A 136,321-nucleotide genomic window follows, 5' to 3' on the forward strand; every position below is an offset into this window, starting at 1 on the left:
TCAGTGTGGGGTGGTGGGGCCTAGTGGATGGTGTTTGGGTCGTGGGGATGGATCCCTCATGAATACATTAATGTCCTCCATGGGGGTGAGTGAGTTCTGTTCTCACAGGAATAGATAATTTCTGCAGGAGTAGGTAATTAAAAAGAGTCTGGCTTCCTTGGCTTCCCTCTTGCTTTCACTTCTGCTATGTGATCTCTGGGGCACCCCTTGCTCCCCTTCCACTTTCCACCATGAGGTGAAAAAGACTGAGGCCCTGCCAGATGCAACTGCCCAATCTCAGACATTCCAGCCACCAGTATTGTGAACCAAATGAACCTTTTTTACTTATAAATTACGCAGCCTCAGGTATTCTGTTACAGAACCACGAAATGGACTAAGACACAAATGTAGGTAAAAACTCACTGAAGGTGTAGGGAAAATGGTGTTGACCTAAGTCACTTTGAAAAGGAACAGAATCTGTAGGCTGAAGGCACATGAACTATACTTCATCATTGGATTCCACTTTATAAAGTTCTTTCCAACAAAAGCAATTGTGAACAATTGTAAAACCACAGTGTCTGTATCTGGAATAAAACAATGACTTACATAAGTCACAGATGGTGGGAACCAGGTTTCTCACTGTTGAAGTGGGAGATTACAAATTAGCAAGGCAAGAAGGCTAGAATGATTCATGTGATAGTAGATCAGAGGTGGAGACATCAACGTAAACTTATGTTTAGTTTAATAAAGATACACACAGTTCTACATAGAAAACTTTATAATTAGGTGTGTATAGGTAGGTTAGACACACACATATACTTCCTAGCATTGCCAATGAGGGACAAGATACAATGTGCTCATTCAGCAGCCAGATGTAAGTTTTCCTACCATTCTGAAAGGAATCAGGCTCTTTGAAGAAATGTCTGATACTAGAACTGGGACAGTAAATATAGGAGCCAGGATAATCTGGAAGTATCAGAAAGTAAGTAAGTACTAAAAAATTTAAAATATATCAAAGAAAAATAAGAGCCAATAAAAACAGCTACTGATGGCCAACACAGGAATGAATTGCGCAACATAATACTGTAGTGTTGAATAATAACTAAAGCTTAAAGTCATTATCTAGGTGTCTGTATTTGTATCCCTAGGTGAATAAGCAAATGGAGTTGCATAGAAATCTCCTTTGCAAAAGAATTCCAAATAATTGATGTAGACACTCAGCCACCAAGAAGGTGGAGCCAACTCCTCACTCCATAACTGTGGGCTCTGCATAGTGACTTGCTCCAAAAGAACACATGGACTCTAAACCCAAACCCGAACCCGAACCCCTAACCCCTAACCCTAACCCTACCCTAACCCAACCCTAACCCAACCCTAACCGTAACCCTAACCCTAGCCCGAGCCCTAGCCCTAATCCCTAAGCCCTAAGCCGTAAGCCTAACCCCAACCCCAACCCCAACCCCAACCCCAACCCTAACCCTAACCCTTCCTCAGCCTCTCAACCTGCTTGGGTTACAGGTATGAGCCCCGGTGCCTGGCCAAACATTCCATTTTATATGCATATGCTAGGAATGAATAATCTCTAAACCAAATTATGAAAATTCTACCTTAAAAAATACCAATAGCAATATTATACTTAGGAATAAATGGAATGAAATGACAAGACTTAGATGAGGGAAATTATAAGACATTACTTAAGGAAATTAAATTCCCAATAAATGTAAAAACTTATCTTATTTGTGGATTTGTAGACCACATTGTTAAGTTTCCCAAAGTACACGAAGCAATCCGTGGATTCAATGTTATTCCTACAAAAATCCCAAAGGCCTTGGGACAGAAGTGGATAAGCTGATCCTGATCACATCCCAATTTCAAATTTTATTACAAAGGAACAGTAATAAAAACAGTGGGATCCTCGCACAGGAATAAACAGAAATATCAACTGAATTGAATTGGGAGTCCAGACAGAAAACAATACCTCTATGCTCAACTGATTTTAGACAAGGTCCATTACCAGTAAATTGGGGAAAGAATCCTGTCCTCAACAAGTGATGTAAGGCAACTTGCTATCCACATAAAGGGAAATGAAATTGTATCCTTACCTCATACCACATAAAAAATTAAACTACAATGGCTCAAAGACCAAAATAGGTGAAAACTAAAAACTCTGGAAGAAAACATACAGTTAAGCATTCATGACCTTACATGTAGCAATAGTTTCTTACATCTGACACCAAAAGCACAGACCACAAAAGGAAAAATAAATCAATTTATTTCCTCAAAATTTACAACTTTTACGTCTCAGAAGACATGAAGAAAAAAGTTGAAAGACAAAATGTTATAATAGGAAAAACAACTGTCTTATAGTATACTCTCAACACTCAACACAGAACACTTCTGTTACCAGATACATCGGTTTTTTCCCCACACAGACCAAATCTTGGGTACCAGCTGGGTGTCCTACAGTGCAACCCAATTGTGACAGTAAATGGAGAAAGCATCAGACCCCACAGGCTAAGGACTCAGTCCTAGGAATACACGTCATGCCCCTTGTTGCTTGCAAATTTAAATGACAAACACAAGGATGGTAAAAAGAAAGTGACTTTATGCCAGAGCTTAGCTGAAGGGAACATACAGGCTCTTGCCTTAAGGGAAGCGCTTCCACTTTCTGGGCAGAAAGCAGGGCTTTCGGACTTGCCAGAATGGCATGCAGGGGATGAGGTGAGGAGGTGCAGGGTCTATGGGACATGCTCTGATGTTTTCTCCATTAGGTGATCTTGCTAGCACCACCATGGGCAGAGCCAGGTTGTAAATTGACTGTTGTCTGCTGCCAATCTCCTGGTGGGGGAGAGATATGGAAGTGCCAGTTTGTTTCAAGGTTTGGTCCCTGGAACTTTTAAGTTATCACACAGTTGGAAAAGTTTGCAGTATAGGAAGTGTCTGGTGGAGAGACAGTAAAGCTTATAATTGCATTCCTAAAGAGCTAAGTGCAGGAACAGCAAAATGGTAAAACTAATTCATTTCTTCTGTAAGAAAATATGGGTACTCCGTTACAAGACTGTAACCACTTAAGGTGCCAACCACAAACAGTAGGTTCCCAGGTTACCTTCTGTCTGACTTTGCTACAGATTGGAGGCTCCCACAACACCCTTATTGGGTTCAGCAATTTGCTACATCACATTGCACAACCCATGAACGCAGTGTACTTACTATTCCTGACTTATTACCAAGGATCTTTTAAACGCTACAAATGAAAAGCCAGAAAAAGAGATGCACAAGGTGAGGTATGTGGAAGGAATGCAGGCCTCCCATGCCCTCACCAGACATGATCCTCCCAGTATCTCCTGTGTTGGGAGAGCAACACAGATGCTCTCCCAACCCTGTCCTTTATTACACAGGCAAATTGGTTACGCCTGTGGCCATAGGTGATCAACTCAACCATCAGCACCTCTCCCCTTCACAGAGACGGGACGGGGGAAGAAATTTCAAATCCTCTAATGACAAGGTTGCTTCCCTTGGCAGCCAGCCCCACTGAGGCTATCCAGGTGCCCCCAGCCATCAATCATTTCATTAGCATACGAAAGACACATTACTTCGTACATTCCCGAGGCTTAGCGCTCTGTTTCAGGACACTGCAGCAGAGACCACACATTAACTCTTATTACGTTCCAACAACCTATAAAATGGAAGAAAATGTCGGCACATTAGATACTTCATCAGTGTCTGTTATCCAGAATGTATAAAGAACTTTTACAACTCCACAGCAAAGACAACCCAATCTAAAAATTGACAAAAGACTTTAATACACACTTCACCAACAAGCACATGAAAAGATGCTTAACATCATTACCATAATTAAAACCATGAAGAGATAACCCTTAACTCACACAAGAATAGTTATACTAAAAAATAACAAGTGTTGACAAAGATGTGCAGAAACTTGAACTCTTAAACACTGCTTGTGACAATATGTGACAATAAGTGACAAAATGGTGCAGCCTACGTGTAAAATAATTTGATGTTTCTTCATAAAGTTACAAATAGATTTACCATATGACTCAATGATTCCATTCCTAGGTATATACCCCAAAGACCTGAAAACAGCTGTTCAAACAAAAACCTGTGTGCTCTTTAAATGTGTCAAGGTCATAAATATGAAGGAAAGTCTGGGAAACAGTTCCAGGAAAAGAAAACTGGATCCGAATGAAAAAAAAAAAAACACATTATACTCCCAAGTGTGGCACGAGGTAAAAGTGAAGTGAGTTTGTGGACCGAATTATCATGTAGGAACAACGCTGATTTCCTGATCTAGGGGTTATGTGGTAGTTACCTGGGAGAGTGTCCATGCTTTCAGTGCAATATACCAGAGTATTTTGTGCGACACTGCAAATCTGGTACGGCAATAACTGTTGGGGAATCTAAGGGAAGAAAAAGTTGTATTTTGTACTACTACGGGAAGTTGCTTAGAAATATGACATTATTGGAAAGTAAGTTACTTTTTAAAACAACCATGTCAATACCATGCCAGCAAAGCAGACACATCATCAAAATCCATTACAGAGGCTATAGTTCAGCCAAAGCTGTAAAACCCTTAAAAAAGCCTCAATGTCAACAGGGTCCACTTACTAGATATTATTCTATATATTAGTATTAGAGGCAATTGTGTCAATATATTAGTGTTAGGGCATGGTATGGACATTTAGATTAGTGTTAGGGAATGGTGTGGATATTGTATTGGTGTTGGGAAATGGTGCAGATATTACATTACTGTTAGGGCATGGTGTGGATATTATTACATTAGTATTAGAAGAGATGGTGTGGATTAGATGAGTATTAGGGCATGGTGTGGATATTATTACATTAGTATTAGAAGGGATGGTGTGGATTAGATGAGTGGTAGGGCATGGTGTGGATATTATTACATTAGTATTGGAAGCGATGGTGTGGACTAGATCAGTGATAGGGCATGATGTGGATATTACTAAATTAGTACTGGAAGTGATGGTGTGGATTAGATCACCGATAGGGCATGGTGTGGATACTATTACATTAGTATTAGAAACGATCGTGTGCATTAGATCAGTGATAGGTCATGGTGTGGATATTATTACATTAGTATTAGAATGGATGGTGTGGATTAGATGAGTGGTAGGGCAAGGTGTGGATATTACTACATTAGTATTAGAAGCCATGGTGTGGATTAGATCAGTGTTAGGGCATGCTGTGGATATTATTACATTAGTATTAGAAGCGATGGTGTGCATTAGATCAGTGATAGGGCATGGTGTGGACATTATTACATAAGTATTAGAAGGGATGGTGTGGATTAGATGAGTGGTAGGGCATGGTGTGGATATTATTACATTACTATTGGAAGCGATGGTGTGCATTAGATCAGTGATAGGGCATGATGTGGATATTATTACATTAGTATTAGAAGCGATGGTGTGATTAGATCAGTGATAGGGCAGGTGTGGTTATTATTACATTAGTATTAGAAGGGATGGTGTGGATTAGATGAGTGGTAGGGCATGGTGTGGATATTATTACATTGCTATTGGAAGTGATGGTGTGGAATAGATCAGTGATAGGGCATGGTGTGGATATTATTACATTAGCATTGGAAGCGATGGTGTGGACTAGATCAGTGATAGGGCATGATGTAGATATTACTACATTAGTATTGGAAGCGATGGTGTGGATTAGATCAGTGATAGGGCATGGTGTGGATATTATTACATTAGTATTGGAAGCGATGGTGTGGATTAGATCAGTGACAGGGCATGGAGTGCATATTATTACATTAGTATCAGAAGGGATGGTGTGGATTTGATGAGTGGTAGGGCATGGTGTGGATATTATTACATTAGTATTGGAAGTGATGGTATGGATTAGATCAGTGATAGGGCATGGTGTGGATATTATTACATTAGTATTGGAAGCGATGGTGTGGACTAGATCAGTGATAGGCCATGATGTGGATATTACTACATTGGTATTGGAAGCAATGGCGTGGATTAGATCAGTGATAGGACATGGTGTGGATATTATTACATTAGTATTGGAAGCGATGGTGTGGATTAAATCAGTGATAGGGCATGGTGTGGATATTATTCCATTAGTATTAGAAGTGATGGTGTGGACTAGATCAGTGATAGGGCATGGTGTGGATATTATTACATTAGTATTAGAAGCGATGGTGTGGACTAGATCAGTGATAGGGAATGATGTGGATATTATTACATTAGTATTGGAAGCGATGGTGTGGACTAGATCAGTGATAGGGCATGGTGTGGATATTATTACATTAGTATTGGCAGCGATGGTGTGGACTAGATCAGTGATAGGGCATGGTGTGCATATTATTACATTAGTATTACAAGCGATGGTGTGGATTAGATGAGTGTTAGGGCATGCTGTGGATATTATTACATTAGTATTAGAAGTGATGGGGTGGACAAGATAAGTGATAGGTCATGGTGTGGATATCATTACATTAGCTTTGGAAGCGATGGTGTGGACTAGATAAGTGATAGGGCATGATGTGTATATTATTACATTAGTATTGGAAGCGATGGTGTGGATTAGATGAGTGTTAGGGCATGATATGGATACTATAACATTAGTATTGCAAGCGATGGTGTGGATTAGATCAGTGATAGGGCATGGTGTGGATATTATTACATTAGTATTAGAAGCGATGGTGGGGACTAGATCAGTAATAGGGCATGGTGTGGATATTATTAGTATTGGAAGTGATGGTGTGGACTAGATCAGTGATAGGGCATGGTGTGTATATTATTACATTAGTATTGGAAGCGATGGTGTGGATTAGATGAGTGTTAGGGCATGGTGTGGATATTATTACATTAGTATTGGAAGCGATGGTGTTGATTAGATCAGTGATAGCGCAAGGTGTGGATATTATTACAAAAGTATTGGAAGTGATGGTGTGGATTAGATCAGTGATAGGGCATGGTGTGGATATTATTACATAAGTATTAGAAGCAATGGTGTGCAATAGATCAGTGATAGGTCATGGTGTGGATATTATTACATTAATATTAGAAGAGATGGTGTGCATTAGATCAGTGGTAGGGCATGGTGTGGACATTATTACATTAGTATGAGAAGGGATGGTGTGGATTAGATGAGTGGTAGGGCATGGTGTGGATATTATTACATTAGTATTGGAAGTGATGGTGTGGATTAGATCAGTGATAGGGCATGGTGTGGATATTATTACATTAGTATTGGAAGCGATGGTGTGGACTACATCAGTGATAGAGCATGATGTGGATATTACTACATTGGTATTGGAAGTGGTAGTGTGGATTAGGTCAGTGATAGGGCATGGTGTGGATATTATTACATTAGTATTGGAAGCGATGGTGTGGATTAGATCAGTGATAGGGCATGGTGTGGATATTATTACATTAGTATTAGAAGGGATGGTGTGTATTAGATGAGTGTTAGGGCATGGTGTGGATATTATTACATTAGTAGTGGAAACGATGGTGTGGATTACATCACTGATAGGGCATGGTGTGCATATTATTACATTAGTATTAGAAGAGATGGTGTGGAATAGATCAGTGATAGGGCACGATGTGGATATTATTACATTAGTATTGGAAACGATGGTGTGGACTAGATCACTGATAGGGCATGGTGTGGATATTATTACATTAGTATTGGAAGCGATGGTGTGGACTAGATCAGTGATAGGGCACGGTGTAAATATTATTACATTAGTATTAGAAGCGATGGTGTGGACTAGATCAGTGATAGGGCATGCTGTGGATATTATTACATTAGTATTACAAGCGATGGTGTGGACTAGATCAGTGATAGGGCATGCTGTGGATATTATTACACTAGTATTGGAAGCGATGGTGTGGAATAGATCAGTGATAGGACATGATGTGGATATTATTACATTAGTATTGGAAGCGATGGTGTGGATTAGATGAGTGTTATGGCATGGTGTGGATATTATTACATTAGTATTGGAAGCGATGGTGTTGATTAGATCAGTGATAGGGCATGGTGTGGATATTATTACATTAGTATTGGAAGCGATGGTGTGGATTAGATCAGAGTTAGGGCATGGTGTGGATATTATTACGTTAGTATTAGAAGTGATGGTGTGGATTAGATGAGTGTTAGGGCATGCTGTGGATATTATTACATTAGTATTAGAAACAATGGTGTGGACTAGATCAGTGATAAGGCATGGTGTGGATATTATTACATTAGTATTGGAAGCGATGGTGTCGACTAGATCAGTGACAGGGCATGGTGTGGGTATTACTACATTAGTATTGGAAGCAATGGTGTGGATTAGATCAGTGTTAGGGCATGGTGTGGATATTATTACGTTAGTATTAGAAGCGATGGTGTGGATTAGATGAGTGTAATGGCATGCTGTGGATATTATTACATTGGTATTAAAAACAATGGTATGGACTAGATCAGTGATAGGGCATGGTGTGGATATTATTACTTTAGTATTAGAAGCAATGGTGTGGACTAGATCAGTGATAGGGCATGATGTGGATATTACTACATTTGTATTGGAAGCGATGGTGTGGACTAGATCAGTGATAGGGCATGGCGTGGATATTATTACATTAGTATTGGAAGCGATGGTGTGGATTAGATGAGTGTTAGGGCATGGTGTGGATATTATTACATCAGTATTGGAAGCGATGGTGTTGATTAGATCAGTGATAGCGCAAGGTGTGGATATTATTACATTAGTATTGGAAGTGATGGTGTGGATTAGATCAGTGATAGGTCATGGTGTGGATATTATTACATTAGTATTAGAAGCGATGGTGTGCATTAGATCAGTGACAGGTCATGATGTGGATATTATTACATCAGTATTAGAAGGGATGGTGTGGATTAGATGAGTGGTAGGGCATGGTGTGGATATCACTACATTAGTATTAGAGGTGATGGTGTGGATTAGATCAGTGTTAGGGCATGGTATGGATATTATTACATTAGTATTAGAAGCGATGGTGTGCATTAGATCAGTGATAGGGCATGGTGTGGATATTATTACATTAGTATTAGAAGGGATGGTGTGGATTAGATGAGTGTTAGGGCATGGTGTGGATATTATTACATTAGTATTGGAAGCGATGGTGTGGATTAGATGAGTGTTAGGGCATGGTGTGGATATTATTACATTAGTATTAGAAGCGATTGTGTGCATTAGATCAGTGATAGGGCATGGTGTGGATATTATCACATTAGTATTAGAAGGGATGGTGTGGATTACATGAGTGTTATCGCACAGTGTGGATATTGTTACATTAGTATTGGAAGCGATGGTGTGGATTAGATGAGTGTTAGGGCATGGTGTGGATATTATTACATTAGTATTAGAAGCGATGGTGTGCATTAGATCAGTGATAGGGCATGATGCGGATATTATTACGTTAGTATTGGAAGCGATGGTTTGCATAAGATCAGTGATAGGGCATGGTGTGGATATTATCACATTAGTATTAGAAGGGATGGTGTGGATTAGATGAGTGGTAGGGCATGGTGTGGATATTATTACATTACTTTTGGAAGTGATGGTGTGGATTAGATCAGTGATAGGGCGGGTTGTGGATATGATTACATTAGTATTGGAAGCGATGGTGTGGACTAGATCAGTGATAGGGCATGATGTGGATATTATTACATTAGTATTGGAAGCGATGGTGTGGATTAGATGAGTGTTAGGGCATGGTGTGGATATTATTACATTAGTACTGGAAGCGATGGTGTTGATTAGATCAGTGATAGGGCATGGTGTGGATATTATTACATTAGTATTGGAAGCGATGGTGTGGATTACATCAGTGTTAGGGCATGGTGTGGATATTATTAAGTTAGTATAAGAAGGGATGGTGTGGATTAGATGAGTGGTAGGGCATGGTGTGGATATTATTACATTAGTATTGGAAGCGATGGTGTGCGTAAGATCAGTGACAGGTCATGGTGTGGATATTATTACATTAGTATTAGAAGGGATGGTGTGGATTAGATGAGTGGTAGGGCATGGTGGGGATATTACTACCTTAGTATTAGAAGCGATGGTGTGGATTAGATCAGTGTTAGGGCATGGTGTGGATATTATTACATTAGTATTAGAAGCCATGGTGTGCATTAGATCAGTGATAGGGCATGGTGTGGATATTATTACATTATTATTAGAAGGGATGGGGTGGATTAGATGCGTGGTAGGGCATGGTGTGGATATTATTACATTAGTATTAGAAGCGATGCTGTGGATTAGATGAGTGTTAGGGCATGGCGTGGATATTATTACATTAGTATTAGAAGCGATGCTGTGCGTTACATTAGTGGTAGGGCATGATGTGGATATTATTACAATAGTATTAGAAGGGATGGTGTGCATTAGATCAGTGATAGGGCATGGTGTGGATATTATTACATTAGTATTAGAAGGGATGGTGTGGATTAGATGAGTGGTAGGGCATGGTGTGGATATTATTACATTAGTATTGGAAGTGATGGTGTGGATTAGATCAGTGTTAAGGCATGGTGTGGATATTATTACATTAGTATTGGAAGCGATGGTGTGGACTAGATCAGTGATAGGGCATTATGTGGATATTACTACATTAGTACTGAAAGTGATGGTGTGGATTAGATCACCGATAGGGCATGGTGTGGATATTATTACATTAGTATTAGAAGCGATGGTGTGCATTAGATCAGTGATAGGTCATGTTGTGGATATTATTACATTAGTATTAGAATGGATGGTGTGGATTAGATTAGTGGTAGGGCATGCTGTGGATATTATTACATTAGTATTAAAAACGATGGTATGGACTAGATCAGTGATAGGGCATGGTGTGGATATTATTACTTTAGTATTAGAAGCAATGGTGGGGACTAGATCAGTGATAGGGCACGGTGTGGATATTACTACATTACTATTGGAAGTGATGGTGTGGACTAGATCAGTGATAGGGCATGATGTGGATATTACTACATTAGTATTGGAAGCGATGGTGTGGACTAGATCAGTGATAGGGTATGGCGTGGATATTATTACATTAGTATTGGAAGCGATGGTGTGGATTAGATGAGTGGTAGGGCACGGTGTGGATATTATTACATCAGTATTGGAAGCGATGGTGTTGATTAGATCAGTGATAGTGCAAGGTGTGCATATTATTACATTAGTATTGGAAGTGATGGTGTGGATTAGATCAGTGATAGGTCATGGTGTGGATATTATTACATCAGTATTAGAACGGATGGTGTGGATTAGATGAGTGGTATGGCATGGTGTGGATATCACTACATTAGTATTAGAAGCGATGGTGTGGATTAGATCAGTGTTAGGGCATGGTGTGGATATTATTACATTAGTATTAGAAGCCATGGTGTGCATTAGATCAGTGATAGGGCATGGTGTGGATATTATTACATTAGTATATGAAGCGATGGTGTGGATTAGATGAGTGTTAGCGCATGGTGTGGATATTATTACATTAGTATTGGAAGCGATGGTGTGGATTAGATGAGTGTTAGGGCATGGTGTGGATATTATTACATTAGTATTAGAAGCGATGGTGTGCATTAGATCAGTGATAGGGCATGATGCGGATATTATTACGTTAGTATTGGAAGAGATGGTGTGCATTAGATCAGTGATAGGGCATGGTGTGGATATCATTACATTAGTATTGGAAGGGATGGTGTGGATTAGATGAGTGGTAGGGCATGGTGTGGATATTATTACATTACTATTGGAAGTGATGGTGTGGATTAGATCAGTGATAGGGCAGGTTGTGGATATGATTACATTAGTATTGGAAGCGATGGTGTGGACTAGATCAGTGATAGGGCATGATGTGGATATTATTACATTAGTATTGGAAGCGATGGTGTGGATTAGATGAGTGTTAGGGCATGGTGTGGATATTATTACATTAGTATTGGAAGCGATGGTGTTGATTAGATCAGTGATAGGGCATGGTGTGGATATTATTACATTAGTATTGGAAGCGATGGAGTGGATTACATCAGTGTTAGGGCATGGTGTGTATATTATTACGTTAGTATTAGAAGCGATGGTGTGGATTAGATGAGTGTTAGGGCATGGTGTGGATATTATTACATTAGTATTGGAAGCGATGGTGTTGATTAGATCAGTGATAGCGCAAGGTGTGGATATTATTACATTAGTATTGGAAGTGATGGTGTGGATTAGATCAGTGATAGGGCAGGTTGTCTATATGATTACATTAGTATTGGAAGCGATGGTGTGGATTAGATCAGTGATAGGGCATGGTGTGGATATTATTACATTAGTATTAGAAGCGATGGTGTGCATTAGATCAGTGATAGGTCATGGTGTGGATATTATTACATTAGTATTTGAAGGGATGGTGTGGATTAGATGAATGGTAGGGCATGGTGGGGATATTACTACCTTAGTAATAGAAGCGATGGTGTGGATTAGATCAGTGTTAGGGCATGGTGTGGATATTATTACATTAGTATTAGAAGCCATGGTGTGCATTAGATCAGTGATAGGGCATGGTGTGGATATTATTACATTATCATTAGAAGGGATGGGGTGGATTAGATGAGTGGTAGGGCATGGTGTGGATATTATTACATTAGTATTAGAAGCGATGTTGTGGATTAAATGAGTGTTAGGGCATGGTGCGGATATTATTACATTAGTATTAGAAGCGATGCTGTGCGTTACATTAGTGGTAGGGCATGATGTGGATATTATTACATTAGTATTGGAAGCGATGGTGTGCATTAGATCAGTGACAGGGCATGTTGTGGATATTATTACATTAGTATTAGAAGGGATGGTGTTGATTAGATGAGTGGTAGGGCATGGTGTGGATATTATTACATTAGTATTGGAAGTGATGGTGTGGATTAGATCAGTGTTAGGGCATGGTGTGGATATTATTGCATTAGTATTGGAAGCGATGGTGTGGACTAGATCAGTGATAGGGCATGATGTGGATATTATCACATTAGTATTGGAAGCGATGGTGTTGATTAGATCAGTGATAGGGCATGATGTGGATATTATTACATTAGTATTGGAAGCGATGGTGTGGGTTAGATCAGTGTTAGGTCATGATGTGCATATTATTACATGAGTATTGGAAGTGATGCTGTGGACTAGATCAGTGACAGGGCATGGTGTGGATATTATTACATTAGTATTGGAAGCGATGGTGTGGACTAGATCAGTGATAGGGCATGGTGTACATATTATTACATTAGTATTAGAAGCGATGGTGTGGACTAGATCAGTGATAGGGCATGCTGTGGATATTATTACATTAGTATTACAAGCGATGGTTTGGACTAGATCAGTGATAGGGCATGCTGTGGATATTATTACATTAGTATTGGAAGCGATGGTGTGGACTAGATCAGTGATAGGGCATGATGTGGATATTATTACATTAGTATTGGAAGCGATGTTGTTGATTAGATCAGTGATAGGGCATGGTGTGGATATTATTACATTAGTATTGGAAGCGATGGTGTGGATTAGATGTGTTAGGGCATGATGTGGATATTATTACGTTAGTATTAGAAGCGATGGTGTGGATAAGATGAGTGTTAGGGCATGCTGTGGATATTATTACATTAGTATTAGAAACGATGGTGTGGACTAGATCAGTGATAAGGCATGGTGTGGATATTATTACATTACTATTAGAAGCGATGATGTGGACTAGACAATTGATAGGGCACGGTGTGGGTATTATTAGTATTGGAAGCGATGTTGTGGACTAGATCAGTGATAGGACATGATGCGGATATTACTACATTAGTATTGGAAGCGATGGTGTGGACTAGATCAGTGATAGGGCATGGTGTGTACATTATTACATTAGTATTGGAAGCGATGGTGTGGATTAGATGAGTGTTAGGGCATGGTGTGGATATTATTACATTAGTATTGGAAGCGATGGTGTTGATTAGATCAGTGATAGCGCAAGGTGTGGATATTATTACATTAGCATTGGAAGTGATGGTGTGGATTAGATCAGTGATAGGGCATGGTGTGGATATTATTACATTACTGTTAGAAGCGATGGTGTGCATTAGATCAGTGATAGGTCATGGTGTGGTTATCATTACATTAGTATTCGAAGGGATGGTGTGGATTAGATGAGTGGTAGGGCATGGTGTGGATATTAGTACATTAGTATTAGAGGCGATGGTGTGGATTAGATCAGTGTTAGGGCATGGTGTGGATATTATTACGTTAGTATTAGAAGCGATGGTGTGCATTAGATCAGTGGTAGGGCATGGTGCGGACATTATTACATTAGTATTAGAAGGGATGGGGTGGATTAGATGAGTGGTAGGGCATGGTGTGGATATTATTACATTCGTATTGGAAGCGATGGTGTGCATTAGATCAGTAATAGGGAATGATGTGGATATTATTACATTAGTATTAGAAGGGATGGTGTGGATTAGATGAGTGTTAGGGCATGGTGTGGATATTATTACATTGGTATTGGAAGCGATGGTGTGCATTAGATCAGTGATAGGGCATCGTGTGGATATTATTTCATTAGTATTTGAAGCGATGGTGTGGACTAGATCAGTGATAGGGCATGATGTGGATATTATTACATTAGTATTGGAAGCGATGTTGTTGATTAGATCAGTGATAGGGCATGGTGTGGATATTATTACATTAGTATTGGAAGCGATGGTGTGGATTAGATCAGTGTTAGGGCATGATGTGTATATTATTACGTTAGTATTAGAAGCGATGGTGTGGATTAGATGAGTGTTAGGGCATGCTGTGGATATTATTACATTAGTATTAGAAACGATGGTGTGGACTAGATCAGTGATAGGGCATGGTGTGGATATTATTACATTAGTATTAGAAGCGATCGTGTGGACTAGACAATTGATAGGGCATGGTGTGGATATTATTAGTATTGGAAGCGATGTTGTAGACTAGATCAGTGATAGGACATGATGCGGGTATTACTACATTAGTATTGGAAGCGATGGTGTGGACTAGATCAGTGATAGGGCATGGTGTGTACATTATTACATTAGTATTGGAAGCGATGGTGTGGATTAGATGAGTGTTAGGGCATGGTGTGGATATTATTACATTAGTATTGGAAGCGATGGTGTTGATTAGATCAGTGATAGCGCAAGGTGTGGATATTATTACATTAGTATTGGAAGCGATGGTGTGGATTAGATCAGTGATAGTGCATGGTTTTAGATATTATTACATTACTATTAGAAGCGATGGTGTGCATTAGTTCAGTGATAGGTCATGGTGTGGATATTATTACATTAGTATTAGAAGCGATGGTGTGCATTAGATCAGTGGTAGGGCATGGTGTGGACATTATTACATTAGTAGTAGAAGGGATGGTGTGGATTACATGAGTGGTAGGGCATGGTGTGGATATTATTACATTAGTATTGGAAGCGATGTTGTGCATTAGATCAGTGATAGGGCATGGTGTGGATATTATTACATTAGTATTAGAAGTGATGGTGTGCATTAGATCAGTGATAGGGCATGGTGTGGATATTATTACATTAGTATTAGAAGGGATGGTGTGGATTAGATGAGTGGTAGGGCATGGTGTGGATATTATTACATTAGTATTGGAAGTGATGGTGTGGATTAGATCAGTGATAGGGCATGATGTGGATATTATTACATTAGTATTGGAAGCGATGGTGTGGACTAGATCAGTGATAGGGCATGATGTGGATATTACCACATTAGTATTGGAAGCGATGATGTGGATTAGATCAGTGATAGGGCATGGTTTGGATATTATTACATTAGTATTGGAAGCGATGGTGTGGACTAGATCAGTGATAGGGCATGGTGTGGATATTATTACATTAGTATTGGAAGCGATGGGTGGACTAGATCAGTGATAGGGCATGGTGTAGATATTATTACATTTGTATTAGAAGCGATGGTGTGGACTAGATCAGTGATAGGGCATGCTGTGGATATTATTACGTTAGTATTACAAGCGATGGTGTGGACTAGATCAGTGATAGGGCATGCTGTGGATATTATTTCATTAGTATTGGAAGCGATGATGTGGTCCAGATCAGTGATAGGGCATGATGTGGATATTATTACATTAGTATTGGAAGCGATGGTATGGATTAGATGAGTGTTAGGGCATGGTGTGGATATTATTACATTAGTATTGGAAGCAATGGTGTTGATTAGATCAGTGATAGGGCATGGTGTGGATATTATTACATTAGTATTGGAAGCGATGGTATGGATTAGATCAGTGTTAGGGCATGGTGTGGATATTATTACGTTAGTATTAGAAGTGATGGTGTGGAGTCGATGAGTGTTAGGGCATGCTGTGGATATTATTACATTAGTATTAGAAACAATGGTGTGGAGTAGATCAGTGATAAGTCATGGTGTGGATATTATTACATTAGTATTGGAAGCTATGGTGTGGACTAGATCAGTGATAGGGCATGGTGTGGGTATTATTACATTAGTATTGGAAGCGATGGTGTGGATTAGATGAGTGTTAGTGCATGGTTTGGATATTATTACATTAGTATTGGAAGCATTGTTGTTGATTAGATCCGTGATAGCGCAAGGTGTGGATATTATTACATTAGTATTGGAAGTGATGGTGTGGATTAGATCAGCGATAGGGCATGGTGTGGATATTATTACATTAGTATTAGAAGCGATGGTGTGCATTAGATCAGTGATAGGTCATGGTTTGGATATTATTACATTAGTATTAGAAGGGATGGTGTGGATTAGATGAGTGGGAGTGCATGGTGTGGATATTACTTCATTAGTATTAGAAGCGATGGTGTGGATTAGATCAGTGTTAGGGCATGGTGTGGATATTATTACATTAGTATTAGAAGCGATGGTGTGCATTAGATCAGTGATAGGGCATGGTGTGGATATTATTACATTAGTATTAGAAGCGATGGTGTGGATTAGATGACTGTTAGGGCATGGTGTGCATATTATTACATTAGTATTGGAAGAGATGGTGTGGATTAGATGAGTGTTAGAGCACGGTGTGGATATTATTACATTAGTATTAGAAGCGATGGTGTGCATTAGATCAGTGATAGTGCATGATGTGGATATTATTACGTTAGTATTAGAATCGATGGTGTGCATTAGATCAGTGATAGGGCATGGTGTGGATATTATTACATTAGTATTAGAAGCGATGGTGTGGATTAGATGAGTTTTATGGCATGCTGTGTATATTATTACATTAGTATTAGATATGATGGTATGGACTAGATCAGTGATAGGGCATGGTGTGGATATTATTACATTAGTATTAGAAGGGATGGTGTGGATTAGATGAGTTGTAGGGCATGGTGTGGATATTATTACATTACTATTGGAAGTGATGGTGTGGATAAGATCAGTGATGGGGCATGTTGTGGATATGATTACATTAGTATTGGAAGCGATGGTATGGATTAGATGAGTGTTAGGGCATGGTGTGGATATTATTACATTAGTATTGGAAGCGATGGTGTGGATTAGATGAGTGTTACGGCATGGTGTGGATATTATTACATTAGTATTAGAAGCGATGGTGTGCATTAGATCAGTGATAGGGCATGATGTGGATATTATTACATTAGTATTAGAAGCGATGTTGTGCATTGGATCAGTGATAGGGCATGGTGTGGATATTATTACATTAGTATTAGAAGGGATGGTGTGGATTAGATGAGTTGTAGGGCATGGTGTGGATATTATTACATTACTATTGGAAGTGATTGTGTGGATAAGATCAGTGATAGGGCATGTTGTGGATATGATTACATTAGTATTGGAAGCGATGGTGTGGACTAGATCAGTGATAGGGCATGATGTGGATATTGCTACATTAGTATTGGAAGCGATGGTGTGGACTAGATCAGTGATAGGGCATGGCGTGGATATTATTACATTAGTATTGGAAGCGATGGTGTGGATTAGATGAGTGTTAGGGCATGCTGTGGATATTATTATATTAGTATTGGAAGCGATGGTGTTGTTTAGATCAGTGATAGCGCAAGGTGTGGATATTATTACATTAGTATTGGAAGTGATGGTGTGGATTAGATCAGTGATAGGGCATGGTGTGGATATTATTACATTAGTATTGGAAGCGATGGTGTGGATTACATCAGTTTTAGGGCATGGTGCGAATATTATATGGGTGTTAGGGCATGGTGTGGATATCATAGTAATGTATAGCACAGTGTGATTATTATATTAGAGGCCACTGTAAGAATATATATTAGCAGCCACTGTGTCTTGGACGTTGACCATGATACTAGGGTATACTCCAAACAGTGAGATTTGGGGGTTTTATTTTTCTAGATTAATTTCTTCCTCTGCTGAGTACTCTAAAGACTCACTCCTTGGCACTCAGGGCCGTGGACAGCAGCTTTTTACTCACCAATGAAGAACACCAAATTAACTTGACCCTCGTGCTGCCCAGAGGAAGTTGAAGCTCCTCGCTGCTTCTGGCACCTCAGCGGGAAGTTGGTTGGGGCGGGATCGCGCGCCCTCTGGTGGAGCGATGGTTCATCACAGACGCTCTTGCTCACAGTTTCTCGGCGGATGTGCGCCCCCTCCTGGCTGTCCTGAAATACCTATAAAATTCAATATTCAGTTTATTCAGTGTCATAATTTTGGAAATTCAAACCGAAATAAAGGCCACTATATCCATACCTTTCCCATAAATGGTGATGGAAGAATTATTTGGAAGCCATATAGAATGAAGTGACTCTATACACAAATTAAAACACAAAAACCTACTCAAAATAGTCCAGAGACTACAACTTGAAATGCAAAACTATAAATAATCTAAAAGAAAACCTAAGAGACATTGGATTTGGTGTTGAGTTTTAACACACAGCATCAAGTGCCAATTCATGAAAATACTGAGAACAGACTTTATAAAACTAAATTTTCTACTATGAAAAACCCTATTCAGAGAACAAAAAGACAAGACACACTGTGAGAAGATATTTACAAAATACAAACGTGATTTTAAAAACTGTATTGAAAATACACAAACAACTCTTCAAACGAACACTAAGAAAACTAAAGGCCCAAATAAAACTGGGTAAATATCTGAACAGACATCCAGCCAAATAAAATATATAGATAGCAGGCCAGGTGTGTTGGCTCATGCCTATAACCCCAGCACTTTGGGAGGCTGAGGCGGGTGAGTCACCTGAGGTCAGGAATTTGAGATCAGCCCGGCCAACACAGTGATACCCCCTCTCTACTAAAAATACAAAAAAATTAGCCAGGCATGCTGGTGGGTGCCTGTAATCCCAGCTACTTGGGAGGCTGATGCAAGAGAATTGCTTGAACATCGGAGGTGGAGGTTGCAGTGAGCCAAGATCACGCCACTGCACTCCAGCCTGAGTGACAGAACGAGACTCTATCTCAATAAAAAAAAAAGAAGAAAAAAAAGAAAATATACAGATAGCACATAATCACACAAAAGGATGCTCAATATATCTCATTAGGAGATTGGAAATTAAAATAATGCTGAGATATCACTGCACACCTAGTACAACTGTGGGACTCTTAAAAAAGCTCAACAGTAACAATTGGAGGTTGAAGAACAATAGGTACGGCCATTCATTACTGGCAGAATGCATGAATGGGTACAGCCACTTTGGGAAACAGTTTGACAGTTTTTCCCAAAGATAAACAAGTCTTACCTTACAATCCAACAAATGCACCCCTAAATTATGTATGTTTAGACAGCTGCTTTGAAAAATTATGTTCAAACAAAAACTAGCATGTAATTATATACGAGCCACTCTACTCATCATGGCCAAAACTTGAAGTAATCAGAACATTCTTCAATAGCTGAATGCATAATCAATTTGAAGTACAACCATGCAATGGAATGCCATTCACCAACAGAAAGGAATGAACTGTCAATCCATGAAAAGAAATGAATGAATCTTGCATCTATGTTGCTAAGTAAAGTGTGGCATTATGAAGATGCTATACATTATATGACTCCATTCATATGACATTCTGGAAAAAGCACAACCAAAGAGATGATAGTCAGATCAGTGACTGTCTGGGGTGGGGATCTGAAGTATTCTGTATGCTACTTCAGTAGTGGATATCTGACAGTATGCATTTGATAAAACCCACAGAATTTTAATGCACAAAGAACAAATCACAATCTACACAAATTAAATTATTTAGGATGTGGAAGTATCTAAGGACAAAATACAGAGTGCAACCAAGAATCTAACTGTATTACCAATGTATGTGGCAAGTGGTGGGCCAAAGGTGCTGAGCTGGAAATGAGTAGAATCCATAGACTAAAAACAAAATGTACTATATACATGAACAGTGGACTCTATTTTATAAAGTTATTTCCCATAGGGATAATAGTTAATTTTGAAACCACTATATCTGTAAAAAGAAAAATAACCATGATTTTCCTCTATACTATGAACATTCCACTTTTAACAGCAAATTGTGGGGGGGGTGGGTGTTTCCCACACCAACCAATTTTCCAACTCTCTGGAAAACAATTGGGTATCCTGTAATTCAACTGTGACACTGATTACCTGGAGTTAGTATACACCCTACAGGTTAAGGGCTTAGTAACACCAGACTGTCCACAACCTCAGATGCCAATCACAAGTAATGAATCCCCAGTTTACCCAAACTTCTATATGACTTGGCTAGAAACTAGGCATTCCTACACCCCCTCTTCAGGTTTGACAATTTGCTATGATGGCTTATGGAACTAGGAAATACTTACTTATGTTTACCAGTTATTATGGTCTCAATGTGTGTACACCCCCACCCCAAATTCCTATTTTGAAATGTAATCCCCAAAGGGATGGTATTCAGAGGTAACTGAGAGGTGATCGGATCATGAGGGTGCTGTCCTCATGAATGAAACCAGTGCCCTTATAAAAGCGTCTAGGAGCCCGTTTCCCCATTCTGCCATGTCACGACATGCTAGAAGGCACTATCTATGATAGATGAGCCCTCACTAGGCATCAAATCTGTCAGCCTTTATCTGGAACTTTCCAAATTCCATATTTTAGGAATTTTTATGGAAGCTTCATCATGTAGACATGACAGATTATTAACTCAATTTCCAGTCCCTTCACACCCTCAAAGGATTGCATGTTAAGCTAAAAGTTACAACCTTCTTATCATGGCTTGGTCTTCCTGGTGACCATCCCCATCCTGAAACCATCCAGGAACCCACAGAGTGTCCTTATTAGAACAGAAGCCATTCCTATTATCCAGGAGATTCCAAGAGATTTAGGAACTCTGCGTCAGGAACCAGGGCCAAAGACCAAATATTAGAACACAAGATGCTCCTACTGTTCAGGAAATTGTAATAGTTTTAGGAGCTCTGTACCAGGAACTGCAGACACAGACCAAACATATATTTCTTATTAAGTCCCAACCTGGAATCTTGATCAAGAATGAATTCCTTGTTCCCAATGGTACAAGGGATGAAATAAATGGCAGATAGATAGTAGGAGCCAGGTTCCTCACTATTACAGTGAGAAGTTACAGATAAAAAATAGGGAAGCCTAGAATGATCTCTGTCATAATGAGTCAGAATATATATATACAACATAAGTATAAACTCACATTTAGCTTAACATATACACAGATGGTTCCACATAGAAACCTTTATAATTAAGTGGGTACATATAAGTTAGAAGACACACATATATTTCTTTGCACTGTCAGCTGTAAGTGTCATGATGCAATGACCACATTTAGTGTCCAGATGTAAGTTTTTCATACCATTCTCTAACAAAAGAAATCAGGGCTATTAGAAGAAATAGCTGAAACTAGGACTGGGACAGAAAATATATGAGCCAGGGTACTTTTGAAGTAACAGAAATACATTATAAAAAAAACATGAAATTATGTAAAAGGAGCCAGTGGAAAGAGCTACCAATGGCCACAGGTATGAACAAAGAGCAACAAAATACTGTAGAATTAGATAACAACCAAAAGATTAAAGTAACTATCTGTGGATCCATACTGGTATAAATAAATGATTAAACAGATATGCAAATGGGCTGAATAGAAATCTCTTATACAGAAGAATTCCAAATACCTGATATAGACACTCAGCCATCAAGGAGGTGGGGCTAACTCCCCATTCCTTAAGTATGAGCTCTGCATGATGACTTCCTCCAAAAGCATACATACAATATAGACATGGGAAAAAAGTAACTTCACGGTGAAAAACCTGAAAACACTGCCTCAACCAAGTGATAAAAGTTAACATTAATGGTGATAACGCATCTTGAGAGCATGAAGTGACTAGACTAGCACTTGCAAACCAAAAATAAAATTCAAAGATCTTTCCCACAACCACCTCTCCACCAGGGGACACCAAAGTTAACCTGGAAGACTGGTTCAGGCTATGATGGGAAAGAGGTGGTCAGACATTCCTCAGTATGCCCTCCTCCCTTTTGGAATTCAGGAAAAGCCAATCAGCATTTAACATCAACACGACCTTAAATCTGATAAGAAACATTTACAATCTATTCTCTCTGAAGCCTGCTACCTGGAAGCTTCATCTCCATGATAAAACCTTGGTCTCCATAACCCCTTATCATAACCCAGACACTCCTTTCTATTGATAGTAAGTCTTTCAACAAACTGCCAATCAGAAAAATTTTAAATGTACCTATAACCTGGAAGCCCCACCCCACCCTAATCCTTTGGGTTGTCCCACCTTTCTGGACCGAACCAATATATATCTTAAATACACTTGATTGATGTCTCCTATCTCCCTAAAATGTATAGAACCAACCTGCACCCCAACAACCTCGGGCACATGTTCTCAGGGTCTCCTGAGGGCTGTGTCATGGGCAATGGTCACTCATATTTGGCTCAGAATACATCTCTTCAAATATTTTACAGTCTTTGACTCTTTTTGCGGACACACTACACATCTGCTCTGCTTCCCCCAAACCCCTAAACCCAGGCTGATTATGAGAAAAACCCCAAGTAAACCACAATGGAGGACATTCTACACAATACCTCACCAATCCTCCTAACACTGTTTCAGGTCCTCAGAAGTAAAGTCTGAGAGACTGCCACAGCCAAGAAGAGCCTGACATGATGACTAAATGTCCTATGGGATCTTAGATAGGATCCTGGGAGAGAAAAAGGCAGAACTAAGGGAAACCAAATAAGATGTGAGCTTATTTAATAATATAGTAATATCCAGTCATTAACTATGACAAGAAATGATATAAGATGTTGGTCAGGAGTGGTGGCTCATGCCTGTAATCCCAGCACTTTGGGAGGCTGAGGCGGGCAGATCACCTAAGATCAGGAGTTCAAGACCAGCCTGGCCAACGTGGTGAAACCTCATCTCTACTAAAAATACAAAAATTAGCCGGGTGTGATGGCAGGTGCCTGTAATACCAGCTACTCAGGAGGCTGAGGCAGGAGAATTGCTTGAACCTGGGAGGCGGAGGTTGCAGTGAGCCGAGATCATGCCACTGCACTCCAGCCTGGTTGAGACTCTGTCTGAAAGAAAAAAAAAAAAAAAAAAAAAGATGTTAAACCTATCTGATACATGTTGATATGTTAAAAAGAGGGGAAACTAGGTTGCGTCTACATGGGAAATCTGCATTTTCTTCCCAATTTCTGTGTGAATCTAAAACTAATTTAAAATAAAACCTCTATTTAAAAATTGTAATTTTTTCAGATATCTGCTAAATTATTTCTACTAAAAATTAGTAATTGGCAGTAACTACTCCTACTTTTAAAAATAAGAGCATTCATGATACTGCAAAGTAAATTATACAGACTAATACATACTTTCAAAGAAATGCCCCTTTTACATGTTTTATGTTAAGATAACATATATGTGTAAACATGGTCGTATCATTTTTCTTATGGTGTAGTTCACTCTCTAAGAAAGCTGGTCATCTTAGAACCAGGGAAAAAAATTCACATTTTGGAGACTATTTCAATTTACGGCTGGATGCTTTCAAAGTATGACTTTGTGAAAAAAAAAAAAGTTCAAATTGATTCCTTGTGACTGGATCACTTATTCTAATGAATGCTTGCCTTTATTTTGTTTCCCAGCATTTCTTTCAGCTACGATACAACAGAAGCAAATATTTGCCACTGGAAAAAATATTCAAAGACACTCTTAGGTTAATCTATAGCTGATGACAGTCAGTCTAGTCTACATAGCAAGCAGCTTCAAGATATGATTATTTAGCTAAGCGGGAAATGGGACGTGACTGCTGCCTCATTCCCACGCCTCTCTGGACCTGATAATTTAGAGGAAGCTCACATTTGCAAGATAAACATTTTCTTTTCCTTCTCAGTATTAAATATGCTGTCACAATAGAAGAAAGCTTTACTGACTTCTTAAATGATGTGTTGAGACCGGAAACCTAAAATGATAGTTACTGAGAATAGTGCTAAAGCCCTAAGTTTTTAGTCACACCCTCACCTAGGTAGGAACCTAACCAAAAGGGGAGAACTGTTGAACAAATTACGGGAGGTCATTGTTTTGGTCACAACTCCTGCATGAGGCCACACTGAGCAGGCAAAACCAGAATGGAGACACTCACGCTGAATGACACACAACGAAGCTGAAACTTTAAGGAAGTAGATAGATCCCAAAAGAGCTCCCTTTTTCCTTGAAGAGACTCCAGTCTACCTGGGTCAGCATAAAGAAGTCCCCTCTGCTTTAATTCTTACCAAAACAAGTAACTTGAAGTAATCTGATATTAACAAATCAGTTGTTATTTTCTATTGCTCTATTTCCGCCTTACACAACACAGTGTTCTGCTATTGCCCAGAGGGCACTGAGACCAAATAAAAGTTGAAAATGCCACACTGAAAGCAAATAAGTCCTAATAACTCAACTTACAACGATAACAAAGAGTGACACCAATGCCCAAAGTTTTGATCAGTATCTCAAAATTGAGAGGCTGACCAAAAGGGAGGAATTCTTACATCAAACAACATTTGGGCTTTAGAAGCCTCCCAATGAGTCCTTGTAAAGAGTCGCGGCCGGGCACCGTGGCTCACGCCTGTAATCCCGGCACTTTGGGAGGCCGAGACGGGTGGCTCATGAGGTCAGGAAATCGAGACCATCATGGCTTACAAGGTGAAACCCAGTCTCTACTAAAAAAAAAAATACAAAAAAATTAGCGGGACTTGGTGGCGGCAGCCTGCAGTCCCAGCTACTCGGGAGGCCGGGACAGGAGAATGGCATGAACCCGGGAGGCGGAGCTTGCTGTGAGCTGAGATCGCGCCACTGCACTCCAGAGCGAGACTCCGCCTAAAAAAAAAAAAAAGAGGAAGAAGAAGAAGAAGAATCGCAACCTACTTTACTATAGAAACAAACTGAAAACCTGACTTGGGAATGTATCATTGTTACAAATAGCGGCGGTTCAGCCAATCACATCAGCCGAGTGTCAGTCAATGGCCGGCAGCCAGCTGTTCAAAACAAGTTCCAAGAAGGCAAATCCGGGCTGTAACCAGGTCTGTAACCAATCCAGCCACCTCTATACCTCACTTCTGTTTTCTGTATGTCACTTTTTTTCTCTGGCTATAAATTTAACCTGCACATATTGTGTGGCAGATCATTCTGAACCATTTTTGGTCTGGACTGCTGCCTGATTCTAGAACCACAAAAAAAAAGCCAATTAAGATCTGCAAACGCACATTTGTTGTAATTTTGTATTTTAACAGTTGTGCCCTACAAAAGACATTAAGCTGAAATTAATCAAAAATCATTTACGGTCATGATTAGGTCATAAAAAATTGTCAAACATAACAATTCTTCAAAAAAAGCTAAAAAGTATTTTTTAAAAATATTGTTGATGGAAAAAAGAGTGCAAAAGTAGATAGGAAAATTATGTACAAAACTAAAAACAGAGGAGAAATTAAAAGTCAAATAATTGCATCAAACTGGAAACCTAGAAAAAATGGGTGATTTCCTAGTAAAAATACACATTAACAAAATGGGCACTGAAATAAGGCAACTATGAATATACCAATTAGCATAGAAAAGCTAAGAAAGGTCCTTAAAGATCTCCCAGTGGAAAAAGGCCCCAGGACCATCTGGGTCCATAGCTTAGTGTAAGCTGACTTAACTAAATGTGATTTTACACTCATGCATTGCATACATATGATGGTGGTCCCATGAGATAAAAATGGAGCTGAAAAATTCCTTCCTGGCCATCTTGTCATAAGCTCATGGCTCAAAGCATTACCTTTTCTCTGTTTTGATACCATGAAAGGAAAATAAATCTCAGGACCCCCAAATCACTAAGCCAAGGGAAAAGTCAAGCTGGGAGCTCGGTCAGGCAAACCTGCCCTCATTCTATTCCTAACTAAGATAGCTACAAAGATAAAAAGCTACATACCTCACTCACAATTTGCCCACGAAGAATTTCCTTTTGGACAAAGGACAGACAGCACTCAAAGTCATCCCTCACCTGAGACAGATGCATATCTGATTGCTTCCTCTGCCCTATTATTTATGTAAAAATGCAGATTCATTGAGCCAGACTAAATTGTGTATTCAGTGGAAGGCTGATCAAGGATTCAAAAGAATGCAACCTTTTGTCTCCAACCTACTTCTGACCTGGAAGCACCCCCACTTCCTGCTTCCAGTTGTCCCGCCTTACTGGGCCAAATGACTGTATATCTTACACGTCTCATCTATTCCTAAAATGTACAAAAGCAAGCTCTACCCTGGCCACCTTGGACACATGTCGTCAGGACCTCCTGAGGCTGTGTCAAGGGTGTGTCCTTAATCTTGGCAAAATAAGCTTTCTAAATTGACTGAGACCTGTCTCAGATATTCTGGGATCACAATCTACAATCACCATGGTGTTATAGTTGACTGCAGCATTCAGTACAGAGACATGCTGTACAGGTTCGTAGCCTGGGAGCAATAGGCTATACTATGTAACTTAGGTGTGGAGTGGGCTACACCATTTAAGTTTTATAAGGACACTCTACAGTGTTCACACAAAGATGAAATCACCTAAGGATAGATTTCTCAGAAAGTATAACATCGTTACGAGATGCCTGAGTGTACTTTAAATGGTCAAAGCCTAGGAGAAAAAAAGAAACTTAACTCTTGTTATGGGTTAATAACAAAGCTTAAGAGAGTTAACATAGTTCATCTAATCTAAGATGCCAATGATTAAAAAACATTATTTTATGCACCATCACAAATAGGTTGCCAATTAAACCGACTTTCTGAATAACACACAAATGTGAATTTACTTCTATTAATGCCAGGAAAGTAAAATGAAAAATAAATTATGGTTTTGACATGTTAAAGCAAATAAGGCGGGGGTTAGCCTGAGGCCTTCCCTAAGCAAACAGAAACCGAACTTGGAGGCATTTGAACTGACTTAAAAAAATTAACAAACCAACCACAGTCAATGCCAAAAAGCTCAGCAGCCAGTTGGCTGTATGACTAGGGACGCTGAGGGAACCATCCCCACAACAGGCGGTCGCCTAGCTGGAGCCACTGAGGAGCCTCACTTAGGGGCCACCCTAAGAGCTCAAAGCCCCAAGCCGATTTCCGTTCTGGTGCTTCCTGCGTGATTCATGAACCATTCCTTTGCTGAAATAAACTCCGCTTAAATTTATTTTACCTAAAATCCTTTTAACAGACAAAGTCCAGTATTTACACTGAAAATACGGTTGTGAAAACTCACATCTACATCTGCTCTTCAATATTTTTCAAGTACTTTAACACTCTAAGAAAAACGAGCCACTGGAGCGCAAATAAAAGCAAATCGTGGGGTGCGCGTCTCCCTGGGGCTCTCCATGTTGCCCTCAGGGTTTCTCCCTTCTCTGTCCCGGATCCACCCCAAACAAACCCAAATTGGTCAAAAATTAAAAAATGAAACAACTCAGGTATGCTGTAATAATGAATAACAAAGCCACTTAATGATGGGCCACTTTGTAAAATAAAATAAATACAACTTGAGAAAGTGGAGCGCGAGGCAGCGCGGCCTCCTCAACGCTGAGCCGGGACAGAAAGCTTTTTCCTCACCTTTCCTCGGGCAGCCTCGGGGACCATGAAGCCACAGCTTCCCCAGTCGTTCCTGAGGAGCTGAGGAGAAGGAGGCTGGGTCGTCCCTGGCCACGGTCCCCAGGTGTTCCTATAGAGCCAGCGGCGTCTCCCGAGTGGGTCCTGAGGAGGAGGAGGCTGGGTCCTCTCAGGTGTCCCTGTAGGGATGGAGGCGTCTCCTGCGTAGGTCCTGAGGAGGCGGCTCGGCTCCGCCCCCTGGAGCCGCAGGGCGTCTGTGCCGGAACCCGGGCGCCTCTTGAGGTTCTGTGAGGCGGCATCGCGCCCCCTGACGGCCGTCGCAGGCGGTGCAGGATGCTCAGGTGCTCGCGGTCGAGCTGTGGCCTCGCCCCTCCGGTGAATCTCCGAAGTTCACTGTTCTGACAATTACTTGCCATGACTTTTGAAAAACCAGCTGAGGCCGGGCGCGGTGGCTCACGCCTGTAATCCCAGCACTTTGGGAGGTCGAGGCGGGCGGATCGCGAGGTCAGCAGATCGAGACCATCCTGGCTAACACGGTGAAACCCCGTCTCTACAAAAAAAAAATAAATAAAAAATTAGCCGGGAGTGGTGGCGGGCGCCTATAGTTCCAGTTACTCGGGAGGCTGAGGCAGGAGAATCGCTTGAACCCGGGAGGGGGAGGTTTCATGGAGCCTCCTCTAAACAGAAAAGACCGACCCCCAGTCAGTGTTTTATTTTCCCTGATGACCGCAGGCCATGAACTTATGGAACAATAACGTAATTAGGCTCTTGGACCCAGGGAAGTAGCTCCATGCCACCTGCCCTCATTTGCTGAACATTTTGGTTTCTCGGATCTGCTACTCAGTTTCCAGTCTCTTCCTCCCTGCCAATGCTGCCAGCGTGCCTCTTCTGCAAGCAGCAACCGCCTTCCACCTTCCATTCTCTACTCTTTAGCCATCATCTGGCTGGACTTTTCAGAACGGACTGCAAAGCAGAATAAACTGGCTGAGTCTGAGGGTGCACTCACGTGCAAAGTTGCAAGCTTTAATGTACCCATCTTGGCAGATTTTGGCTCCTTAGAGTTCTTTCTCATTTGGGGATCTCATGTGCCCTCTCATGAGGTGGGCTCGCTGACTGTCTGCGCTGGTGGCATCTGGCAGCACCTTGTCAAGTGCACCTAGGTAAGAACCTGGCTGCACCTGATGCTTAGCCAAATGGGGAGCCCACAGTTCTGTGTATCAGGTGATGTTTAATCTCTGGAGGTTAATGAACGTGAGGGAGCGATACTGTCTGGGACTGTCCACATATTGCGTCTGAGTCACTGAAGGAAAAGAATGTAGGGTCTGTTTGCTGGGACTGGACACCTCCATAATCACATGCTCCGTGAAATGCAGGCAGGAGATCTCGCTTTCTACCTCTGGGATGGGAGTGTGCAGTTTCAGAGTGAGACTAGCTCACACAACTGACTCTTTATTTGGGAAAGAGAAATGAAATCAGATGCAGCAATTTAATATCCACTAAGATGATATCTTAATCACAAACACTCTTCTGGTTTTTAGAAATGTGAATGTTATTTACACTAGGTTAAAAAACCTGAATATCCAACAGCATGACACCGACTAAAGAAATACTGGTGCACTCTGGAACCTTGCACACCACTTATTGGCATGGGAACAATGGGAACACGCCTATGCAAAGATGTGCATGGAAATTAGAAGAATGCAACACTGTAGAACAGATGTGACTAGGTGCATGATCAAGAGCACACAAGACCAAGCCTGCCTCTTCACACACAAGACCGCGCCTGAGTCTGCACCACGTGACGGGACCATTGTGGAGCAAGCCTGGGAGATTCTGATGTAGGCAGCAGAGGCGTCACTTAGGGACCAGACTTCTGTGGGAAACCACCATCTCCTTCCAACCCAGATGCACTTCGTGGGAAACGCGAGCAGATGAAGGTCATGTAGGAGACGAAAGAACTCGCTCCCCAAGCCCATAGGCCTTTGTCCTCCACCCATGGACCGAAGCATCTTGTTAGATGACGGCCGCCCGCAGCCAGGGCCAGCGGAGAACCTGCCATGGAGCAGAGGTCCGTAAAGAACTGCTGACTGTCACTGTCCCTACTTGGGGGCCACTGGGGGATCTGATGCATCTCACTACCCTTTGTAAAGGAATTATTGAAAATGTCAGCCCTCTAACAAGGCATAGGTTGATTAGTTACAGGATTTAACATTTCTATTTTAAAAGGCAGCATTGAAGAATGTCTTTACAAAGGCTGTACAAAGCCTGCCATATTCTTTGTCACACAGATTGACTCATGTGCAATGCAGCCATTTGATGAAACACTGGCATTTACTAGATGTAAACTTATTAGCAGACGACAACTAGAAATAGTGTGCTGGATGTGCCCGTTTATTTATATGAATATAACCATCTCTCTAGATGCATCGAAAGATACACAACATGAGATCCACTTTATTTCTACAAGTTTATGATCAGGTGGTCAGGACAGGGAAAGAAGAGGAAAAAACTTTAAATCATGGACCTTTATTCTTAGACACCTTTATCCTACATACACAAGGGACATGCATGGTTGAAATAACGGAAACAAGGTGGATAAAAGTGAAAGTAACTTAAACTACTTTACCCAGGAATGCCCAATTCAGATGCTGCAGAGAAGAGCATGAGAACCGGGTGTCTTCAGGACAGGTGTGCATCTGGGAGCAGAGTGGGCATTCATCAGCAGGGAGGAGCAAGGCCTGGGTCGGGGGACACTGGGGCTGCTGTCCCAGAGGCTGGCAGTGTAGCCCTGAACCCCCAAGACTTCACTGAGTCTCCCCTCAACCACCTAAACCAGAATAAACTGATGTAGCAGGACTCCTCAAACACTGTGCAGGGTCTCCATGTCCTCGATGGCCCCCGATGAGCCACAGTACCCTCAGGTCCTGGTGAAGGAGCTGGTGCTGCCTCCTGCCTTTCCCCACATGGGGTCCTGCAGCTCATCCCACACAGCCTCAGATTCCCTCTACAGAACCTGCCCACAGATGTCTTCCGAGACCGGCAATACTGGGAGGCCTGTGGCCCAGACCCAGGAGGAACCAGCTGAGAGGCTCCGTGGAGGTATCGCTGATGGTGTAACCAGAATGAAAATGCCCACTTCTGTTCTGCTCCCTGAGAACAACTGTCAAGCCAGCATGAGTTTCCAGTTGGAACTTTTCCTTTTCTCCCCATGTTTGTCGCTGTTTTAATGGACATTGCCTGGCTATTAAATCCCCCGATGAACTCACTTTGAAAATTATCTATTGCACTGGGCACCCTTTCAGGAATCACTGAGTGTTAATTTTCTCAGTCTGAGTGATAATTTATGAGTCAAACAAGGACAGATCTGAAGCCAGAGGCTGCTCCTGTTGGAAAATCCCTGAGGATGATGTTCCGGGGAAGCCTCCAGCCTTGGGAGTCCCGTGGAACTGAGCCAGCCCAGGTCATGAAGGGAGCTGGTGCCAGACACTGACTGGGGACCTGCTGGCCTCTGGGCAGACCGCTCTGTCCCTGCACCTGGCCTGCCAGGTATCCCTGTGCAGTCATACCAAGTCCTGTGCTCAGAAGGGCCCCAGAGTAGTTTAAAGTTCTGCTGCCGCCCATGGAAGCTCATGATTTTGAACAACAACAACAAAAAAAACCCCACGTTTTCCACTCAGCCCCACACATTATGTGGCCTGCGCAGCTGTCAGGCTGTGGCCACAGTGCTGGCATCTCTCACACAATGAAGGCTGCTGGAGTCCTGGCTGACTTGTTTTGACTCTTTTGTGAGGCCCACACCTAAGCTAAACACTCACGTGCCCCCATGCTGACTCCCCACACTCTAAAGCGTGAATCTGCCCCTTCAGCTGGGAGAGGGTCCTCATGTCATCTGGGTTTTCAGAGAGAAGGTCAAGGGAGCCTGGGTTCTAGTTCTTCAGTAATCAAGAGTAAGGGTCTTACCTGTTCACAGGTCCCTGTGGCTGCTTTACAGAAAGCAGGAAGTGGCCACTTCAGCCACACGGCTGCATTTCCAGCTCAGTCCAGGCAGAGCTGCACCCTGCCTTGCACCTCTGCAGATCCTGAGGGGAGTCCTTAACTGAGCCAGGGCGAGTCCTGGGGGCACTCTGCCCCTGTGGACACTGCCCCTGGGCAGGCCCTGAATCTCCTCTGCTCCCACACTCTAGAGTTCAACAGGTCTCAGGGGCTCTGCCTGAGGACTGCCCTTCAACCAGGTATTCGTAATTTCCCCAAGACCCAGGCTTGCTGAGTCACTCAGTTACCTGAATGCCTTTTTCACAAAGGGATGACTGTGCTGCTCCGTCTTCCTTCTTTTTGTTTGCGAGGCCACAGGGAAATCTGGATCCTCTGGTGAAAAAGCAAATCCAGTTTCTTCTTCTTCTCTTCTTCTTCTTCTTCTTCTTCTTCTTCTTCTTCTGCTGCTGCTGCTGCTGCTGCTGCTGCCGGTTCTTGTAAATGTCCTCACTTGGTTTCTGGGCAGCAACTTCCTTGACTTGACTGGGGAGCAGATCTGAGCTGCATTTACCAGGCCATGCCCAGGGGAAGTGATCAGTGTGGGACCGTGAAGCTGGATTTCCCCAGGAGCTCCCTCCAAGCTTCTGGTATGATGATAAGACTCGGGATGAACCAAGGATCTCGAACCATGGGACAATGTGAAGTCTAGACCCAGTGGAGGAAGAGAAAGGCTACGGGAAGGGCAGGCTTCACTTTACTGAGCATCCGCTACCTGCCACACAGTTTCACGTGACTTATTCTGTGTGTTTCTCACAGCACCCTTGAGAAATACAGACTACGATCACATCTTTTACATAAAAGAAAACCACCATCCAGGGAGGCGAAGTCCCTTGCTCACAGACTGTCATGTGGGAAGCTCTCTGGATGCAGTGATGTCCTCCAGCTGCAGTACCAGGCAAGCTGTCCCAGAGTTCATGGAGCAGAAAGGCTCGAGAAGCAACTGAGGATGCTCGAATCACAGGTTTATAAAATCCATTCGTAAAACACAGCAAGAAGCTGAGGGAAGGAGATGGGAGGGCCGTATGACCTGATTCCTGTGCTGTCAACATTCATCGGTTCTCTTCTTTCTCTGCTAGTCAACCTCACCCCCTCAGGTGTGACCACGAGGACCAGAGCTGAGGTCTGGGCAAGAGTGCTCACAGCTGAAGGGCTTATGACACACACCAGCTCAATGGGACAGACATGGGACAAGTGTGCCTGATCATGGTGGAGTTGCCAAGAAGCAGCTGTCGCACTGCCATGGGTTCTACTTGTTTCTTGGGCAGAGGACGCATGCGACCAGAATGGGCACCAGGAATGGTGGTGAACGAAGGCCCCATGGTTCTGCATGTTTAGGTGTCTCTTGTATAAAGGCACATTGTGAATTGAACATTTAGTGCCCAGGAGCCTCATGCATATTAAGTATCTCTTGGCCCTTGTGTCTCTTCCTTCCCACATGTAACATACCTGTTCTCTGTAACTATCTATTCTGAACGTATCTAAAAACCATGTCTTGCCTGTGTTATACAAACCACATGCATACTCACGTTCTCTGATGTAGCTGAATGTTTCCTAAGGCCAGGGCACATTTCAGGGTCACATAGAGTGGAGAGAGGGACCAAAATAGCCTTGCTCTGTTTGACTCCCAGCCGAGATGTCTGCTGGGCAGCACTGCCTCTGTAGGCTCTAATGGGGGAAGGGAGCTCAAGGGAGCCTCTGGGGCTGGGCAGGCTACCAGAGAGTGTGGACATTTGGGTGGACCCTGACGGAGGACTTGGGTTTCCTTGGGAGGAAATGTCAGGAAGGGCATCTGGGGCTGAGAGCACTGTGTGAGCAACAGAAGGAAGGAAACTGTGGCTGGCTGGGAAGGGATGGTATGGGGGACAGGGTGAGACTTCTGGCCCTGGGTGCTCAGATGAAGACCTGGGGTTGCCTAGTGGCTGGAAACACACACCAGCTGTGGCAACTTGACCTCTGGGATGTGAGTGTACAGGCAGCTGCTGAGAACGGCTGTGGATTTGGAGATGTGGCTACAGGGAATGGGCAATGGATTCATCTGGGAATTCTGCAGGCAGTGGCCCATAGAGGAAACAGCCTGGAAATGAGACTGCAGATACGTGCTAAAGAGGCTGGAGGAACAGTGACCCCAGTACAAGTTTATGGATCTTATCCACAATCTAAAGAAATGGAGGCCAAATGGCTTTTGAAATTCTAAGATACATGCAGAGGAAGAGTAATGCTTCATGGGAGAGCCAGACTCTTACTGGCAGTGACGCTACACAGTAGAGCTCTGTTCCTCCTGCCCATGTCTGTGGTTGGGGCTGGGGTAGTGCACAAACATGACGCTGATGAGGCCCAAGCATTGTTGGAAAAGAATTCAGCAGCTGCCACAAGAATCTTGAATCCGTGGGTGAAGACCTTGACTTTCTCTGGGACCAATGTGGTCAAGAACAAAGTAAAATCATGACAACAAACACTGTTCAGTTTTCCAAATATAGGCTATTTTAAATACTCTACATTTACCCTCAAAGACTGACATAACTTAGAATAACTTTTATAACAGCAAGGATGAGAACTAAAACTTAAATTGTAAATACAATTTTATTTATAAAAACAAAGTTAGCTTCAAATATTTTATGAACTAGTAGAATTTTAACCTTTTGTCACATTTCCCAACAAAGTAAATAATTCTTTTTTTCACTTCTAGTCTGTCAGAAGAAAAGTCTTAGCTGAAATGGCCAGAAACTCTGACGCACACTCCGGAGGCTGCTTCCGGGGCACCTCGGCACGGCCGCTTTTCCATCCCGGCCCTCACTTGATGAGGTCCAGCAGGGTTGAAATTGTTTGACATGCTTGTTCCCAGTGCGGTAAAGAAATAGCACTTGAATGTAAATTTAATTTCCTCAGCAAGGCCATTTTTATTTTTTTTTTAATTTCTGCAGAAAGGGTACACTCACCAGCAGTTTTGCCACAAGAGTATACTGAGCAAAGGAGACAGGGTCATTTATAACCTGACGCATCCACCCTACTGCTGTGTCCAGTTTCCAGCGGCTGGAACGGGACCTCACATTCTGTATTTGTTCCGATTGGCTAGCAACTTAGAACTTTTTTAGAGAGGAAAAGGCAGAGGAGAACAAAGGAAGGAGGAAGTAACTTGTGGAATGCTGAAAAAAGTAAAAACACCTTCGAATAAAGAAGAGGAACAGGCAATGACCTAAAGCTTGCTTGGACTAGTATAAGCATGCCAGGGCAAATATTTAGGCTAAATTGTGGGAGCTAAGAACATAAAGTACATTGATTTCTTTATTAGGGCTAGCAGATATTTAAGAATGTTAGCACAGGTCTTTGAATAAATTTTGCTTCTAAGAGAAGTTACTATTTATTTCTAATGAGATGGGAAGGAAAGTCTTTGAAGAGGAAACTCTACTTTTTACAGAAGTAGGAACTTAGACTTACAGTTTGCACATTGACAAACTTGTTTTCCTTCCGTACACGAGGGGTTTATGATCCTCTGTTGCAACTGATTTGTCTTATGTAACTTCAAGAGTTACTCGTCAACCTACTTACTATTCTGGACTTTTCGGGAAATGGCAATTTGCCTTCCTATTTAGTGGGAGGGATACTGAGACTGCACTTTTTCTTACCCCAAGAAGTGCACAGTGTCATTGCAATGTCAACATCAGGGAGATCTCAGCCAGTGTGAAATAATTAGATCGTCCACTCAAAATTCTTAGTTAATTCTTTTTAATATTTTCTTCACACTTCTTAAAAGCAGCTTAACAAGAATTGCATTAGTCAGGGTTTTCCAGAGAAACAGAAAAGAGAGGAGGAGATGTCCAGAATTGTCTCGTGTAATTACAGAGGCTAGAATCCAAGGAAGAGTGGCTTGAGTCCAGGGGCAGAATTCCCTCTTCCCCTGGGAGGTCAGTATTTCTTCCTTTAAGGCCTTCAACTGATTGGATGAGACCCACCCACATTATGGAGCATAATCTGCTTTACTAAAAGTATACTGGCTTAAATGCTAATTTCATCTGAAAAATACCACAGAATAATGTTGACCAAGTACTGGGAGAGGCCTTTTCCTTCATCTTTTGGTAAATTGCAATCCCTGGGTATATTCACATTTGAAACTCAAATGTGGGCATTGGCTACTGCAGGCCTTTCCCGGCTCAATGGAGTGCAGACAGGGGAGGCACAGGAGTGACTCCATTGTGTGAAGAGAAGACTGATGAGGGCCCGTGTGGCACCTCAGGTAGGGTCTGCACTGTCTGGACTATGGTCAGGCCCCTGCCTGAGCCAGCCCTGCTCTCCAGTGTCCCCAAGGAATCCCTGAAACTAGCATCTCATGGAGGAGATAGACGATGCAGGAGGTCCCCTGTGCCCAGAACAAATGGTACAACAAGGCCCCTCTGTTCCCCAAACTGGTCTCAGCAAACTTTCCCCACAGCTTGGATCTGGGCAGGTCACAGGGCCCAAACCTCATGACCAGCAGTGCTGGACCAGGGGGCTAGAAGGGCAGGTGGAGCTCTCTGACGACATTGTGGAGAGGAAGGGTGCCAGGCAAGGGGTGTCCAGGCAGGGGGTGTCCAGGATACTGTCCTGAGAGCCTCTCCAGGGACAGGTGCCCTTAGGGGCAGAGAAAAAGGCAACCGGGGAGACCAGAGGAGTCTGATGCAGATAAGGAGGGGCTCTGTCCAGTGATGTTTCTCCACAATGAGCTCTCCCGAGGACAAGCAGCCTGCTTTATAGGTGAACCCCATTGCACAGTGAGAAGACGAAGACTTCGGAACTCAGTTCCCTAGAACCTCTTCTCTCCCTGCATAGTCCGGCCCTATTGGTCCCTTCTGGTCTTGAAGGTCTTTAATGGAAACAAACCGCAAGGCCAAGGCCAGACCTGCCTGCCCTTCATGCCCATCTCCACGCAGCAGTTGAGTGTGGACTCTGCCTCCCCTGTCCCCCGAACAGTGAGTCCCCACCAGCCCCTCCAGGGACACAGTGCCAGCTCTGCAGCCCTCCCATCCCTCTGTCCATTCTTCTGCAGGCAGGATGGGCACTGTGGCTGGAGGAAGGCTCCTGATCCACTGCTTTGGGGGAATCTCTGATTTAGCACTCCACAGGGAACCCAACAGAGATCCAAAGCTGAGTACTGATTCAGAGAAAGAACATTTCTGCTAAGCTTAGGGCCTCAGGGAGGACAGATAATTATCTAAAGTTGACAGAACAATCAATTTTCTGGGTCTGAAGTTTACAAACAAAATCCCTCTCCTTTGAAGGCAGATTAGCCGTGGAAACACCTTCTACATTGCCTGCCTAAATGGTTTGTCTCTGCAATCAATCTCTCTATTCTTTCAAACAGAATTAGGATAATTTGCATAATTGTTTCTTGTCTCAGAGAAATCTTACGGGGAGGCTGTCTCCAGATAACCAGCAGCCTGGGCTCCAGGCTGGGTTGTTTCCCGACGCCAAACCCACAGGCAGCCTTGCGGTAAGGCTCCAGGCTCTAGAGCCAAAGGCTCTAGGTCAGAGGCTCCACCTGGGACCCCTGCGCCCTCCCTGCCAGGGCGGCAGAGGGAGCCACATCCCTGAAAGCCTCTGGCTTAGGGACCTCAGAATTCCCACCTCTGATAAGGTAATGAAATGAGCCAAAGTTGGTGAACAAACTGTGAACAAACTGGCCTACAGTGGCTAAAACCAGAGGGAGAAAAATAAGGTGATAAACCCCAAAAACCAGCCATCCTGGGAAGTTTCAAGGGGCTGCATAGGGTTCTACATAGGGTTCAGTGCATGTCACAGGCCCAGCAACCACATCTGCAGCCCCCAGGACCTAATCCCCTTCTACATAGGGTTCAGTGCATGTTAGCAAACACTGGGCTCGATTCCTGCCTAGTCCCTGCCAGATATCCCATGCCCACCTCATTAAGAGAATGAGGCCACACAATCACACCCAGGCCATCGTGGTGATGGAGTGGCTGGGGTCCAACTTGCACACCCTTCATTGCTGGTTCAGAGCCAGCTGTCTGACCACATTCCTACTCCAAGATGGGACTTTGGGGACATTAAAAGGGGTCAGCGACCCTGGTGGACAAAGTTCCAAAACATGGCCAGCTGGTCCCCTAGAAGTTTGGTACATGGGATAAGCCAAGGCTTTTCTTCAGGAACAGGTTTTCCACCACGTCGCTGCCCAAGGCCCAGGGCATCCCCAAGTTTGCGTGAAGCCTGCCTGCCATGTCCACAGCCCATGCTGAGCCCTCCTGGAGCCACTGGAATGCTTGTTCCTGGGCATGTGATAAGCCCAGACAGCTTCCGCCTTGCAGGACAACTGTGTGCATCTGGCAGCAGTAGCCAGAGGGCCCATGGAAGATGGAGGTGAAACCAGATGCTGTGAGAACACTTTATTAGGCAAAACCGCATACTATACAAATGCTTTAAAATGCAGCAGGAGATGTGAAGACACAAATGAACAAGCGCATAGTGACACATGGCTGTCAGAACACAGGAAAGAATCCACACTGCTTCCCCCCTTTACCTAGAAAAGGAGAGTTCTAGGCCACCTCCTCCTCAGCACACTCCTCATCCTCCTCCTCCTCCGCCGTGGCATCCTGATATTGCTGATATTCAGGCACCAGGTCGTTCATGTTGCTCTCGGCCTCGGTGAATTCCATCTCATCCATGCCCTCGCCTGTGTACCAGTGGAGGAAGGCCTTGCGCCTGAACATTGCTGTAAACTGCTCTGAGACACATGTGAAGAGTTCCTGGATGGACGTATTATTCCCAATGAAGGTGGCTGACATTTTTAGCCCCCGGGGTGGGATGTCACAGACGGCTGTTTTTACGTTGTTGGGGAGCCAGTCAGCAAAGTAGCTGCTGTTCTTATCTTGAATGTTGAACATCTGTTCATCCACCTCCCTCATGGGCATGCGACCCCTGAAAATGGCAGCCGCCGTTAGGTAGTGGCCGTGATGGGGGTCACAGGCAGCCATCATGTTCTTAGCATCAAACATCTGCTGGGTGAGCTCAGCCACAGTCAAGGCCCAGTACTGCTGGCTGCCCCGGCTGGTCAGTGGGGCAAAGCCGGGCATGAAGAAATGCAGCCGGGGAAACGGAACCATGTTCACGGCCAGCTTCCGCAGGTCAGCATTCAGCTGGCCCGGGAAGCGCAGGCACATGGTGACCCCACTCATGGTAGCAGACACCAGGTGGTTCAGGTCACCATAGGTGGGTGTGGGCAGTTTTAGGGCCTTGGAACATATGTCATATAGCGCTTCGTTATCTATACAGAAGGTCTCATCCATGTTTTCCATGAGCTGGTGGACTGAGAGGGTGGCGTTGTAGGGCTCCACCACGGTGTCTGACACCTTGGGCGAGGGCAGGATGCTCAATGTGTTTATGATCCTGTCTGGGTACTCCTCCCGGATCTTACTGATGAGAAGGGTACCCATCCCAGACCCAGTCCCCCCACCCAGGGAGTGGGTCAGCTGGAAACCCTGCAGGCAGTCACAGCTCTCAGCCTCCTGACAACGTCCATCACTGACTCCATCAGCTCCGCGCCTTCGGTGTAGTGTCCCTTGGCCCAGTTGTTTCCGGCCCCACACTGACCTGTAAGACAGTACAGCCAGTCACTCGACGGCCAGGTATACGGTCATCAGTGGTCACCACCATAATGCAGAAAGGGCCAAGTGTCACATGTGAGGTGAAAGCACCATTCGCCCTGCAGGTGGAGCAAATGAAACCCGCTCCCCCAGAGTTACAGGACAGCAGCTTCCCCTGTTAGAAATTAAGACAGGAGTCAAACCTGAGACGGGCTCACAGACCTCGCTGCAGGTGGCTCCTGCCCATTCTCAGGAAAGGCAGTAGCCACGACCCCAGCTCAGCTCCCGACAAGGACATCAGTAGCTCCTCACCTTGAGGAGACACCCGGGCCTTCCTCCCGAAGCCCGTTTAGGACAGGCAGATTGAGCGACTCGACTCGGCGGATAGGAGGGTGTTCAGGGGCCCTGGCGCCACAGTTCCCACAGGATGACCTTGGGGTGTTCCTAGATTTTGAGCTGCCCTGGCTAAGGAGCCGCACCCCAGTCCTCGCCCGCAGCTCACCGGAAATGAAGTTGTCTGGCCTGAAGACCTGCCCGAAGGGCCCCGAGCGCACAGAGTCCATGGTGCCCGGCTCCAGATCCACGAGCACAGCGCGGGGCACGTACCTGCTACCTGCGTGGGGAGGGAGGGCATGAGCGAGGGGAGAGCTACGTTCCCAGGAGGGCGGTGGGGGAAGGACGAGGGTCTCACCGCTGGCCTCGTTGTAGTACACGTTGATGCGCTCCAGCTGCAGGTGGCTGTCCCCATGGTAGGTGCCAGCGGAGTCGATGGCATGTTCATCAGAGATCACCTCCCAGAACTGCAACAGACAGGAGGGGCCAGACAGGCCGGGGCTGAGTCACGGAGGCGCCCCAGCCCCTCTCCCACCCCCACCCTCATCCACACCCCCATCCCTAGGCCGCCCTGTCCCTGGGGTCCACCCCAGCCGCCTCACCAGCCGCCCAGTTCCACCGTCCCCGACAGGGAGCCCAGGGGCCGCAATGCAGGGGCACCGCTCCCGCCACTGCCAACATCTTCCCCGGCCACCCGGTAGGCCCGGGCTGGGCCCTCAGAGCCCCGGCTGCCAACCTTGGCCCCGATCTGGTTCCCGTACTGCCCGATCTGCGTGAGCACAATCTCCCTCATGGCTAAGGCAGGATTAGGGCGGCAACAGAAGCGCGAGAAGGAGGAGCAGAGGCGCAGCGACCCAGCCCGCCCTCCGCTAACGCTTAAATAGCCCCGCGTCCACCTCCCTCAGCCTCCGATTGGGCTCCCAGAATAAGCAACAGCTTTACTTCCACACAGGTGCACCCACCTGTGAATCCCTTGGCGTTGAACGTCTGTTGGAGAACTCAGGTATCCTTGCTATGGTCCCTTCCACGTTGGGGAAAGCTGCTCAGCTGAAAAACTTCCTCCCACGTCTTTAGTAAGACTAAATTCCTAGCTGAGCTGAAACTGATTTTTCCTCCCATGTGGGAGGGGAAGACTCTTGTTTCCATATTCACAGAGTGCCTTTGCACCTGTCCCAGATTGATGACATATTTTTGTAACCGATGAGTCTTTTCATCTATTAGGAGATCTGTGGTTAGGAAAGGCCTTCCACATGTTAACTCAACAGGACTTAATTATACGTTTTACTTTGGAGCAGTTCAAACCCGCAGTAAGCTATGGGTGTTAGAGATAGTCAGGCCTCTGATTTAGCTAGTCTTCTTTAGGATTAGCCCTTTCACCTTTCCAGAGGACTGCGGTCTCCAGCAGAGTGAAGGTAATATTGGATTCTTAAAGCTGAGGATAGGTGTTGGGTTACGCCTGCTGTGAAAGATGGGCCATTGTCACTTTGCAGGCTTTTGGATTACCCAAACTGAGGAGTTATTTCTTCTGGTAAACATTTTTCAGATGGGGTGGGGAATGCCTCGATCTAACCAGTGAAGGTATCAGTAAGCATTAGCAAATATTTGAATCTCCTGCAGAAAGGCTTCAGGGTAAATTAGAGTTGCCAGTTCTCATGTAGATAGGTTCCTCAATTTTGGACAGGTTTAACTGGAGAAGGAGAAAATTGCTGGCCGTTTGGGTCATGTCAGGCACAGAGCTCACAGGGCTAAGTCACCTGTTTTAGTGTCTTGAAAAGATTTACCCCTATAAACAAATGAGACATTAACAGAAACAAAGAATCCCTTCTAGGGTGAAAAGAATCATGAAAGTGCTGAGTTATACTCCTGTGTTTGGTACTTGGCATTAGTAATTTATTACCATCATTCAGCCCGAGGGGCCCTGGACTGAAATGCAATCCCTGGACCATTTTTGTTCTTCTTCAGGGTATTCCGGCCCAGTTCTATGTATGCTGACCAGCACGCCCACAAGCTTCATTGGCCCTTTCAGTGCAGGGGCCTTGGCTGTGGCATCTACAAGGGCATTTCCTTTTACATGGTCAGTCTCTCTTTTGATCTCCTCTGCAATTAATTATAGTCACTTTTTGGCAGCAAAGCAGCATTCTAACAAGCTCAAAATCTGAATGATGTTGTATGGAAAAGCCCTTTGGGGTCAGGAGTCCCCACCCATTCCAAATTGCAGCATAAGCATGAAGCACTAAAAAATCAGACTTGGAATCAGTGTAAATGTTAACTTTTAAATCCTTTCCAACTGCAGGGGCCTAGTAAGTTCAATTAACTCAGCTTTTTGAGCTGAGGTCGAGGCCAGCAAGGCTTGTGCCTTGATTCTCTTGTGCTGACTACTAATAGCATATCTAGCCCTCCTGTTTTCCTGATGCATAAAAAAACTTGCATCTGTTAACCACTCTTCCTTGGGATGGTCAAGGGGCTCATCTCTCCTACGTCTGGCCTGCTAGAATAAATTTGTTTCATAACCTGTGACATGCTTTGGCTGTGTCCCCAGTCAAATCTTATCTTGAATTATAGCTCCCATAATTCCTACATATCGTGGGAGGGGCCCAGTGGGAGGTAATTGAATCGGGGGATGGGTCTTTCCCATGCTGTTCTCGTGACAGTGAATAAGCCTCATGAGATCTGGTGGTTTATTTATTTATTTATTTTTGAGACAGAGTCTTGCTCTGTTGCTCAGGCTGGAGTGCATTATCGTGATCTTGGCTCACAGCAACCTCTGATTCCCGGGTTCAAGCGATTCTCCTGTCTCAGCCTCCCGAGTAGCTGGGATTACAGGTGCCCACCACCATGCCTGTCTAATTTTTGTACTTTTAGTATAGACGGAGTTTCACCATGTTGGCCAGGCTGGCCTCGATCTCCTCACCTCAGGTCATCCACTGCCTTGGACTCCCAAAGTGCTGGGATTACAGCTGATGGTTTTATAAAGGGGAGTTTCCCTACACAAGCTCTTTTGCCTGCTGCCATGTAAGAGATGTGACTTTGTTCCTCACCTGCCTTCTGCCATGAGTGTGAGGCCTCTCCAACCACGTGCAACTGTGAGTCAATTAAACCTCTTTTTTAATAAATTACCCAGCCTCAGATATGTCTTTATTAGCAGCGTGAGAACAGACTAATACAACCTGTATGCCAGAAAGGCTGGGAGCACCTGTGGACTCTGACAGGTAAGTAGCTGGGTTTATGGTTTGCCAGGCTTTAAGGGTTATGTCTGGAGGGTCGGTCTAGCAATAAGGCCTCACACTTTCATAAATATTCTCCTATTATCCACTGGTGCCCTTTAGCTTCTAGGACCACCTTCCCTTGTTGTGGGGTCAAAAACCTGTAGGTGCTGTTCTAATGTTAGTTTATTAGCTTTGCCAACTGGAAAAGTGGTAGCAGCAATAGCTCTAAGACATCAAGGCTAAAAGTCAGAGGATCACTAAGGAAAGTAAAAGCTAAACTGTTTGGGGCCTCTTTCCTGGGGCAGCCTCCAGACTACTGCAAAACGGAGGCGGTGGGCAGAAAGGCAACAATATGCAGAGCACTCAGGTGAGGGACAAAGCACAAGGTGGACAGTCCAAAAACAGAAAGTGGCAAACATCTTGTTTAGCCAAATCCATTCTTCTCAATATTCCCCAGGGCCTCTAACCCTGTGGGCTTGGCCTCTAATCTGAGTATGACACCCCCAGGTCTCTAACTTTGGGCTGAGTCTCTCACCCTAATATTATACCCTAGGGCCTCTCACTTAAGTAATAGTGGGTAATCATTCTTGCCAACCTGAATGGCTTCGCGACTCTAAAAGACAGCCCACTTGCCAGCTGAATGATTCTATGTGGATTGTTTTCCTTGGAGTGGGGGTCTTGTCTTGGTGTCCCTTCATGGTGTTGCTGAAAGATTTTGCTGGAAAAGAGGTTCCTGATACAGACCACAAAGTAGGATTCTTAGATCTTGTGCAGTAAAAAATTTGAGGTGAGTCAGAGAGCACAGTGAAAGAAGCAAGTTTATTAGAAATGACTCCATTACAGAGTTGGACATCCTCAGAAAACAAGAGCAGGAATGCATTGTCTTTTGTTAGTGTCTGTACTCTAACTATAAAGAGAAAGAGTTATAATTACACTTGGAAGGTGCAGATGTACTCACTAAAGTCGGGGCTATTGGTTTTAACAGTGACCATTAACCCGTTAACCTAAGCTAGCTCGTTAATATTATCTTTAACAAAAAATGCTGCACTCCTAGGACATTTATACATTTTTCAGGCTTGGTGGAAGATGTCTTGTATGGCCATAAATATTCTGCAATTGTAATCTGTGGCCAGTAAAAAAATGTGGCTATTTCCAGACCATAGGTATTAACCTTCTAGATGCCTTGTGAGTACCTAGCTACTCATATTAAGATAGAGAATTCTAGTCATGTTTATTAAACTAGAAGCTTGATAACCATGAGTTCCTCTAACACAGCAAGTCTACTCCTCAAGGAGAAAATGCATTTCTCAGGAATTTTGTGCATTTTGTATGGTGGCATTTGGTATGTTTACCAAAATGGCAGAAAAGAGTGAAATTAGTCCTCAAAGATTTCTCAAGATTGGATATAAAGTAAACAAAATGATTATAGTTAATATGCAAGTTGACACAGTTGATATGCAAAAGAAATTTTGTTTGAAACACAATGAGATTTTTATTTTTATTTATTATTATTATTTTGAGACAGAGTCTTGCTCTACTGCCCAGGCTGGAGTGCAGTGCACCATCTTGCCTTACTGAAACCTCCGCCTCCCAGGTTCAAGTGATTCTCCTGCCTCAGCCTCCCAAGTAGCTGGGATTACAGGCATGAATCACCACACCCAGCTAATTTTTGTATCTTTAGTAGAAATGGGGTTTCACTCTGTTGGCCAGGCTGGTCTCAAACCCCTGATAACAAGTGATCTGCCCACCTTGGCCTCCCAAATTGCTGGGATTACAGGCATGAGCTACTGCTCCCAGCCACAAAGAGGCTTTTAAATAATTCTGATTTCCTGCTGTTGAGCAGGGAGCTGAGCAAATTCAACAGATCATGAGCCTAAAGTAGGAGAAGACTGAGGACAAACTCTAGAACACATGTGATTAAATTAATTACAATGGAAACCAAATCAAATTTAATAAGGCCATACCTCTTAGTTTCAAGATGTTTCCCCTCATTTTGAAATGTGGTGTTATTCAGTGGAAAAGAAAAATAGTGTTTATCTCCAGAGTAAAGAACAGGGTTCCCTGCAGGGACTGACTGACTGAGAGCTATGGCTCAGGATTAAAAATTCTCTTTTTTCCACTTACAAACTAAAAATTAATTTCTAAGCCCCTATTGACTAAATGGACCCCCCTTCTTGGATAAGGACATTCCAAAGTTACCCTGAAAAGCTAGTTCAAGCCATGGGTCACACCTGCCTCGTTAGACTCTCCTCCCTTTGGTTTTAATTGTAATTTTTAATTAATTTTTATGGGTACATAGTTGGTGTATATATTTATGGGGGTACATGACATACTTTGATACAGGCATGTAACAAGTAATACATAATAAAAAACAGGGTATCCGTCCCCTCAAGCATTTATAGCTTGTGTTATAAACAATCCAATTATACTATTTTAGTTTTTATAAAATATATAATTAAAATTTTTTTTACCATAATCACCCTGTTGTGCTATCAAATACTGTCTTATTCATTCTTTCTAACAATTTTTTGTACCCATTTCACATCCCCACTAACCCCCTGTTCCCCCACTGCCCTTCCCAGCCTCTGGTAAACACCCTTATACTCTCTATGACATCAATTATTTCAAATTTTAGCACCCACAAATAAGTGAGGACATGTGACATTTTTCTTTCTGTGCCTGACTTATTTCACTTAACATAAAGCCTTTCAGTTCCATTTCTGTTACTGCAAATGACAGACTCTCATTCTTTCTTATAGCTGAATAGCACTCCATTGTGTATATGTACCACATTTTCTCTATCCAGTCATCTGTTGATGGACATTTAGGTTTCTTCCAAATCTTGGCTATTAGCAACATTTGTTTTTGACTGACTTCTGGATAAAAGCCACCTTAACTGAGGTGAAATGATATCTCATTTTGGGTTTGATTTGCATTTCTATAATGATCAGTAATGTGGAGCACCTTTTCACTTGCCTATTTGCCATTTGTATGTCTTCTTTTCATAAATGTCCATTTAAATTTTTGTCCACTCTTTAATTGATTATATTTTTTCTATAGAATGTTTTGAACTCAATATATTGTAGTGTATTAGTCTGTTTCTGCACTGCTATAAAAAAACTGAGACTGGGTTATTTATCTATTTATGTATTCAGATGAAGTCTTGCTCTGTCGCCCAGGCTGGAGTGCACTGGTATGATCTCGGTTCACTGCAACCTCCACCTCCTGGGTTCAAGCAATTCTCTGCCTCAGCCTCTTGAGTAGCCGGGATTACAGGCACCTGACACCATGCCCAGCTAAGTTTTGTATTTTTAGTAGAGACGGGGTTTCACCATCTTGGCAAGGCTGGTCTTGAACTCCTGACCTCGTGATCCACCCGCCGCAGCCTCCCAAAGTGCTGGGATTACAGGCATGCACCACTGCGCCTGGCGAGACTGGGTAATTTATAAAGGAAATAGGTTTAACTGAGTCACAGTTCCACATGGCTGGGGAGGCCTCAGGAAACTTACAATCATGGCAGATGGGAAGCAGGCACCTCTTCCATGATGGCAGGCGAGAGAGCATGTATGTGAAGCAAAGGGGGAAAAGCCCCTTATAAAACCATCAGATCTCATGAGAACTCACTCATTATCAGAAGAACAGCCTGGGGGAAACCAACCCCATGATCCAATCACCTTCTACCAGGTCTCTCCTTCAACACCTGGGGATTACAATTCAATATGAGATTTGGGTGGGGACACAAAGCCTAACCATATCATGTAACTATTAATTGCTTTTCAGATGGGTAATTTACAAATATTTTCTTCCATTCTGTGGGTTTTCTCTTCACTTTGTTTATTGTTTCCTTCACTTTAAAAAAGCTTTCTGACTTGCTGTAATTCCATTTGTCCATGTTTGCTTTGGTTGTCTGTGCTTATGGGGAATTATTTAAGAAATTTTTGTCCAAACCAATGCCCTAAAGAGTTTCCCCAGTGTTTTCTTGTAAAATTTTGATAGTTTGAGGTGTTAGGTTTAAGTCCTTAATTCATTTTAATTTGATTTTTGTATTTTGCAAGAAATAGGGTTCTAGTTTCATTCTTCTGCCTATGGCTTGCCAGTTTTCCCAGCCCTATTTATTACTGAAACTGTCTTGTTTTTTGTTGTATGTTATTGACAGTTTTGTTGAAAATTAGTTTAGCTGTATGAGTTTGTTTCTAAGTTCTCTATTTCATTCCATTTGTCTTTATGTCTTTTTATTCTAGTGTCATGCTGTTTTAATTACTATAGCTTGATAGTACAATTTAAAACCATGTAATGGGATTCCTACAGTTTTGGTTTATATACTCAGAATAGCTTTGACTATTATGGTGTTTTGTGGTTCCATATATATTTCAGATTTTTTTTCTATTTCTGTGAGGAATGTCATTGTTATTTTGATAGAGATGGCATGAAATGTATAGATTGCTTTGGATCATATGGACATTTTTTAAAATACTGATTCTTCCAATCTGTGAACATAGAAATAACTTTCCATTTTTTTGTCTTCTCTTTCATTTCTTTTATCAGTGTTTTACATTTTTAACTGTTGAGAACTTTTATTTCTTTGGTAAATTCCCACACATTTTGTTTTATTTGTGGCTATTTCAAATAGGATTACTTTTTTGAATTCTTTTTCAGTTTGTTGACTGTTGGCATATAGAAATCCTACTGATTTGTATATGTTAATTTTGTATTCTGCAAATTTACTCGTTATTACTTCTAATAGTTTTTTGATGGAAATATTATGCCATTCTCACATTTCTGTAAAAACAATCGGTGACTGGTTAATTTATAAAGGAAATAGGTTTAATTGGCTCATGGTTCTACAGGCTGTACAGAAAGCATAGCACTGGCTTCTGCTTCTGGTCAAGCCTCTGACAACTGACAATCAAGGTGAAAAATAAATCCAGTGCTTGCACATCACATGGTAAGTGTGAGGGCAGGGGGGAAGTGCTACACACTTGTAGATAACCAGCTCTCATGAAAACTTACTATTGTGAGAATGGCACCCAAGGAAATGATGCCAAACTGTTCATGGAAATCCTGCCCTCATGATTCAATCACCTCCCGACTAGGCCCACTTCCAACATTGAGGATTACATTTTAATATAAGATTTTGGTGGGAACACATACCTAAACTATATCATTTTGCCCCTGGCCATTCCAAGTCTCATATCCTTCTCATATTTCAAAATACAATCATGACATCCCAATAATCCCCAAAGTCTTCACTCATTTCAGCCTTAACTCAAAAGTCAAAAGTCTCATCTAAGACAAAGCTAGTTTATTCTTCCTATAAGCCTGTAAAATAAAAAACAAATTAAGTGCTTCCAAGATACAAATGGGGCATAGGCATTGGGTAAATACTCCTATTCTAAAAGGAAGAAATCAGCTAAAAAAAAAAAAGAGACCACAGGACCCATACAAGTCTGAAGCCCAGAAGGGGAGTTATTGAATTTTAAGGCTCCAAAATAATTATTTTTGATTCTATGTCCCATTTCCAGGGCACACTAATGCCTTGGGATGTTTAGACCTTGTGGCTTTGCATGGTTCAGCCCCCACAGCTGCTCTCATGGGCTGGTATTGTGTGCCTCTGGCTGGTTTTGTGTGCTTCTGGCTTTTCCAGGTGCAAAGTGCAAGCTGTAGCTAGATCTACCATTCTGGGATCTGGAGGACAGTGATCCTCTCCTCACAGATCTACTAGGCCATGCCCCAGTGGGGAACCCACATGGGGATTGTAACCCTACATTTCTTTGCTGCATTGTTTTAGTAGAGGTTCTCCATGAGGGCTCCACCCTTGCAGCATGCTTCTGCCTGCACACCCTAGCTTTTTTATACATTATTTGAAGTAAAGGTGGAGGCTCCCAAGTCTCAGCTCTTGCATTTTGTACACTCACAGGCCTAACAACATATGAAAGCTACCAAGGCTTATAGCTTGCACCCTCTGAAGCAGTGACTGGAGTTGTAACTGGGCCAATTTGTGCTACACCTGGAGCTGGAGCAGTGGCCAGAATGCAGGGAGCCATGTTCTAAGGCTACCCAAGGCAGCAGTTCCTGGGCCTGATCCCAGAAACTATTCTCTTCTTTTAGGCCTCAGGGTCTGTGATGGGGGGCTGCCTTTTAGATTTCTAAAATGCCTTCAATTCCTCTTCCCCATTGTCTTGGCTATCAACACTTGCTTTTTTTTTTTAAGTTATACAAATATCTCTAACAAGTGATTGCTCCACAGCCTGCTCGAGTTCCTCTCTTGTAAAAGCTTTTTATTTTTCTGCCACATGACTGGGATGCAAAGTTTTTAAGCTTTTACGCTATGCTTCCCTTGCAAGTAAAAATAAATTACAACTTACTTTTTTTTGCTGCAACATGTGAGCATAGGTTGTTAGAAGCAGCCAGGCCACATCTTCAATGCTTTAGTGCTTAGACATTTTTTCAACAGAAACCCTAAATCATCACTTTCAAATTCAAACTTTTATATATCCCTAGGGCATGACAGAAATTCAGCCAACCACTTTGCTAAGACAACATGAATGACCTTTGCTTCGATCCTAATAAGTTTCTAATTTTCATCTGAGACCTCCTCAGCTCAGCCTTCACCATCCAGATCACTATCAGCATTTTCGTCAAAGCCATTCAAAGTTAAGAAAATCTCAACTTTCCCTCATTTTTCTGTCTTCTTCTGAATCCTACAAACTCTTCCAACCTCTGCCTGTTTACCCAATTACAAAGCTGATTCCACATTTTCAGGTATTCTTATAACAATTTTCCACTCCTTTGTGCCAATTTTCTGTATTAAGCTTTTTTCCCATCACTATAAATACCTGAGGCTGGGTAATTTATTTTTTAGAAAGGAGGTTTAAGTGGCTCATGATTCTACAGGCTGTAGAGAAGACACAGCACTGGTATGCACTTCTGGGAAGGCCTCTGGAAGTTTACAGTCATGGCAAAAGTTGAAGCAGAATCTTGCACATCATAGGGCAAAAAGCAGGAGAAAAAAAACAGAGGGGCGAGTTGTTACACACTTTTAAATAACCAGGTCTTATGGGAACTCACTCACTATCATGAAGATAGTACCAAGTGGGATGGTGCTAAGCCATTTATGAGTAATCCACCCCAATGGTTAAATCACCTTTCACCTGGCCCACCTCCAACATTGAGAATTAAATTTGGGAGGGGACACACATTAAAACCCTATCAGAGGAGTCTTTACGTTTTTCCAAATATAAGATTATATCACTGGCAAAAACAATAATTTGACTTCTTTTCCAATTGGGGTGCCTTTTATTGCTTTCTCTTGTCTGATTGCTCCAGATAGGAATTTCAGAATTATGTTGAATAACAGTGGTAAAAGTGGATATTCTTGTCATCTTCCAGATTTTACAGGAAAGGCTTTTAGTTTTTCCCCACTTAGTATGATACTAGCTGGGGGTCTGTCATATATGACTTTTATTATGTTGAGATATGTTCATTCCATACCCAGTTTTCAAAGGGTTTATTATTAAAGAATATTAAATTTTATCAAATACTTTTTAGCATAATGGAAATGATTATATGGATTTCATCCTTCATTCTTTTTTTTTTTTTTTTTGAGATGACGTCTTCCTCTGTCACCCAGGCTGGAGTGCAATGGCATGATCTCAGCTCACTGCAACCTCTGCCTCCCGGGTTCAAGCGATTCTCCTGCCTCAGCCTTCCAAGTAACTGGGATTACAGGTGCCCACCACTCCACTCGGCTAATTTTTGTATTTTTAGTAGACATGGGGTTTTGCCATGTTGGCCAGGCTTGTTTTGAACTCCTGAACTCAGGAGATCCGCCTATCTCGGCTTCCAAAAGTGCTGGGATTACAGGTGTGAGCCACTGCACCTGGCCCCTTCATTCTATTTATATGATATATCACATTGACTGATTTGCATGTCGAACCATCCTTGTATCTCTGGGATAAATTCCACTTGGTCATTATGAATTACCTATTTATGTATTGTTTAATTGAGTTTGCTAGGTTTTTTGCAAATTTTTGCATCAATATTCTCAAATATGGGCTCATAGTTTTCTTTTTAAATGTGTCTTTGTCTTGTTTTGATATCAGTGTAATACTAGCCTCAAAGAATGAGTTTGGAAATGTTCTTTCCTTCTCTATTTTTCAGTCTGGTCCTACAGACATTTTTTTATTATGGCTTTAATTTTGTTACTCATTATTGGTCTGTTCAGGTTTTGGATTTTTTCCTAGTTCATTCTTGGTAAGTTATGTGTGTCTAAGAATTAATTTCCTCTAGGTTTTCTAATTTGTTGGCATACAATTACTTATAGTAGCCACTAATGATCCTTTGATTTTCTGAAATGTTACTTGTAATGTCTCCTTTTTCACCTTTGATTTTATTAATTTGTATCATCTCTGTTTTTTAGCTAGCTGTCTAAATATTCATTAATTGTTTTACTTTTCAAAAAACCAACTTCTTGTTTCATTGATCTTTTGCACTGTTTTCTTCATTTTATTTCTGCTCTAATTTTTATTATTTCTTTTCTTCTAATTTTGAGTTTTGTTTGGCCTTTTTATTCTAGTGAATTAAGATGTATTGTTAGGTTATTTATTTGCAGCTTTTCTGATTTTTATATAGGCACTTACAGTTATAAATTTTCCTTTTATAATAGTACCTCTTTTACCATATTCCACAGGTTTTGCTATGTTATGTTTCTATTATTTGTTTCAAGAAAATTTTCCATTTTCTTTTTAACATTTTTATTGACCTACTGATCATTAAAGAGCATATTGTTTAATGTCCAAGTGTTTGTATAGTTTCTGAAATTCATTTTTTAATTGATTTCTAGTTTGTTCCATGGTGGTCAGAGAAAATGCTTGATATTACTTCAATTTTTTAAAATGTTTTTAGACTTGTTACTTAATATATGGTCTATCCTTGAAAATAACCCATGTGCAGAGAAGAACAATGTGTATTCTGCAGCTGTTGAATGAAATTTTCTGTAAATATTTATTAGGTTCATTTGTTATACTGTGCAGATTAAGTCTGATGTTTCTTTGTTGATTTTCTGTCTGGAAGGTCTATCCAATGACTAAAGTAGGGTATTGAAGTGTCCAGCCATTATTGTATTGAGGTCTCTTTCTTTAGCTCTTATAATATTTGCTTCATTTATCTAGGTGCTTTAGTGTTGGGTGCATATATATTTCTTATTATATCCTCTGGAAGAATTGATCTCTTTATTATTATATAATGACTTTCTTAATATCTTCCTACAGTCTTTTGTTGAAATCTATTTTTGTATGGTATAAGTAAAGCTATTTCTGCTCTTTTTTGGTTTCTATCGGCATGGAATAACTATTTCCATTGTTTTATTTTCAGTCTAAATGTATCTTTACAGGTAAAGTATTTTTTTGTAGGTCATAGATTATTGTCTTGCTTCTCTATCCATTCATCCACTATTTGTCTTTTGATTGGAGTATTTAGTTCATGTACATTCAATGTTATTATTGATAAGCACTTACTCCTGCCATTTTGTTACTTGTTTTCTGATTGATTTTTATCCTCTCATTGTTCTTTTCTTTCTTCCTGTCTTCCTTTTAGTGAAGGTGATTTATCTTTTAATATTATCTAATTTATTGCTTTTTACTTTTTGTACATCTGTGGTATGCTTTTTGATTTAAAATTACCATGAGGCTTGAATATAATATCTTATAACACATCATTTTAGACTGTGGACAATTTAACATTGATTGCATAAACAAAGAAACAAGCAAAGCAACTAATAAAAACTCTACACTTTAACTCCATTGCCATTCTTTTAAACTTTTTGTTGTTTCTCTTCCTTCCCTATTTTACTGTCTATGTCTTGGAAATATGTTGTAGTTATTTTTTATTGGTTTATTGTTTACTCTATTTGAGATTTTTGCACACCATAATTACCATGTTATAATATTCTGTGTTTTTCCATGTGCTATTACTACTGAGTTCTGTACCTTCAGATGACTTCTTATTGCTCACTCACTTTTTTTCTTTCAGGCTCAGAACTCCCTTTCGCATTTCTTGTAGGACAGGTCTGGTGTTAATGAAATACCTCAGTTTTTGTTTGTCGGAAAAGTTCTTATTTCTCTGTCAAGTTTAAAGGACTTTTTGCCAGATACATTATTCTAAAGTAAAAGTCTTTTTTTTTTCCTTCGGCTTTTTTAATATGTCATGCCACTCTCTCAGCCTGTAAATTTTCCCCTGAAAAGTCTGCTGTCAGATGAATTGGAGTTCCATTGAATGTTATTTGTGTCTCTTCTCTTGCTGCTTTTAGAATCATTTTTTTATCCTTAACCTTTGGGTGTTCAGTTAAGTGCCTTGAGGTGGTCTTCTTTGGGTTAAATCTGCTTGATGTTCTGTAACTTTCTTGTACTTGAATGTTGATATCAAATGTTGGGGAATTGTTTTTAATATTATTTCTTTAAATAAATGTTTAATTTTTTTTTTTTTTTGACAGAGTCTCGCTCTGTAGCCCAGGGTGGAGTGCAATGGCGCGATCTCGGCTCACTGGAAGCTCCGCCTCCTGGGTTCACGCCATTCTCCTGCCTCAGCCTCCCAAGGAGCTGGGACTACAGGCACCCCCACCACGCCCAGTTAATTTCTTTTTGTATTTTTAGTAGAAATGGGGTTTCACCGTGTTAGCCAGGATGGCCTTGATCTCCTGATCTTGTGATCCACCCGCCTCTGCCTCCCAAAGTGCTGGGATTACAGGCTTGAGCCACTGCACCGGGCCAATAAATGTTTAGCTCTTATCTCTTTTTCTACCACCTCTTTAAGGTCAATAACTCTTAGATTCCTATTTTGAGGCTATTTTTTAGATTCTGTAGGCATGCTTTATTTTTCATTCTTTTTTGTCTCCTCTGACTTTGTCTTTTCAAATAGTCTGACTTCAAGTTCACTAAATCTATCTTCTCCTTGATCAATTTTTCTAAGTAACTCTGATGCATTCTTCAGTATGATAATTGCATTTTAACTTCAGGATTTCTGCTTTATTCTTTTTATTTCAATCTCATTGTTAAATTTATCTGATAGAATTTTGAATTCCTTCTCTGCATTATATTGAATTTCTTTGAATTACCTCAACCAGCTATTTTGGATTTCCTGTATGAAAGGTCACATATCTCTATTTTTCCAGGATTTGCCCCTGGTGCCTTATTTAGCTTGTTTGGTGAGGTCATGTTTTCCTGGATGGCCTTGATACTTGTAGATGTTCATCCATATCTGGGCATTGAAGAGTTCAGTCTTTATTGTAGTCTTCACAGTCTGGGCTTCTTTGTTCCCATTAGTTTTGGGAACATTTTCCAGGTGTTCAAAGACACTTAGGTCCCAAGCCCAAAAACACAGTAGCAAACACGTAGAGGTACTGCTTTGGTGGCCTTGGATTAACATTAAGAAAAATTCTCTTGATTTATCAAGTAGAGATTCTTGTTCTCTTCCCTTTCTTTCTCTGAAACCAGCAGTGTCTCTTTCTGTGCTGAGGCATGTGGAGCTGGAGTTGGGGTAACATAAGCACCCCTGAGGCCATCACCACTGAGAATGTGCTGGTTCACACTTGAAGTAGGCATAGAACTTGGTCTCACCCAAGGCCCACTGTAACCACAACTTGGCTACCATATAAGTTTATTCAAAGCCCTAACCCTAACCCTAAACCCTAACCCTAACCCTAACCCTTACCCTGACCCTGACCCTAACCCCTAACCCTGACCCTGACCCTGACCCGACCCTGACCCCTGACCCCTGACCCTAACCCGACCCTGACCCCTGACCCTGAACACTGACCCTGACCCCTGACCTTGAGATAGGAATTTTCTAAACACAACAATCGGCCTCCAGCACCATCTCCATTGTCAGGGCCCAGTGCTTTACTCCTAAGATCACCACCAAGGCATCAATGCTCATTTTCATCACTGTATTCAACACTGTATGGGAAGTTCCATCCACAACAAATAGGAGAGAAACAGAAGTAAAGAGCACTCATATGTGAAAGGGGACAGCAAAACTGTCTACTCACAGATCACATGATCTATCTTACATACAGAAAATCATTAAGAACCCCCAAAATATTATTAAAACTAGTAAAGTAAGCAAAGTTACAACACAAAATCTCAATACACAGTAATCTGCTATATTTCTAGACACTAGAAACAAACAACGTGAGAATGTAATTATGAAAAAAATTCCAGTCTAGGGGTGGTGGCTCACACCTGTAATCCCAGCACTTTGAGAGGCTGAGGTGGGAGGATCTTTTGAACCCAGGAGTTTCAGGCCAGTCTGGGCAACACAGGGAAACCCTCTCTCTACAAATAACTTAAAAATTAGCTAGGTGTGGTGGTGCACGTCTGTAGTCCTAGTTACTCAGGAGACGGAGGAGGGAGGATTGCTTGAGCCCAGGAGGTTGAGGCTGCAATAAGCTGCGTTCACACCATTGCACTCCAATCTGGGCAACAGAGCAAAACCATGCCCAGAGAAAAAAAGAAAGGAAAAAGAAATTCCATTTTTAAAAATCAGCAGGCTGGACATGGTAGCTAACACCTGTAATCCCAATGCTTTGGGAGACAAAGAGAGGAGTATCACTTGAGGCCAGGAGTTTGAGGCCAGCCTGGGCAGGAGAGAAAGACCCTACCTGAAAAAAATAAAAAAAAATTAGCCAGCTGTGGTGGTGCACACCTCTAGTCCCAGCTACTTGGGAGGTTTGAGGTGGGAGGATCACTTGAGCCCAGGAAATAGAGGTTGTAGTGAGTCATGATTGTGCCACTGCACTCCAGCCTGGGAGACAGAGTGAGGCCCTGCCTCAAAAAATAAAACAATTGCTCATAGGAGTATGGGTTTATCTGGACTCAGAATTCAGTTCCATTGATCTATTCCATTGATGATGCCAAAATCATGTTGTTTTTGTTAATGTTGCTTTCTAGTAAGATTTGAAATTTGGAAATGTGAGCCTCTGAGTTGGTTTCTTTGACACTATGTTGGCTATTCTGCATCCCTTGAAATTTCATATAAATGATAGGATCAGCTTGTGAATTTCCGCCAAAAGTTTTCTTGAATTTATTTCAGCAATGTTTTGGAATTTTCTATGTATGAGTTTATTTTTTCCCCCCAAAACAGAGTCTCGCTCTGTCACCCAGGGTGCAGTGCAGTGGTGCAATCTCGGCTCACTGCAACCTCCGCCTCCCGGCCTGTAATCCCAGCACTTTGGGAGGCCGAGGCGGGCGGATCATGAGGTCAGGAGATCAAGACAATCCCGGCTCACACAGTGAAACCCCGTCTCTACTAAAAATGCAAAAAAAATTAGCCGGGCATGGTGGCTGAGACTACAGTCTCAGCTACTCAGGAGGCTGAGGCAGGAGAATGGCGTGAACCCGGGAGGTGGAGCTTGCAGTGAGCAGAGATCACACCACTCCACCACACCACTGCACTCCAGCCTGGGCGACACAGCGAGACTCCGTCTCAAAACAAACAAACAAACAAACAAAGCACTATGTCTAGGTATGACTGTTTTCAGAAGAGGTGTCATACTGGTATAACATATCATGGCATATCGTAATACCCACCCACAACACTGCTGTGATGTTCACAATGCAGATGATACCTGCAAGACTGCTATGGCACCCTTAAAACTGATGTGAAGCCCGCAAGATTCATGACACTCCTAAGACTCATATGACACCCTTAATAATGATATGACACCCATAAGGCTGATATGATGCCCATAAGACTGATGGGACACCTGCAACAGTGATATGATGCACACGATACAGACATGACACCCGCAATACTGATGACACCCACAAGAGTACTATGACACCCCTAAGACTCATATGACACCTGTAATACTGATATGACAGCCGCAATACTGACATGACAGCAGGGCGCTTGGTATACAGCTTCCACTGACCTGGATTTGGATTGGTTTGGCCTCTATAATGAAGTTTGATGTCTCTGCTTTACTGACAAGGTATTAATGTGGTTGTTTATAGTTTACAATAATTTCCTTCTTCTAGGAATATTGCAATAGCAAAGTTTAACTTATCCCTTCTCTTGGATTCCCCAGCAGTTACAGCAACTTCACACAAAATACTCCTATGTATTTTATCAAAGCAAAGACAGCCTAAAAATTTTTTTAATTTAGAAAAAAAAAAGCAGCCGGGCATGGTGGCTCAGGCCTGCCTGCAATCCCAGCACTTTGGGAAGCCAAGGCAGGTGGATCACTTGAGGTCAGGAGTTTGACACCAGCCTGGCCAACATAGTGAAACCCCATCTCTACTAAAAATACAAAAACTTAGCTGGGCGTGGTGGCGGGTCCCTGTAATTCCAGCTATTCGGGAGGCTGAGGCAGTAGACTCGCTTGAACCTGGGAGGCGGAGGTTGCAGTGAGCTGAGATGGCGCCATTGCACTCCAGCCTGGGCAACAAGAGCGAAACTCGGTCTCAAAACACACACACACACACACACACAACAAACAAAAAAAAACGAGCACTGATCCGGGGGCGCCTGTTTTCTTGGCCTCAGGCTGTGGCGCCTTCCCGTCCCCAACCTCCTGACCGCGTCTCCTCTCCTGGTACCAGGGTCTCTCCCCAGAAACAAACTCACATCCATAACCTGCATCTTGGCCTGCGCTGGGGGTGACCAGCCCAAGCCCTCATGAGGGGACGCTTTTATTAATATAAAGTGAGGTCCCGCTACAAACGGCGGACAGGGAAACACGGCCGCGCTCCCGCCGCTACACTCAACGGCAACAGGAAGCTTTTTCCTCATCTTCGCCTGGGCGGCCCCAGGTGTCCCGAAGCTGCAGCAGCGTCTCCTTGTCTCACTGTGGACGCGGCCCCAAGTGTCCCCATGTCTCCCGAGGCCGCAGCCTCTCCCAGCCGCGTCCTGAGGGGAGGAAGCTCTGTCCTCACGGTAAACGCCCCGCAACGCCGCCTTGCGGATCAGATACGGCTCAAGCGCGCAGCGCTCGGGTTTAGCAGGGGCTGGGCGCCCCCTCGCGGCAGCCCTCGGGAATCTCTGAAATTCAGCCTCCAGATTACTCCGGGCCATGATTTTGGAAATTTCAACTGAAATCGAGCCCACCATCACATGCCTTGATCAGAACGCATGGAGATTTTTAACAAGTAAAGAAGATGGCCAGTAGACAAAGGTCAATGGATTTTCTTTTTCTTTTTCTCTTTCTTATTTTAGAGACGGAGGCTTGCTCTGTAGCCCAGGCTGGAGAGGCAGTGGCATGACCTTGGCTCACTGCAGCCTCCGCCTCCAAGGATCAAGCAATCCTCCCGCCTCAGCCACCCAAGCGCTGGGATTACAGGCGAGAACCTCCGCGCCCAGCCCTAGCTGATTTTTTTTATATCACCAATAATGTATAGGAATAATTTGAACTTAATGAATTAAATTTTGGGTGTGCTATTGTAAATGATATTCTTTAAAATTTCAATTCATTGAGTATAAATCTAACAAAAGACAAACAAATACGCATTCAGGAAACTGAATCATGGTTGAGAGGAATAAAAAATATATAAATAAATGCAGATAGTCCTCGTTCAGAAACAATAACTTAGTATTGTTATCTTTACCACAAAGCTAAAGTAATGAAGAGTGATATTGGTGACAGAATAAGCAAAAAGATAAATGGAACACAATAGAGAACCCAAAAGACCCGAATAAATACAGTTAACTGATTTTGTCATGGGGCAAACGCAATTCAATGGGGAAAGAAAAGTCTGTTCCACAAGTGGTGACAGCACAACAGAAACCATAGTGAAGGAATGAACAAAGACACAAACTTCACGGGTCAACCAAAAAATCACTCAAGGTAATCTATAGACTTAAATTTCCAAATATAAAATAGTAAAAGTTATAGAAGAAAACCTACATGGATTTGGGTTGGTGATAAATTTTTAGATACAATAGCAAAAGCTAGTCCATAAAAGAAAAAGAAATTGATAATGTGGACTTTATTAAAATTTGAAATGTCTACTCTGTGAAACATCCTGTTACAAGAATCAAAAACAAAGCCACGGACTGAGAGAAAATATTTATAAAACAAACCTGAAAATGACTTATATGCAAAATATACAAAGAAATTCTAATGCTCAACAAGAAAACAACACAACTAAAAGGTTGACACCTCACTAAAAATGATATAAGACAGCAAACAAGCATCCAAAAGAACGCTCATGGCACTTGTCAAGAGGGAAAAGCAAATTAATGCAACAATGGTATACCACTGAGCATCTACTAAACTGACTAAAATCTTTTTTTAATGCAATAAAAATTACAACAGGAGGCGGGGCACAGTGGCTCATGCCTGTAATCCCATCAGTTTGGGAAGCAAAGTCAGGAGGATCAACTGAAACCAGGAGTTCAAGACCAGCCTGGGCAACATAGTGAGACCCTCATCTTTAACAAAAATTAAAAAAAAATTAGCCAGCCCTGGTGGCACATGCCTGTAATCCCAGCTGAGGTGGGAGAATTGCTTGAGCCTGGGAGGTAGAGGCAGCAGTGAGCAATGTTCATGCCACTGCACTCAGATTGGGCTACAGAGCAAGACTCTCTCTCAAAAAAACAAATAAATAAATAAAATTAAAATAAGTTGCAACAGGAACTCTCATTCAATGATAGTGGAATGCATAATGATACAGCAACTTCAGAAAACAATACAGCAGTTTATATTAAAGTTAAACATGCTCTCACCATAGAAGCACTCCTAGGTTTTGGGGGGATTTTTGTTTTTTTTGTTGTTGTTGTTGTTTATTTGGTTTTGTTTTTGTTTTGTTTTTTGTTTTTTGGAGATGGAGTCTCGCTCTGTCACCCAGGCTGAAGTACAGTGGTGCGACCTTGGCTCACTGCAACCTCCACCTCCTGGGTTCACGCCATTCTCCTGCCTCAGCCTCCCAAGTAGCTGAGACTACAGGCACACACCACCACGCCTGGCTAATTTTTTGTATTTTAGTAGAGAAGGTGTTTCACCGTGTTGCCCAGGCTGGTCTGAAACTCCTGAGCTCAGGCAATCCACCCACCTCAGCTTCCAAAAGTGCTAGGATTACAGGTGTGAGCCACTGCGCATGGCCAACTACTAGGTATTTAGATAACAACTTTATAAACTTAAGTCCAAACAAAAGCCAATATGCTGTTATGTACAGTTGATCTCTTCATAATGGCCAAATACTTTAAGGGGTCAGGATGACCTTCAATAGGTGAATGAATAACCAAGTTGGGTACATCCATGCAATAGAATGCTATTCAGCGAGAAACAGGGGTGATCTATGAAGCCATGCAAAGACATTGATGAATCTGACATGCACATCGCTAAGTGAAAGAAGCCACTCTGAAAAGATCACATAATGTGTGATCCCATTTCTGTGACATTATAGAACAGTGTGACTATAACTCGTTTTAGGCTCAAACTCCTGGGCTCAAGCAATCCTCCCACCTCAGCCTCCTAAGTAGCTAGGACTCCAGGCAAGTGCCGCCACACCCAGCTAATTTTTTAACTTTTTTGTACAGTTGGGATCTCCCTATGTTGCCCAGGCTAGTCTTGAACTCCTGGGCTCAAGTTAACCTCCCACCTCAGCCTCCCATGTAACTTGGACTTAAGGCATGAACCACTACACCCAGCTAATTAAAAAAACATAATTTGGTAGAGATGGGCCTCAAAATGTTGCTCAGGCTAACGTGAAACTCCTGGCCTCAAACAATCCTCCCTCCTTGGCCTCCCAAGTGCTGCGATTACAGGCATAAGCCACTGCACCCCACCTGATTTTTTAGTCAAGTTATTGTTTGTTGTTGAGTTATAAGACTTTTTAAAATAAGTTTCTGGATATTAACTCCGTACCAGTTATATGATTTGCAAATATTTTCTCCCTTTCTATATATGTTGCCTTGTCACTCTGTTGATTGTTTCCTTTGCTACACAGAAGTTTTTAAGTTTGATGTACTCCCATCTATCTAATTTTGCTTTGGTTGCTTATACTTTTGGTGTCATATCCAGGAAGTAATTGTTCATTACAATGTTATAAAGATTTTATTTTTTTTCTTCTTGGAGTTCTGTACTTTTAGGTCTTACATTTCAGTCTTTAATTTATTTTGAATTAATGATAATAGATGATGCATTACACGGTAGCATTCCATAGAATGGAATGATCTGGTTGGGATCTGTGTCCAAAACTTAGTTGAAATGTAATCCCCAGTGTTGGAGGTCGGGCCTGGTGGGAGGTGATTGGATCACAGGACAAACTTCTTATGAATGGTTTAGCACCATCCGTCTTTGGAACTGTACAGTGAGATCTGGTTGTTTAAAAGTGTACAGCACCTCCCCATCTTTCTCTCTTCCTCCTGCTCTGGCCATGTCAATTGCTGACTCCCCTTTCGCCTTCAGCCATGAGTGTAAGTTTCCCAAGAAGCCAAGCAGGTGCCAGCATCATGCTTCCTGTACAGCCCGCAGAACAATAAGCTAATTAAATCAATTTTAATTGGAGGAGACTCTGGCAGCAGCTGACGTCTGAGCCAGGAGACAGCAGTGGCAGCTTCCCTGTGGGACTTGGGTGCCTCCACTCTGCAAGTCCTCCTGTCCACTGGCCCCTCCCAGGGCCCATGCCTAGCCACTCTGCAAGTGTAGGTGCACAGTGCAGCCTCTGCAGCCCAGCCTGAGTGCATTGCTCCACCTGAGTACCTTCCCCGTGACCCAGGAGCACATTGGATTCCCCAGCGCAGCGAGAGCCCAACCCCAAGCCATAGGACTTCCTGGTGTCCCCAGGGCTGTGGCACGTAGCTAGGGATACCGAGGGGGAGATCTGTGGCCAGCACTCGAACGGAGGAGGAACCCCCACTCTCAGAGCACTGAGAGAGGTGAGACATGTGGGATCCTGGGCAACGAGGGAGCGAGGCATGCCTCCCTCCAGAGGGCCAGTCCAGAAAGGGGGAGACCTATGCAGCCTCTGCCCTAGGGAGCCCCGCAGCTCAGAACACCTAACAAAAGAAACGCAGGCAGGCGCCAGTGATCACAGGAGGCTCCCCTCAAGGTCCAGGAGCTGATGAGGGGCTATCGCTCTCCCGTCTCAATGCAAAGCACACCTGCGAACGCGAAGTACAAAAGAACTTTGCTGCTGGAGATAGCAGCCGTTCCTCTTAAGCACCATCTATTGGATCACAGCCCTAACTACAACACCAAAATTGGCCAGCTAATACAACATCTGTGAAACCAAGCACAATTCACCCACCCGTAAGGGTCCTGTACAGAACCTTGGCCCTCTGAAGCATCCAGAAACGAAGCCAGCTGACAATACCCAACTTACACCGCAGTTAAAGGAACACCAACCCTCCCAGATGAGAGTCAGTGCAAGAACTCTGGCAATTCAAAAAGACACAGTGTCCCCTCAGAAGACCCAGGCCTGACGAGGGACGTGAGGAGCAGCCCCGACTCCCGGCTCAGTCGCAAACACCGGCGTTGGGGAAAACCAAGTAATAAAACCGCGAAACTGCGCCTGTGCGCGGGAGGATTCCAGATGGTTGCACGCGATCCCAGCGGGGTGGGGCAGGACCTTCCCCAGGGGCGGGACCTTCCCCAGGGGCGGGAAAAGCCAGGCCCCTCCCCGACCTCCTGAGCCCAAAACCGGGTTGTGCCCATGACTGACAGGCAAGGCTCCGCCCTACTCCCCGCCCCTTTAGCACCTCCTGACTGCCGATTGGCGGGCTCGCCTTGGTCTCAACGCTGATTGGCTGGCAGCACTACAGGCTGGCACCCACCGCGTCTCACCTCCTGAGCGGCTCCGAGAAGACGCCCGGCCAGGGTGAACACCGCGGCAGGAGAAAACGGGAGACTGTGAAGAGCATGGGGAGCCTTTGTCGTGCAGCGTGAAACCCTTGTAAACCCTCATCCCAAGACCTTCAAATTTTAGCCTAGGAGACCCCAGATCCCCTCACCCTGAGAAGCTCCAAATCCTCTCAGCCTCAAAAGACCCCAAATCCTGCCACCTTGAGGGATTTAAAATCCCCTCAGCATGAAACCCCCAAAGTACCTCAGCTTCAGACACCCCAAATCCCTTCACCCAGAGGAACATCGAATCTCCTAATGCTTAGATCCCCAAATATTCTGAGCCTGAGGAGCCACAATTTCCCTCACCCTAAGGCACCCCAAATACCTCAGCCTGAGGAACCCTAAATATCTCAGAGAGACCAAATTTCCCCAACCACAGATAACCTACATAGCCTGACAACTCAACCCCGTCAGCTTCAAGGACCAAATAACCTCAGTGTCAAACACCCTAAAACCCATTAATGAGAGACCAAAATCTCCTTTACCCGAGACCCAGAATTTCCTCAGCCTCAAATATCCCAAATCCTTTCATCCCGAGGAACCCCAAATCCCCTTAACCTGATGAATCTCAAATCCTGTCAACTAGAGCACCCCAAATCTCTTCAGCCTAAAAGACCCCTAATCTCATCCTGAAAAACCACAAATACTATCAGCCTGAGGGATACCAAAGCTCCTCAGCTCGAGATACCCCAAATTCCCTCAACCTGAGAAACCCCAATTTCTTCAGTCTAAGACATCTCAAATCCCCTCAGCCTGAGGGACCCCAAATCCCAACCAGAGAGATAGCTTCCCCTTAGAGATGCAGACTGATTTACTCCTGGATTTTTCTAGAATCCCCAGGTAGAGATCCCCAAATCCTGTCTATGCAAAATGTTCATTTTGCCTCGCTAAAACAGAACCCTGCTCCTCAGTGTGACCCAAGTCCCAGCAGTCAGGGGGCCTCAAGGTCTCCTTGGGACTCCTCTGGCTCTCACACCTCAGGACTCCCCTCAAACACCGGTAGCTACAACCCTCCAGGCACCTGTGCCACCCTTCTCCAAATGAGCCAAGCTGCAGGGGAACTAAAAGAACAAAATCCAGCTTACATTAGGTGGCAGCTCATGGCCAGTGGAGGCCTTCCCATCCCATCAGTACCCCCAGACCTCCCTGGGGTGCTCGAGACCTCACCAGGAACCCAGTCTTCCTGCTCTGAACACCCCAGCCAGATGGAGACGACAGAGCCTGGTTCTGGGTAGTGCTCAGGGCTGTTGCCCCATCTCAGCACCTTCTCCTTCCACAGGAGCCTTTGGCCTAGGAGCTGGGAGACTCAGGGGCCCTTCCCATACGCAGAATTGGAGCAGGGCCTTCTAGACAGTCCCAGCACCATGAGCCCTGAAAGGTCCCAAGAGGAGAGCCCAGAAGGAGACACAGAGAGAACAGAGCGGAAGCCCATGGTGAGAAGTCGGGGAGGTGAAGCCAGACTCCCAGCAGGAGCTGATCTCTGGAGTGCTGCAGACTCCTGACATGTACCCTTGGGTGACTCTGTCTGAATGTGCATGGAATGGGGGCAGCTGGTCCTGGCCAGGACATGGGGGAGAAAAGAACACTAGCATCAGCGACTGCTCTGTGTCAGCAGAGAGCTAGGAAAATGCTCAGTGTCTGCTCAGTTAAACAGGACACAATCTGGAGAAGGAGGGAAGGTCTTTATGTTTCACAGAGACTCCCAGAGGCCCCAGGCTATGCCCTACACACAGGGTAGAGGAAAAGGACCAGCTCAATGTGTATTAGTAAATCACTGATGGAATCTGTTACTTCCTCTAGGTCAAAGATGCCTTCAAAGACATTTCCATATACTTCACCAAGGAAGAATGGGCAGAAATGGGAGACTGGGGGAAAACTCGCTATAGGATTGTGAAAATGAACTATAATGCACTGATTACTATAGGTAACAGGAAGTGCTGGGCACAGACCAGCCTGGGCGATATAAAACAGGTCTTTGGTCCCTATATTATTTTAATTATCAGGTGGCGGCATCTGCCCACAATTCCCTTTTGCACGGAGACAAATCTGGAGGGAAATATTGTTCTTTTGCATCAGTGCAGGGTTGTGTGTGGATACTGACCATGCAGAGGTCACATCTTGACCTTGTTCAAGACTCTCCCAGCTCATCAGACTGAGCAGCACTGACTTTGTGGTGCTTTCCATTGCCACTGCCCTTTGTTCCTCCTCCCAGCTCTTCCATTTCAGAGCAAAATTTTTTGCTTCTTTTCAGGTCTCAGAGCCACTCGACCAGCTTTCATGTGTCACCGAAGGCAGGCCATCAAACTCCAGGTGGATGACACAGAAGATTCCGATGAAGAATGGACACCTAGGCAGCAAGGTAAGAGGGAAGGGAAGGAGGATTTTTTTTTTTAAAGATGGAGTTTCGCTCTTGTTGCCCAGGCTGGAGTGCAATGGAGTGATCTTGGCTCACGGCAACCTCTGCCTCCCAGGTTCAAGCGATTCTCGTGCCTCAGCCTCCCAAATAACTGGGAATACAGGCATGCGCCACCACACTCAGCTAATTTTTTGTAATTTTGTTTAGTAGATATGGGATTTCTCCATGTTGGTCAGGCTGGTCTCGAACTCCTGACCTCAGATGATCTACCCACCTTGGCCTTCCAAAGTGCTGGGATTACAGCCATGAGCCACCACACCTGGCCTATTTTTATTTTTTTTAAGACAGAGTCTTGCTCTGTCATCCAGGCTGGAGTACAGTGGTACAATCTCGGCTCACTGCAGCCTCCACCTCCCAGGTTCAACAATTCTCCCACCTCAGCTTCTCAAGTAGCTGGGACTGCAGATGTGCACCACCTTGCCCAGCTAATTTTTGTATTTTTTGTAGAGATGGGGTTTCACCGTGTTGGCCAGGCTGGTCTCGAATTCCTGGCCTCAAGTGATCTGCCTGCCTTGGCCTCCCAAAATGCTGGGATGATGATGATGATGATGATGATGATGATGATGATGATGACTGTTACTATTATTACAGACAAGGTCTCACTCTGTCACCCAGGCTGGAGTGCAGTGGCACAATCATAACTCACTGCAGCCTCAAACTCATGGGCTCAAGTGTTCCTCCCACCTCAGCTTCCCAAAGTGCTGGGATTACAGGCATGAGCCACCGTGCATAGCCCCCAGTAAGATTTAGAAGTGACCTCCTGGCCAGGCATGGTGCCTCACACCTGTAATCCCAGCACTTTGGGAGGCTGAGGCAACCATGTCACTTGAAATCTGGAGTTTGAGACAAGCCTAGCCAACATGGTGAAACCCCATCTCTATTAAAAATGCAAAAAAAGATAGCTGGGCATGGTGATGGGTGCCTATAATCCCAGCTACTCAGGAGGCTGAAGCTGGGAAATAGCTTGAACCCAGGAGGTGGAGGTGGCAGTGAGCCGAAATCGTGCCACCACCCTCCAGCCTGGGCAACAGAATGAGAAGACTCCGTCTCGGGGGGAAAAAAAAGTGACCTCCTGAAACCGGCCTCGGTTTAGGTCTCAGCTTCATTTCAGAATTTAACAAAGGAAAAAGAGTCTTCCCTCAAAAACATAAATGTTCAACAAACCAGCACAATGTAATCCCAGCACTTTGGGAGGCCGAGGTGGGCGAATCATGAGGTCAGGAGATCAAGACCATCCTGGCTAAAACGGTGAAACCCCATCTCTACTAAAAATACAAAAAATTAGCCAGGCACAGTGGCGGGCACCTGTAGTCCCAGCCACTCAGGAGGCTGAGGCAGGAGAATGGCATGAACCCAGGAGGTGGAGCTTGCAGTGAGCCGAGATAGCACCACTGCACTCCGGCCTGGGTGAAAGAGCGAGACTCCATCTCAAAAAAAAAAAAAATTGTCATTCTTTTTTTTAAAAAAAGAAAACATTGTTTTTGCTAAACAATGTTAATAAATCACAGAACAATTAAAGAAAACAATTAAACTGCAAATCCACAAAAAAGCTTTCTAACACCAATCTCATAATAGTTATTGAGTTAAATGTCTTAGAAGAAATAATATTAAGTAAAGATACATCATTTATGTACATTTAATCATACTATATGATCCTCTTATACCAAAATGTATCTACTTCTTTGTCTCGATTCTGGAGCGGGTTTGAGAGAGCTGTTTAGTTGCCCTGATCTTTCCCATACGTCACTGACCAGAGACAGCATCAAGTAGATAAAATAATGTACCATAATTATAAAATAGAAGTGCAAAGCTCATTTCCTCTTCTACTGCTTGGTTAGGAGAGTTTAGAAGTAAACACAGTCAATCTGCCCAAACTGGAGAAAGCAACTTGGATTGGGTCTACGATTTCCCCATCTGTGGATTTGAGATTCCTTAAGACCTTAATGTAATGTAAGAGGAATGAAAGGCCAGCGTTTGCTTTTCTGCAAATGTTTTGACAGGAAAAGAATGTCTCTTTAGAGGGAATCTATCTCCCGTGGTTTACCACACATCTATACATCTTTATCTGAACTCAGTTAAAATCCCCAATTTAAATCAATTTATTTTCTATTGTGGAAATCAGACAACATATATTTACTCTTCTAACAATTTTTAAGCATACAACTTTATTAACTATATGCACACTGTTGTGCAATCGATCCCTAGAACTCTTTATCTTGCATGACTAAAACCCTAACCCATTGAAAAATAACACTCCATTGCTTCCTCCCTCCAGCTCCTGGCAACTGCAATTCTGTTTCTATGAATTTGGTTACTTTAGATACCTCATATACGTGGAATCAGCCATGAAACATTTGTCTTTTTGTGACTGGCTTATTTAATCACTTAGCAGAATGTTCCCAAGATTCACCCATGTCACAGCATGTGACAAGATTTTCTTCTTTTTTAAGGCTGAATAATATTCTACTGCATGTATATACCACATTTTGAAAATCCATTCATTTGTCAATGGATATTAGGTTGCTTCGCCTCTTGTCTATTGTGAATAATGCTGTAATAACTATCAGTGTGCAAATATCTCTTTGAGATCGTTTTTAATTCTTTTTTTTTTTTTTTTTTGAGACGGAGTCTCGCTCTGTCGCCCAGGCTGGAGTGCAGTGGCGCAATCTCGGCTCACTGCAAGCTCTGACTCCCGGGTTCACGCCATTCTCCCGCCTCAGCATCCCAAGTAGCTGGGACTACAAGCACCTGCCACCACGCCAGGCTAATTTTTTTGTATTTTTAGTAGAGACGGGGTTTCACCATGTTAGCCAGGATGGTCTCGATCTCCTGACCTCATGATCCGCCTGCCTCATGGGCTCGATCTCCTGACCTCATGATCCGCCTGCCTCGGCCTCGTGAAGTGCTGGGATTACAGGCATGAGCCACCGCGCCCAGCCTTTAATTCTTTTTAATATATTATATATCCAGAAGTGGAATTTCTGGATCAGAAGGTAGTTCTGGTTTTAATTTTTTGTGGAAGCGCCATACTGTTTTTTTACAGTGTCTGCACCATTTTATATTCCCACTACTATGGTTTGAATGTGTGGAAGTTCATGTATTGGAAACTTAATTGCCATTGTAACAGTATTAAGAGGTGGAGCCTTTAAGAGGTGATTCGGTAATGATAGCTCCAACCTCATGAATGGATTAATGCCATTATCACAGGAGTGGGTTAGTTATTGCAGGAGTGGGTTCCTGATGAAAAGGATGAGTTGGGCCCTTCCCTGTCTTTCTCTCTGTCTCACATGCACACTTACCCTTCTACCATGTCATGATGCAGCTTGAAGACCCTTGCAAGATGCCAGTGCCATGCTCTTCAACTTCCCAGCCTCCAGAACCACAAGCCAAATAATTATTTTCTTTATAAATTACCCACTCTGGGCCAGGCACAGTGGCTCATGCCTGTAATCCAAGCACTTTGGTAGGCCAAGGCAGGCAGATCACAAGGTCAGGAGTTCGAGACCAGCCTCGCCAGCTTGGCAAAACCCCATCTCTACTAAAAATACAAAATTAGCCAGGCATGGTGGCATGCACCTGTATTACCAGCTACTTGGGAGGTTGAGGTAGAAGAATCACTTGAACCCGGGAGACAGAGGTTGCAATGAGCCGAGATCACACCACTGCACTCCAGCCTGGGCAACAGAATGAGACTCCATCTCAAAAAAACAAACAAACACATAAATTTCCCACTCTCTTGCATTCTAGGAAAGCAGCAGAAAACAGACTAAGCTACCCACCAACAATAAGCAAGTGTTCTAATTTCTCCACATCTTCGCCAATACTGCTATTTTCTGGTTTTTTGACAGAGGCTATCATAACAGGATAAGGTGATATCTCATTGTGGTTTTAATTTTCATTTCCCTGATGATTAGTGATGTTAAGCATATTTTCATATGCTTCTTGGCCATTTATGTATCTTCTTTTGAGAAATGTCTATTCAAGCTTTTTGCCCATTGTATTAGTCAGCCCAGGCTGCCACAAGAAAATACCACACATTGAGTGGCTTAAACAACAGAAATTTGTTTTCTGACATTTCTGAAGTCTGGTAGTAAAAAATCAGAGTGCCAGCATGGTTGGGTTCCGGTGAGGGCTCTCTTCCTGACTTGTAGTCAGCCTCCAGCTCACTGTGTATTTACATGAATTATTTGTGTGCCAACAGCAGGAAGGAGAAGGAATTTCTCTCTTCTTCTTCTTATAAAAGCAATAATACCTACTAGAAGATTTTTTTTTAGACAGCCTCATTCTGTTGCCACAGGCTGGAGTTCAGTGGTGCAATCTCAGCTCACTGCAAACTCCACCTCGTTCAAGCAATTCTCCTGCCTCAGCCCCCCACGTAGCTGGGACTACAGGGGCACGTCAGCTAATTTTTGTATTTTCAGTAGAGATGGGGTTTTACCATGTTGACCAGGCTGGTCTCAAACTCCTGGCTTCAAGTGATCTGCCCACCTCAGCCTCCCAAAGTGCTGGGATTACAGGCATGAGACACCGCACCTGACCAAAAGCACTAATGTCATCCTAAGGGTCCCACCCTCATGACATCACCTAGCCCTAATTACCTACCAGTGGCTCCATCTTTAAATACCATCATATTGAGGTATTAAATATGCTTCAGCATATGAATTTGGGGGAAACAAAATTCAGCCCATAGCACCCATTATTTAATTATTTGTTTTGTTGTTGTATTATAGGAATTCTTCATATATTCTAGATATTAACTCTTTCTTCGGTTTTTTTTTTTTTTTTTTTTTTTTTTTTTTTTTTTTTTTTTTTTTAGACAGAGTTTCGCTCTTGTCACCCCGGCTGGAGTGCAATGGCGCGATCTCAGCTCACTGCAACCTCCCCCTCCCAGGTTCCAGCGATTATTCTGCCTCAGCCTCCCGAGTAGCTGGGATTACAGGCACACACCACCACGCCCAGCTAATCTTCTGTATTTTTAGTAGAGACAGGGTTTCACCATGTTGGCCAGGCTGGTCATGAACTCCTGACCTCAAGTGATCCATCTGCCTCGGCCTCCCAAAGTGCTGGGATTACACCCATGAGCCACAGTGCCTGGCCTGGATATTAACTCTTTATCTTCTTTTTTTTTGAGACAGAGGTCTCACTATGTTGCCCTGGCTGGTCTCGAACTCCTGGGTTCAAGTGATCCTCCCACCTCAGCCTCTGAATAGCTGAACTATAGTCATGTGCCACTGCACTCAGCAACATTAACCCTTTATCAGATACATGGTTTGCATATATTTTCTTCCACTCTGTAGGATGCCTTGACACTGTGTTGATTGTTTTCTTTGCTACACAGAAGTCTTTAAGTTTGATGTAGTCGTACTTGTCTATTTTTGCTTTTATTGCTTATGCTTTTGGTGTCATATACAAGAAGTTATTGTTCATTTCAATGTCATGAAGCTTTTCCTCTGTGTTTTCTTCTTGAAGTTCTGTACTTATAGACCTTACATTTCAGTCTTTAATCTATTTTGAGTTAATTTTTGTATGAGATATGTGGTAAGAGTCTGTCTTCTCTTTTGCATATGTATATCCAGTTTTCCCAATACAATTTCTTGCAGACTGTCCTTTCCTCCATTGTGTAGTCTTGGCATCATTGCTGAAGATCATTTGACCATATACACAAGGGTTTATTTCTGGCCTCTCTATTCTGTTCCATTGGTCTATATGTCTGTCTTTATACCAGTACCATACTTTTCTGATTACTGTAGCTTTGTAATATGCTTTGAAATCAGGAAGTGTGAGGCCTTCAACTTTATCCTTCTTTTTCAAGATTGTTTCAGCTATTCTGGGTCCTTAGAGATTCTACATGATTTTTTGGATATTTTTCCATTTCTGAAAATAATAGCATTGGCATTTTGATAGACAGGGCATTGAATCTATAGATCATTTTGATAGTATGAACATGTTAACAATATTAAGTCTTCAAATCCACGAACACAGGATGCCTTCCATTTATTTGCGTCTCCTTAAATTTCTGTCGGCACTGTTTTGTAGTTTTCAGTGTTCAAGTTTTTGCCTCCTTGGTTAAGTTTATTCCTAATTATTCTATTCTTTTTGATGCTATTGTGATTGGGATTTTTTTCTTAATTTCCTTTTTGGATTGCTCATTTTTACTAAATAGAAACACAACTGATTTGGGGTGTTGCTTTTGTATGCTGAATTCATGTATTACTTCTTTTTTTTTTTTTTTTTTTTTTGAGACGGAGTCTCGCTCTGTCATCCAGGCTGGGATGCAGTGGCATGATATCGGCTCACTACAAGCTCCACTTCCAAGGTTCATGCCATTCTCCTGCCTCGGCCTCCTGAGTAGCTGGGACTACAGTTGCCCGTCACCACGCCCAGCTAATTTTTTGTATTTTTAGTAGAGATGGGGTTTCACCATGTTAGCCAGGATGGTCTCGATCTCCTGACCTCGTGATCCCCCCACCTCGGCCTCCTAAAGTGCGGGGATTATAGGCTTGAGCCACCATGCCCAGCCCAAATTCGTGTATTACTTCTAACAATTTTTTGGTAAAATCTTTATAGTTTTATTTTTATTTATTTTTTTAGATGGAGTCTCGCTCTGTCGCCCAAGCTGGAGTGCAGTGGCATGATCTCGGTTCACTGCAACCTCTGCCTCCCAGATTCAAGTGATTCTCCTGCCTCAGCCTCCCGAGTAGCTGGGACTATAGGTGCCCGCCACCATGCTCAGCTAATGAATCATTATAGTTTTCTGCATGTAAGATCATGTCATCTGCAAACAGAGATTATTTTACTTCTTCCTTTCCATTTGGATGCCTTTTATTTATTTTACTGGCCTAATTGCTCAGGCTACGACTTACAGGACTATGTTGAATAGAAGTAGCAAGACTGGAAATCCTTACCTTGTTTATGACCTTAGAAGGAAGGCTTTCAGTTTTTCATCATCGACTATGATGTTAAAAAATGGGCTTTTTGGCTGGGCGCGGTGGCTCATGCCTGTAATCCCAGCACTTTGGGAGGCCGAGGTGGGAGGATCACAAGGTCAGGAGACCGAGACCATCCTGGCTAACATGGTGAAACCCCATCTCTACTAAAAATACAAAAAATTAGCTGGGCGTGGTGGCAGGCACCTGCAGTCCCAGCTACTCGGGAGGCTAAGGCAGGAGAATGGCCTGAACCCAGGAGGGAGAGCTTGCAGTGAGCCGACCTCGCGCCCCTTCACTCCAGCCTGGGTGACAGAGCGAGACTCCATCTCAAAAAAAAAAAAAAAAAAAAAAGGGCTTTTCTTATATGACCTTTTTACATTGAGGTGATTTCCTTCTATTCCTACTTTGTTCAGTGTGTTTGTCATGAAAGGTCAATTTACATTTTAAAAATTAATGTAATAAACACCTTATTAGGTATACCTTTACAGATAGGCTGGAACAAAGATGAAGTTTTATCTATTTTTTTTAATCTTAAGAAAATTAGCAATGCCCCCAATAGAAGCATAGGCCTTAATGATACTTCAGAAAACATTTCCAAATTGCCCTTGGATAATACTTGGAATCACCACTCTCTGATTCAGAATTCTCTGTCTCTAATGAGAAACTCCAGAGTTAGGCCAAGCATAGTGGCTCATGCCTGTAATCTCAGCACTTTGGGAGTCCGAGGCAGGTGGATCACCTAAGGTCAGGAGTTCGAGACCAGCATCGCCAACATGGAGAAACCCTATCTCTACTAAAAATGCAAAAATTAGCTGGGTGTGGTGGTGCACACCTGTAGTTCCCAACAACTCACAAGGCTGAGGCAGGAGAATTGCTTGAATCTGGGAGGCGGAGATTGCAGTGAGGGGAGATTGTGCCACTGCACTCCAGCCTGGGCGACAGAGGGAGACTCCATATCAAAAAGAAAAAAAAAATCTCTAGAGTTTGGAAACATTTACCAACCAAACCACTGATTTCTCATCACCTTTTAGTCAAACCTCCTTGGATGGCCTTCAGAGGAGAACAGAGTAAACACCAGAAGGTAAGTATCTCCCAAATCCTGTTGACAAGAAAACTTCCTCATAGATCCAAATACAGGTAAGAGAAGGAGAATGTACAGACTATCCTAGGAACTACTGCCTTCCTCTCCTGATCTCTTTAGCGCAGTGTCTGACATCATCATTATTTTAAGAGTTAATAAGAACAGCAACAATAATCGCTACCATGGGTTATTTTCTCAGTATTTTCAGACTTTATTTTAAGCATTTTACATGAATAAACTTTACGTATAGTACCTATTCAACTTCACATATAGTACCTATTAAGTAGGTACTATAACTATAGCCATTTTACAGGTTAGGAAACTGAGGTATAAAAATGTTCAGTTATATCCCTGGGATCACATTCAGTGTTGGTGCAGTCTAATCCAAAACTCCTTCTCTAAAGCACTTACAAGATCATTAAAAGTTTCATAGTTTTATAAAGTTTATGCTGTCTTACCCATATGTCTTTACATCATTCGTCCAATTGATTTTTCAACCTCAGTTTTTCTCTGTTGTAGTAAAGTCAGATTTGCACTAAAACACTCTGATTAAGGGAAGCTTCCAAGTAAATAGACAATTCATACTGTGGATGGTACCAGAAGAAGATAGGGTCCCTACCCTCATAAGGGACCCATTCTGATCAGAGGAAGCAGCTTCCAGCCCTGAGGAGTTTCAGGTTCGAAGATTGAGAAACAACAAATAAGAAAATGGTTTAGGACTTCATATAGGTTACACCCTATTAAGTAAAAATATATTCTTCTGGAACCAATTTCAAATGCTCATTCCTGTAGAAGGCAGTAACGGCTCCTTCCTCTGGGCTCCAATTAGGGAACTCTCATGTTATTTGGAATTATTTGTTTAGCCTGCCTGCTGCCTCTTCATTGTGAGCTCTTCAGGAGTCTAGTCCCTTCCTGATTCTTCTCAGAACTCCCAAGCCCAGCTCAGGGCCTCTGAGAGCCTCCTGAGTGTTTTCTGAATGATTGATTCCAAGCTTATGAATTAAACTATAAGTAACAGGGTCAAGGAATGCTGAAAATATCTTTGAGTTAGATTTCAACTGTAGAGATATATCAGGACTATGAGATAATTTTTGTTTGTTATTTTTCTACAGGGGCAGGGGGTGGTTTGAGACAGAGTCTGGCTCTTGCGCCAAGGCTGGAGTACAACGGCTCAATCTCGGCTTACTGCAGCCTCCATCTCCTAGGTTAGTGTGATCCTCCTGCCTCAGCCTCCTGAGTAGCTGGGACCACAGGCATGCACCACCATGCCCGGCTAATTTTTATGTGTTTTGTACAGGCAGGGTTTTGCCATGTAGCTCAGGCTGGTCTTGAACTCCTGGGCTCAAGCCATCCTACTACCTTGGCCTCCCAAAGTGCTGGGATTACAGATGTGAGCCACCGCACCCAGTCTGTGAAAAAAATTATTTTTTTCTTTTCTTTTCTTTTCTTTCTTTCTTTTTTTTTTTTTTTCAGACAGTTTCACTCTTGTTACCCAGGCTGGAGTGCAGTGGCGCAATCTCGGCTCACTGCAACCTCCACCTCCTGGGTTCAAGTTGTTCTCCTGCCTCAGCCTCCTGAGTAGCTGGGATTACAGGTGCCCGCCACCACACCCGGCTAGTTTTTTGTATTTTTTGTAGAGACAGGGTTGGCCAGACTGGTCTCAAATTCCTGACCTCAGGTGATCTGCCTGCCTTGGCCTCCCAAAGTGCTGGGATTACAGGTGTGAACCACTGTGCCTGGCGAGAATAATTATTAATCTCACATTCATACTGTATTAAGTACCTCAAAAAACACTTTGGTGAACATTATTATCTTTCATGTTCACTACAATATTAAGAATTAGTGCCGGGGGCAGTGGCTCACACCTGTAATCCCAGCACTTTGAGAGCCAGAGGTGGGCAGATTACCTGAGGTCAGGAGTTCGAGACCAGCTTGGCCAACATGGTGAAACCCCATCTCTACTAAAACTACAAAAATCAGCTGGGCATGGTGATGGACACCTGTAATCCCAACTACTCGGGAGGCTGAAGCAGGAGAATCGCTTGAACCTGGGAGATGGAGGCTGCAGTTAGCTGAGATCATGCCACTGCACTCTAGCTTAGGCAACAGAGTGAGACTCCCTCTCAAAAAAAAAAAAAGAATTAGCATGGGCTGGGTGCGGGGGCTCTTACATATAATCTCTGCACTTTGGGAGGCTGAGGTGGGTGGATCACTTGAGGTGAGGAGTTCTAGACCAGCCTGGCCAACCTAGCGAAACCCCGTCTCTAATAAATATACAAAAATTAGCTGGGTGTGGTGGCACGTGCCTGTAATCCTAGCTTCTTGGGAGGCTGAGGTAGGAAAATCTCTTGAACCTGGGAGGTGAAGGCTGCAGTGAGCTGAAATCATGCCACTGCATTCTAGCCTAGGCAACAGAGCAAGACTCCTTTTCAAAACAAAACAAAACAAAAAAACCATGTATGCCAACTTCTGGATCGGGAAACTAAAGAGAAATTAGCTAACAATACACCCTTATTCAAGCAGACAAGCAGAATTGGTACAGGAACTAACTAATCTAATTCAAAAGCCAAATATTCTTTCCAGGATATGGCAACATGCAACTTTGACTTCACTTTCTTAGTTGTCTAGATATATTTTTGCCAATCATCTCTTTGTTCTGTTCCGAACCTTACTGCCCTATTACCTCATTTTCCAGATGTGCTTTGTCCCTCTGTGCTTTTCTACATTTCCCCTTCCATCAAAAGTCTACTAGTTTATGGAAGATTTCCTCCTTCTCTCTGTAAGCCCTTATCCCCTTCTTTCACAGATCTTGCTGATTCTCCAGCTAGTCTTCCCAAGTATTCTTCCTCCTTCCCTTTAACTTACATAGAACGTTTTGAGAGAAAGTTGAAGGAAAGAGCCTTAAGACATGGGTTAGAGTCCCAGATTCACTACCCACTTAGACCTTGTCTTTTCCCTCTAGTATTTAGACACTCTAGGTATTTCCAAGGTTTGAACATTAACTACAGTCATATGAAAACATGTTGCAAGCCGTAAAGAACTAAATAAATGCACGTTGTCTTTTAATATGTGATTCTCACATTAAAGGGAATGCCCAAGGCGTCATTCAATAATGAATCTAGTTTGAAAGAATTGTCAGGAACGCCAAATTTACTGAATACAAATGGCTCAGAGCAGGCTCAGAAACCAGTGTCCCCTCCTGGAGAAGCAAGTACCTCTGGACAGCACTCTAGACTAAAACTGGGTAAGAAAAAATTTGAGGGGAATTTAGTCCCACTATGTCCTCTAGAAAGGTTGGTGAGTATGGTCTACCTATGTGGGGTGGACTTTGGATAGGCCTGGGCTTAAGCTGGACTCAACTGTGAGACCAGAAGTTAGATGCAGTATTTTGTTAAAATTATTTATTTATTTGTTCACTGAGACAGAGTCTTACTCTGTCACCCAGGCTGGAGTGCAATGGTGAGATCTCGGTTCACTGCAACCTCTGCCTCCATGAAAATAGCGATTTTCATGCCTCAGTCACCCGAGTAGCTGGGATTATAGGTGTGCACCACCGTGCCTGGCTGATTTTTAGTAGAGACAGAGTTTCACCATGTTGACCAGGCCGGTCTCAAACTCCTGGCCTCAAGTGATCTGCTCAGCTCAGCCTCCCGAAATGCTGGGATTACAGGCTTGAGCCACCATGCCTAACCTTGGATACAGTATTGAATAGCATGTAAGAACATTAACTTTGAAGTCACTCACTTGGGTTATAATCCACACAGAAGCATTGGGGCCTTGGGCAAATCTTATAAATTCCATGGGCTCCTGAATGGTAATCTGTAAAATGAGACCAAGTATACAGAGCTCATGTATTGTTTGAAATCATTAAATTAAATATAAATGAATTGATACATGTGAGGTGTCCAATAAGTACCTCTCTGATAATATATATTCTTTTGTGCGTTTCTACATTTCCTTTTCCATCACATGTCAACTAGTACATAGAAGATCCCCTATAGAGACTATACTTTCTTAGTGTTGTATGTCCAGGCCTTTGTTCAATGCCTAAGATGTAATGAACTCTCAAAAAATATTTTCTGAATAAATAAATGCATGAATGAACCATTTTGTAAGCAGAAAGGCTGGGAGGTTAATGGGATAATGAGAACAGCTAGAAACTAAAATTGAATAGGCATCTACAGTCAGTGTGGGTGTGGGGTCTAAGTCTCTCTGAAGCAGTAAAGAGGGGGAGACTAGAGTATGTAGAAAGGTAGATGCTAATTTGATGGTAGGAGATTTCACATTTTCTTATGAAACAAGGACAAACACCCCAGACTCCCAATTTTACCCATCTACTCTTCTCCAACCTAGAACTCAGGAGGAAGGAGACCGTAGGAAAGATGTATAGCCTGCGAGAAAGAAAGGGTCATGCATACAAAGAGATCAGCGAGCCACAGGATGATGACTACCTCTGTGAGTGACCCTTTCAGCCACTCACACAGCTTGCTGTTATGTCCTGGTACAATAATTTCATCATTTGGCCCACAAATCATTCCCTTACTCGAATGAATTAAAGTACAGGATTGGGGCTAAATAATGTGAGTGCCAAGCTCTTTCTGAAGCTCTTATATCAAGGAACATGCATTACAACTTTCCTAATCCCTGCTTCCCTCACTTCCAGATTGTGAGATGTGTCAGAACTTCTTCATTGACAGCTGTGCTGCTCATGGGCCCCCTACATTTGTAAAGGACAGTGCAGTGGACAAGGGGCATCCCAACCGTTCAGCCCTCAGTCTGCCCCCAGGGCTGAGAATTGGGCCATCAGGCATCCCTCAGGCTGGGCTTGGAGTATGGAACGAGGCATCTGATCTGCCACTGGGTCTGCACTCTGGCCCCTGTGAGGGCCGAATTACAGAAGACGAAGAGGCAGCCAACAGTGGATATTCCTGGCTAGTAAGAAGAGCCTGCTGTTTCCCCTGTTCTGTCTTCCCACATCCCTTCTGTGCCTTTGGTGGGACATCACCTTCTACATGTTAGGATATAGGTAGGGATAACATGGTTAGCTCTGTGTACTCAAGGGTCTTTGCATGAACATGGAACTCCTATTTAGAGATCACAGGGTACGTGGGAGCAGAGTGGTACAAAGACAAAGAAGTGCATCCTCCCTTTTGGAGCTTCTGCTCTGATTGGACAAACCAACTCAGATGTGTAGATGATGACTAAGGTGCATGCCATGTGGTCTCAGTTGGCAGTTGAAGCTCTGCAGGTCCAAAGGCCATTGATGACCGTGGAGTAAAATAATTCTTCAGATTTTTACCCTCTAAAAAGTCTTTACCTTATTTTTTGAAACTCAGATCACCAAGGGGAGAAACTGCTATGAGTATGTGGATGGAAAAGATAAATCCTGGGCCAACTGGATGAGGTAAGGCCACTAGCTCTCTTAGTTTCAGAGAGAACCTCCATCTCTCACAAACCCGGACTTCCTTCCTTCTCATTATGCCTCCCTCAATGATTTTCACATCCCCTATTTCTATTTTTCTCCATACAGTGCTGTTTTATACCATCAACTTTTAGAAATAAAAAATAAAAATATAGATATTATGATTTATTGGTATCAAAACACAAATATGTATGCTAGACAAAATTGAGGCACCAAGATAAACCTTGACAAGGTTAATTCATGCTTTAATTTATGTAATCCACATTTGTTAAACACTTAGTATGTTCCAGGTTAGGAAGTGAAGTTCACTACTTGAACAGAAGTGAGCTGCAGGATGACCCAGCCCCTTTCCACAATGGGCTGTCGTTCTATCAGAGAATAGAAAAATGAATCAACTATTACTGTTCTATGTTATTGGGCCAAGAGAAAGAGGCTTCTGAGTTTCTCTAGGAATCTGAAGAAGTCAGGTGAATGGCAGCTGAGTGAACTGTAGGGTGATTAGAGGAAGGCCTGTCAAAGAAAGATGGACTTGAGCTGAGTGTAGAATGATGTGAGCTAATCTAGAAGCAGAGCACGTGATCAAGCACCAAGTTCTGTGGTATAAAACGAATTAATTTAGAGTTTAGAGAAGCTAGAGGTCAATGTGTTTTATGGCCAATCAAGGTGGAGGTAAGTCTGGAGTTGGGCTTTGAAAAAATGGCTGATTAGGCACAGCAGGGAAGCATTCTAGGCAGGATGAGCACTGTAGTCATCCTGCCTAGAGGGAACTCACTGCCTCTTTTCTTTCCCTTTGCCTGCCTTGACCCCAGGTATGAGAACTGTGCCCGGGATGATGAAGAGCAGAACCTGGTGGCCTTCCAGTACCACAGGCAGAGCTTCTATAGAACCTGCCGAGTCATTAGGCCAGGCTGTGAACTGCTGGTCTGGTCTGGGGATAAGTATGGCCAGGAACTGGGCATCAGATCTTCTATAGAACCTGCCGAGTCATTAGGCCAGGCTGTGAACTGCTGGTCTGGTATGGGGATGAGTATGGCCAGGAACTGGGCATCAAGTGGGGCATCAAGTGGAAGAAAGAGCTCATGGCAGGGAGAGGTAGGCATCACTATTACTCTTTTAAAAGGACAGGAAAGAAAGAATTATCCTAGAGAATTTTCATGATTGAACACTTAAGTAGACTAAAACGCCGTCTAAAGTCAGTAAAATTTTACATCAGTGGCTCCAAAATTAAAGATTCATGTTATGTGCCTTTGCCTCTTTGGAACAGTTTTTATATTTTTAAATCTTTGTTCCGATTTTATATTCAAAGTACTTCAGGCACAAAGTATATAACAGCACACAGTGCTCAAAGACTTAAAGACAAAAATCAAGTTCTCAAACACCTACCAGCTCTCCCAACAAGGTAGTTTCTTCTGGTATTTCCTTGATATTTCTTAATGATATGCATATGTTGTTATTCATTCATTCATTATCTCAATTAGCTGTCATGTGAATTCCTACTCTGTGCCAGACGATGTTGCAGGAAGTGTAAATACAGACTGATCAAGACAATCAAAAAAACTGCTCTTGAACAGATGACTTGTGAATTAGGGAACCATATGAATACACACAGACATATGTGTAATATCAGACGGCGATTAGTGCTTTGAAGAAAATGAATCCAGAAAGAATACCTGGGATCAGTGTGAGACCTGGGATCAGTGTGAGAGCTGAGGTCAGTGTGAGACCTGGGGGTCAGTGTGAGACCTGAGGTCAGTGTGAGACCTGGGGGTCAGTGTGAGGTGAGAGTAGAGTGTTGCAGGGGATTGTCAGGGAAGGTTTCTCTTAGGAGACAGCATTTGAGAAGTGCAAGTGCCTGTGGGCCAAGGATTCCAGGCACAGGGCGCAGCTAGTGCAATGGTCCTGAGGCCAGAAAGAGTTCAGCTTTGGTTCATTTTTGGAAAATAGGCTGCCATGGGTCATCCCTTCAGAGCTGCTCCAGTTTCCAAGTGAGAGAAAACGGTGGGCAGGATGAAGGTGGGGAGCATGGCGGTAAGCCTGAGTAGGGATATATTTTGAAACAAGACTTCCTATTATATTTAAAATGGGTTCAGACTGAATGAAATAACTCAAACATGAATACTTGATGTGCAGCCTGACAAAGAGCATATTCTCATTTTATGATTTGTGGAATCTGAAATAGAAGCAGTCCATGCACCTAGTTGGCGCAGCAGGACCCACAGTCCTTTAGTCAGTGGGACCTGGACCACTCTGTGTTGGCCAACCTGAATCACACTTCCTGATGGAGAACCAGGCACATAACAGTCCTCAATTAAATATGTCCTTTTGAATGAGGACACTCAAATTCAGCCTAGCCTAGCCTGTCACTCACACACATGTACAGATCCCAGGGTCCACACAGATACAGATCCCAGGGTCCACACCTATCACATATATGAACATTATCACACAGACCCCTGCAGACACATCTGTGAGGCATATGCATTCCCAAACACACAGACAGACTCATGATAAATTTGTTCCTACCCAGCCGTGACTTCTAAATGCTTGGGGAAACCAAGACATAGTAGAAAGGAGTGTGCAATTATCATTTCCCATGATGCCGTTACTTAAGAACTCTTTGTGTCCATCCTTCTAATGGCACCAATGCCTCCCATCAAGCCTTAAACCTCACCTAAATTATGTCATTGGGCTTTTTCATCCATAAATGAGCATACCAGGTGCCAAGGGAATCAATATGCCCTTTCACATGCCTTAGACCAGTGTCCAAAGAAAGATAAAATGTTATTCTATAAAAGCTTTCTCCCAGCATTTCTATTCCTTTACATTTTGTCCCATATACAACTATGGTTTTCTAATGATCTTATTTCTGACAGCTGTTTTTCTTCAGAACATCAACAGCTTCTTTCCTAAATTAGTTTTAGTATGAGTTCCATTTCTAATTAGCTCAAATTAAAGTCCTAGAGAGCAGCGAGGTAATATTTAAACCCTCAGGCTAAAATTTCGGAGTAGGTGCAGAATGTTGACTCTAAATGAGTTTTTCCTGTGACATAACACGCATGAAAGCAGGATTTCCTTCATGTGTGAAATGTCTTAAATCAGACTTACCCTTTGTGATTCTCTTTTAGCTTTAAATGTCATTTAAGAAAAAAAAAAGAAAAGAAAATTAAGCATGACATTCCCCAATATCCTCTGCTCACTGTGTTATAATCCCTATCACTCCCCAAGTGAATTGGAGAGAGTGAAGACACAATGAACAGAAACTTCCCTGATGCTTCACAGAGGAAGTGTTCTCCAGGACCACACAACCTCCACCATGTCCATCTATGAAGGGCTGTGGCAAGCCATATACACAAAGATGCCTGTTTCCTGTCTTCTCGGTTAAAAACAAAAACAAAACACTGGAAGGAACCCCAAAGCCAAGCTGCCATGGGTTGCAGAGTGCCAGCCCTTAAGTAGTGTTGTCCATGGGTAAACAGGAGACGGAAAAGGGCAATTTCAAGAAATAACAAACTCAAGGCATGAATATGGTTATCCAAACATCAAGGGACTCCTTCATTTGCATTTGGATAATTGTGCAGTTATATGATTTGTTACATGGAGACCAGATGGAAGTAAGAGAGCTCATCCTCAACTTCCTGTACCTCTGGAAGTCTTTACACACATGCTGGAGAGATAGATGAGAGTTCATTAGCATCAAACCACCATGGATTTCATAATCAATTCCTAATATCTGAATAAGTGCAGAAAAGTCACAGGCATCTAGAAGTGTGGCCCAAGTCCTGTTCTTCAATCGGCCCACCCATTTCTCAAGATTTCATTGAGAAGATCAAGAAATCTAATCTTCCTTGGATGCAAAATGGAGGTGGTGAAAATTGGAAGTATGTCCTTCCTGGTAATGAGGCAATTTCAGTACATAGGAAGTGCTCTGAAATCTTTAAGGTATACAGTCTGACTCACTAGAACGAGAAAGGGCCCCACTTGTTGCCATTTTATGAGGTGACCACCCCAGCTGGATAAGAGCTACAAGTGTCCATTGGGTCTACCTGGGTGTGGGTCAAGAAAGCAGAGTTGAGTGCCCTGAGGTAAGCTGAGATTTTGGTGTTCAATGGGAAAGAATGTAAGAATTGACTTTGCCACCTACTGCCTGAGTGACTTTGCGCAAGATCCCAAATCCCTATGTATCTCGATTTTGTTATCTAAAAGATCACATGATGGAGGATGTAAGCAAGTAACACAGCCAAGACCCAGTTTACAGTGTCTAGTACCTAACAGACTCTTGACACGTTTCACTTGCCCTTGAGTCAATCTTTCCATGTCACTGAATATTCTTCCACAACATGATTTTAATGGATATAGTCGTCCATTGTTTAAATGTACCATTATTGACCAATGTAAAAATGTTCTTTTACCTCAAATTTTTATATGTAAAACAAAAACATGTTTGAGGACTAAACCCACACTGTAGTATAAATTAAACTGGATGTAGGCCAGGCATGGTGAGTCACACCTATAGTCCCAGCACTTTGGGAAACCAAGACAGGAGGATGGCTTGAAGCCAGGAGCTCAAGAGCAGCCTGGGCAATACAGCAAGACCTCATCTCTACAAAAAAATAAGAAAAATTAGCTGGCCATGGTGGCGTGCACCTGTAGTCCCAGCTTCCTGGGAGGCTGAGGTGGGAGGATCCACGGAGCCCAGGAGTTTAAGGCTGCAGTGAGCTTGGATAACGACTGCACTCCAGCCTGGATGACAGAACAAGAACCTGTTTCAAAAAAGAAAAAAGAAAAAAAAAAACCTAAAAACTAAAAACTGGATGTAGTTTGCTAATAACTAAACAGCAAATTAATTGTAACATGCTGACATATCAACGATGTCTTTCTTCTTTAATCATAAACCTGCTCACTAAGAAGCTGCTGAAGTCCATGGTAGTGACAGGTACATGTCGGCATCCTTGTCCTGACCTGCATCTTCTTTGATTGTCCCCATCTGTGTCTCCGACTGGCACTGCCGAACCGGCTTGCTACCTGATCAATGTTGTACTGAACCGGACTGCTAACTGATCAATGTTGTTGAGCTCACTGCACAAAGCTGTTCTTACAAGGTAGATTTCTGCCTGGAATAGTCATACTTACACTGTTTATATTCCTTACTCCTGACCCATCCAACGCAGCACAAGTTCTATTTATTGCCATAAAAACATAGGTCATTTGGAAACACCTCCTTCATTTCTATGGAATGTTCAAACATTTCTGACATTTTGGACTCTGTTCTAGCCTCTTGTTAAATATATCCAGAAAAGAGACAAAGCTTTATGGGGGGGCTATATGCACACATATGCTATAGAATAAGCTATCTAAATGCTTAAAAATACTTTCCATCTGGCACCACACCTTAATAGGTAGACAGAAATTAAGTATGTGTATATCTATCTGTATAGATACGTATAAATATATATCCCCAAAACAAAAACTCATTCTCTTACTTATACATAGGTAGAATATAGGTGAATATACATATACATTTATAGGTAGAACAAAAAACCCCTCAGCCTCTTTAGGGCCATGTGTTTTCTCTGAGTAATTGTCACAATTAATTAAAATACATGTGTATGCCTTTTTAGATAAATTCCATCAGACCAGTTTCTGTCTGGTTGGAAAATAATAACTGCCTATTTGCTAAGTGCCCCTGCCCCCATACTATGTTCCAGTGAACTAAAGACCTCTGGCAATCATAGATTTACAGCTCAGCAAGATTAAACAATTTATTGTTATTTATGACATCCAAGCTGGATCCTCTGTATTATATTCCACATTAGCATCTATCACTTTACATTTGGGAGATCCTGTCCAAAAAAAGATTATGCCTCCTAACCAAACATTCAGCAGGGCTGCAGGAACAGACCCCTGAACAAACATCCTGCCAAAGTACTTTAAAGCACCGTGAGCTCCCACAGCTGTGCATTTTCAGACGACTCAGCAGATTAGCATGGAGTCTCTTAGCCTCTGCTTGGTCTGTTCCTTTCAGTGATCTCTCACATGGCCCAGTCCATTCGGTTTGAAAATCCTCATGAAATGAGCAGATTAAGATCTGGCTTCAGTAGAGGGCCATGGGGTGGGCATGGAGGGGAGAGGGTTTGCTCTTAACACAGCCTGAGCCTCAGAAAGGTTTCAGATGGAAAAGCATGGCACTGACTCAGCTCATGCTTAACAGGAAATAATGCACAGACCACACCAAAAAAGTCCTTTATGTTGTGTGAAAGTCTATGCTGGAGCAGCTGCTGCCACCTCATGTACTGTGATAGAGTGTGCATGTGTGTGTTTGTGTGTGCATGAGTGTGAGTACGCACACAAATGTGTGCTGGGAGGGGGAGGAGATCACACCTTCCACAGTCGCCACCTCAGCCTTAGCTAGCAGCATGGAGAAATGCCAAAAGTCAAGAGGAAGCTGCACCAAAGCAACTGTGATCACCACATCAGCAGGGGCTTTCTGGTTAGTAGAACTACCGGGACTGAAAAACACACATGATCTCATCCTTCTTTTATTTTAATCAGAGCAAAATATTTTTATAATAATTGTGTTATGTGAAGAAATAATTCATAATGCTGTAACCCATTATCACATTCAATCCTCCTAACAACCCTAGAAGATACGTAGACAAGTATTATTACTTTCCCTATTTTTATAAATGAGGAAATAAACCCCAGAAGGCTAGGCAACTTCCCCACGGTCATATAACTTGCAAACAGTAGTATCATGATTCAAATCCAAAGCTTCTCCTTTTGTCTTTATCATTTTAATTTTGAAGGTAATGCATATGCATGTATGATCTTTTAAATCCAGAGATGTATATGGAATAGATAGGAAAAGGGACTCTCCTTCCCCATTATACAGCCCCTCCACCCAAGCTATATACACTGTTGACTAGAGTATGTCCTTTCAATCCTATTTTCTATGCCTACATTATATACAGAAAAGCAGGATTACGTTACACACAATATTCCAGTCATTGCTGTTTTTCACCAACAAGCTATCATTCACATCTTTTTCATACTACATATAAATTTATATCCTTTATTATAGTGGTGTATATTGTGCAGTTGTGTCATAAATTATGTACCTGTTCTCTGTTGAACATATAGATTTTTTCTGAGTTTTTCCTTAGCAAAATGCTGCAGTGAGTACCCTTGTACATAAATGTTTGTATATTTGTTCTAGAAAAATCTAGTAAAGATTCTTAGATTAAGAGATTCCCAGGTTATTAGAAAACTACTCTATTAATTTAGATATATACTTCCAAATTGCCTGACCAAAAAGTTATGTCAATTTAACTTCTATGAACAGTATACAAACATGACAATTTTACATCACCTACACCAACTCTGGGAAATTTCATCTTTTTTACAAGTTGATGGATTGTTTTAATTTATATTTCTCTGGTTATTAATAAGGTTGGCCACCTGTTCATGTGTTATTATTGATGATATTTGTATTGAATTGTTTGAATTTTCTTGATTTCGAAAACCTTTTTACATGTCATAGATATTAAATATTTGTTGTAAAACTCTCCTTCCAGTATTTTGTATGTGTTTAGTCAAGTAGAATAAACTCTTGTCCTCTGATTTCAGATTCCTTTGTCTTTCCATTAGAAATCCCTAAATGTAAAACTACATATTGATAGCTAAAAACCAGGATGTTTACTAGAGAAAAGGAATACAAAGGCAATAATTAAATATTATATTTATACAAAATACCTACTAGTACAAACTTAAAAAGAGAAAGTAAAAGTCAAATGCTTCTATGACTTCAGACTAAGAAAAAGAACTTTTGAGGTTGAATGTTCCTGAAATTTTTCTTTTCATACAACTACGGACATGACTTCAAAAGTTGATGTTACTAAAAATGTAAGATATGAAAGATATTTGAAGACTCAGAGAAGGTGGATTTTCATTTTAACAAGTCACATATATATTCTAGATATCCTCTTATTCGTAACTAAGAGAGTCAAATCAGATGAAAGAATCTAAAAATTTCCCTTTGACTGTGTTAAGTAGAAGTAGTAGAGGCATATTGGCCAAATCTTGAGTGTTTGCAAATTGACTCTTAAGGCTATAGGCTGGCACAGGTCATTGAAGCCCTAGCTTTTTATCTTTAATTTTAAAATCCCCAAACAATTTATACTAATTTTTCTTGTCCATTATTTCCAAATAATCTTGTTTAAATGTTATTACAGTGCTTGCTCATGTTACTGTTGTCTAACAGAAGGGTATCCGGGGCCTTAAAACTGAGAGGGTTAGGATTAATGATTCCAATACCTATGCTTGGACATCTCCAAAAGTGGGTTCCAGCTTCTTGTCCTCAAGTCTATATAGAAACTAGCAAACTTCCAGAGTTCACAAAAGGCTCAAAGAGAACAGATGTTTTATAGAAAATTCTTAGAGCAAGTTTCACGCATAATGTTGCTGATGTGTGTCTGCCTTTTCAATAAACATCACTATGCTTTATCACAAGATTTAATAAAGCAGCTTAGTTAAAAATGCCATCTGGGTCTCTGGACACATTAAACAAAGCTTAAAATAACCACCCCAGCAACTGGGAGGACCCAGCTGTTCTCATAATCTGTCCCACTCCTTTTACTTCCCCATAAAAAGAGTGAATGAAGACCACAGACTAAAAGCATCCAGAATGAACTGACACAAACAGGGAGATAGATGGAGCCAAGGGCTCCTGTAAGTTTGCTATTGCTCACATAATAGATTTGCTAATTCCACAACCTGCGGATGGTGATTCAGAAAGGGAAGCAGAAAGAGGGAAGAGAGAATCATAGAAGGGCTCATTCAAGTTTTCTAATGTATCACAAACCTGTCCTCCCTAATGTCTGGATAATAGCAGCCCATTCCATTCACCTATTCTGTAGTGAACTCCAGTAGAAAATACAAAGCCATCACCACCCAGTTCTTTCTCCCTTCTAGAGATGAGATATTAGCCACCCAATCCCAGATTCTCAGATCCATTCCAGGAAAGAAGCCCTAGGTATTGAAGCACAGCTTTCCCTCCCTCCCTTCTTTCTTCCACCCCAAGATTTGTTCCCCAGATAGTTCTAGTAAATGCAAAACCAAGTATATTCTCATTCTTTAGAGCAACCAGCTTTTCATGGCCAACTGGAATCAAATACAACCTGCACAAACATCTATCTGGAGGACACTCCCAAGGCTCCTACTGAGCCAGCCTTCTGCATACCACTGCATTTCAGCTTCCTAGTTCACAAGACACTGAGACATTCTTGAATTCTGCAAGGTGCACTGTGTGTTAATATCATTGCTGCTCATCATGTGGCCAATAAAGGGCATGACTAGTCAACAAATAAATTTTCTCTTGGCTAAAACTTGCAACAAAACTGTAAGCTGTTTACCAAGGGGCCCACTACAGGTTATATTCAATACATACAGTCAAATCATAATTATCTGAGATGTATTCAGTTGACCATACACCTTTATATTTCAGTAAAAGGTCTTTACATTTCCCAGTGCTATCGATGTTACAAAGTGCTTTCATATGCAGTGCTTCATCTGATTTCCAGGATAGTTAAATGATCCTGTCATACCTGATTTTTAGATGAGGAAACAAGTGGTTTCTGGGTATTTCAAGAGGCTAATGCATCTGCCCTCCAACTTGTATGTGAAAACCAAAAACAAAATTCCAAGGCCCCTCAACCATCTGAATGGACTTTGACTCTTTTGGTCAATATATGGCAGAGCTAGGAAAAGAAGGTGAGTCTTCCAGCTGCTGATACAGGGTTTTTTCTGCCATACTCCATTACCTCCAAGGCTAAAGTCAAAAGAGGGTGTGGTTATCACATGAAAAAATCTGGTTTGGATTTCCCAAATGTGTATGTAGTATTTGGTGATTTATCTGAATTTAACCTACAGTTCTTTTGGGTTGTAACAGTCTGACTCCATTTTTGAAAACAAAACAAAATCGATTTTAAATGCTGAATTATAGATCTTTGCTGTCCAGTATGGTAGCTACTAACCACTTATGGTTATTTGCATTTCTATTTTAATTAATTAAAATTAAGTAAAATGCAAAATTCAGTTCTTCAGTTGCTCTAGCCACATTTCAAGTGTTACAGTAGTCACATATGGCTAGTGGCTGGGACAATGCAGATTATAGAACAGTTCCATCATCAAAGAAACTTCTATTGAACAGTGCTATTATATAACGTCATCTCCAGAGAAAGAAGACTTTAGAAAAAGTCAGAAACGGCCGGGCGCAATGGCTCACACGTGTAATCCCAGCACTTTGGGAGGCCAAGGCAGGCAGATCCCTTGAGGTCAGGAGTTCAAGACCAGTCTGGCCGACATGGTGAAACCCCGTCTCTAGTAAAAATACAAAAAATCAGCTAGGCGTGGTGGTGCATGCCTGTAACCCCAGCTACTCAGGAGGCTGAGTTGGGAGAATCACTGGAACCCAGGAGGCAGAAGTTGTAGTGAGCCAAGATTGTGCCACTGCACTCTAGCCTGGGTGACAGAGCAAGACTCCATCTCAAAAAAAAAAAAAAGAAAAAGAAAAAGAAAAAGTCAGAAACATCTTGAGGCAGGCACAGTGCTGTCATCTGTCCAATATTGAAGATGATTTAAGAATAAGAAAGAAGAAGAGAACAAAGAAGAGAAAAAGAAGTTGCCTTAGGTGTACCTACCCAGAAAAGGACAAAGGCATTCTTGTAGTCATTGTGTTGTATTTTAGCTCTTAAACTTTTTAAGAGATTAGAACAATTTGACACATAGAAGATCTAAACCACTGAAGAGGCTCTGAAGCAGATAAAAGTAGAAAGAAAATAAAAAACTAATTAGTTACAAACTAAGCTTAACCACAATTCGTTTAAACGATACTATTTACTCTTCACATGATTGGTTTTTCTTTTGCTTTATAGTATGACATAGTTTATATCTTTCAAGGGGAATTAAAATATTTCTGGGAATTTTTAAAAGTAAGTTCACACAGCCACATAAAAACTACAGAAACAGATAAAACCTATCTTCTCATTTATTCCCTAATCCATTCAAATTAAATATAAAAATCCAAGCATCCACAGTGATATTCAAAAAAGCAAAAGTGAGACAAAACAAAATTCATTTGTCACCTGTGGAGGTAGTTAACTCACCTAATCTTCACTCCAAACACCAGTAATTTTTAAAAGACAGAAATAAACATATGTTCTGCCTTCCCGGAAGGAACTATGTTTCAGGGTAGCCAAATAACCCAGTTGTGAAGAAAATGGTCTGCTTATAGAAAAATGCCAGCTAAAACATGTAGATAGAATTAGAGAATTAGAAATTCACCATTTTGAAACCCCTAATGAAATAATCAAATCAAGCAAGGATCATTAATAAATGCTAAAACAATCAAGTAACTATTGATACAGAATATAACTGAATATACACATGGTACAAAGTTCACGTCACAGACTACTGGCTTGACCCAAGGGGGAATATAGCAGAGGAGATAGGCAGTGATCACCCTAACCTTACGATCATCTCACCATCACTAATGATGGGATGTGAATACACATTATTGCCTATGAAATAGTCTTTAAAAAAAGAAGTTGAACCTGAATCTAACTAAACCTTGCAATGGGCTGAACGTGTATGTCTTCCCAAAATTAATATGTTGACATCCTAACCCCAAAGGTGCTGGTATTAAAAGGTGGGGCCTTTAGGGGGTCATTAGATCATAAGGACAGAGCCTTCATGATTGGAATTAGTGCCCTTATAAAAGAGGCCCCAGAGAGCTAGCTAGTCTCTCCCACTATGTGAGGGCCCAGCAAGAAGGCCAATCTATGAACCAGAAAGCTGGTCCTAACCAGATATCAAAACCGCATGCTCCTTGATCTTAAACTTGCTAGTCTCTAGAACTGTGAGAAATAAATTTCTGTTCTTTATAAGTCATCCAGTTTTTGGTATTTTGTTATAGCAGGCCTAAAAGCCTTTAGAACTAACTTCCAGTTAACCAGGAAAAAACAGAGTGAAAAGTTAAATGACACCATAAAAAGCAACCAGAAAATTCCAGAAGGGGAAATATTCTACAGGACCACTGACTAGTTTTTCAACAAGTCAATTTCATTAAATAAATACATAAACAAAGAGTGAGGGTATTTTCCAGGTTAAAAAAGTCTTGAGCTAAATAATCAAATGCAATGTGTGTCCCTTGATTAGAAGAAACTAATTTGAACAAACCAGCCACAAAAGATATTTCAGGGAGACCAAGCTGGAAGGATCACTTGAGGCCAGGAGTTTGAGACCAGCCTGGGCAACGTAGTAAGACCTCCATCTCTACAAAAACAATAAATTAGCTGGGCATAGTGGTGTGCACATATAGTCCTAGCTACTCAGGAAGCTGAGGCAGGAAGATCACTTGAGCCCAGGAGTTTGAGGCTGCAATGAGCTATGATTGTTTCACTGCACTTCAGGCTGTGTGAAACAGCAAGACTTTGTCTCAAAAAATAAAAGGACATTTCATAATACTTGAGGAAATCTGAATGTGGACTGGGTAATAAATGATATAAAAAAACTATTTTTTATTTTGTTTGAAAAGATGATTTTGTAACTATACAGGAAAATGTTCTTATTTTTTAGAAATCTGCACTAAAGAATTTAGGGGTAAAATATCATTTTCTTTAATATACTTTCAAACACAAGCAAAAAATAATCATGACACAAATATAGCAAAATGTTTACAATCTATGTTCTATGTTTGCCTATGAGTGCCATTAATCTCATCTCTCTGCTTTTCTGAAAGTTTGAAAATTTCAAAGTTTTATAATAAATTTGTTTACATCCCATAATTTTATAATAAATTTTTTAAAGTTTGAAGCAAATCAACAACTATAGCTTCAAAAATATCCTGACCCACAATAAACATTGAACAGGGTATATTTCTCCCATTTCCTAAAAAAGTTGGCCCAGGAAGGAGTATGAGAGCTGCCATAGCTCTCCCAAGGCTCATTATTCTCCATCACTCCATGGGAAATCCCAAAATAAATTTTTTAAAAAGTTGTTTAAATTTATAATGTTTTTGATTCTATAATAATTTTATAATAAAATAATTTTATAATGTTTTTGATTTTATATTTTTAATTTATAAAAATTTTTATACATGTTTATGTTTGAAATGTCTATTTCAAACTTTATGAGATATTAAAATATAAGTAATATAGTTCATCACTTTAGAAATGCCATGCTTTTCTTCTCCAGCAATTACATAATCAAAGAGTAACTGTAGTTTTTCCTAGAACATTGCTTTGTAGGCTGGGCATGGTGGTTCATGACACTTTAGGAGGCCAAGGCAGGCAGATCTCTTGAGATCAGGAGTTTGAGACTAGACTGGGCATCACAGAGAAACCCTATGAGTAGTAAAAACACAAAAATCAGCTGTGCGTAGTGGCGTGCACCTATAGCCCCAGCTACTCAGGAGGCTGAGGTGGGAAGATCACCTGAATCTGGGGAGGTCAAGGCTACAGTGAGCCAAGACTGTGCCATTGCACTCCAGCCTGGGCAACAAAGTGAGACCCTGTCTCAAAAAAAAAAAAATGAAATTTAATTTAAAAAAAGAAAATTGCTTTGTAAAATTAACTTTTTCAATCAAAACCAAGATTTTTCAGATATAGAGAATGCAGCCCACTGGTCAGATTTGTCAGTTCAAAGAGAATAAATTCTAGTTTCCTATTTTTCTAGCCTGCTTATGATTATCCAATAGGATATCAAAAAAGACCAAAGCCTTTGGGATCCAAGTTCAGTATTCCTGAGTCTAACTCAGGATGCCAAATCAGGAGACAAGCACATTCTCATCAATTTTCAATCATTCAAGACCAATTTTGCTTATAATTATTCAGTTCTTTTAGACCGCCTTTCTCCTGAAGCCAGCCTTATGGCTGCTCACTTCACTTTAGCATAAGCCCCCAAGAAGGTGAACAAAATGAGGAAAAGATTGGTTAAAGTTGGCTGTTTGAAATTCTGAAACATGTCCACCATTCCCTTCACCCATGCCCACCCCTCTTAGAAGTAGTACTTTCAGATTATTTAAAAGTCGATGCTTCTATGTGGATTTTGTCATCTGTCCTTTATAACAGCTAGTAGGTTTAATTTGACTCTATTTTAAGCATATATTGACCTATGCTAATTATCTGTTAAAATAAATTCCACTCTTAGAGTTAATAAAGTGTGTTTGTCATGGAAGACCCATTGAAGTAAGAAGCTGAGGAGCCCTTATGGTAAAGTGGGACAAGAAATAATAAGACATAATAATTTTCCCATGCAAATCAACAACCGTAGCTTCAAAAATATCCTGACCCACAACAAGTATTGGACAGGCCATGTTTCTCTCACTCCCTAAAAAATTGGCTCGGGAAGGAGTATGAGAGCTCCCATAGCTCTCCCAAGGCTCATTATTCTCCATCACTCCACAGGAACAGCCTGTCAGAGAAGAGTGAAAGTCCATTTGTCAACCTCTCTTCAACTCCCTGACTCTAGCCAAACTTCATCAATCCCAAGTGAGGAGCCAGAGAGAAATCAAACCCCATATATCCAGCATCATTGTCTATTGGAGTCAAAAATCACAATTCCACTACCCACCCCAACACCACTGGCCCTGTTTCTCCCAATTGCTTTTTATTGTGTTTTTTAAAAAATCCTCTTTCCCCATCCCTGCAACACCGAGAAGGAGGAATTATAGTAGATAAATATGAAGCACGGAGATCCTTTAAAAATGTTTTTAATAATAAATGAGAAAATGAAAAGGAGAGGGTTGGGAAGGAAGGAGGGAATTCAAATGCCAGGGAATTGTTGAGTTTCGCTTTTAAAGATGTTAACACTCATTTATACATCTGCAAGACACTCCCCTTAAAGAAAAGTTCTATGAGTGTGGGTCTGGTTGCATGAATAAGGATAAAATTACTTTTTTAGACGATGTTTCCCACATATAATTCAGAGACCCCTGAAGTTAGGTATCCCTCTTGTAGATGTCCTTGAGATGCTGCTGGACCTGGGAAAGAGGAAACTGGGATACGGGTCTATGCCAAAAGGTGCTTCTAGTTATAGGACAGAGAGGAAAGGGGCAGAGGGAGAAAAACCCAAAGTCTGAGAATCTAGATTGCAGAAGACTACCGAGGTCGTGGGAGAAGGGAGAGAAAACAAGGATGAAAAGCGAAAGGGGAAGAGGCATGAAATGTTGTTAAATGTCAAAAGGCATTTGGAGAGAAGTTGGGAATTGCATTAAGAAAACCACTGCAAATCTCATTTCAGACCATTTAGAGATATGCCCCCTGGGAACTGCGAGCTCAGGCTGTTTAGCATCAAACAAATGGATCCACTCCATCCCTACCCTAATTCAATAAATCATTCAGTAATTCCACTGGGTTAAAGAACCAAAATATTAAAAACCTTCAGGGCCTACTCTTGCCAAATATGTCAGGGATCGTGTGTGTGTGTGTGTGTGTGTGTGTGTGTGTGTGTGTGTGTGTGTGTGTTCTGAGACACCACTACTGTTAAATAGGCAGAGCTAAGACTTAGGGGACTGGCAGATTATTGCAAAAAGGGCACGGGGCAGAGGGACTATGTTGTGAGCCTGGGAAAGAAGTTTGTGTGGGGACTGTGGGCAGTGAACGCGTTGGGAACAATATGGAAAACTGGGAGCTGCCTTGGAATCCACAGGGCCGGGTAAGAGAATGTCCGAAAGAAAAATGAGCAGGTGCGGGATGTGCGCAGAGTCGGAGAAGAGTCCAGGGCGCCCGGAGTTGCTCCAGGAACGACGGAAACCCCTCAAGGCTTTTGGGGGCGGTGGGTACTAATAGAACCCAGTGTCCGGGGTGCGCCGGGGAGGCTGCGAGCGCCGCGGGAGTGGGGCGCTGGAGGGTGAGGACGCGGGAGTGAGGAAGCAAAGCCGGGGCCGGGCAGGGGCCTCCCAGCTGGGCCCGGAGGCAGCAGGGGGACAAGGGCTAGGAGAGGGCATGGCGGCGGCGCGGCGGGAAGCGAGGGGCATCCGGACACTCACCCCGTTGGCCGCGGCCATCTGCACCACGATCTCGATGGCCGTCCTGCTAAAGCACCTGCCGTCGCTGCCCACCACCATGGTGCAGCCCTGACCGTCGCGCAGGTCGATGGACGACAGCACGCTCTGGATGAATTTGGGCAGGTAGTTGCGCTGGCCCTCGAAGAGGCCGGTGGGTCGCCGCAGACCCCCGCCGCCGGCCGGCCGCCGGTCCTCGTAGGGCGCGGTGGGCGCTGTCAGCACCGGGATGGGGCTCCCCTCCGTGGCGCCTCCTGGCCGGTCCTGCTGCGGCTCCCGGGGCCGGAGGGAATCTGCAGCCTGCCGGGGGCCTCCACCAGCCTGGCCGCGCGCCGGGACTCCGCCTCGCGCCCGGGCCCCCTCTCCGGCAGGTCGACGCCCTGCGCCCGCCCGCCTGGGGACCGCCCGCCCCTCCTCTCCACGCGGCCGCTCGCTGACTCCCTCGGCGGAGATTGCTTCTGCCTTCCTGTAAAGTTTTCTCCCGCCCACCTTCTCCGCGGCCAGACCGCCCGAGGTGCCCTCAGTTTCTCCCCAAGTTGGACTCACTTTCGGGGTGTCCCAAAAGCCTGATTCCAGGGCCTGCTAGCCCGACCCCGGTGACGCCTCCACCCGCGCCTGGCCCCAGCCTTCACCCGCGATCGCCGCCCTCCGGGGCACACCCTCCGCCAGAAAACAGCCGGCGGGCGGCGAGACTTTGGGCAGAGTCCGGGTTCCTCTCCGGCGCCAGGCCCGTCTCCCTGTCTCCCTGGGAGTGCGCAGCCTACACGCACCAGTTTCTCTTTAGAACAAGGACGGGGAGGGATTTGGGAGGGGGCTGAAACCTTTTGCCATCAGCGAACAGCCTCAGCCAAAAATAACCCTGGAAAGGCGAGCTAAGAATGGTTATCTCCTTCCAGCGCTGAAATCGGAGGCTGGGCGCTGCATGTGGGGTTTGTGTGTGTGTGTGTGTGTGTGTGTGTGTGTGTGTGTACCCTCCCACCCCGACCATTTGTTGAAGGGAATCACCACTGTCAGACTTCAATCCAACAGGACCCATTCGAGCCATCCACACTTGCCCCAGCCTCCTCCAAAACAGCACACTTTCTGGTATGGACAATTCTTTTTTTTTTTTTCACTTGTTTGTTTGTTCTGGTGGTTGCAACAGCAGCAACACAGACGACACATATTTCCCTATTCTTCTCGCCCTTCTCACCCTCCCTACCCAGCTCCTGCCTTAGAAACAGGCTTGGCCTACACTGTATCTGTCCACACTGTCTGAACTCTTCCCTGAATTAATCGTTTTCAATAGGAGGGGGCTAAATCCCTTATTAATGCCCTACCAGGAGTGAATGAATAAAGCCAAGTTAAAGGGGAACTGGGTACCACATACTGTGCTAGGTTCCTTTGCATGTATCCTTTCATTCTGCTGGAGCTAAAGATGTTCTGCCTCCTCTCCATAAAACGCACCCAAATTCCAAAACCAGGAAATTCTCCATAGAAAATAGGAGTGAAGAGAGAAAAGACTAACAGGATAAAACCCAAAGCAGGAAGAAAGTTCTGTCTCCCATTTCTCTCAAGGAATTTTTGGACCCACCAAGGCTACTGTCCTGAAATATCCTGCTGCTTCTCCTTCCCCAAATATTGTCCACTTCCTGAGAGTGAGGCTGACTTGCCGCAGGCTTATAAAGTGTTTGGTCACAGTAAGACAACTGTGAGTAATAACACACATTGTATACTGTTTTGCAATTGATAAAAGGCTTTGCATCTCTTTTTTCTTTGGAGGCTGAAGAAAAGAAGAATGGTATTCACGCAGTTCCCATTTTACAGATGAAAACAAGAGGACTTTTTCTGTGAAGTCAAGAAAGTGGTTACAATGGTACTTTCCGCCTGTCCGAATTATGTATTGCCCCTCCCCTTTCTATTAATAACATTGAAGTGTGATGGGAAAACCACTGAAACCGTCAGTTGAAACCTGCTGGGACTTTTTAGCCATTCTCTTCAACATAAAGAATGGGTGTTTTTGGAGGGGGTGAGAGGAATGGGGAAATGTTGTCAAAGAGTACAATGTTTTAGTTGAGACAGGAAGAATACATTTTGTTGAGATCTACAGCACAGCATGGTGACTGTAGTTAACAATGAAGTATTGTGTATTTCAAAATTGCTAAGATAATAAATTTCAAATGTTCTCAACACAAAAAAGATAGGTTTTGAGGTGATGAATCTATTAATTCTCTGGATTTAATTATTCCACAATGTATACATATATCATAACATCACATTATACCTCCGTAAATACATAGAATTTTAATTTGTCAATTAACATTTTTTTAAAAGAATAGTGTGGCCAGTCGGGGAGGTAGTTTTTTTTTTTTTTTTTCCTCTAGTCTCTACTCAGTCTCCAAGATCCCATTCCCCATAAAGTTCCTGTCACCCAGGTGGAGTGCAGTGGCACAATCATGGCTCACTGCACCCTCTCCCTCTTGGGCTCAAGCGACCCTCCCGCCTACAGGTACATGCCACCACACCCAGCTAATTTTTGTAGTTTTTGTAGACATGGGGTTTCACCATGTTGCCTAGGCTGGTCTTGAACTCCTCAGCTCAATCAATCTGCCCACTTTAGCCTCCCACAGTGCTGGGATTACAGGTGGGAGCCACCAAGCCCAACCCATAAAGTTCCTAACTTTTTATCTCCCTGGGAGTGCACAGCCTACACACACCAGTTTCTCTTTAGAACATACTTAAGAGTCTTGGCTTAGCATCCAACAGACAGAACTTTAACACTTCTAGGGATCTGTGCACCTGTCTATGGTGTGGGGTTTTTAAGATCTCTTTCTAATGACACTTCATTTTGCAAAGCAGGACAGTTTCATTCCTAGAAGAGCAGGTATGGTAAATCCTTTGTTCCAGTAACGAAGACAATGATCCAAACCCTAAGCCTCAGAGAAGCCCAGAAACCCTCCAGGCCTCCATCTCTCTGCTCCTAGCACCTGCCTCTCTCTTGACATCAACATCATTCTCCCCTCTCACAGCCCAGCTCCTTCCACAGAGCCAGGGATTAGGCACCAGCACCTCAGACTAGATTTTAGAGAATTACCATTCAAGAGGCAATCCTCTTCCCTTGGTTCCAATTTCAAGGTTCTCAAAGACTGGAACAGGGCTGTTTGAGGCAATGTGCCCTACCACATAGCCAGAAAGAACCTTACAGTGAAAAGGAAAACAATTCTTCCAAAGTAAGGGGGTGCTGATCCCCAGAGGTAGGACAGATGGGCAACCAAACAGTAACCAGGCCACCACGTGCTTCACACTCACTGATCAAGGATTTCTAAAACCACTTTTCTTTTCTCTGAATTTATATAGGACTTTGTATCACTCATAAAGGAATGTCTTATAGGCTGATAACACCTTTCTATTCATGCTTATACTTAACATTTAGGCTAGGATAATTTCCTAACCTCAGTGTCCTCACTATAAGATGGGAATTATTATAATCCCTACCTCATAAATTGTTGGGAGGATTAAAATACTTAGTAAAGTGCCTGACTAATAGAAAGGCATTCAATAAATGTTAGCTATTCATGGTGTCATCATCATTATATTTACCATTATTACTAATCTCCTGTATTGCAAGAATTACACTTTATATTTTTGTAGACCATCACTGTAGCTAAAGGGTCTTTGGGCCATAGGTGATATTCCATAAAAGTTGGTTAAATTGATCTGTGGTTTTTGACTATGGAAACTCAGAACTACCTCAAAATGTACAAAACAGATTTACCTGCTAAATAAATCTCTTCAAAGCTGACCCCAGGTTTAATTGAATTAATTCCAATGAATTTGTCACAATGATGGAGAAAGGAAACTTAGAGGGCCCCACAGTTGTTTGCTGGTAAAATGAGAAGTTTGGATTAGATCAATGTTTCCCAAAATATTTTCCTCAGAATGTTAGTGCCCCTCGAATCCTGCACAAAGCAAGAGTTTCATGACCAAGTAGCTTTTAAAACTCCTGTACACTCTACTCCCATTCTTCACAATGCACACTTTCATATTAAAAGTTCTGAGAGGTCCTCAACAGAAGACATCACTTAACTTTTTTTTTTTTTTAAGACAGATTCTCACTCTGTCACCCAGGCTGGAGTACAGTGGCCACCACTCCTGGCCTAAAAGTTTTTTAACCTGGTGCTTCCCAATCTAAACTCACAGGGACCAGTTTTCTTAATGAAAGAGAATCAGACTAGCTTGTAACCATAGCTGGTGACACTCCCCTGCCCCATTCCTTGTATGTCCTCAGTGGACTAGGTCAGGAATAAATAAATTTTCCTGATTCTCAAGGGCTGGACACTCCTTTGCACTGAGCTCAAAGCTTCTCTGTAGCATGGGTCACAATGAATGGTAGCCCTGATAGCCTAGAGTAGCCTTTCAGCCTTCTCTGAGCCTCTAAAGACTGAGGATCCTTGGCATGAAATAGGAGCAACTGATATACCCTTGCTTCCCCTGGGGACTCTCTTGCTCTCAAAAAGGCATCAGCCATCATCTCCATCTAGAGAATATACTAGCTGACTCAGCTTGACCAGCCTGTCCCAAAATGAGAATCTGGGTAAAATAAGTATTGAAACACTTCATTCCTTGTAGATTCACAAAACACATTAGCATATTAAAGACTATGAAGTTCTGCAGGAAAAAAAAACCTATTTAACTTTAATCCAACATTGCCAAGTTTTATTTGACCATGGAAGATTTTTCCAAAACACTTACAAGCAGATCAAGGACATTAATCTTTCATGAAACACTTTAGATCCCCAGGGTCCTCTCCAGCTACATCATTCTGTGATTTTCTTTTTTATTTATGATGCATTAAAAGATTAATCTCTATCAGACTTCCATTTAGAAATTCACCAGAATGTGCAAAGGCAGCAGGTAAAATTGCCGAAGGGTATTATAAAAATACCTTCCAGTGATTTTTGAAACTTAAACTGAAATATTTATATAACTATATATTTCAGTTTGTATATTATATATATATGTATATACACACATATATATTTGTGTATATATATTTGTGTATGTCTATCTATATCTATGTATATATGGCATTATATCCATTTTACAGATGCGGAAACTGAGCTTTAGAGGGGGTGAGCAATTGGTCCAAAGCCACACAGCACACAGGTAGTCATTGATAAAGGTAAAAACAAGAGTTGAAGCCTGAAGTGTAAGGACACAGAGACAAGTACACAAATGTTTACAAGTTACACATATGACACGTGCCTTTAACATGAATTTCTTGAACATTCATTTAGAGGCCTTACAATGAAGACATCAGAGTGGCAGCAAGTTCTGTTGGAATCAGGGGAGCGTGTTCTTCTATAATCCCCTGGCTGACAGGAAAGCACACTGATTTGGCCCATGGTAGTTATACACTTCCATTGAGTCAGGGGCCACTTCTATGCACACAGGAGGTGCTAAAAATATGCTGTTGACTCATTGCCTCTAAGAGCAGAAGAAATGCCAAAAGTATAAGACAAGAGGCAGAAAAGCACACGGAAAATGTCGTAGGGCAGTCCTCTAAGGAAGTGTTAGATCCCTTTGAAATCTGTCCAAACACTTTCTTGTGCTGGGGAAAGTCAATTACATATTTCAAGCAACCCCACATGTCATACGAGTATCTTGTACATGTTTGCGTACTCGTGTCTGTGAACTTACATCTCAGACTTCAACTTCTCGCTTCCCACCCTTATCAATGACTGCCTGCATGGCCTTGGGCAAGTTGCTTTCCCTCTTCAAAGCTCAGTTTCTGCATCTATAAAATGGACATAATGCTACCTACCTCATGGGGTCAGTGATCACATTTAAGGAGCTAATATGTGGAGATTGCTTACACAGTACCTGTCACATCATAAGGGTTTAATAAGTGTTTGATGTAATTGTTTTGATTATTACTACTATTACTAAAATAATAATTACTACAATAATAATGATTCTTATTCTCTATATTAGTATTATCTTTGAAAACGGGCATGGATTATGTCTATGTAACACTTTTGGCACAATATCTAGCGTTATATCACACACAAATTAGAGAATTCATGTTATTTAGGATGAAAAAATATTTTTACTGACCCTTAAATTCTTCGTAAGTAACTGCAAAAGAAGCCATTATCCCAACACATGAAATAAAAAAAAAATTCAGTTCCTCTGGAGTTTGTTTTTGGAGGTAGCCACAGGATACCTAAATTTTTTTTTCTTTTCAGAGAGACCGAGGGGCTCATTAGGTTGACCAGGCTGGTCTTGAACTCCTGGCCTCAAGCCATCCTCCCACCTCAGCCTCCCAAAGTGCTGGGATTACATGCATGAGCCACCACATCCAGCCTACCTAAAATATTGAATGCTGTTAATAAATCTCCTTAGGCCAGCATAAGAAGGTGATGGGCAAAACTAATGCAGGTATGTTTTTCTGGCTTTTTCATGTATTGGGCCCAACTTTGAAAAGCACTTACTATTAATGGCTAACTTGCAAAATTTGTGATTTATTAAAAGCAGATATTAATTGTTTTACCTAAAAATAATAGGCCTCTGATCTGCCAAAGATGAAGATTTAATTTCTAGGTGTTCCCCACAATACCTAGAAATGCCAGTGTAATCGATTATTAAACACTTTAGAACTATTCTCATCAAAGTTCTTTGTTATATAATACAGCAAAAGAAAAGTTTCTTTTCTAAAGACTTCTCTATACCTTTTTTAATAGTTGAATTTCATTTCTGAAGGCTCCTTAAAAGAATAGAATTTAGATCTTTATTAAAGAGGAAATATATTTTCCATGTTTAATTTAAATTACATTCCATCAGTCATTTGCAATCTTAGCCTACACGGAATTTTTTTTTTTTTGGTAGTTTTTATGTTTGGGCTTTAGGAGGGGATTCCCAATAATCTCTATATAAATATTTCTAATCTCTATATAAATATTTTAACATTTCAATGTAAATTAGTTTTTAAAGCTATTTTATCCATAAAAATAATGAATTTGCATGGCTGAGGGTGAAATAATGTGTTATCAGGACCCCTCAGTTTTGGGGGTTGTGAGTAGATCCCATCTTCATGTTCCTCCAGCCCAGCCCAAGCCTGGCTCAGGTCCTCCTCCCCCTTTTGTCAGGAACCACCATCCCCAGGGATTCTATGTGCCCTGCCTGACCAGTGTTCTCCATCAGAGTTTACCAATCTTTTGTTCATTCCCTCAGAGCACAGCTAAGCAAGAGTACACTAATTTGAAAATTAACTCAAGCAAATAGAGAAACAATATCCCCAACACATTGCATTTTAACATAGGGTTTCCTGGACACACTGTTTCAACCCAAGAGTTGGGCTAATAGTAGGAGTTCCATCTGCTAAAATACGGCTGTCAGCTTCAGAGAGAAATTCATGAACGTCTTCGTAGTTTGTTTTTACGTTTCACTTGGCACTGTTTCTAAAATTTCCTCTGAAGCCAAAAAATAAGTTATTTCCCAGCACACTGGTCACTTTTCATTTATCATTGGATTGATTTTTCTAACTTGCAGTAGGAGCTAAATCGACCAGGGGGTTCTTATCCAACAGACAGCAGCAAAACTCTTTGTGTATCTGCGTTCCTTTCAACAAGTGTGACTTCCTCAATGGCATCATTCGTGAGCATAACACAGAGCTCAGCAATAACGTTTCTTCACTAACCCTACCAGGTATCCAACATAGGATGTTACTTCCTTTCACTGTTTTCCGACTCCTGGCAGATATTAATCATTGGGATTTGGGAACAAGGAAATAGAATTTCTGAGAATGCTTGGGAATTCCCAAATTCATATGATTTTCATAACACTTCACTTACAAGTTTTTGAAAAATAATAAGTGACTATAATAACAAGCAAATAGTCGTTTTTTTCTGTAACAGGATTATATGAAAAGTTTTAGTAGTCTTCTGTTTTAAAAAGATATGATAACAAATGATTTATTATTATTATGAGCCAACATATTGTAACAAGATTATAAAATCCAATAGCATTAATAGAGAAAACATTAAAAAGAAATGAATATTATCACAAAATAAATGCTAAAGAAAAGTCCTTTAAAGATTGAAAGGTAACACCACAAATACTTAATGCTTTAATCATTGTTTACATGACATTGTTAAACAAGGCATCAATCATCCCCTCCAATACCATTTAAATAACATAACATTCTGATCTCCTGGCAAGATGAATAGCACTAGAAAGAAGCAACTGTCAAAATTGCCGATTTAAGGGCATATTTTGTTTCTAAAACTTGGCATTTCTTAGAAAACCTCTCATAGGATTTGTAAAACATATACTATGCCTATGAACACATTAATATTTATTTGCAGAAATGGTTCACTGTTAGCCGTGGACAAGGCCATGAACACACACTTGTAACAGAGCAACAGATACAAGAAAGTCTGACTGAGGCTCCTTTACTGCTCCTGTCCTGTTCACCTTAACTTTCATCTCCACATGTCAGTGCTTCCTCATCTTGCTTGACTTGAAGTCAGTGCATTTCTTCAAGCCAGTAAGTTCTCTATACTGACTATTAAGCTGTAATTTTCACAGGAAAATTAGAATGTTCCTTCCCATTTTCCTAATTTCTCAACTGATTTTTCTCAGAATTCAGAATCCATAAATATTGAAATGCCAGGAGAGAATTTCCAAATGGAAATGCTATTCCCTTCATCCATTTTCAGAAGAAACTGTAGCATAGTGTTATCCTTCTCTTCTCCAATTTTTTTTTTCCTGCAAACTTATGGTTATCACCTCTTTAAGTGCGTAGCTCACAATTTTGCCTCCCCTGCAAATGGTCCCAAAAAAGTGAAGTGGGTCCTCTTTAGCTGTGTCTTTAGTACATAATCCTGCATTTCTGACCATATGCAGGGAGTGTGACCCAGGGAAGGATCCCTGACTCAATGGGATTTCTCTTGCTGTCTCTAGAATTTGAACACCGGAACCCAGACGTGCAGAGGCTGGGAGTCATTGTGGTGTGCTATATTGATGACGGCAGCAGTGGGTGGTGTGGGGGCAGTTAATTGACAGCTACCTGTTGCTGACATCCCAGGAACTGCCTGAACTTCCTCTTTCCCAGTCATAAGATATCTAAGATTCTGCAGTATTCTTCATTAAATCCTAGCATGGTTTAAGCTAGCCAGAATTAGGTTCTGCTGCTTTCAATCAACAGAACCTTAGCTAATACATTATTTCCTGGTCTTTGTTCCTTTAATTTTCCAGGAAAAGAAGGGAAAATGGCTTACTGGTTTTAAAAAGAGACAAGGGACAACATACCATTTATGCAAAATTTAGAAGCACTCAAAGGAAACTCTGGAAAGTTCCTGAGACATATATAGGTAGGATCAGCATAAAACTTGAACAGTGTATCTAGATCATGGTTGCCATGGTTGCCTTGACACAATGAACATCTGTATCAAGATCATATTTTCTTGGTGGGACAGAGAGAAGCACAAGGCGGGACTCACATTTACAATAATCCTTGTTTTCCAGGGACCATACAACCCAGTTTGTCCAGAGCTGTTCATCTTAAGTTTGTTATCCCGCCATAATTATAAATAGAACCTCCTTTTTCTCTCAAGAATATCCCACTTTGGATGATAATTTCTGTGACTACCCATTAAGAATATTTAATAACTATAGAAAACTGATTCTCTATATTTTTTGTATGTTTGAAACATTTTATAACAAAAATATCTTTTAAGTAATCGCCTACACAGAATATAGCTGCCAAATGCTCCTACTCTGCTATTCTAACCATGAATCCCTCTGGGGCCCCTTCCTCCTACGGCGCTTGTGAGGATGAAATGAAATAAACTCTATGAAGTGCCCAACAGTGACCAACACTGAATAAAATACAGCCACCATAGGCGGCCTTCCCTTATGTTCACCAAACTCCTGATAAGTTATTTGGTGATGTTTTAATCTTAATATTTTATGTAGATTATACATTCATCTGATTCAAAATGCAAAAGGTACAAAAGCATATACAGCTAAAAGTTTCCCAACCCACTACCATTTATCTCCCTGGAGGCAACTGTTTCCAGATTTTTGAATATCCTTAAAGAATATCATATGTATGGAAAATAAAGATTATATATTTATATGCATCTGTGTATGCATTTTCCTATGAGAGGCTCACAAAGTCTCCTTGAAGAGATATCATTATTACAAATACCCCTCAATTTACAATGGGGTTATATTCCAATAAACTTATGAAAATATTGTAAGCTGAAAATGCATTTAATACACTTAACCTACTAAACATCATAGCTTAGCTCGGCCTACCTTAAACACTCACATTAACCTACAGTTAGGCAAAATCATCTAACAGAAAGCCCATTTTATAATAAAGTGGGCTTTGAATATCTCATGTAATATAATGAATACTGTACTGAAAGTGGAAAACCGAATGGTTGTATGGGTACTCAAAGTACAGCTTCTGCTGAATGTGTATTGCTTTCAAACTATCTTAAAGTTGAAAAATCATAAGTCAAAATATTGTAAGTCAGGGATTGTTTGTACTTCCACTTTACATGATGAAATTGAGCCTTGAAAAGATTAAGCGACTCACCCAAGGGCACACTGGCAGTTAAATAGTGAAACTTGGATCCAAATTGTTCAGTCACTACATGTATTGTCTTGAAATTTGAAAAAGAGGAAGAGGAATTAAACTACTAAATTGAAGGAATATTTTAGGCATAGAAGAAGCAGATGCCTTCATGTCCAAGTGATTGTGAAAAGCCCACTTGCCCCAAAATATGTCTCCTGGTCATATGAAATTCCACCATTTCAGATTTTTACCTGGGGATTTAGAGTAATCTGCTGTTTTCCTAGAGCTCCCCTAAAATAGAAATAGAAAATTTTGGAAGGCTAAATATATGCTAACATTGGAAAACTCATTTTCTCCCCTTCGTAAGGCAAGGTACTGAAGGAGGGGGCCCTACGGGCTGTGCAGGGACATCCTGGAGGCATGGGGAGAAGAAACTGAAAGGCAAGTTTGTATGGAACAAAGAATACCGATCTCAGGATTCTCCCTTGAACCTGCCCTAACTTTGTTCAAATAGACTTAGCCACTGACCTGCTGTCAAAAGACCACAGCCAATCTGACTTGTTTTCAATATAATGATGAATATTGATTTGGTCCCTTCATCCAACATTCTCAGCTGGATCTTTTTTGACCAAGGATATACATTACTAGGTGAGTACAGGCAGTTAATTCTTCCACACGGGACTTCGGAGTTTCTGAGTTAACCAGAATCACCCACCTTAACATCTGCCAGTTTATACCCCAAGTCCTGACCAGTGCCCCCTACCTGCTATGCCTCATGTTTTCAATATAGCATAAAATCAGAAATGAAAGATGAAACATCATAGCCAATATCACAGAAATACAAAGGATCCTAAGAAACTGCTAGGTATAATTACACACTAACCAATTGGATCATCTAGAAGAAATGGATAAATTCCCAGACACATAAAACCTACCAAGATTGACTCATGAAGAAATTAAAAAATCTGAACAGACTAATAGCAAGCAAGGAGTTTGAATCCGTAAGAAAATGTCTCCTATCAATGAAAAACCCAAAACCAGATGGCTTCCCAGATTAATTCTACCAAATATTTTAAGAAGAACTAATACCAGTCCTTCTCAAACTCTTCCAAAAAGCTGAAGTGGAGGGAATACTTCCAAACTCATCTTACAGGGCCAGCATTACCCTGATTCCAAAGCCAGACAAGAACACTACAAGAAAGGAAAATGACAGGCCAATATCCTTGATCTACATAGATGCAAAAATCCTCAACAAAATCCTAGCAAACCAAATTCAATAGCACATTGAAAGAATCATTCACCATGATCATGTCATGGGTCAACATAAGCAAATCAATACATATAATATACCATATTAGAAAAATAAAGGATAGAAACTATATGGCCATCTCAATAGATATAGAAAAAGCTTTTGACAAAATTCGAAACCCTTTCATGGTTAAAAAAAAAAAAACACCCAACAGATCACGTATTGAGGGACTGTATCCCAACAAAATAAAGGCCATATATGACAAACCCATAGCTAACACCATAATCAGTGGTGAAAAGTTGAAACTTTTCCTCTACCATCAGGAACAAGACAAGGATGCCCACGGACACCACTTCTCAGGGTAATTAGGCAAAAGAAAGAAATAAAAGGCATCCTAATAGGAAAGGAAGAAGTGAAACTGTCTCTACTGACAGCGTGATCTTGTTATATATAGAAAACCCTACAAACTTCACTTAAAAAAGGTTAGAACTCAACACAAAGAAGGGAACAATAGACACTAGGGGACTCCAAAGGTGGGAGGGAAGGATGGTGGGAGCAAGGGTTGAAAAACTACCTATCGATTACTATGCTCACTGCTTGGGTGGTGGGATCATTAGAAGCCCAAACCTCAGCACCATGCAATATACCTGTGTAAGAAACCTGTACATCTACCCTCCTGACTCTAAAATGAAACATACAATATTTTAAAAACAAAAACAAATAAATAAAATTTGAAAACTGTTAGAACTGAACTGATAGGTGAAATCAGTAAAGTTGTAGGATACAAAATCAACATATAGAGCCTTGAACACAGCAACATCCAGCTGTCTGACACGAAAGTCTCAGGGGCAAGAAAACCTCTATATGAACTCAGAAACAATGAGCTAGGTTGTGTTTATGTCTGAAAGGATGTTAAGAACTGCATTCATGTTACATCAGAGCCAAAAGAAAGAACCAACAGGAAACCTGTACCCAACAAACAGAAATGACAAGATGAAGGGAAAGCAGAGGTAAGGGCTTACCTTAGAAAGGGCAAGTGATTAGCTCAATATGCAATACAATGTTTGCTCCTGAGCCAAAAATTTGTACAATAATTTGGATATTACTTGCACAACCAGAAAAATCAGCCACTCATTAGGAAAATGTGTTTCTGTATAAGTCTTAGGACTCAGCTATCTATAATAACATGAAAAGACAATATTTTCATCCAAAATGAGTATTTTTGTTTGTCTTGGCTTGTTATTCTAACGTCAACAGCCTCTAAATAAACTGTTGAAGTACATGATATAACCACCTCTTTCTCCATCTTTCCCATTGCTCCCATAGGGTTTCAGTTGTGCAATTTCACCATTAGCAAAGCTTTTTGCTGAAATCTGGCTTTTCAAAGGGAGAGTATCCAGAAACAGAAGATGCTGATCTGGGAGGCTCTTCCTGATAGAACTGCTGCTTCAGTTTAGCTTGAAAAAGCCCACACCCAGTTCCTAATGACAAACATCTGAACACCGGGTCTTCCCACGAGCAAGACCATGCTATGCCTCCTGCTCGCTCTGTTCTATAAGCAACCCACAGATTGCTCCCTGTGAAGAGGAGCCTGCCAGGGGAGCAGCATTCCACCAGACCCTGATTTAGCAAGCTATTTCTGTATCATTCCCCCAACCAGCTGGAAGTCCTCCACTGCTCTTGTGTAAAAATCTAACTCATCTCGCTGAATTTCCTGATTTAAAAGTCTAATTCATTTCACCAAAAGTGTGACAGAAGGAAACCAAGTACACCATCTCTCTCTTACAAACCAAAGCTATTGCATGTGCCTTCTGGGGGAAAAAAATGGTCCAAATATGTTATGGAGGGGGTGCCAGCCCAGTGTCATCCGCTTACTATTGCCATAGGATCTTGGCTGATGGCATCAGAGGAAAAACAAGTTTATCGATTACTTTCAACCATTAAGCTCACTCCTCCATGAAAAATAAGTCACAAGTCCAATGTCTCTTATTAAAATAAGCACTGCAAAATATAAAGGAGTCACAGTTTTAAAATGGGACACACGTTCTCTAAGCGGTGAACCACGTTAGAGGTGCACTGTTTACATTGTATAAAGTCCCCTGGAGCCAGGGTTAGGAAGCGCATCTGTTCTTTGGTGTTCTGGGATGAAGGAGAAAGGAAAATGTGCTGCCAGAAGTGAGTGGGAAGGAGCCCATGAGATAAAGGAAGTAAATCCATTTGCTGATTGCAATAATAATGGTAATACACGAAGCTATACATACATACATACATACATGCAAACTTTCACATTTTTTAAAAAAAAGAACTTAAGGCTTCCACACATGTAATCAGCCCTTATGAACTCTCCTGATTAGCTGCAAGGAAAATCTTCCTTTCTCCTTTTTCCTGCACCATCCTGGGCTCCCTTTTGACTTGTTTTTTTTTTTTTTTTTTAACTTATAAACAATCAGCTCATATTCTGAAGTTTGTAGTCCCCTCCCGCCCCCTCTCTCTCTATACCGCTCATTTACATTGGCAGCTGTCGTGCTGCTGGGCATCCTCAAACCCACCAGTTTCCCTTTTATGTTTGAGCAGACAAACATGATCATGCACTAGGCATCACTGTGCCACTCAAAATGCTTTTTTGTTTTTTTAATTGCATCTGAGAGAAATCTCAAGGTTGCAAACCTGGAGTCAGAATTGTCTCCATGTGTCTCAGTGGGAAGAGTATCGTGTGAAGAAACAAGTTGATTCTACTAATCAAAAGGAATTTTTTTGATATCAGGTCATCCTCCGAATGAATTTATATTACCGAGCGGAGGGTCACATGAAGAAAATGGTCAAACAGCACCACCTACAGCAAGAGCTCAGAAGTGCAGCGGAGCTGGGCTGAGTCAGGAAAGAAAAGCAAGCTGGGGCCTGGCTCAGCGCTCTCCCCTCTGCTCCTGTCTGCACGGAAAGATTAGGATGACAGTGGCAGGAAGCCTGTGCACCTAGTATGCATCACTTGAAGGGAACACACAGATTCCAGTAAACATTTGGAAGGAAATGTTAATACCAGGCTCTGCTAAACAATATGAAATGACTCCTAGATGAGACAAGCGACTTTCATCAAAGTTTCCTGATACCTGAAAAGACAGCCCAGGGGATCCTGCACTACATCTGCTGTATGTAAATTAAGCGGGTTTTTTTCCCCTTTGTAATCAAGGCTATACACAAACAAAATCACACTTTAGAAACGGCCTATTTCAACTTGTAACTAGCTTGCTTTCAGGGGCTCCAGGTCAAAAAGAAATAGAGCACAAAGACGCTTTCTCCTTAGGGATCATACACAAATTCACTCTGTCCGTTTCTTTCCCACACGGAGCAACAAAGCCATCAGACCTCTCCATCCACCCATCGGGTCCTTCCTGATTAAAGTGAGATAAATCACAGCCCTCTCTCTCCAGATGGCAGGCGACAAGAGGGGGATGCTTGCCTCAAGAAGTCCTCCCCATCCCTCTGCATTCATGCAAGCCCGAGCGGAGAGATGCAAGATATTATGGATGCATTTTAATTCCCCAGACCCTGCAATTAAAAATGGAAATTTTTTGGCCACACGTGTTGGCTCACGCCTGTAATCCCAGCACTTTCAGAGGCCGAGGTCGGCGGATCACCTGGGGTCAGAAGTTCGAGACCAGCCTGGCCAACATGGTGAAACCCTGTCTCTACTAAAAATACAAAAATTAGCTAGGAATGGTGGTGGGCGCCTGTAGTCCCAGCTACTCGGGAGGATGAGGCAGGAGAATCACTTGAACCCGGGAGGCAAAGTTTGCAGTGAGCCAAGATCGCACCACTGCATTCCACTCTGGGTGACAAAGCAAGACTTCATCTCAAAAAATGTTTTTAAAAAATGGAAGTGTTGTTCTTTCATTTGTAAATGTGTTTTGGTAAAAGAGGGGCAGTTTAAGCAACCCTTTTTATTGTCTACATTGTTAAAATTCATCAGACATGGACTCTTGACTCCGTTTTGCCTGGGCAGACCCAGTTCAAGCATTTACAACAGCTATAACCTCCTCAAATCAAAAAGAGGAATCAGCATTATTGCTAAGTTCAAATAAGGTCTTGTTTTATTTCATTTTTATTTTTGAATGCAGCCATTCCTCCAGGTGCTATCATCAGGTAAGATTGTCAGTCCCGATTAGGTAAAAGTATTATTACAAAATGCAATTCTTAAAAATTCAGTGTCTAACTACACTTTTAATAAGCCTTTCCCCCTCCCCTATGTATTCTCCCTTAGACACCCCTTCTCAAATTTAAAATCACAGAAACTAAAATATGATGCCTAAAGAGAGCCTAGCAACTGCCCAGTCCTCTAATTTGATGAGTGGGAGTACTGAAGCCCAGAGGAGGTCAAGTAATTTGTTCAATGTCTTAGATAAGAAGAAAATGACCAGCTGGGAAATCCCACTCATGTCAAGGCAGAGGCACAGGGCCACAGACTGTGGTTGAATTGAGCCACACTCCTACATCCTTCTTTAGGAATCACAGAACATTCCTGTGTTGAGTCGGAGTCACTGACTTCCTTTTCAGGCTGATTGAGTTCTGTCCTTATGGGCTGCGACAAGAAGTTTTGGTATTATGCTACACCAAGACCATTTATCTAGTTCAAGAAATGAGCACAGTCCTTAGAGCCCAGCAACTTTCCCCATGTCCAGTAAATGTAGCTTCTCCACTAGAAGCTGTCAGAATGGAGCCTTCTGGCTCATCTTGATTTTGATTTGTGCAAGAATGAATGGTTGTGCTAAGACAGCTTTCCTAGCTGATAGTGAGCAAAACTTTTTTCTCATAATCTATAAAAAAATATTAAATTAGAAGCACAGAGGTTATTTCATGACTTTTATCTTCCTGCAATTTTCTTGTGGGCATAAATGATTTGTTTTTATCCTGCCTGCCCCCCCAATCCCTTTTCCAAGAGACTAAAAGAGTATCTAGTGCAAAGTAGAGACTCAAATATTTTTTAATAAACAGTGATCCCAGCCACCCAGCGCATGTTGCCAAATGCCAACCCCATAAATGATCAAACACATCATCTCATTCAGCCAATCAAAATCAAGTGCTACCTATTTTTTTAAGTTTTCATAGCCCTTGGGCATCTGCTTTCTCAGCATTTCCCAAACTTGAGTCATTCTCATCCTGCCTTCATAATTTTGCTCTGTCAATTACCTCTACTATTATTTATTTCATATATTTTTAAATAGCCCCACTTTTGAAACTTAAATACATGCCTTTTAAAAGGAAGCTTTCTTACTACTATACATCAAAAGCCATTATTACTTGTTCTAAGTACTCATAACAACATGTTCACAACTATTAAAATTTAGTAATGTGCATCCACATACTCTATAAATTCATGGAGCATCTGCACACACTTTAAGAAACAATTCTGCATTACTCACTCAATTTTCTTGACATCCTTCTGAGGCAGGACAAACCTTGGGCCCAAAGAATTGAGGTAGGAGTCCAAGCAAGTTGCCAGCCACATAAAGGCAAACCTTGGCTCGGAAGTCAGGACTACCGGCCCCTAGGTTATGGTTCATGCTCTTTCCTCTGCTCTCCAGAACCTCCTATCTCCAAGTGTAGTTAGCAGCCCAGATGCAGCAGCATCCTCTAGAGACTTGTTAAAAATGCAGAAGCTCAGGCTCCACCCCAGGCCTATGCAGACTGAATCTGCATTTTAACAAGGTCCAGGTAATTCACGTGCACATTAAGTTTGAAAAGGCCTGGTCTAGATCAGCGGTTCTCTAACTTAGCAGCACATTAGAACCATCTGTAGAGACTTTAAAAATACCAGTGCCTGGGCTTCACCTCCCAGAGAATCTGACTTAAGTGTCTGGGGTTTGCCCTGAGTCTAGGTATTTTTAAAAACTCCTCAGCTTATACAAAGCTGGCAGGGCCGGGCACAGTGGCTCATGCCTATAATCCCAGCACTTCGTGAGGCCAAAGTGGGCAGATTGCTTGAGTCCAGGAGTTTGAGACTAGCCTGGGCTAAAACCCCATCCCTACAAAAAAAAATACAAAAAGTAGTTGGGCATGGTGGTGGCACATACCTGTAGTCCCAGCTACTCAGGAGGCTGAGTCCTCGCTTGAACCCTGGAGGTCACGGTCTGGTCAACAGAGCAAGACCCTGTATCAAAACAAACAAACAAACAAACAAAAAATGCTAGCAGCTTACCAGCTAGGGAGGCCTGTACAGCCAAGTTTTCCAAATGGGGCTACATTAGTTGTTCCAGAACTTTAGCTGCATCAAAACCACCTGGATGGCTTGTTCAGCTACAGAGGGTCTGGCCATGCCCCTAGAGTTTCCAGCTGAGGGTCTGGAATGAGGCCCGATGATTTGCATTTCTAACAATCTCCAGGCGATGCTAATGCTGTGGGTCCAGGGACCACATTTTCAGAATCTATGCTAAATGAACCGGACAAGATCAAAGCTCAAACTTATTCCAAGAACTTTTCAAGGCCCACCTGCAAGTTGTAGTGGAAGTAAGCATCTAAGGGTGCAAAAAAGTTTGCACCCTTAGATGCTATCAACCTAAATAACAAACAGAGAGAGGCTCTCCACAAGAAAAAGATATTCGTTTGGAAACAGAGCCTTGCAATAGAAATAGGCAAGCCAGAGTAAACTATATGCATATTCACGGAGGTAAAGGAAGACAAAAGAAAAAATGAGGAAGATTATATGATCATTTGGAAATGATTATCCTTGGCTACAAAGATCAATAACAAAGGTGATGCCAGGCCCAGGTTGGACAGGCAGTTGTTGGGCAAATATCCTTCAGAAGCATTGTTGTGTGCAAAGTTGCAATGGGCTTTGTGCAAGATTGTGTTTTTTGCAGTCTTCTGTGATAAGTTTTTGTTATCAGGCATACAAGCCCAAGAATCCTTTTTTGCATGGCCTTCCCTGGCTCTATTTGTCAGGGTTTTGGTTAGGGGAGGGGTATTTTTAACACTCTCAATGTAAAAAATGCCATAAGGTAGGTGCCCCAATTGCTTGTTTCATCTTCATAAAATAACTTTTCCACCCGAACAAAGTCTACACATAAATTGTAAAAATACCCTGGCATGCAGTCCCTGGAAAAGTTTGGAGTCATTCTTGGGGTTCCCACCCAGGTGGGCAAGCGTAGCCACCACAGATAAACACAAAGTAGGGGTGCCCACTGGGGTTTGGTGGCAGGCAGTGGCCCTGGTTCTGATATTTGGCTGAAAACACAGCTCCTCTTTGTCACCCTCAGGAAGCCATCCCAAACCGCTCGAGGAGTCCTTGAAGCCAATGTTACCACTAGGACAGCAAGTTTGCCTGAAAACTATTTGCCTTTGCAGCAGATTCATTAAGCCAGAACAAAGAGAAGACCAATGACTAAAAGATTTCTCTCCTTTTAAAAATCATGCTCTTTAACTCATAGCACATTTTCATTGTCCATCTGGGCAAAGCCGCTGTCTCATTTTGCTTTTTCCCTCATCTGTGATGCTCACACTCATCCTCCCTATCCCATCAGCAACCTCTCTAGTATGTTTGATATGTGTCCTTAAACTTTCTATCTTGGCTGGGGGCGCGGTGGCTGTCATCTCAGCACTTTGGGAGATGGAGGTGGGTCTATCACTTGAGCCCAGGAGTTTGAGATCAGCCTGGGCAACATAGTAAGATTTCATCTTTACTAAAAATAAAAAACAAAAAACTTTAGCCAGGTATGGTGGCCTGTGCCTGTAATCCTAGCTACTCGGGAGGCTGAGGCAGGAGGATCACTTGGGCCTGGGAGGTCAAGACTGCAGTAAGCTGAGATGGTGCCACTGCACTCCAGGCTGGGCAACAGAGTGAGACCCTGTCACAAGAAAAAAAAGAAAGAAAAAGCAACTATCTCTGTAGAAATAGGCAAGGTTGTTTGATATGCAAATGTGGCTTTAAATTACATAATAACATTATATCAGTAAGCCCATTTTTTTCTTATAGTTGCACTCAACATCATGATTTTAAGACCTAGGCATGTTGCTTTATATTTTACCTCATGAGAAGTCACCTTTACACATCTGTTTCTCACACTGAAATCAACATGCTTTTGAGTCAGTATTTAGGACTGAGTGAGGCTGTTCGCTGGAGTTAATCTGACACCAGATGCATTTATCCCTCTTTAGGACTGTAACGAATTCCTTTCCGCTCTGTTCGCCCATGCTCACTAGTTGGCATCACAGGTGTCATCTTTGAAAAAGAAAAACATCTCATCCCTTGGTTTCCTGACAACCACCCCCACCCCCTGCCTTGGCTCTTTTTCATGGAATTTGCACCAAACAGCACAGAGACAAACATATCTCTAACGTCTATGATTTATCCTTGCTTACACAAGATCACTCCAGCCTATAAAAAAGTATTTTTTAAAAATATGAAAAGTTACCCCAGTCTTGGATTACAGAGTTTCAGATAAAAATGAAAACATAGTAAAATTGCTTATCAGAGAGTTTCCTGTTCTTATTCGCCCTTACTCCTTTCGCAGATGTGAGTCATAAATCCACAACCAAATCCTCCCTCCTTCGAGGTCAACTCCTACTAACACCCATGAGGAGGGAATTTGGCTCATATAATAACACTTAATTAAAATGTATAATGTCCACATGTACATGAGAGATAAAAAGAATGCTTCTTCGGGTATGTTTCCGCCCAATCTTTCAAAATACGTGAAGTATTTCTTAACCTACTATACCCTATAAATGATAAATATAAGATACTAAGATTTAAAATACTTTCAATAACACTTTCCTAGGCCTCCAGATGAGCACTACATAAGTTTATAATCAAATGTTTCAAATAGCTACCATGTATTATGTGTTTATAATGTGCCAGGCACTGGAGTAATGTGTTTTCACATTTTAATCCTCATAAGCCAAAGACATAGATTTTTTATCTTCGTTTTAAAGTTGAAAGACCTAAGGCTCAGAGATAAATTTTTTAAAAAATCTTTAATCCCTTTATACAAGATTAGCTCATTCTCACAAGCCAAAAATAAAACCCAAAACTCCCATATCTCCCCATATAAAAAAATACTCTTTAACTTCTTTCTCCCTCCAGAACCCCTCCTCCCTCTCCTTTCTATCTTCAGCCAACATCTGGAAGGTTCTGTCTACATTCACTCCTCCATGTTAACGCCTCCCTCTTCCCCTCCTTTCCTTGCAACCTGGTTGCCCCTCACAGCAGTGAAACAGGAAGCTGTTTCCCCAGCCCATAACCAGCTGTAACTTTGAATCACTGTGCACCCTTGGCCGCGGCCGCCTCCTCCTTCAATTTAACTCCCTGCCTTGATCTGCCATCTCTGGCATGCTCTACTTACATTCACTCCTCCTCTTCATGTGTTTCTGGGCTGCTTTGCCAACTCTTCTTCCTCTGCTGCCCTCATACATCCAGGCAGAGGAGCACAGCTTCTGCCTTGGCCTCCTGCCTTAGTTCTAACTGGTGTCCCCTGAGCATCTCAAGCCCCCAGACTGGAGCCTGTGTCCTGGGGTTAATTCCCTGCCCCACCTATGGAGGCTTAGCTCCTGCCCACCAGTGGGGTTATCACAAGTGCCTGCCTTTTCCTCACACTCTGCCTCTTACAGGGTTTCCGTAGGCTGGCCATTTGTGAGTTGTGTGACCCTGGACATCAGTGTCCTCCCATAGAAAACAAGGAGCATGAACTAGATTTATCTCTAGTGTCCTTTCTAGGTGTTTCTTTCTTTCTTTATTTTTAAACAAGATCTCACTCTCTCACCCAGGCTGGAGTGCAATGGCACTAACATGGCTCACTGCAGCCTCAACCTCCTGGGCTCAAATGATTCTCCTGCCTCAGCCTCCCAAGTAGCTGGGACCACCACTCCCAGCTAATTTTTTTATTCTTTGTTGAGATGGGGTTGCAATGTTTCCCAGGCTAGTCTCGAACTCCTGGGCTCCTAAGAATTTTAACATTTGAGTTTTCTTCCAACAAAGAGGTGGAGGAAAATATAACTTTATATAAACATGTATAAACCCTGCTTCCCACTTTAATTAAGCCATAAATTCCTGCGGCAGCTAGGGATGTGAAGAGGCAAGTGAGAAGAGGAAATGTGCATAAGACTCCCAGCAGCTTGGAAGTAAACAGGGAGGACTGAAGTGACCCTGTTGCTCCGAAGGTGGCTGTTCATTAGCCTCCTTCTGTCCTTAGACCCAGCTGGAGCATTGCATGCACTGGCTCCCAGGTTGCAGGGGATGTCAGCAGCTCCAGCTCATCCGATTGAAGGAGGCCATGTGGCTTTCCCTGGACTTTCTGCTTGAACAGTGAATCCCTGTAGGGCCTGGATCCATTGCCCTCTTCTCCTCCCGCCCCACCCAAGCACTCTTCTTCATGAGTTTGCTTTCTCCTATCTTTTTTTCCTCCACTTTTCCTTCAGAAATTGTTGATTAAGCACCTGCCATGGGCCAGACATTTTTCTAGAGTAACACCTCAATGAGCAGACAGGTTCTTGTTCTCATAGATCTTCCATTTTAGAGAGAAAGCTGAACGATAAACAAATAATACAGCAGGTGGTGAGGGGTGCTATAAAGAAGGATGAGCAGGGTAAGTGGGTGAGAAAGTGTGCTACTTTGTCCTCTAGAGGCCAGGGAAAGCCTCTCTGTTTAGGTGATATTTGACAGAGATTTGAAGACACTGAAGGAGTGAGCCATTTGGATCTCTAGGGAAAGAGCATTCTTCCCCAGACAGAGAACAGCAAGTGCAAAGGCCATGATGAAGAAGGGAGCTTGGCCAGAGTGAGGGACACAAACGGCAGCCTACGGTGCATGCACGTCTTAAGAGATGAGGTTCCTGGTGCCCTTTGACTGCCTCAGAGATCCCGTGCTCACAACACACAGCCCCAATCATCCTAAAATACATCTATGCTATAGAAACTTGTCCCAAAATATCCTTGCATAATGATTTACCTTCTGGTATCCCACCCATGAAAGCAGAAATTTCCTGCTTTCTCCTAATAATTACTAATAATTCTCCTAATAATTACTAATCTGTCTCCTCCCCCAAAATGTAAGGCAAAGAAGAGCAGGGACTTGGCCTATTCATTCACTGCTCTATGTTCGGCTCCTATTTCAGTGCTAAAAACCAAGTGGGCCCTCAATAAATATTTTTGTGAATTTATTTATTTATTTATTTTATTTTTTGAGACGGAATCTCTCCCTTCCGCCCGGGCTGGAGTGCAGTGGTGCGATCTTGGCTCGCTGCAACCTCCGTCTCCTGGGTTCAAGGGATTTCTGGCTAATTTTTGTATTTTTAGTAGAAACAGGGTTTCACCATGTTGGCCAGGCTGGTCTCGAACTCCTGACCTCAAATGATCCATCCACCTTGGCCTCCCAAAATGCGGGGATTACAGGCGTGAGCCACCGCACTTGGCCAGCCCTCAATAAATATTTATTTTCTAGGTGAAATGGGGAATCTAACTATGCTACATGGTAATGAGGCAGCTGACTTTCTTGGAAGCAGAAGACCTAATTCTAGATGTGGTGACATAAAAGCAATAAAGGAAGGACCTCTATAAATCACTTGTGCAGCTGAGCCTCAGCTCTCAAAGTGTTAGATTAGAACTAGGGATGGCAAAATCCTGTTACAGGCACAACTCACCCCCTCCCTTCCATGCCCACTAGACTCTCTAATGAAGCGTGGCTGTCTCTCTCTGGAAAAAACTACAGAATTCTTCCCACCCAGTGCTCCTAGCAGCCACAACCAAAGGGTCAGAGGTGACCCTTACAATGAACCCAATTTGCCATCCCTCAATTAGATGTTTAAGATTCCTTTCCACTTTAATATCCTGTGGTGCAAATCTAAGCAAGCCTGCTTGTTTGGCCACATGGAGGTACATGTTCCTGCAAAATCAACCCCAAGAAATCCTATTGCTCACAGGTAAGCAGGTAACCCCTGCTTCCATAGCAGAGGCAGTCACTAGTAGTACTTGCTTCAATTGGGACAAATATTTTTCACCCGGAAACTAATTCAAGGCTACCTTTTTCAGACTCCTTCGAAGACTGCTAGAATTGGTCCCTTGAGTAAGCTGAGTGTTGTGGTGCCCCTCAGTTCCCATGCCATAGAAGCTCGAACCTCATTCATTAATACACTAGCCCTAAGGCTTGAAACCAGTCTGGCCTGGCTTGGAGCCTTTAGATCACTCTCTAGCTTCTGGCCAATAAGAATGAGCTTCTAGGCCAGGCATGGCGGCTCACGCCTGTAATCCCAGCACTTTGGGAGGCCGAGGCAAGTGGATCACTTGCATCCAGGAGTTCAAGACCAGTCTAGGCGACATAGTGAAACCCCATCTCTACAAAAAAATACAAAAAATTCATCGGGCGTGGTGGCACGGGCCTGTAGTCTCAACTATTCAGGAGGCTGAAGTGGGAGGATCGCTTGTGTGGGGAGGTCAAGGCTGCAATAAGCTGTGATGACACCACTGTACTCCAGCCTGCATGACAGACTAAGGCTGGAGTGCAGTCTCCAAAAACAAAACAAAACAAAACAAGACAAAACCAAAAACCTGCAGCCTGCACCACTCCTACTGGTAGGCTTGCTCTGATATCAGCACTTCAAGCAGGTGATAACACTATGAGGTTTATTTTTAATTGCTAGGTGTGGTGGTTGTATTTCCTCAGAGTAAAAATGCATTTCCTTCCTCCCTTTGAAGTGAGATGTGGACCTGTGATTTGATCTGGCCAAGAAGGTGTGACCGAAAATGACCTGGACACTTCCAATGGGAGCTTTAAAAGCCAGTGCACAATTTATCACTGATCCTTGTTCTGCTTCAGTCATCGTAGAAGCCCAGGTCAGGATGGAACTCCCACCAGCCTGGATTGCTGATTAAGGATGCTCCATGTTAGAGCAAAAATATAAGTTGTTTTAAACCACAGAAATTTGGAGGTGGTTTCTTATTGCAACATAACTAGTCTCTATTGACTGATACTCCATGGTGTAAGATTACTCATGGGATTTTTCTAGCTCAGAGTTTCTCAATTTTGGTAGGATTGACGTTTGGGGTTAGTTACTGCTTTCTTGTGGGGACCATCCTGTGCATTGCAGGATGTTAAGTGGCATCCCTAGCCTTTACCCACTAGACACCAGCAGCACCCCATCCCAAGTTGTGACCATCAAAAATCCCTCAACAGTGTGATTCCACTTATTTGAGGTACCTAGAATAGTCAAAATCATGGAGACAGAAAGTCAAATGATGGTTGTCAGGGGCTGGGAGAAGAGGGAAATGGCGAGTTAGTGTTTAATGGGTACAGAGTTACAGTTTTGGAAAATGAAAAGAGTTCTATGGATGGATGGTGGTGATGGTTGCACATCAGTGTGAAGGTGCTTAGTGCCACTGAACTATACACATGAAAATGGTTCAAATGGCTAATTTTATGTTATGTGCTTTGCCACAATTTTTGAAAATGGAAAAAAAAAATGTCTCCAGACATTGCCAATGTCCCCTGGAAAGCAAAATCGCCCCTGGTTGAGAACTAGTGTTCTAGCGGTAGTGCAACACATTCAATTGTAAAATATGTGTAAAAACGTGGGCTTAGGGCTCAGCCCTGCTTTTTGCCATTGAGGGTTAGAATCTCATCTCTCCTAAAATATTTTTTATCCACTCAGATTTTAGGCCAGGATCAACAGGACAATTGAACTGTTTGATCTAGAAAAAGCCCCTCTCTATGGACCCAAAACTGGTGTGATATGAATACACTCTGTAAAAACTCTTACACTGTTTTAAGCTTTACATCTGATAAACAGAGCACAGTAGAGACTCCACTTGGGATAATTTTTCCTGAAACCTACTTGTTTTTCATGCTGTTTCTGCAGTTAAGGTGCCTGGTCTTGAAATGTGTTGAAGCAAAAGAATGGGAAGAGCCAAGGGACACATCAGGGAGTTTCCAAATGACAGAACTGCAAACCTGCAGGGCAGTCCTCTGCTGAGGAAGAGGTAGCTTACACTCTGAATGCATCTTGAGGAGTATTCTCCATACCTGAGGAATAAATTAAGGCTAACAAGGGGGCCTAAATGGTGATTGGCTCTGCTCTTGACCAATTGAATTCCATGCTCGGACTGAGGCAGCAGAGGGCTTCTTACACCCACCTCCACCACCATCACCCTGCCTAAGTCATCTCAGAGAATCCTCTTTCTATCTCAGTATTGGGTCTACATTCTTATGCTTCAGCTCTTTTCCATAATGACCCCTCCAGATTGCCACACTCTAGAACCACTACAGAGGGTGGCGTCACTGCTGTATGGACACTTCATCTCAAAGTGAGGGGCCAGCTCACATGATTTGCAGGGTTCCTTTCTCTGGCCTTCTAAAACATTCTCCAGGTTGAGGCTGAAACTGCTCCCCCAAAGCCCCATAATAGGCATGAACAGATTATCCTCCTCTTCTTGGTTCTCATGGCTAGAATCCTTAACCAATCCTCTCCCCACAAAGTAGGGTTGATTTCACAAGCTGTTATTTTACCTGCTCGTTCTGCCATCTGCTCTTGAGTTGCTTGGTGAACACCTCCAGCGGGCTTGGAGCTGCACTGTCACGCTTCACCCCAATCAGCTTCTGGCCCCCCACTCTCAAACACATCTGCATCGGCACACCCCTCCCACGCCCCAGTTCTGCCCACAGTGGATCCATCCATCTGCGCTCCAGGCCCCAGCCCCTTGGGAGCTTGCGCTATCAATTACTTGCACTTAGTTCAGAATCTTTAGCCACTCCATGTTCATGGTTATTTCATTTATTCAATGTAGTAACATGTTTAAACCTCTCCCGTCCTGGAAAAAAAAAAAAAAGTCCTACATTTAACCCTATCTCCCTCTTTAGCTTAAAGTCATCTGTAATCTTCCTTGCCATTTATTTACTCCATGTCCCAGGTTGAACAGTATCCACACACCCCCAAAAATTCATGTTCTCCCTAGGAATCTTAGAATGTGACTTTATTTGGAAATAGGGTTGTTGCAGATGTAATTAGTTAGGAGTGGACCCTTAATCCACTGTGACTGGTGTCGGTGTCCTTAGAAGAAGAATAGAGGGAACACAGAGGCACACACAGAGAGGAGGCCATGTGATGATGGGGGCGGAAACTGGGGTGATGCATCCATAAGCCAAGGAATGTCAGGGCTTGCAGGAAACCCCAGAAGCGAATGGAAAGGCATGGAGCAGATTCTTCCTAGCATCTTCAGAGAGAGCATGGTGCTGCCAACACCTCGTTTTGAACTTCTAGCTTCCAAAACTGTGAGAGAAAAAATTTCTGTTGTTTTAACAAGACACCCAGTTTCTGGTATTTTGTGACAGCAGACCTAGAAACTGAATATACCCTTTAAACCACCACTGTTTTCCTTTTGGTTCCGAGATTCTTTCGTGTATGACCTGCGAGAGCCAAATCCAGTCTTTATTTGGCCTCTCTGGAGCACGTGCAACTCATTTATTCCTTATTGATGCTTCTCCCCCACATCCTTCTCGGCCTCTTTCATTGCTTCCTAATCTCACAGCCAGCTACTGCATACTGGAGTCCCTGGGTTCATCACCGCCTTTTCCCACTCTGTTCCTGCTCCACCGCAATCTCATCCAAATACCAGCTCTCCTCCCACCCCCATGCTGATGATTCCCCAAGCCCTCTGGCCTAAGCCTCTCTCCTGAGATCTACTTTGAGTTCCCCACTGGCTCCTGGACATTTCCACCTAGAACTTGTACAAGCACTTCAAAAACTACATGGCTAAAATGGAAGTCATGGTCTAGAAGCCTTCCCAAATAAACCTGCTTTTCCTCCTGTAACCTGCATGTCAATGAGAGGCTTCACGTTCACACAGGGGCATAAGCCAGACACCTGGCATCTTCTTGGGCTTCTCCTCTGCACTCTTGGCCGTGGTCACTGAAGCCAAAGGACTCTGCCCATAAGGGTTTGGGGAATGTATCCTCTGCATCCCTGCTGCAGCTGCTTCAGCTCAGCCTCTTACCACCTCTTGTGGCTAGCGGAGACCTCCACTACACCAGACTTTCATGCTGCTCTGGGAGCACTTTCTTATACCACCTTGTTTTAAGCCATTCCCCTGCTTTGAATGCTTCAGGGTTTCCTGGTCACCTGCAGGATGCTGTCCTTAGCATTCCTCCACTTGGAATAACAACGCCTCGTAGCATCTGGCTTTCAGGAGTTTAGAGTGGAGGGGCTCTGCATTCAACTCCAGGACTTACCACATACTTGGTGCGTGGCCCTGGGCAACATACTTACTCTCTCTGTGCCTCAGATTCCTCACCTGAAAATGGGGATAAAAATAGTACCTACCTCATAGGGTTGTTGTAAAGATTAAATGAGTGAATATGTTCAGAGTACCCGGAACTGTGTCCAGCATGTCGTAAGTGGGCACTAAATATTAACTGCTATTGCTGTTAAGTATTACCTTTCCCCACTCATTTCTGTACAGCTTCCCATGTGCGTTGTTTTCCAGCCGATCAGAACACTCTTCCATCTTAGAAGAAAAAAAAAGAAGCCCCACCTGTGTTCCCCTGGCTCTTGGCCTTGACACACAGTGTCTGGAACACCTTTCCCACCACCTCTCCTCCCATGCTCCCTATGAACATACTTCGACTCATCTTTTCTAACCTAAGTACCCTCCCCTGCAGTCAAGCATGCTCTTCATTGAGCCTTCGTAAGGCCCTTGTGCTCACCTCTATTGCAGCACAGATCATACTGCATTATAAAGGACCATCTCCTGTCTCTCTGTCCATCTTTCAGAGTTTGCTGTATTGATCTTAGTGATGTCAGCACGTGGCACTCAGCTAGACAAAGAAAGCAGGCTCAATAAAGGCTGGTAGAATTAAGTAAAGAATTGTATAAAGGCATTAAATAGAGATGGGGTACAAATATGTCCCAGGCTGCCTGGGATAGTCCTGGTTTAGGCCATAGTCCTGATATAACTACTAACAACACCTTCTTTCACTGTCAAAAATAACTCCTTTGGACAACACATTATAAGGTCACTCTAGGTATTAGAGCTGTGATTCTCACCCTATCAGGCCCAATTTTCTCTTTGCTTAACAGCTATTTTAGAATACCCTATGCACTATCTTTAAATGGGATTGATAGGCAATAGAAACTGCCAATAACAGAATTTCAAAAAAACCAATGTAATACCCTAAATACAATGCTAAATGGAAAATGAAGGAGATTTTTTAAAAAGTAGCTTAAACTAAAATTATGTGTGCAGTATTTGGATGTGTAAATGCTTAGGTCTTACACTTCTGGCCAAGATGGAGTAACAGAGACCAAAATTACTTTCTGACCTAAAACAACAAAAATACTGGACAAAATATATGAAACTATGGCCCTCAAGCAACAAAGGGAATCAATCACTGGAATCAAGCATCAAAAGGCAGTGATCCTCAAGAAATGAGAAACGTATGAGGCTAGCCCCACAATTGACTTCCCAAACACCTTAGAAAACTTTCCACGCCACAGCACAGGAAGAAAGAATGCAGATGGAGCTCAGAGATCTTCCTGAGTTGAGAGGACAGAACTATGAGTCTGGGAAGGCCAATGTGGCTAGAATTCATAGGGCAGAATATTGAGGAGGAGAGGGCTGTACAGAGACAGAGCTCTGAAAATCTGCAGATAATACTTACCCTCCTTGACTGTTTAACAGAGTAGTGATCTGAGTATGCAGGTATGAAAATCACCTGAGAGGGTGGACCCAGTGGCTCGTACCTGCAATCCCAGCACTTTGGGAGGGTGAGGTGGGTGGATAACGAGGTCAGGAGATAGAGACCATCCTGGCAAATATGGTGAAACCCCATCTCTAATAAAAATACAAAAATTAGCTGGGTGTGGTGACACACACCTCTAGTCCCAGCTACTCAGGAGGCTGAGGCAGGAGGATCTCTTGAACCTCGGAGGCAGTGGTTGCAGTCACCCGAGATCCAGCAAAGCATGGGCAACAGAGCAAGATTCAGTCTCAAAAAAAAAAGAAAGAAAAAAGAAAACTGCCTGAGAATGGAAAAAGAATCATCCACAAAGAGAGTCAGCCCCTCTTCCCCCCTGGCTCTTGGGACCCCGATCGCAAGGTGGGGAGGCACCTCGCGAGGCGTGGTCTCAGAGCCAGCCCCTCTTCCCCCACTGGCCCTTAGGACCCCCGTCGCAGGGGGAGGAGGCACCCCCAGCGAGGCGGGGTCTCAGAGCCAGCCCCTCTTCAACCACTGGCCCTTAGGACCCCCATCGCAGTGGGGGGAGGCACCCCAGCGAGGCGTGGTCTCAGAGCCAGACCCTCTTCCCCCACTGGCCTTTAGGACCCCCGTCGCAGGGAGAGGAGGCACCCACCACGAGGCGGGGACTCAGAGCCAGCCCCTCTAAGCCTTCTGGCTCTTCGGACCCCCATCGCGGGGGGGGAGGCACCCCCCGCGAGGCGGGTACAGAGAGCCAGGCCCTCTTCTGCTCCTGGCTCTAAGGACCCCCATCACAGGGGGGGGAGGCACCCCCCGCGAGGCGGGTACAGAGAGCCAGCCCCTCTTCCCCACTGGCCCTTAGGACCCCCATCGCAGGGGGGGGAGGCAACCCCCGCGAGGCGGGGTCTCAGAGCCAGCCCCTCTTCCCCCACTGGCCCTTAGGACCCCCATCGCAGGGGGGGGAGGCACCCCCCGTGAGGCGGGGTCTCACAGCCAGCCCCTCTTCCCCCGCTGGCCCTTAGGACCCCCGTCGCAGGGGGGGGAGGCACCCCCCGTGAGGCGGGGTCTCAGAGCCAGCCCCTCTTCCCCCACTGGCCCTTAGGACCCCCGTCGCAGGGGGGGGAGGCACCCCCCGCGAGGCGGGGTCTCAGAGCCAGCCCCTCTTCCCCCGCTGGCTCTTAGGACCCCCATCGCAGTGGGGGGAGGCACCCCCGCGAGGCGGGGACTGAGAGCCAGCCCCTCTTCCCCCGCTGGCTCTGAGGATCCTCCGTGGACTCACAGCCTCTTTACCATATTGTGAGTAATATCATCTCCCCCTCTGGAGATTAAGAACTCTTTCACAGACGGGTGTACACCCTCGGTGTACAGAGGGTGTACACCCCTCTGTATTGGGAGTAATATCATCCTCCTCCTCCCTGAATATGAAGAACAGTATCACAGGGGTGTTTCTACTCCCTGCGATATCGCGTGTCATATCCTCCTCTCCCACGTTGCAATTAGAAGGAATATCAGTGGGGGCGTGTCCACCTGTAGGGAAAAGAAAGAGAGATCAGACTGTCACTGTGTCCATGTAGAAAGGAAGGACATAAGAGACTCCATTTTGAAAAAGACCTGTCCTTTAAACAATTGCTTTGCTGAGATGTTGTTAATTTGTAGCTTTGCCCTAGCCGCTTGGCCCCAGCCACTTTGACCCAACCTGGAGCTCACAAAAACATGTGTTGTATAAAATCAAAGTTCAAGGGATGTAGGGCTGTGCAGGACGTGCCTTGTTAACGAAATGTTTACCAGCAGTATACTTGGTAAAAGTCATCGCCATTCTCTAGTCTCAATAAACCGGGGACACAATGCACTGTGGAAAGCCGCAGGGACCTCTGCCCTTGAAAGCAGGGTATGGTCCAAGCTCTCTCCCCATCTGATAGTCTGAAATATAGCCTCATGGGATGAGAAAGACCTGACTGTCCCCCAGCCCGACACCCGTAATGGGTCTGTGCTGAGGTGGATTAGTAAAAGAGGAAAGCCTCTTGCAGCTGAGATGGAGGAAGGCCACTGTCTCCTGCTTGCCCCTGGGAACTGAATGTCTCGGTGTAAAACCCGATTGTACATTCGTTCAACTCTGAGATAGGAGAAAAGCTGCCCTGTGGCGGGAGGCGAGACATGTTTGCAGTAACACTGCCTTGTTCTTCTTTACTCCACTGAGATGTTTGGGTGCAGAGAAACAAATCTGGCTTACGTGCACGTCCAGTCATAGTACCTTCCCTTGAACCTAATTATGACATAGATTCTTTTGCTCACATGTCTTCTGCTGACTCTCTCCTTATCATCACCCTGCTCTCCTACTACATTCCTTTCTGCTAAAATCATGAAAATCATAATCAATAACAACTGAGGGAACTCAGAGGCTGGTGCCGGTGCAGGTCCTTGGTGTGCTGAGCGCCGGTCCCCTGGACCCACTGTTGTATCTTTACACTTTGTCTCTGTGTCTTATTTCTTTTCTCAGTCTCTCGTCCCACCCAACTAGAAATACTCACAGGTGTGGAGGGGCAGTCCACCACTTCATCCACCTTCTGTCATATTGAAAGTAACATCATCTTCTTCCCTCCAGGATCGTGGGAATAATATCCCTGGGGGGTTTCCACTTTCTGCCATGTATGTAGTCATATCACCCCCTCCGCCGTGGAATATCATTAAGGAACATCTCACACGGGGGTGTATACTTCCTCCGATATTGGGAGTGACATCAACCTCTCGGTCTCTGAATATGAGGAAGAAAATCACAGGGCGGGTGTACACCTCGTGCTCTACGATGGGGAGTCATATCTGTCTGTTATGGGGAGTAATATCATCCTCTCCCTTTCAGGATACTAATAACAGTTTAACAGGCTGGGTGAACACAGCCTGCGATGCTGAAATTATTATCATCCTCTCCCCCTCTTCCTCCCCTGGCTCTTAGGATGCCCATCTCAGCGGAGCGAGCCACCCCCCGCGAGGCGGGGACTGAGCCAGCCCCTGTTCCCCCCCTGGCCCTTAGGATCCCTATCGCGAGGGGGGGAGGCACCCCCCGCGCGGCGGGGACTGGGAGCCAACCCCTCTTCCCTGCCTGGCTCTTAGGACCCCCATCGCAGGGTAGCAAGGCACGCCCCGCGAGGCGGGGACTGAGAGTCAGCCCTTCTTCCCCCCCTGGCTCTTAGGAACCCCATCGCAGTGGGGGGATGCACCCTTGGCGAGGCGCGGACTTAGAGCCAGCCGCTCTGCCCCCCCTGGCTCTTGGGACCCCCATCGCAGGGGGGGAGGCACCCCCTCGTGGCGGGGACTGAGAGCCAGCCCCTCTTCCCTCCATTTCTCTTAGGACCCCCATCGCAGGGGGGGAGGCACCCCCCGCGAGGTGGGGACTGACAGCCAGCCCTTCTTCCTCGCCCAACTCTCAGGATCCCCATCACACGGGGGAGGCACACCCCGTGAGGCGGGGACTGAGAGCCAGTCCCTCTTCCCCCCCGGCTTATGACCCCCATCGAGGATTCTAAGATCCTTAGGACTGACCTGGAGGGCTGTGGGTATTAGGTATCCAAGAAGAAAACTCAGATCTGCCGACGACCGCAGGTAGCTTACTTGGGATTTACTATTCGACAGGTGTCCGAAAGCAGCCCGGGATCCGAAAGAAAGCAGGTCATTTGCAATCTTCCGGAGCCTAAGGGCAGAAGGCTGGTGAGAGAATTCCTAGGAGCTGTGGGGTTTTGTAGACTGCGGAGCCCAACTTTGCAGTCTTAGCCACGCCTTTGTATGACGTCACAAAGGGGGGCGGGGACCGGCAACTTTTGGAATGGGGATTCCAACAACAGCAAGTCTTTCATGACTTAAAGGAAAAACTTCTGAAAGCCCCAGCCCAGGGGCTAGCGGATCTCACAAAGCCTTTTCCACTGTATGCGTCAGAGAAAAGATGGCAGCTGGACTTTAAACCCAAACTGTGGGGCCCTGGCTGAGGCCGGTGGCCTACCTCTCTAAACAGCTAGACAGGGTTTCTAAAGGATGGCCCCCCTGTTTGAGGGCCTTGGCAGCAACTGCCCTGCTAGTACAAGAAGCAAATCAGCTGACTCTTGGGTAAAACCAGAACATAAAGGCCCCCCAAGCTGTGGTGACTGAAAGCCAGCCCCTCTTCCCCACCTGGCTCTTAGGACCCCCATCGCAGGAAGGGGAGGCACTCCCCGCGAGGCGGGGACTGAGAGCCAGCCCCTCTTCCCCCCCTGGCTCTTAGGACCCCCGTCGCAGGGGGAGGAGGCACCCCCAGCGAGGCGGGGTCTCAGAGCCAGCCCCTCTTCAAACACTGGCCCTTAGGACCCCCATCGCAGTGGGGGGAGGCACCCCAGCGAGGCGTGGTCTCAGAGCCAGACCCTCTTCCCCCACTGGCCTTTAGGAACCCCGTCGCAGGGAGAGGAGGCACCCCCCACGAGGCGGGGACTCAGAGCCAGCCCCTCTAAGCCTTCTGGCTCTTCGGACCCCCATCGCGGGGGGGGAGGCACCCCCCGCGAGGCGGGCACAGAGAGCCAGGCCCTCTTCTGCTCCTGGCTCTAAGGACCCCCATCACGGGGGGGGAGGCACCCCCCGAGAGGCGGGTACAGAGAGCCAGCCCCTCTTCCCCACTGGCCCTTAGGACCCCCATCGCAGGGGGGGGAGGCAACCCCCACGAGGCGGGGTCTCAGAGCCAGCCCCTCTTCCCCCACTGGCCCTTAGGACCCCCATCGCAGGGGGGGAGGCACCCCCCGTGAGGCGGGGTCTCAGAGCCAGCCCCTCTTCCCCCGCTGGCCCTTAGGACCCCCGTCGCAGGGGGGGGAGGCACCCCCCGTGAGGCGGGGTCTCAGAGCCAGCCCCTCTTCCCCCGCTGGCCCTTAGGACCCCCGTCGCAGGGGGGGGAGGCACCCCCCGCGAGGCGGGGTCTCAGAGCCAGCCCCTCTTCCCCCACTGGCTCTTAGGACCCCCATCGCAGGGGGGGGAGGCACCCCCCGTGAGGCCGGGTCTCAGAGCCAGCCCCTCTTCCCCCACTGGCCCTTAGGACCCCCGTCGCAGGGGGGGGAGGCACCCCCCGCGAGGCGGGGTCTCAGAGCCAGCCCCTCTTCCCCCACTGGCTCTTAGGACCCCCATCGCAGTGGGGGGAGGCACCCCCGCGAGGCGGGGACTGAGAGCCAGCCCCTCTTCCCCCGCTGGCTCTGAGGATCCTCCGTGGACTCACAGCCTCTTTACCATATTGTGAGTAATATCATCTCCCCCTCTGGAGATTAAGAACTCTTTCACAGACGGGTGTACACCCTCGGTGTACAGAGGGTGTACACCCCTCTGTATTGGGAGTAATATCATCCTCCTCCTCCCTGAATATGAAGAACAGTATCACAGGGGTGTTTCTACTCCCTGCGATATCGCGTGTCATATCCTCCTCTCCCACGTTGCAATTAGAAGGAATATCAGTGGGGGCGTGTCCACCTGTAGGGAAAAGAAAGAGAGATCAGACTGTCACTGTGTCCATGTAGAAAGGAAAGACATAAGAGACTCCATTTTGAAAAAGACCTGTCCTTTAAACAATTGCTTTGCTGAGATGTTGTTAATTTGTAGCTTTGCCCTAGCCGCTTGGCCCCAGCCACTTTGACCCAACCTGGAGCTCACAAAAACATGTGTTGTATAAAATCAAAGTTCAAGGGATGTAGGGCTGTGCAGGACGTGCCTTGTTAACGAAATGTTTACCAGCAGTATACTTGGTAAAAGTCATCGCCATTCTCTAGTCTCAATAAACCGGGGACACAATGCACTGTGGAAAGCCGCAGGGACCTCTGCCCTTGAAAGCAGGGTATGGTCCAAGCTCTCTCCCCATCTGATAGTCTGAAATATAGCCTCATGGGATGAGAAAGACCTGACTGTCCCCCAGCCCGACACCCGTAATGGGTCTGTGCTGAGGTGGATTAGTAAAAGAGGAAAGCCTCTTGCAGCTGAGATGGAGGAAGGCCACTGTCTCCTGCTTGCCCCTGGGAACTGAATGTCTCGGTGTAAAACCCGATTGTACATTCGTTCAACTCTGAGATAGGAGAAAAGCTGCCCTGTGGCGGGAGGCGAGACATGTTTGCAGTAACACTGCCTTGTTCTTCTTTACTCCACTGAGATGTTTGGGTGGAGAGAAACAAATCTGGCTTACGTGCACGTCCAGTCATAGTACCTTCCCTTGAACCTAATTATGACATAGATTCTTTTGCTCACATGTCTTCTGCTGACTCTCTCCTTATCATCACCCTGCTCTCCTACTACATTCCTTTCTGCTAAAATCATGAAAATCATAATCAATAACAACTGAGGGAACTCAGAGGCTGGTGCGGGTGCAGGTCCTTGGTGTGCTGAGCGCCGGTCCCCTGGACCCACTGTTGTATCTTTACACTTTGTCTCTGTGTCTTATTTCTTTTCTCAGTCTCTCGTCCCACCCAACTAGAAATACTCACAGGTGTGGAGGGGCAGTCCACCACTTCATCCACCTTCTGTCATATTGAAAGTAACATCATCTTCTTCCCTCCAGGATCGTGGGAATAATATCCCTGTGGGGTTTCCACTTTCTGCCATGTATGTAGTCATATCACCCCCTCCGCCGTGGAATATCATTAAGGAACATCTCACACGGGGGTGTATACTTCCTCCGATATTGGGAGTGACATCAACCTCTCGGTCTCTGAATATGAGGAAGAAAATCACAGGGCGGGTGTACACCTCGTGCTCTACGATGGGGAGTCATATCTGTCTGTTATGGGGAGTAATATCATCCTCTCCCTTTCAGGATACTAATAACAGTTTAACAGGCTGGGTGAACACAGCCTGCGATGCTGAAATTATTATCATCCTCTCCCCCTCTTCCTCCCCTGGCTCTTAGGATGCCCATCTCAGCGGAGCGAGCCACCCCCCGCGAGGCGGGGACTGAGCCAGCCCCTGTTCCCCCCCTGGCCCTTAGGATCCGTATCGCGAGGGGGGGAGGCACCCCCCGCGCGGCGGGGACTGAGAGCCAGCCCCTCTTCCCCCCACGGCTCTTAGGACCCCCATCGCTGTGGGGGGGAGGCACCCCCCGCGCGGCGGGGACTGGGAGCCAACCCCTCTTCCCTGCCTGGCTCTTAGGACCCCCATCGCAGGGTAGCAAGGCACGCCCCGCGAGGCGGGGACTGAGAGTCAGCCCTTCTTCCCCCCCTGGCTCTTAGGAACCCCATCGCAGTGGGGGGATGCACCCTTGGCGAGGCGCGGACTTAGAGCCAGCCGCTCTGCCCCCCCTGGCTCTTGGGACCCCCATCGCAGGGGGGGAGGCACCCCCTCGTGGCGGGGACTGAGAGCCAGCCCCTCTTCCCTCCATTTCTCTTAGGACCCCCATCGCAGGGGGGGAGGCACCCCCTCGTGGCGGGGACTGAGAGCCAGCCGCTCTTTCCCCCCTGGCTCTTAGGACCCCCATCGCAGGGAGGGGAGGCACCCCCCGCGAGGCGGTGACTGACAGCCAGCCCTTCTTCCTCGCCCAACTCTCAGGATCCCCATCACACGGGGGAGGCACACCCCGTGAGGCGGGGACTGAGAGCCAGTCCCTCTTCCCCCCCGGCTTATGACCCCCATCGAGGATTCTAAGATCCTTAGGACTGACCTGGAGGGCTGTGGGTATTAGGTGTCCAAGAAGAAAACTCAGATCTGCCGACGACCGCAGGTAGCTTACTTGGGATTTACTATTCGACAGGTGTCCGAAAGCAGCCCGGGATCCGAAAGAAAGCAGGTCATTTGCAATCTTCCGGAGCCTAAGGGCAGAAGGCTGGTGAGAGAATTCCTAGGAGCTGTGGGGTTTTGTAGACTGCGGAGCCCAACTTTGCAGTCTTAGCCACGCCTTTGTATGACGTCACAAAGGGGGGCGGGGACCGGCAACTTTTGGAATGGGGATTCCAACAACAGCAAGTCTTTCATGACTTAAAGGAAAAACTTCTGAAAGCCCCAGCCCAGGGGCTAGCGGATCTCACAAAGCCTTTTCCACTGTATGCGTCAGAGAAAAGATGGCAGCTGGACTTTAAACCCAAACTGTGGGGCCCTGGCTGAGGCCGGTGGCCTACCTCTCTAAACAGCTAGACAGGGTTTCTAAAGGATGGCCCCCCTGTTTGAGGGCCTTGGCAGCAACTGCCCTGCTAGTACAAGAAGCAAATCAGCTGACTCTTGGGTAAAACCAGAACATAAAGGCCCCCCAAGCTGTGGTGACTGAAAGCCAGCCCCTCTTCCCCACCTGGCTCTTAGGACCCCCATCGCAGGAAGGGGAGGCACTCCCCGCGAGGCGGGGACTGAGAGCCAGCCCCTCTTCCCCCCCTGGCTCTTAGGACCCCCGTCGCAGGGGGAGGAGGCACCCCCAGCGAGGCGGGGTCTCAGAGCCAGCCCCTCTTCAAACACTGGCCCTTAGGACCCCCATCGCAGTGGGGGGAGGCACCCCAGCGAGGCGTGGTCTCAGAGCCAGACCCTCTTCCCCCACTGGCCTTTAGGAACCCCGTCGCAGGGAGAGGAGGCACCCCCCACGAGGCGGGGACTCAGAGCCAGCCCCTCTAAGCCTTCTGGCTCTTCGGACCCCCATCGCGGGGGGGGAGGCACCCCCCGCGAGGCGGGCACAGAGAGCCAGGCCCTCTTCTGCTCCTGGCTCTAAGGACCCCCATCACAGGGGGGGGAGGCACCCCCCGAGAGGCGGGTACAGAGAGCCAGCCCCTCTTCCCCACTGGCCCTTAGGACTCCCATCGCAGGGGGGGGAGGCAACCCCCACGAGGCGGGGTCTCAGAGCCAGCCCCTCTTCCCCCACTGGCCCTTAGGACCCCCATCGCAGGGGGGGAGGCACCCCCCGTGAGGCGGGGTCTCAGAGCCAGCCCCTCTTCCCCCGCTGGCCCTTAGGACCCCCATCGCAGGGGGGGGAGGCACCCCCCGCGAGGCGGGGTCTCAGAGCCAGCCCCTCTTCCCCCACTGGCTCTTAGGACCCCCATCGCAGTGGGGGGAGGCACCCCCGCGAGGCGGGGACTGAGAGCCAGCCCCTCTTCCCCCGCTGGCTCTGAGGATCCTCCGTGGACTCACAGCCTCTTTACCATACTGTGAGTAATATCATCTCCCCCTCTGGAGATTAAGAACTCTTTCACAGACGGGTGTACACCCTCGGTGTACAGAGGGTGTACACCCGTCTGTATTGGGAGTAATATCATCCTCCTCCTCCCTGAATATGAAGAACAGTATCACAGGGGTGTTTCTACTCCCTGCGATATCGCGTGTCATATCCTCCTCTCCCACGTTGCAATTAGAAGGAATATCAGTGGGGGCGTGTCCACCTGTAGGGAAAAGAAAGAGAGATCAGACTGTCACTGTGTCCATGTAGAAAGGAAAGACATAAGAGACTCCATTTTGAAAAAGACCTGTCCTTTAAACAATTGCTTTGCTGAGATGTTGTTAATTTGTAGCTTTGCCCTAGCCGCTTGGCCCCAGCCACTTTGACCCAACCTGGAGCTCACAAAAACATGTGTTGTATAAAATCAAAGTTCAAGGGATGTAGGGCTGTGCAGGACGTGCCTTGTTAACGAAATGTTTACCAGCAGCATACTTGGTAAAAGTCATCGCCATTCTCTAGTCTCTATAAACCGGGGACACAATGCACTGTGGAAAGCCGCAGGGACCTCTGCCCTTGAAAGCAGGGTATGGTCCAAGCTCTCTCCCCATCTGATAGTCTGAAATATAGCCTCATGGGATGAGAAAGACCTGACTGTCCCCCAGCCCGACACCCGTAATGGGTCTGTGCTGAGGTGGATTAGTAAAAGAGGAAAGCCTCTTGCAGCTGAGATGGAGGAAGGCCACTGTCTCCTGCTTGCCCCTGGGAACTGAATGTCTCGGTGTAAAACCCGATTGTACATTCGTTCAACTCTGAGATAGGAGAAAAGCTGCCCTGTGGCGGGAGGCGAGACATGTTTGCAGTAACACTGCCTTGTTCTTCTTTACTCCACTGAGATGTTTGGGTGCAGAGAAACAAATCTGGCTTACGTGCACGTCCAGTCATAGTACCTTCCCTTGAACCTAATTATGACATAGATTCTTTTGCTCACATGTCTTCTGCTGACTCTCTCCTTATCATCACCCTGCTCTCCTACTACATTCTTTTCTGCTAAAATCATGAAAATCATAATCAATAACAACTGAGGGAACTCAGAGGCTGGTGCCGGTGCAGGTCCTTGGTGTGCTGAGCGCCGGTCCCCTGGACCCACTGTTGTATCTTTACACTTTGTCTCTGTGTCTTATTTCTTTTCTCAGTCTCTCGTCCCACCCAACTAGAAATACTCACAGGTGTGGAGGGGCAGTCCACCACTTCATCCACCTTCTGTCATATTGAAAGTAACATCATCTTCTTCCCTCCAGGATCGTGGGAATAATATCCCTGGGGGGTTTCCACTTTCTGCCATGTATGTAGTCATATCACCCCCTCCGCCGTGGAATATCATTAAGGAACATCTCACACGGGGGTGTATACTTCCTCCGATATTGGGAGTGACATCAACCTCTCGGTCTCTGAATATGAGGAAGAAAATCACAGGGCGGGTGTACACCTCGTGCTCTACGATGGGGAGTCATATCTGTCTGTTATGGGGAGTAATATCATCCTCTCCCTTTCAGGATACTAATAACAGTTTAACAGGCTGGGTGAACACAGCCTGCGATGCTGAAATTATTATCATCCTCTCCCCCTCTTCCTCCCCTGGCTCTTAGGATGCCCATCTCAGCGGAGCGAGCCACCCCCCGCGAGGCGGGGACTGAGCCAGCCCCTGTTCCCCCCCTGGCCCTTAGGATCCGTATCGCGAGGGGGGGAGGCACCCCCCGCGCGGCGGGGACTGAGAGCCAGCCCCTCTTCCCCCCACGGCTCTTAGGACCCCCATCGCTGTGGGGGGGAGGCACCCCCCGCGCGGCGGGGACTGGGAGCCAACCCCTCTTCCCTGCCTGGCTCTTAGGACCCCCATCGCAGGGTAGCAAGGCACGCCCCGCGAGGCGGGGACTGAGAGTCAGCCCTTCTTCCCCCCCTGGCTCTTAGGAACCCCATCGCAGTGGGGGGATGCACCCTTGGCGAGGCGCGGACTTAGAGCCAGCCGCTCTGCCCCCCCTGGCTCTTGGGACCCCCATCGCAGGGGGGGAGGCACCCCCTCGTGGCGGGGACTGAGAGCCAGCCCCTCTTCCCTCCATTTCTCTTAGGACCCCCATCGCAGGGGGGGAGGCACCCCCTCGTGGCGGGGACTGAGAGCCAGCCGCTCTTTCCCCCCTGGCTCTTAGGACCCCCATCGCAGGGAGGGGAGGCACCCCCCGCGAGGCGGTGACTGACAGCCAGCCCTTCTTCCTCGCCCAACTCTCAGGATCCCCATCACACGGGGGAGGCACACCCCGTGAGGCGGGGACTGAGAGCCAGTCCCTCTTCCCCCCCGGCTTATGACCCCCATCGAGGATTCTAAGATCCTTAGGACTGACCTGGAGGGCTGTGGGTATTAGGTGTCCAAGAAGAAAACTCAGATCTGCCGACGACCGCAGGTAGCTTACTTGGGATTTACTATTCGACAGGTGTCCGAAAGCAGCCCGGGATCCGAAAGAAAGCAGGTCATTTGCAATCTTCCGGAGCCTAAGGGCAGAAGGCTGGTGAGAGAATTCCTAGGAGCTGTGGGGTTTTGTAGACTGCGGAGCCCAACTTTGCAGTCTTAGCCACGCCTTTGTATGACGTCACAAAGGGGGGCGGGGACCGGCAACTTTTGGAATGGGGATTCCAACAACAGCAAGTCTTTCATGACTTAAAGGAAAAACTTCTGAAAGCCC

General features: G+C 43.8%; 2 protein-coding genes across 2 annotated transcripts; one reads left to right on the plus strand and one right to left on the minus strand.

Annotated features, from left to right (window-relative positions):
• Window positions 1–34,705: 34,705 nt before the first annotated feature.
• Window positions 34,706–96,759, minus strand: LOC129398710 (tubulin beta-8 chain-like). Its single transcript, XM_055117344.1, is given in 5 exon segments — window positions 34,706–39,636; window positions 39,639–39,719; window positions 40,215–40,325; window positions 40,404–40,512; window positions 94,982–96,759. Coding segments are annotated over 5 exon segments (1,350 nt in total). The 5' UTR covers window positions 95,060–96,759; the 3' UTR covers window positions 34,706–38,665.
• Window positions 77,350–84,446, plus strand: LOC129398712 (histone-lysine N-methyltransferase PRDM7-like). The gene is made up of 3 exons (XM_055117345.2): window positions 77,350–78,452; window positions 78,854–78,921; window positions 79,749–84,446. Exons 1-3 carry the CDS (start codon window positions 78,189–78,191, stop codon window positions 80,095–80,097), a joined length of 681 nt encoding a protein of 226 aa, XP_054973320.1. The 5' UTR covers window positions 77,350–78,188; the 3' UTR covers window positions 80,098–84,446.
• Window positions 96,760–136,321: the final 39,562 nt, after the last annotated feature.

The sequence above is a fragment of the Pan paniscus genome, chromosome 11 (assembly GCF_029289425.2).
Source record: "Pan paniscus chromosome 11, NHGRI_mPanPan1-v2.0_pri, whole genome shotgun sequence".
NCBI classification, from domain to species: domain Eukaryota; kingdom Metazoa; phylum Chordata; class Mammalia; order Primates; family Hominidae; genus Pan; species Pan paniscus.

Excerpts from the sequence above, each read along its gene's own strand:
- LOC129398712 (XM_055117345.2), top strand. The coding sequence starts at position 78,189 with ATGTGTCAGAACTTCTTCATTGACAGCTGTGCTGCTCATGGGCCCCCT. Across the intron at positions 78,453-78,853 it reads ACAGTGGATATTCCTGGCTA|ATCACCAAGGGGAGAAACTG; the intron begins GTAAGAAGAGCC and ends TTTGAAACTCAG. Across the intron at positions 78,922-79,748 it reads TCCTGGGCCAACTGGATGAG|GTATGAGAACTGTGCCCGGG; the intron begins GTAAGGCCACTA and ends CCTTGACCCCAG.